Below are 144179 nucleotides of genomic sequence, written 5' to 3'. Positions count from 1 at the left end.
TAATTAGGTCTGCTTACAAGATTTATACCGGCTTTAATAACAAAAATTGTATTAAAACATACTGAAAGGCTGTGCTTGCCAATTTGGACTTCGACAAGGTCTCAAAAGTTTTATTTCCAGGCCGTATTTCCGCGAAAGCCACTAACATTGGACAAAAAGGTTGTTTAGCTTTATGGCAAGGAAAATCAGGGCATAATAATAAAAGGAAAGGTCCACTAAGTTTCCAAATTCACCACGAGAACGCCGCAAGACGCTAATATAACAAAGGGTCAGATATAAAACCGGTCTCTGTGAGAAAACCCCCCATTGTTGTGTGGGTACGACGGAGTGCTATTGTTCAAAGTTATATTAAAGTGGAAATTTAATACTTCAAAGGTTATACTGTTGAATGTGTGTGGCGTGGAGTTGGGACGTTTTCAATGTAGTCGTTTGCAAGATGCAGCGATAGCGCGAAGCGTGTGCCATTTACAGATGTAACTAGCGAAAAGATACTTTACTTAATAATAATAAGTAAGTATACTTACCGTCGTCTTTGAAGAAAGCATGTCTTTTTGTAGATTTTGCTAAGTGGCTGTATGTGTTGTGTTAGTTGTAATCTAAAAATAAATTATTTAGGTGCACGAAAGGAGTGATGACCTTCAATGAACTTTACCGTTGAGTACGTTATAACAATACGTTAATAATAATATGTAGGTGCCTACGTCCCAAAAATGCACTCGAGTTCCAACCCTACTCCAGCTTTAGCGTTGGTTACCTTTAAATACTCTTATAAAAACTATAAGATTTCGCAAAGAATGTTCAACGATCCATTATTTTAAGGTCTTGATGCCTATCAGGATTTTCATGTGTAGAATGTAGGATGTGACTTCCTGATTATAATGGTGTAGCAAAAATATAATGTATAAATAAGAACTAAGTACTCGGTCTTTGCAAATTTTCAACATGTTGTATCAAATGATAGGGTCTGTGAATAAGAATTATGTTAATAATTTCGCAGTAAAAGCCATGAGACATGTCTACAATTTCTCAAGTGACTTCTAAACGACACGCAGCACAAAAATAATGAGTTCTCGCTAGTGCTGTGCTCAACAAATATTATTGTTACAAAACGAACATAGTAAATGTCAAGCTTCAGTTAAATATTATAAGTAAATAACATGTTGGAAATTTACTAACGTTTCATACCTACCTATTTACTTACTACCTACACCTTTGAAATCTGCCCAAGTGGTTCACTATTCTTTGTAAGCAGCTACTAAATTAGGTTTATCTGGCAATTTCACTTAGTGCCAACCTGCCCTAACGTATTTACTCTTATAAAAGCAGGGAAAATATAATTCCAGTTTTCAGGTCAAAAGATAATGGGCTTTGATAACGCCCGGAAAAAGCTTTCCGCTGTTTTGTTTTCTTTATCTCAAGTTTTCGTGAACTTTTCCGCTAAAATTATAACTTTGTGATTAAATAAGAAGTTTTAATAAATTGCCTTTGCAAAGCCGGGATTAAGGTTTAGTACAGTATAACTTTTGCATTTTAATAGAAAATCCTCGGTTTAATTAACTTCGGGATAGTGCGACTGTTGTCCCTCTCTCGGAGGCAAACGAGTGACTCTACCTCTAGTTGTTAATTTAATCCGCCGTGGGCTTTGTTGCGGTGGCACTGACTCAGTGAGCTATTCATAGGCAGCGATATGAAAACCGTAGAACAATCACTATACAGCATTTCGATGCTGAGACTTGCAATGCCGACTGATAACCTATTTCTATCTGAAGATGTAAAACTGCTGTTTCAAAATAGTTACGGCTGTACGCGACTTTTTAGCGTGTCGGTGACAAAATCTTCTGCTTAATTTGTCACTATAAATGGGTAAAACCATCGAGTCCGCACATCGAGTCCGCACATCGAGTCCGCGTTGTTCTATGGGTAAAAACATTAGAGGCCTGTTTCACTGTCACTGTCTGAAATATAATTACAGACTGTGCTACCACAAAAAACTTTAAACATTGTTTAACTAGTGTTTAAAACGAAATTTGACAGATTTTTTTGGCGTTTGACAGCACTAAACAACTGTTAAATACTGTCTAAGTTTTTGTGGTAAGGCCCAGAGAGTGACAGCATGTGTTTTATCATGGTTTTATCCCACTGGTAGCCAGTGCAGACAGTAGCAGACAGTGATAGTCAAGTATTTATCTTATCTATTTATGAATAGTGTAAATAAGCATAATGAACTCGTACATAAAGGTGAATTAGCAAACACGGTTAACATTACTATCTGCCTATGTAGGTACATGAATGCAAATGCGAAAAAAATTAAAACCAGGTCTCATTACGGTTACATCCATTTCTGTAATGGCCTTATATGACGCCAGGGACTTTCGCCCGCTGTTTTACCAAGTTTCATCACACTAAAAGCTGTATACAGCAATATATGAGGTTGTATTAATAAATTGGTGCTTGCAGCAGAAGTTTTTCACGGAATGTTTTAATGGTGCCAAAATGACACATTGTGCAAATAAAGAATATTCGGCATCTATTCGACATTATTTCTTCTATTCAGTCGACTCGTGAGTGTAATTGTATTGTAATGTATTTATTCAAACTAATTTCTATAGTTTTTTTGTAGGTACCATGGAGCAACTTTCGATTATACGTAAGTATAGATATTTATTATATTGGCATAACTCTCCCTTTGGAGATGTCCTTTCTATTTTTTCCGAATATGGGTTCCTGTTGAGAGAGCAGGTAAGACCGCCTGGCCAGGGCCTCGAGTTGGAACCGTAACAAACAGGAAGTCCCATGCTGAAGTTACAGTTTTCCCATTCGTTATTTACGATTCACAAGAGCCAAGAATAACATTTCCTGTGTCTATCATTGCAATATGGTCCCTAGTTTAATAAGAATATGAATAATCCGTGTGTCAAAACAAAATGTTTCATCTTGTTTGTTGCGCGAGTGCTTTGGACAGTGATAGTGAAACTTTGCAGCGAAAATGTTTTCCACATGTTTCTTAGGTTCGCTGTGAATTCTGATTTCTTCCTGTTTATTTTCTTTTACATCTTTTACAACTATGGAAAAAATATGAGAATATAGGTACACATATAATATTGTGTAAAAATATTGTAAAAATATCTATAAGTAATCATTCACAATTAATTTCTAAACGTTTATTACAAAGAGCGTATGATTTCTGAATGAATTTTGATAGCATGTTGGTAAATAATGGTCGTTTACTTGGATGCAAGTACTCTGACGTGAAAAAAACAAGTGTATAACTTAGTCATAAAGCGTGCTATGGTTTGCCGGCACTGTAAAACAGCTTTGCAAAATAACAAAATAAAGTATTTTCAATAGGCGAACAGCAAAATTCAGCTTTAGCTAAATAAAGCTCGAGAGCTTTCAAGTGCCCTACGACCGTTCACGTACACCGTACGTCAAGTTTGCATTTTTTAATAAAATTAAAATATATTTTCAACCGAACTGCACATTTTCAGCACAAAAAGCTATAAGTACAAATATGAAAAGCTGCGCGAGCTTTCAGATATACGAAGCACCCTCGAAGCGGGGGCGCCTCTTGCCTTTTGCCCGGCATTTGTATCGTTAGTGTTGACACTGTATAATGCACTATATTTTTCTGAAATAAACCTGCGTGTGCACCAGAGCCTAACTAGAGATCAGCTGCGTACACCGTACATGCGTGAGTTTGAATTTCACACTTAGAGTGACTTGCATCAAACATTTAAACTAAATTAAATATTATTATATTGATTTCTTGCTTTGATAGTAAGTATACTGTCTAGGCAGGACAGCAATAGATTAAATTTCGTATAAATGTTTGGTGCAAGTTTATAGGTATATGTACCCAATATATGTATGTATGACTACCCAACCAACTTTTTTAACAAATAAAATGTTTGTACGAATTACTTTAGGTAGTAAGGCAGTTTTCAAGTCATCTGCATTGTCATGAAAGATTTTAATGGATTTTAGTTATGAGATTTTTGTTTAGATTTACATACTATTCACCTTCATAAGTGATTACACAATTTTATACCATATAAAACTAACAAGCAGTTAACGTTAAAATTTATAAAAGGTGGTTCGTGAGTTTAAAAAGGTACTCTGGAAGGTACTATGTGTACTTGTGTAGTTATAGCTACTTGTGTTTTATTTTATTTACTATAGGTATTTCTGAACTTTACTGCTGTTTTATTTTATTTAGGTAGGTACTATAGGTATTTCTGAACTTCTGAATTTCTGATCCAGGATTTTAAAAATAAAAAGTATGACAGTATTGATACTGATACACCTAAAAAACATAATTAAATCCACGTTTATCAATTTCTACAAGCGGAAAATGCAAAATATATCTAATAATAATAAGTACCTACGTAGGTACGTAAATCATGTTACGGTTATCTACAGTATGAAAGGGCGGATACAGCTTTTCCGGGTACAGAATATTCCCCTTAGGAATTGATCCTTTTTAATCGAATAACAGTTTAAGCCTGTACGTAAATTAACTGTCACACCCTGTCGTAAATAATAATTACTTTATAATACCCACCATCACAAACTAATAAATATCCTTTTTAATTTTTTATTAAGGTTTGACAATTTGACCTTTGTCTTTAACACACTCGAAGACACACTCGCCAATCTTAAACACCCCGTATTTCTTAAGACTAAGAAAAACATCATTCTCCAAAATAGAAGATCTCAGAATAAACAGCCAAATGAGCATCTTAACAAGCGTCGTGTGTCCTTAAAGTGACGGACCCAAGCCCTGCAATTACGGAGCTAGCCTTATTAGCGTTAATTAGAACCCGGGACTCTCAGGTGGAATCCTTTGAAGGCGTCTTGTGACACCGGAGCCAGCGGTTCGGAAGGAGAGCTGTCGTTGCAAAATACACACTTGAAATTGCATCTTGTTGCCACCCTCAATCAAAAAGGTTGTTATAAGTTTAGCGTAGGTATGTATGTACATACATACATCATTATTCTTGTAACTGCATTCCTTGAAACGTTAGCCACTAGTCAACTCGATTTTCGCTGTACAGTTGTTATTTGTGATAAGTCGCGTGTCTAGCTATTATTGTCTATGTCTGCTCTAAAACTGGGTGCTGCAACTATTTACACTGTCTTGATTCACAACTTTTACTATAAAGGACTAGGTTTTTGAATAAAACACTTATTATTTTCTGATTGAAAAACATAACGAAAAAATTTATTTCTTAAAAATAGCTTCGGTTATATTATCCGACAACTCCTGAACTACAACGCTTATGTCCACTGTTTAGTTTACGTGTCCCTTGAGTACTACCTTAAATTTTGAATACCTAGTAGTTTTTATGTCCCTTCTTTAGGGGCTACTGTTTCTATTTATTAACTGGGGCAAGTTAACGCCACGGGACAACTTATGCTGAACTGAATATAAAGTTGATTGGCGTTGTAACGTTGCGCTTCCTTAGAAGGACAGAGTTGTAATAAACATTAGGTTAACTTATGACGTTCACTTTCAGAAGGTACTCGTTAGCTTTAGCTTTATGTAGGTAGAAATAGATTGAAGGTAAATGGATGAGTAAATAAGCTTTGGAATTATCTATTCGTTCTTTTACATAGAAAGAAATGCCATCAATAGATCAATAAATTTTATATATCAAATATATAATAATTTTATTGTTCAAACAGAGAGTAATTTCATGAGAGACCTGTATAAGTACATAATTATTTAGGTATACTTAAGTTAAATTTATGACCGTATGTCGTTAGATAGGAATTTCAAAGGAATCGGAATTATTCTGCAAATACCTATATACTTTTGTGTGTGTTTGATATACACAATACACATCGGGTACGAACTAGAATGTAAACAAACCTTCTGACCACAGATTGAAACATACAGGAATTTCATTCGAGCTGTTTGTTTAATATATTGTGTACCCATCTCTTATTTTATTTTAAAGAAATATATTATTATCTGTACGACTCGGATTGAATTGGAAAAGGGTATTTACTTGGGTTAGTTTTCCCAGTACAATAATTCTATTGAATTAGGACTTACGTTGAAGCATGCCTGCCATAAAATAATGAAATCTATTTATTGTTGTACGTTGTACTCGTAGTCTGCCAACATACTTACTAAGGCACAAATAATAATTTACCCTGTTTTTTTCTGAAACATGCTGACAAGGCACTGAAAGTGGTGTTGTATTAAACTGTATGTGTTAGGTATTCATTATAATATATGATCGTATAAATAATCAGCTACTCAAAAGTATAAAAACCTACAGATTACAATTTTTTAAAATAAAATTCCTTATCAGCTATAAAATATTAAGGCATGACAACAACACACTACTCCTTCAAACGAGATTTAACCCCAAAAGTGAAACAACGTCAACCTTGACGTGCAAACACCGCCTTTACCTCAAAGGTGTAAAGATCACTTTACCTTTCTTGGGCTCGGAGTAGGGTAAGTGTTCCAGTTTCGACACGAGAAATGAAAAGAGGTAGTCAGCAGGTGCGACCTACGGGTACACCCAAACAATCCTTTTATGCCCCCTTCACCTGGTTTCAACCCCTCGCAACCTCTTTTAAGTGACATGACTTTTAACTTTGCGACCCATCTTCGACTTAAAAGCCGTGCATGCTCCTGTTACTCTCAGATTAAAACGAGTGATGATGGTGGATAGTCATTATTATTAATTTACTAACAGTTAGTAGGCACGAGTTTTCCCAATGCAATCTCCTTTGTAAACCGACACTCACACAACAGAGAGAGAGAGAGAGAGATATTATTGTATAATTAAAAAAATTAAAAAACCGACTTCAAAAAACCACTAAAATGTAAGAAATAATTTAAGGTTTACACAAATTCTACTCGTATGTGACAGTACAAATATACCTAAGCAGGAACTGTTCTCTTTTGATGTTGGTGCGGTGACAAAGTAATCTGAAGAAATATGGCACCAACTTCAAAAAAGAACAGTTCCTGCTTAGGTATATTTGTACTGTCACATACGAGTAGAATTTGTGTAAACCTTAAATTATTTCTTACATTTTAGTGGTTTTTTGAAGTCAGTTTTTTAATTTTTTTAATTATTATTTTATTTTATAGTTTTTAGTTTATTTGCAATATTTTTCAATCAAAAGTAAGGTGCAAATGATACCAAAAAGTTCTACTAATCAATACGAATCATTCAAGCCTAAACACGAAGTAGTTGCTATATACCGTTGAGGAGTTCCCTGACTGCCTTCCGTTTCCATCATCAGATCAACTCAAGGTCACCATCATATTTTTTTGTTATAAGAACTATATTTACATTCTTAATTTCATTAGAATCGGTTAATATGTGCCCAAAATGGAAATTCATACCCTGTTTTTACCCCTTTACCCACCCTTGGGGGTGAGATAAAATTCTGAAAAAAAATGGGACCACCTGGGAGCTCAACCCAATACAACAAAAAAAGAATTTTCAAAATCGGTCCATAAACGGCGGAGTAATCGGTGAACATACATAAAAAAAAATATAAAAAAAAAAAAAAAGATCCCGACGAATTGAGAACCTCCTCCTTTTTTTTGAAGTCGGTTAAAAATACAATGCGTGTCATTCAGATGGGCGATCACGATCAATTAGACACTTTGTAGCGTCATCACCATAACCGTATAGCGATAAGGGGATGCATCACATCTGATTTCTCTTTTCAATGATATAACTATAGGTCTTTAAATTAGTATTTATTAATAACCCGTGTTGTTTTATTTCAATTGAGTGAAGGTCTATAAATAAGTATTTAGGAATTACTATTCGGTATGGGTATATAAATCTTAATCCTAACTAATAAATATTATAAATGCGAAAATAACTGTGTCTGTCTGTTACTCATTCACGCCAAAACTACTCATCGGATTTGAATGTTATTTGGTAGACACAGATCCTGAGAAAGAACATAGGCTACTTTTTATCCCAGAATTCCCACGGGAAAACTCTTTAAGGTGAAGCGAAGCTCGCGGGAACAGCTAGTTCGTTTATAAAAATAACCGTTGGTATTTCACTGCTATTACGTAAAATATTTACTAATCATATTTTACTGTAGAACATAGAATTTAATAAGCTGGCTGACAACAGACTGTCGCGAGGAACCTAATGGGATTACCGAGAACAAAAGACTTTACATTCAGGCGACGCGATTTTAATTCGGTTAACGCCAATCTTTATTATAATTCGTAATGAATTGCAATATAAAGCGACAACGTTGAAAAAAACCGATATATACTTAGGTACTTAATAAAACAATTTAGGTGTGGATACATAATAATGGATATTAAATAAACTAATAATAGAAAACTTATATTTAACTAATACCTATACTCGTATTTACATGTTGGTGGCACTTTTCTGTTGCACCCAAAGGTACCCATAATGCTGGCTGGCGTTTCCTCTTTGTTTCGCCAGGGATTAGTCCAGTCAAGGAATGAGGTGTAGAGTGCGTGAGCAGGTAACTAAGCGATTCCTTCAGAAACTTGTTCAAGGGGCTTAGGTTGTTAACATACCAAAAGTCCTGACTCCTAGGTGATGAGCGGGGGGAAGGAGGGGGGGATAAAGGTACGAATTTTTGGTTTTTAGCTTATATCTCGAAAACGGTACATCGGTGAGAAATATTTTCAACTAATGAAATGGAGCTCTTAAAATTATCTAAAACTTTTACATCATATGTTTTTTTCTAATTCCTAACCGTTTTCGAGCTATTACCCTCGGAAAAAGTTGAAATTTACAAGAAAAATTCATTCATGTCAAAATATTCATAAACATTGCATCATATTGACTAAATCTATTCATAAACGAATAAAATGAAGAGGAAAGAAGTTGTAGATTTTTCAATCCCCTTTTAGAATATATATGCATATGCTGGTTAATGTCCAACAGGCCAAAAGATACAGCTATTTTATACTTGCATTTTGCTAAATTCACTGACATAGCTCACCGAGTTAGTAAGCTTAGGTGTAAGTAAAATAGCTGTAACTTTAGGTGGGTTGGACATTAACCAGCATATCTATATATATTCTAAAAGGAAATTAAAAAATCTACAATTTCTTTCCTATTCATATTTTTCATTTATGAATAGGTTTAGACAATATGATGCAATGTTTATGAATGTTTTGATATGAGTGAATTTTTCTTGTAAATTTCAACTTTTTACGACGGTAATAGCTCGAAAACGGTTAGGAATTAGAATAAAACATATGATATAAAAGTTTTAGATATTTTTAAGAGCTCCATTTCATTAGTTGAAAATATTTCTCTCCGATGCACCGTTTTCGAGATATAAGCTAAAAACCAAAAATTCGTACCTTTATCCCCCCCTCCTTCCCCCCGCTCATCACCTAGGAGTCAGGACTTTTGGTATGTTAACAACCTAAGCCGCCTGAACAAGTTTCTGAAGGAATCGCTTAGTTACCTGCTCACGCACTCTACACCTCATTTTGAGTCATTTATTGACTGGACTAGATAACCTTTGGGTGAGGTACGCCAGGCAGCGTCGGTCTTGACCGCGTTCTATCAACCTGCGCGGTACTTAATGTATTTTGTTAGTACAGATTTTAATTGTAGGTTGTCTGCGGTAGGGTAAGAAATAAGACCATATTTTGGTGCTAATAAAGATTTTTGTGTCAATGAGGTATTACATGAATTCTATACATATACCTACAGGGTTTTTAATACCTACTACGTGGACACGCTATGAAACTATTCATATCTGAAAAGTATTAAAAAACTAAACTAAATAAAAAAGGCTTCACCGTACCGACCAAAATACATAAAACTTTATCTAGCTCTCCTTTCAATACAGCGCAATATCAGAGGTATTAACGATAACGGACGTTGCGGCACTTTGGCTTATGTTGCTTATGCTTCCAATACATAGATTTACCGATTTTGCTTTATGGCTCCCGGAGCAGAAATATTATGGACGGCGAGTAATTCGAGAAAAGCCCACGCCGCGAGTCCGCTAATGAAATTACCTACCGGTACCACAAAGTTCCACCTGCCCGTTCCATATGTTACTGGAACGTCGTCATTATAATTATCATTTATGATTTGCATAAACGAACAGGGCTTGATAAATACATTATAATATAAAATAATATATAATACGTATATGTGTCGTTCCATTATAAATGCCATAGTTTAAATAAATACTTTCCTTACCACTGTAAAAACTATAAAGGAATACTAAACGGACATAGAAATCAAAACCTACAACATCTATTTTTTTAAGTCTGCAATAAATAGCAGAATGGTCCCCCGACGGTGTCCGCCACACTAAGCCAGGGGAGGCTCGCACGCACACCCGTATTACCTCTAATTGTGATTTAATGGGCCAGCCAGGATCTCCTTAGATTTACTTCGCTAAAGAAAAAAAAACTCGTGATAATAGCCGCCTCGCCCCCTCTAATTAGAAGCATTTTTGTTAGGAAATGACACGTTTTACAGTCACGCTGCCGGAAGAAATATCTAGTGATGTTAGCTTGAAGAGAAAGATATGGAAGTTGTAAGTTTGACGTGTCTTTCTGGTAATTTTGAAAACTAGTTTGTATAAAAATGATTCAGAGTTATAATTCATTATAATGCTTAGCATTAAGTCTACCTTTTATACACTTATGTTTTTGTACCTACAGTAAAAAATAAATAAATATTGGCCCACTTTAGAAGCTAAATGCAAAAAGTGTATCATTACCATACATAAGTTATACTATAATGTACATACCTATAACGTAAACTTACTAAAATCTGCACTGTTTATTTGTAAGATTAGCTTTTTAATAAACACGAAACAAAACTCATGTGGATCTATGTTGTGTAATTTCATTTTCCGTTTTAAATGAGGTCTCGTTTTCATATTTTTTTCAGTCGCGGGTACGAATAACGGGATATCCTTAATGAGGATATGGTGTTACTGGAACGGTTTAAATATGAAAAATATACACTATGGGATACGCATCAAGTACTTAGGTATTGCTTGTATTTACAAGAACCTATAATTATGATAATTAAGTGCTTAAGACTGGTACCAGGAACAGTATCCGTTTTAAAGCTACAAAATAAGGCGGCGGGAGCTTACGAACATGATATACGAGCAATGAAAAGGTTCCAGTGCCAATATAATATAATATAATAATATGCAGAGACATCTCACACACGGCCATCCGACCCCAAGCTAGGCAAAGCCTGTATTATGGGTATCGGACAGCTGATATAGTACACAAATACATAGATAGATACATATTAAATATTAATATCGACACCCAAGACCCGAGTACAAATAAACAAATATCTGCCCCAGCCGGGAATCGAACCCGGCATAGCAGTCAGGGTCACTATATAACCACTACACCATTCGACCGTCATATTTATATTTATTTAATAGCACCAAATAACCGAAAAAAACTAGCTTAGTAACCGTCAGAGTCTGCAATATTGAAGTACATTTAACATCGTATAAGAAAATTACCAACTAAAAATTAGATAAAATTCCAAATTACTTAAATGTTTTAAAAAAATTGGGATCAATTGGTGTTGACATTTTGTAAGTGGACCTTTTTCATTGCTCGTGAGTGTATAAACGCTTCTTTAAAAAGATGACAAAAGAACACGATTAAAACTCAAACTCCAAAATATTTTGTACCAACAGTAGCTATCACCAATTTACATACCGCGGAAAGAAAAGTTAGGCTTTTTAAAATGTTTCAAAGTCATTTACATTTAAATGTGCAGCTTTACTTCATTTTCACTTTTAAAGCTCCAGTGATAAGATGGGACTGACGACCTTAGGCGGGTGGCGGGTAGTGGTTGGATGAGAAAGACCGAGTGTTGTGGCGCTCCTTGGGAGAGGCCTATGCCCAGCAGTGGATGATTATTGGCTGACGATGAACATTATATTACGTGAAAAATGGAAAATCTTGAAGTTTCTTGCTGTAACATGCCGCAAAGATACGTATTGCGTCTTGCAATATACTCGTGAGCGAGGAAAAAGTTCCAGTGATATAGCATACTAGCTGGTCCTGCGAGCTTCGCTTCGCCTTAAAAAGTTTTCCCGTGGGAATTCCGGGATAAAAAGTAGTCTATGTTCTTTTTCAGGGTCCAGAGCATATGAATACCAAATTTCATTCAAATCCGTTCAGTTGGTTTGGCGTGAAAGAGTAACAGACAGACAGACTAGGATAGGATTACCTAGCGAATGGAACTTTTTCACTGCCTGCGAGTGTTGTAAAAATATTATTTGATTATCTTTTAAATTAAAATTGGTAGGCAACTAGGCACATAGGTATACCAAAACTAAAAGGGAAAAGGGGTTTCCGGTTTTAGACAATCAAATTTACAATAAATAAAATAATATATTACAGTTAGGGTGGGTTGCATCAACATCCCGGTTATCGTAATAGTTAAGGTTAAACTTAGCAATGACAGAGTCGTTACAGTTAATATTTTACTGTAACGTGTTGCACCATCAAATCGTCGGTCATTGTTAATGTTATAAGGGTTGCTATTCGTTTGAGACATAATTATCCCCAAAGTTATTGTGGGAAACGTTTTTATGTAAGGCAATACCAAATCTAGCTGTCGGACTGAAGCCGTCACAGAGTACATTGTAGCCGTCATTCTCTGTCAAAGCACTCAAAGTCAACATGTCATAGGAACTAAGTCTGTTGTTCCTCCAAATATTGACCAAAAGATTATCATCAATAAAACCCGCGACAAAGTAGACTCTAATAAGCCTTTATTAAGAGCGGTGGTAGCTCAGTCGGGTAAGCGGCCGCTTCTCACGCCAGAGATGCGGGTCCGATCCCGGCGCTGACATGTACCAATGAGTTCTTTTAACATAAGTACTATGTATACCATCGCTCTTACGGTGAGGAAAACATCGTGAGGAAACCTGCATATCTAGATTTAGCACATCTAGATATGTGAACCCACCAACCCGCAGTGTACCAGCGTGGTGGAGAAATGGTCCAAGCTTTGGAAGGCAGTTTAGACCTTGGGGATATGCACAAAGGTTCCATTCGAGAGAGCCAGGTGCAGGTACTTACACCCCCAGAGAATAGAATAGAATAGAAGCCTTTATTATTAATTATCTTATTAATTAATTCTTAACTAGTTGAAATAAAAACTAACGATGTAATCTATTAAAATAATTATTTATTGACATCCTTCGATTATGCTCATCATTTCTGTTAACTGCATAGACAGGTTCCTCTTCATCAGATGATGAATCATCATAAAAAACCTAGCTGGTGGTACAGCACAGGGTCTCTATTTTGTTTACATAATATATTATGCAGCTATGCCGTAGCCACAATAATGGGCTGCACTCTTCTTAGTTCTGTCCTTATTTTCTTTGATATATTTCTGTATTTGAGTGATTGCAAAATTTCTGAAAACAAGGTTATTCAATTAAAGAGTTACGTAGGTTACTTTGATATTAGATTGCTGCGCTGGACCGGCAACCGACAGGTAGCCGGTAGTGGCTGGATAAGGAAGGCCGAGGGCACAGTGTTGTTTCGCTCCTTGGAAGAGCCCATGGCTAGAAGTGGACGCTTATTTGGTGGTGAAGATGATCATTACACCTACAACATAATAATAGGTGCACTTACTTCGTCGTTGGAGGCAGTAAGAAAGGTTCTAGTTTTAAAGCCAACACACGAGCCACATTTTTGAGACCTGGAACCTGCGAATCTATCAGTTCTCTGAAAGTACACCTTTCTCTTCATATTTCGTAAGTTCCGTACTAACTCCAACTCAATCTCAATTTCTGAGGAACTTGTTTCAAGCACTATTTCACGTAGAAGCGACATGGTAAGAATTATTGAATATTAATATTTGTACGTAATACTGTTACTTTGAGGTTATACAACGGGTTTGACAGCTACCTGACTTTAACTTTAACAGTAACCGGCCAACATGGGGTGGTTATGGTTATCGTTAAAGTTATGACGTCATTTTAACCATAGTTGAATGGTGCAACCAATTTTTCGCTTTACCCATGCTTTGACAGACGATGTGACGTTTGTAATAGTTAAAGTTAAATGGTGCAACGCACCCTTAGGGTAGGTTGCATCAACATCCCGGTTATCGTAATAGTTAAGGTTAAACTTAGCAATGACAGAGTCGTTACAGTTAACATTTTACTGCAACGTGTTGCACCATCAAATCGTCGGTCATTGTTAATGTTATTAGGGTTGCTAATCGTTTGTGACATAATTTTCCCCAAAGTTATTGTGGGAAACGTTTTTATGTAAGGCAATACCAAATCTAGCTGTCGGACTGAAGCCGTCACAGAGTACATTGTAGCCGTCATTCTCTGTCAAAGCACTCAAAGTCAACATGTCATAGGACCTAAGTCTGTTGTTCCTCCAAATATTGACCAAAAGATTCATATACCAAAAGATCATCAATAAAACCCGCGACAAAGTAGACTCTAATAAGCCTTTATTAAGAGCGGTGGTAGCTCAGTCGGGTAAGCGCCCGCTTCTCACGCCAGAGATGCGGGTTCGATCCCGGCGCTGACATGTACCAATGAGTTCTTTTAACATAAGTACCTACAATGTATACCATCGCTCTTACGGTGAGAAAAACATCGTGAGGAAACCTGCATATCAGATTTAGCACATCTAGATATGTGAACCCACCAACCCGCAGTGTACCAGCGTGGTGGAGAAATGGTCCAAGCTTTGGAAGGCAGTTTAGACCTTGGGGATATGCACAAAGGTTCCATTCGAGAGAGCCAGGTGCAGGTACTTACACCCCCAGAAAATAGAATAGAATAGAAGCCTTTATTATTAATTATCTTATTAATTAATTCTTAACAAGTTGAAAATAAAACTAACGATGTAATCTATTAAAATAATTATTTATTGACATCCTCCGATTATGCTCATCATTCCTGTTAACTGCATAGACAGGTTCCTCTTCATCAGATGATGAATCATCATAAAAAACCTAGCTGGTGGTACAGCACAGGGTCTATATTTTGTTAACATAATATATTATGCAGCTATGCCGTAGCCACTATAATGGGCTGCACTCTTCTTAGTTCTGTCCTTATTTTCATTGATATATTTCTGTTTTGAGTGATTGCAAAATTTCTGAAAACAAGGTTATTCAATTAAAGAGTTACGTAGGTTACTTTGATATTAGATTGCTGCGCTGGACCGGCAACCGGCAGGTAGCCGGTAGTGGCTGGATAAGGAAGGCCGAGGGCACAGTGTTGTTTCGTTCCTTGGAAGAGCCCATGGCTAGAAGTGGACGCTTATTTGGTGGTGAAGATGATCATTACACCTACAACATAATAATAGGTGCACTTACTTCGTCGTTGGAGGCAGTAAGAAAGGTTGTAGTTTTAAAGCCAACACACGAGCCACATTTTTGAGACCTGGAACCTGCGAATCTATCAGTTCTCTGAAAGTACACCTTTCTCTTCATATTTCGTAAGTTCCGTACTTACTCCACCTCAATCTCAATTTCTGAAGAACTTGTTTCAAGCGCTATTTCACGTAGTAGCCACATGATAAGAATTATTTAATATTAATATTTGTACGTAATACTGTTACTTTGAGGTTATACAACGCGTTTGACAACTACTTGACTTTAACAAAAGCACTAACCGGCCAACATGGGGTGGTTATGGTTATCGTTAAAGTTATGACGTCATTTTAACCATAGTTGAATGGTGCAACCAATTTTTCGCTTAACCGATGCTTTGACAGAAGATGTGACGTTTGTAATAGTTAAAGTTAAATGGTGCAACGCACCCTTAGTGTACTAGTATATTAATGAATCTACATTTCCTTTTCACATGTACACTACACCCAATCTTATCTCTTATTCCCTCCATCCAAAGGTTGTCTGACAGAGATCACTTTTAGTGATAAGACCTCCTTTTGTACCCTAATTAAGTTGCGATTTGTTATTCCTATGATTCTTTGTTGGTGTGCAAATAAAGCGTATTCTATTTATCTATCTATCTATATTATTATTATTCAGGTATAGTTTAAGATTTGAAACACTACTAGTAGCAGTATGATTATTAATATTTAGTTCAATAATGGTTATTAGTGGTATTTGGGTCAGTTATTGTTAGTAGTGACTAAATAACAATAATCTACTTACATGTTTTAATATGCACGTACTAAGAAACAAACTAATACATTAAAAAAGTAAAACTTTTATAATAAGTACACTAAAGAGTAAATAATAATTCATCACGAAGTAGATTTTAAAATTAATTAATAAAACTAAAGACTGAGAAGAGCCGTAACTATTCAAACTATTTCTGAACTAATAAGTAACCCGTAACAGGATTCAAAACGCAATTAAAAGTTGATCGTATATTGACTACAATTTAACAGTCTATCCAAGCACTATACCAAACTCGCAAGCAATGAAAAAGTTTTAAAATGCCTACAAAAATGGACCCATTTAAAAAAAACTAATTTGAATTAAATGAGTTAATCAATATAGTATCGGTATTTTCATTATATTAGTTTTTATTTGAGGTGAAGAAACCGGCGCATCAATTTAATAGACCCTAAAAGCAACTATGCTTATTCTAACGCAGCCCACGAACTACCGTGGGTGTAAAGTGAATTTAAGATATTATATTACAATAAATTTCTGCATTCACTTGAGTACTTAAGTATACATTTTAATTGGGAGCCTCTCCCGTCAAAGTCCTTTTGAAGTTAGTTTTACAACAAGAATCTCTCCGGTGCAAACACGTTTAATTAGAGCCCTGTGGGATGCTAAGCTATGAATAATGAAGCTGAATAATGGCCTTAGGTCAATAAGTCATTCGTAGAACCCTGCTAATAAACGGATTTTGTAGCGGTTACACAGTTTACTCATTTGAAAATTACATTAAATTTTCAGCCTTTGAGGTGAAAATTTATTGAGACATAAACCAAAACGCCCCATCACTTTGCGTTTGATATACCGCCTACTTCTAGTCCTAAGAGCAACCATAGCCAAAATATTGAGGTATAATGATGGCAGTTTTATAACCAATTTTACTGTAGGTAGGTAGGTATTATTTATAAAATGTATAAGGTATCCTTATGAATAGCTTGTATATTCTATAAAAAAGCTATTTCATACAGTTTTGCAGAAAAAATAACGCATCCAATTTAATTATGTTGTAATCACATGTTTGTAAGTTTATCTATCCAAAACTGAGTAGGTACATATGTACAGGGTACGTTTTTTTCTTCATTTCCACCAAATTGTCTTGTTAAATCCATATTTTAAGCCAAACGTCAGCATGTTAAAATTAGTTTGGAAAGCCTCCAACATATTTCAACATTTTGTCTAGGTTATTTGCAACATATCAAGTATGTACTGCATATACTCGACTGAAAAAAATACAATGAACAATAATAAACTGACCCTGAAGACGTGATGAAAATATTTTGATTCCCTATTTAAAAATTAAATGAGTCGTCCAGGTACGAGTGGAGTGCGTCAAATATGTAGGATTTATTATTTAAATCACTAATAACATTAAGCACACGACCTAATGTTCCAGAAGCTTTGTCTTACGAATTAGAAAAAAATACGATAAAACATAAAAAGTTCACTTACGTTTCAAACTCAGCCACAATGATTGACAACGTGTCGCAAGAACCGGAATCACTCAGAGTCGGCGTCCTTGTCTCGCTCCGAGGCGTCACATAAGACAGAGAATGACGGCATGATGTCGTCAGCATCCATAAGTCGACATGGTAAGGGCGTGTGTGAATGCTGTAAGTGGCTTTTTTCCGACTTATTTAACGCGTTCCTGTCTTCACCCTCTCGTCATTATTTTCGCTAGCACGAGACTTGCGGAGACGTAAAGCGCTAAAGACCGTCATATTTTTTCTACAGAATAATGAGTTAAGTGCTTTTGTGCGCTTCTCCAAATGACTTGGTTGTCTGTGTTTGGTAACAAAATACTGGTAAATGGGACTGTATGGTGGGAGATATAATAATAATAATAATACCTATATACTTATGTAGGTATAATTATAATAAGATACTAGGTATTTATTTATTTAGGGGAGGGGAAAGGGAGTTGATAGTGATAAGGTGCAAGCCATATTGCTATCAAATCCTATTCCGAGCTCACACCTCCACGTGGTCCCTCCTGGTAACTATCATACACGACTCCCTAGCGCTTCAGGTATGATAGGCTAACGTGACAGGAAAACTCGCCAAGCCGTCTGGCCAGCGTGGCGTTTTATGGCTAAAATTCCCCCCATGAAAAGTCCTAAAAAACCACGGCCCTCAGTCCCCGGCAGCCCCGCTATCCCGGACTCCGGTAGCGGTCACGGTTCCGGCGGGGCAGAGGGTACTAATAATCTCCGGCAGAGATCCGGCTACCAACATACATTGAATATGGCTACATATAACCCAAGGACCTTGAGCACTGATGACAGGATGGATGAACTCTGTGAAGAGCTAGACCACATTGGAACCACATTAGACCACATGGGAAGTGTTGGGATTGTCCGAGGTGCGGCGAAAAGGAGAAGATCTCGTGAGACTCCAGAATGGCCACCTATTCTACTTGTGGGGTTAATATCCCACACTGTAGTAGATGTTGTAGATGTTATAAGGGTTGTTCTCAGTAGAAAGATGAATCACTGGACTATAAGTTTATTTATATGTTCACACGGTAAAGGTTACGTGGCAACTGGCGCTCCGTAATAATGACGTATATAATTTGCTTACTTCTACTCAATAATGTTATTGCTAATGTTAATGTAATTATGATCTTATTACTATGTATATAAGAATAATAAATGTACGATAGGTATCTACTCGTACATGCTGCGAAGGGCCACAAATTTTAAACAATCAAGTAAATAATGTAAGAAGCGATTGACATAAGAAAATATAAGCACTTAAGATATTATATGTTAAAATTAATATTAGGTATTGAATATGTTTGTTTCTGACGCGTAGTTCCCGAAGAGAAGGTAGTCATCTCGATGTCGGTGTTGGTGGTGGGCGGGCGCGCGGGTCGCGGCGCCACCGCCCGTCGCCGTCGTCTGTGCGCGAGCGCGCACGCTCCCGCCGCCGCCAGCGCCGCTGCCCCCGCCAGGGCTAAGTACGACACTGCGTACTGATGGATGTCATGTGTTGATATCTCTCCAATAGTCTCACTGCTCTCCTTTAGCTTTTCAATCTGATTCTTGATTTTGATAAGGTCATTTATATTTGATTTGTGCTCGATTTTTAGGGGTGAGTGCTTCGGGTCTTGTTTTATGGTTATATTATTGATATCTCCCTCGATAGTTGGTACATCTATGGTTGGGTTTATGTTGATTCGACCTTGATAAAACATCTTTGTATAAAATGTTGCTTGACCGTGTTTTATGACGCATCCTTGATCGGCCTTTATAATGCCTGCCGAGTGCGTTGACCGTGAAATCATATGGTCTTGACAAATTACTCTGAGTAAGCATTCTGTGCAGCAAAAGTAGAGCCATGTGTTATCTCTGTGCAACCCGATCCATTTGTTAGTGCACGCTTCCTCGGTGTATGAGCAGCTCGTCGTCGGTACATTAGTGAGAAGGCTTATCTCGCACGGGACATCGTTATTTCTCATGTTTAGTGTTGGTTTGTTTAAATTGCAAATTAAGCTGAGTGGGTCCATTTTAAAGCACATAGATAGATCCGTGTCTGATAGTACCATGTAGATTTCTTTCCTTATGTTTATTGCGATGTAATCTATCTCTGATTGTACTGTAAACGTTTTGTTATTATGAATGAGCGGTATTGGTATCGGTTTATATATGTTGAATTGGTTATCACTGGTTAAGGGTAAACTCAGCTCAATTATGAAGTAGTTCTCCTCTATACTCCATCGTACCTTCAGTAGCTTGTATATGTTTACAAGTTGCTCTTGAATATCGTTAACTGGCAATGATAAATGTTTGGGAATCCTTGTAGATATGGTGTTCAGTTGCTGAAGTAGTTGTTCTTGTGGTATCAGTCTCGCGTCGATTCGCCCGTGATGAATATTTGTAGCTGTGTCTAGGAGCATTTGCTGAATATTTTTAATTTTTGTTATGATGATATTCGCTGACAAGGCTACTATATTGAAATAGCTCATGTTTTCTTCCTGGTTTATTCTGTTTTGTAATTCATCTATGTAATGATTTGTTATGTTTAGGTGTTCTTGTATCAGTTGAAATGCTTATTCATGGTTTCTTCATTACGTTGTAAGATATTGTTGTGAGCTTCTATGATTGATGTTTGGTTTTGGATTAATTTAAGTAAATGATGCTCGTTGTTCTGTAATGTTTCGATGTCCTGTTTGTACTGGACTGCGAATCTCTGGTCGAGGACACCGAACAGGGTGTTAGCCACGTACCCCACTCCGTCAATCAGTCCCCTGGGCACTCTTCTCGGCGCCATTGAATGTTGTGAATGCAGCACATAGTTATTCCGCTCTATCTCCTCGATTTCTTGTTTCAGTTCCGTGGTTATAGCATCACATATTTTGTTGTAGGCGAATTCTTGGCATCTGTTATCGACGTGATCGACGAGCAATTTTATGTTTGTGACGCCTAGCCAGTATGACGTCATGTTGTAATATGTAATAATTTTCCACGTGTCTTGTATACTTTGTAGTTGCCCGAGGTTGTCAAAGTATATTGGTTTGTTGTCTTTGAATTGAGACACGCTGATGAAGTCGTTGGCCTGAGTGGCTGGTTGAAATAGTGTCAGCAAGGTGATGACGACACACAGTAGGCTGGAGATTTTCTTTTGTGGTTTTTGTTGTTTTTGTTGCCTACTAGTTTCTGTCTCTTCATTTACTTTTTCTTCTTGTTGTGTTTTTGGGAGAAACACTAACTTATTTATAGGCCTTTGTATTAGTCGATTCCCCTTGGTTTTCAGTGTAACCACTCTAACTAGGTGGTCCCTTCCTGGATGCACTTCCTCTACTCTCCCTAGAGCCCATCTTGTTGGTGGTTGTAAGTCGTCCTTGATTAGGACAACATCTCCAACGGATATGTTTTCTGTTTTTCTATGCCATTTACTTCTCTGTTGTAATTCTTGTAGATAGTCAAGTGACCATTTCTTCCAAAACTGTTGGTGCATTTGTTGTAGTAATTTCCATCTGTTGCGTAGGCTTATTTGTTCATCTTGCATATTTTCCTCTGGTAGTGAAACTATGGGTCTTCCGATTAAGAAATGACCAGGTGTTAGACACTCAATGTTCTCAATATCTTCAGTGAGCGGACAGAGGGGGCGTGAGTTCAGGCACGCTTCAATCTGAGTGAGTAAGGTCAGGAACTCTTCATATGTTAATTTTTGCTCACCAAGGACTCGCTTTAGGTGGTATTTCATCATCCGGACTGCAGACTCCCAGATTCCACCCGCATTTGGCCAACTGGGCGCGTTAAAATGCCATTGTATTCCCATTTGGGTGTAATGTTCTTGGCATGTGTCATTGTTCATTGTTCCGGTTTGTTTTAATTCTTTCCGTAGAATTCTGTCACTTCCGAGGAAGTTACTTCCACAATCACTGTATAAATGGCCGACGTTGCCTCTTCTATTAATTAGGCGTCTCAAGGCCAGCAGGAAGGTGGGGGTCGACAGGTCCGATGCTAATTCTAGGTGGACAGCTTTGGTGGCCATACACACGAATATAACAATATAGCCCTTGCTGGTCTTCACTCCCCTTCCCTTGTTTACCTTCACATCAACGTGTCCGGTATAGTCTACCCCCGTATGATAGAAGGGTGGCGATGGAGTTGTTCTTGCGCGGGGTAAATCTCCCATCAACTGTTCCTGTGTTCGATTTTTGTATCTGATACACTTGACACATTTTTGCAGGTTCTGTTTGACTTTGTTAACTCCGCCAATGATCCAGTATTTTTGGCGAAGTGTTGTTAAGGTGAGTCTCGCCCCTCCGTGTAATGTTGTTATATGAGCCTCGTCAATTAAGAGGCTTGTTAATCGGCTTGTTGGGGGTATAATTGCAGGATGTTTTGCCTCTTCCGACAGGTATGAGTTGTTTAATCTCCCTCCAACCCGTAGAATTTGATCTTTGTCGAGGTATGGACTCAGTTTTAATAGAGCACTTTTTTGACTCACCCTATTTTTGTTCTTTAAGTCATTTATTTCTTGACTATAATGTTCGTGTTGAGTTTGTTTAAGTATCGTCGCGCGCGAAGCTCTTATCTGTTCTAGCGTCAGCGGTTTGCCGCGCGGTTGCTGTCCTCGGGCGATTGTTATGAAACGCAATACCTGCGCTAGTGTTCTCACCGCCTTTGTGAGTGTTCCGCTATCGTTTAATAGCTTTGTTATTATATTTATGTCTTGTTTTTGAACTGCGACGATGTTCACTCTCGCTTCTATGTTTGTTTTGTATGTTTCGGGCTGTTTATTAGGGGTTGTTTCGGTGTTAAATATGCACTGGGGCCCCTTCCACCATAATGTGAATCCTTTTAATTGACTCGGAAGTAGCCCACGACTCGCGCAATCGGCCGGGTTGTACTCGGACTTGATATGTTTCCATTTTTCTGCTGACACGACGGTTAGGATTTGTTGAACTCTGTTTGATACGTAGCTATTCCAGCGATTTACGTCACCGTTGAGCCATCCAAGTACAACCATTGAATCCGTCCAGGCTGTTACTTTGACTTGTTGTTTCAGGGACTGTTCAATTTTGTTTATCAGTTTAGCCAATAGATGAGCACTGCATAACTCTAATCTAGGCAATGTTTGTGGTTTTTTGCATGGAGTGACCTTTGTTTTGGCGGCCACTATGTTAAGTTGCGGCTCTCCTGGCTTATCGCGTGTCACGCTGTAGACCACGCAGGCGTAGGCCTTCTCTGATGAGTCGCAGAATGCGAACAGTTCCATCTCCGAGTTTTCGGTGTATCCCAGCCATCTCTTTATCGCAAATTGATGCATGTTTGCTAGTTCTGTTCTTAGAGTAGACCATTCTCTTTGCGTTTCGTCGGGTAGTTCACTGTCCCATCCCAGTTGGAGCTTCCAGAGTTTTTGAAATAGTATTTTGGATTTAATCGTTATAGGCGACAGCCAGCCTAATGGGTCGTACAAGGTCGATATCTCGCTGAGGACTTGTCGTTTTGTTGTTGTTTTTGTTGGTTTATTTGTAATTGTTGGTGAGAAAATAAATTCATCACTGTTCGGGTCCCATCCAAGGCCCAATGTTTTTGATGTTTGTGCCTCCGTAAAGTTGAAGTTTCGAGGGTTTCTCTGGCTGTCAGGAAGGTCATTTACGAGGCTGGGCTCATTGCTAGCCCATTTTCTAAGGTTGAATCCTCCTCGTTCTAGTAGTTGTATGAGTTCGTTTCTCGTCTGGCGAGCTTCTGAAACGGAATGCTCTCCAAATATTGCGTCATCCATAAAGAAATTGTTCAGAAGTACAGGTTTTGCCTTTGGGAAGTCATCTCCATCGTCTTCCGCCAGCTGTTTCAGGGTTCTAAGTGCTAAATATGGGGCTGCTCTTGTTCCATAGGCCACACTGGTAAGTTGGAACTCCTGGAGTGGTTCGTTGGGGGAGTCTCTCCATACGATCTTCTGTAATGGTTGGTCTTCTGGATGCATGGCTATGAATCTATACATCTTCTCTATGTCGGCTGTGAAGACAAAACGGTACTGTCTCCATTGCAATAAGATGGTCTGCATGTCTGCTTGTAGATTAGGCCCCCCTTCCATTAGATCGTTGAGACTCTGCTTAGAGCTGGTTTTGGCTGAGCCATTAAAGACTACCCTTAGCTTGGTTGTTACAGCGTTCTCTCGTGTTACTCCATGATGGGGCATGAAGTATTCAAGATTGTTTCTGCTAGATGGTATCATATGACCCATGTCCTGGTATTCTTTCATGAACTCCTTGTATTGTTGTGAAAAATTGGCGTTTAACCGCAGTCTACGTTCAAGCTGTTTAAACTGGGCTACCGCCTGAGGCTTTGATGTTCCAATGTTCTCCTCATATCCAGCTTTCATGGGCAGCCGTACTTGGTATCGGCCGTCTGTTAGCCTTGTCGTTGTTTTGTTATAGAAAGTTTCGCAGGAATTTTCTGTTTCTTGTTGTGAGTCATCGTGAATCTCTTCCTGCTCCCAAAATTTAGCCAACTCCTCGATATTGGTAATTGTTACATGGCATTGATAGGATTTATGTTGCCCACAGATGATCCACCCAAGATGTGTCTGTTGGGCAATTATGTTGGACTTGTTTGTTTTCAGCAGACCTTCCATTACAATTTCAGAGTAAATATCTGCTCCCAACAGCATATCAATGTTGTCAGATATGTTGAATTTGGGGTCCGCCAGCTGAATGTGTTCTAAATGTTTGAATATTTGTCGGTCAATTGTTTTGTTAGGTAGCTTTTTTGTTAGCGTATTCATTATTAAGGCTTCTGTTTTAAATGTATATTCGCTGTTGATTGCCTTGCAGGATAAGTTGACCATACCCTTGCTTTTGTTTGATGTTGAGGCTCCGATGCCCGATATGACAGCCTCCAACTTCTCTCTCTTAAGCTGAAGTCGCTGGGCGGCATCCTCTGTTATTAGGGAGATTTGGGAGCCTTGGTCAATTAGAGCTCGCAGTGTATAGTAAGAACCAGTGGATGATTTAACTTCGATTCTGGCTGTTGCTAACAAAACTTCATTTTGTTCATCATTCCACAGATGTGTACTAACGCGTTGACCTCGACTCGACACCACATTCCTGCTATCCATTGCTTCGTGTAAAAGGGTGTTATGTGGCCTGTTGCACTGCTTGCATTTTTGCTTTGATGTGCACTCTTTTCCATGGTGACTGAATAAACAGTTGTTACAAATACCTAATTGCACAACTGTTCGGCGGCGTTCGTTTGGTGTCATATTCAAGAATTCTGAGCAATTGTACAGTCCGTGTTGTTTGTTGCACCGCGGGCAAGTTATCGCAGCCACAGCGTAATGGAATGCTCTTTGACCGCTTCCGTAGCTTGAATGTTGAGTGTTAGAGTTATTTTTGTTATCAGTGGAATATTTTCTACTTGAAGGAGGAGATTTGTTAAGCTTCTGTTGATAGTTTAGGCCTTGTTTTACGCTCGATTCCATTGCTGCAAATTTATTTTCCAGATATCCCAAAAACTCGCTTAATTTAGGTATTTCTCGGGGGTTGTTTAGGGACTCGATAAAATCTTGAGCTGTTTCACAGTCGAGTTTCTGCAGTAGTATATGTACTAGAAGAGGATCCCAGCTTGAGGTCTCAATGTTCAAATTTGTTATTGCATTCAGGTTTTCGAGAGTTGTATCATGCATTCGTTTTATTTGAAATGACGATGCTTGTTGGATGGAAGGTTGATTGAGCAGCTCATTAGCATGGTAGGCGAATAGCATCCTGTTGTTATCATATCGCTGCTGCAGGATACTCCAGCAGGTCTCATAGTTACTCGCACTGATTGGTAGATGCTGCACTAGTCGCTCTGCTTCACCTCTTAACTTGGACTTGAGATACTGCATCTTCTGGGCACTCGAAATAAAAGAATTGCAGTGTACTGTTTCCATAAAAAGGTCTTTAAAAGTGGTCCATTGAGAATAGTGACCACTAAAAATTGGTAATTCTATTTTTGGTGCCGATTTTTCTTGATGATGGTGAGCCCATATTTTTTGATTGATTGCTGTTTTTGTTTGTTCGTATTGAATTTCTAAGCTGTTATACTCCTCTTCGTAGGTCGTCATGTTCTCGATTATATTGTCCAATTTCCAATACATCCTGTCAACGTTCTCCCATCGCTGGGAAATTGTTCTTATTTTGTCTTCCAGCTGCCATTTTTCTGTTATTTGTTCGATGTTCATGTTGCGAATAGACCTCTCAAATGCCTTTATATAAGATCGGTGTTCGTTTAGCATGTTTTGCGTGTTGTTATCGTATGTTTCCGAACTCAACCCTCCAAAATTGTTATATTTATCAAACTGTACCTCAGGTGTTCCAAAAGTCTGCTCCTTTGGGTCACTTTTGTTTTGTTCCTGTACTCCGGAACCACTCGCCAATGCTTGCTCCACATCAATCTGTAGCTTGGGTTTTTCCATGCGTACACTTTGCTCCAGCTGTCGCCTGGATGACAGCATCAAGTCTCTTGTTTCGTTGTACAGCACTTGCACTTTTTCAAACACTCGGCCCTCATAATACTGGCCTGTTTTCTCCTGCCCTGTTAGTTCCAGACGCGTATTGTTTGTTTCGAATAATTTCCAATAGCTTTCCAGCTGATGAAGACGCTCTTCATGGTAGTCAGCAGTTTTTCTTGCTCTCGGATCTTTCTTGAAGTTAATGTTAATTTTCTTGATTTTCTCCACAATCTCACTTTGTTGTTGTAGAATATCGGCGTAGCTCGACATGTTGTTGAAATGTTGTTGTATATTGACTGTTGTTCAATGTTTCTGTTAATGTTGTGAGTTGCTCACGGTCCAGGTTCTGATCAGACTGTTGATGTTCTGTTCTGTGTTGCCGCAGGCACTGGTCGTACCAGGAATTCACTATTCAGCCACGTTATGTGCGCACTCTCAATCTAGCCGGGGAGGTCCGCTGGTGGAAGGCCGACTAAACCGATTCGCTAACGCAGAAAAACAGCAAAAATCCCGACACAACTTCTTCGAAGGACCAAAAATGTGGGGTTAATATCCCACACTGTAGTAGATGTTGTAGATGTTATAAGGGTTGTTCTCAGTAGAAAGATGAATCACTGGACTATAAGTTTATTTATATGTTCACACGGTAAAGGTTACGTGGCAACTGGCGCTCCGTAATAATGACGTATATAATTTGCTTACTTCTACTCAATAATGTTATTGCTAATGTTAATGTAATTATGATCTTATTACTGTGTATATAAGAATAATAAATGTACGATAGGTATCTACTCGTACACTACTATAGAGGACATGACGACACGAAGTATGGGGGTGTGGGTTTCCTTATACACAAAAAGCTATCTCCAGCAGTCAAAAACATAACAAGTGTTTCAACACGGGTTTGCTATGTCAATCTGACTTTGAATTCAAGATATGCGGTGAAGGTAATTCAAGTGTACGCCCCCACCTCGAAACATCCCGATGATGAAGTCGAAACCTTCTACGAGGAAGTAGAGAAAGCGTATTTAGAAAACCCATGTCACTTTACAATTATCATGGGTGACTTTAACGCCAAAGTCGGACCTCCTCTGGCAAACGAGACATCGGTTGGGCAGTTTGGACTAGGAACTCGGAATGCAAGAGGACAAACCCTTGTAAATTTCCTCGAACAACACCAGCTATACGCTATGAATACTTTCTTCAAAAAGAGACCATCGAGGAAATGGACTTGGATTAGTCCTGATGGCAGGACAAAAAACGAGATCGACTACATTGTCTGCTCCAACAAGTCGAATATTACCGATGTTTCAGTTCTCAGCCGCTTTAAGACCGGTAGTGACCATCGTTTAGTGAGAGCCACGTTCAGGTATAACCTGTCCAAAGAAAGAGAGAAGATGTTCCTGAGGAAACCGCTTAAGTATGAGGCGGCAGACTACAAGTTCCTCCAAAAAAAATTCCAACTAGAACTCCAAAACCGATTCGATGGACTAAAGGAAGAGAACCAGGACGTGGACTCACTAAACGAATCAATCTGCCGTGTCGTAACAGAAACCACCAAGAAACATCTCGGTGGGAGAAAAGCGAGGGAGGAAAAATTAACACCCGATACGCTCGCTCTACTGTCTCGAAGAAGAGAAATGAAATGTGACACAGCAGTGGACCTGAGAGAGTTACAAAAGCTGAATAAAACTGTCAGAAAAGCTGTTAGAACAGATCTACGAGCTTATAACGTGAATGTTATTAAAAACACCATCCAGGACAACAAAGGACCCAAAGTTTTTAAGAGAAAGCTCTGTGGAAACAGGTCCGAAATAAATAAGCTCTCTGACAGTCGCGGTAACCAAGTAACCGATCGTGACCAAATTCTTCGTATCGTTGAAGAGTTTTATGCGGAACTATATACATCAAAAGCAGCAGAACCTGTAACACCAGACGCTACAGACCCGAGAGCTGATCCAAGTGAGCGCTTCGACGAGGATGGCATACCTCCGATTACAGAAGCCGAAATAGACTATGCCCTGGGATCAATGAAACGAGGAAAAGCGTGTGGTGAAGATGGAGTCTATATGGAAATGCTTCTAGCTGGTGGACTTCCCTTACTGAGAATGCTAGCTAAACTCTTCAACGAAGTGCTTAAAAACGCAATAGCACCAAAAGCGTGGAAAAATGCTATAGTCACGATCCTTCACAAAAAAGGGGACAAGACCAAATTACCCAATTACCGCCCGATAAGCCTACTCTCTCAGGTCTATAAATTGTTTGCCAAGGTCCTGTGCAACCGACTGAACCACTGCTTCGACGACTACCAGCCCGTCGAACAAGCCGGCTTCCGGAGTCGATACTCGACTATTGACCACATTCATGCAGTCAGACAGCTGATGGAGAAATGCAAAGAGTACAACCGGCCCCAGTGTCTTGCCTTTGTAGATTATGAAAAGGCATTCGACACAGTCGAGCACTGGGCCGTCTTCCATGCTCTCCATCGCTGCAACATTGACAAGCGATATGTGGATGTACTCCGGGAGCTGTACAAAGAGGCAACAATGCAGGTGCGCATGCATAGTCTAACTGACCTTGTGTCAATTAACCGAGGCGTGCGTCAAGGAGACACTCTCTCTCCCAAGCTCTTTACAAATGTTTTAGAAGACGCACTAAAGACTTTAAACTGGGACGAGAGAGGTGTTAATATCAACGGCACTAACATGTCACACCTGCGTTTTGCCGACGACCTTATTGTCCTAGCTGAGAACGTTGCTGATCTCCAAGAGATGCTTGAAGAATTGCATGTAGCGTCTCTGCGCGTCGGTCTAAAGATGAACATGTCCAAGACCAAGATCATGACCAGTTGTCCTACAGCCGTACCTAACATAACAGTAGGCAACAGCTCAGTAGAAGTTGTGGACAAGTACATATATCTTGGACAATGTTTATCTTTTGACAAAGACTCGCAGACAAAGGAGATCGCTAGACGAATTCAGCTAGGGTGGGCTGCCTTTGGTAACCTAGCAGATGTTTTTAAATCTAGCCTGCCACAGTGCCTGAAGACCAAGGTTTTCAACCAGTGTGTGCTGCCTACCCTCACTTATGGTGCCGAAACATGGACGCTCACAAAGACATGCATGCACAAAATTAAAGTAGCACAACGAGCCATGGAACGCACCATGCTAGGCATCTCGCTAGTGGACCGTATCCCGAACGTAGAAATTCGACGCAGGACAAAGGTTGAAGACGTTGGGAGACGGATCACGAAGCTGAAGTGGAGATGGGCAGGGCATCTGGCAAGGCGGCAAGACGGCAGATGGACCAAGGCAGTGTCGGAGTGGTGGCCAAGGGAGGGAAGGCGATCAGTCGGTAGACCGCCGACCCGTTGGTCCGATGACATCAGGAGAGTGACTGGACCAAACTGGATGAGTGTAGCACAGGACCGTGGAACTTGGCATAACATGGAGGAGGCCTATACCCTGCAGTGGGTTGACATAGGCTGATGATGATGATGAGGTATTTATCGTGGCAACTTTAGATTATGTCTTCCTTACTTATTATTTCATGTACTGGTAACTTAGTTAAATCTATTATTTCAATCAAGTTGAATTACATTATAGACCGGTAGCTGGTAGTGATTGGATATTTGGATAAGGAAGAAGAGCAGTGTTGCTGCGCTTCCTGGGGAAAGCTAACGTCATAGTAGGGCATGTATCTATCCATTATCAGAAAATGTATGACTCGTTATACTGAATGCAGTTATGTACTTACGTACTTACTATTTTTCTTCATTCATGCAAGCGATGACAATCCAAGGTAGAGCCATCAGTTAAAGATTTAAAAATGGTAGTAGAGAAGGTATTATAATCCTTGGTTTGGACTATCAAAGAGCAGCGACAACTGAAACACTGTATAATCTGTATGACAAATCCTATCTAGCGTTGGTCAGTCTCTAGGGTTTGTCACCAACACGAATAGAATACTGCAGTGTATGTACGGTGCATTCATTACAATCATATAATCAGGTACCTATAAAGTAGGTCATATCAATAAAATAAAATGCATAAAGAGTAAAATATCGAAGCTTTTATTTACAAAATATCAACATATATCACCTTGGGGATTTGCTGTGTTAAATCCTTAACACTATTAAAATATAAATATTTCGCTTTTCATATAAAATCATATTTTTTAATTATTACAATTCCGCCAAAGCCTTCTCATTTGAAACAAAATACTTACATATAAAATATATATTATGGAACATGGTTATTCATGGAATTGAATATAAGAAAATGAGGTTACTTTTAGCATAATCTTAAAATAGGAAGGTACATTTTAGCAGTCAAAATATTAACACAGTTATTTTAATATAATAATAGTAAGTATTTAATATAACAAGAGGGGAATAAAATTCAAACAATCAAAATTGTACTGCAGGTAAAATATTAAGATTAATTTATTTAATCAGTAATCTATTGGTTATAACTTAACATTATTAAGTTTATGCTACGAATTGATTATCGTTTCTAAGCCAAGGAACATAACTTGCATCTATTTTATAGTATTTCAATACTCGAATGTTAATTTACAATTGATATAATATCGATCGATGAGTTTTTAAGCAATTAAAGTATGAATTATATTCGTTAAATAGATGAAAACAATATATTATCCAACTATTACTACAAAGCGTAATGTACATTATATTTTTATTGTCACAGTATGAAATAACAAAGGAGAGAAGAACCTTTTAAAATATATAAAAATTATAAATAAAATATATAAGTAGATTGATAGCTCAATGGAGCTTACGACATTTATGCAATGATTTCAGTGTACTCGGCCAAGAACTATAGCAATTAATAATTAATCACTTATAACATTTTTCCCTCCTATCATAAATAAATTTATAGCAACAACCATACGTATTAGTGTATAGTTAACGTAAATAAACAGTTCGATTCAGATAAGTTAAGCAAAACGTCGAATCATGATCGTATGTACACAAATACATGCATAATAGATATGTGTCAGACTTTATTGAATACTCTACCGAGGAAATAATTTCCACATAACATATTTTGAAAGTAATAGGCACAACATAAATTAACCTGTTATAAATTCAACTATAATGAGCCGTTTGTTAAAAAAAAAAAGTTTTCATTTTTGGAGATACAGATGGCGTTGTCTGTGTTGTACTAACTGTCAAACCCTCAGAACACAGATTTTGTGTCAGCTGAAATCTTATTTCCACAGCGGAAATTCTATATCTGCCCTCAGGCGTTCTCTACGGCAACGACGCTTGAAAAATTTACATTCTGAACTTGTAAATTAGACTAAATAGAAGTACTATTAAAAGTAGTGAGTTCTTATTCTGAGTTTAATACTTCAATCTCTTTGCTCTCTGTATGCAATATTTGACGTTCGGTACACTACGTTTTCACGCCATCTATCGGCTTACCCAAAAACTCAACTGACAGCTGTCAAGAAAAACGGCTCATAGAGTCAAGAAAACTGAAGTGAATCACAAATTGACGATCAACCTCCAACACTCCGTTAAATTACAACACTTTAGTTGAAAGCAATCAATAATTAATAGAAAACTAATAACAGCATCACGTTCTCATTGGAAGACAACCAAAACTAACCGTTCATATAAATGTTACAAAGACAAGAAATTCAACAATTTCATCATAATTAATTATCATTATATTACACTTCTTTGACATGTATAAAAACTGTTTTATTTATTTCCAAATTTCCTATTTACAAAAATTTCTAACTACTCCTAACGTTGCTCAAGACCCTTTCACGGCTTTACCACCGTTTAATATACATAGACAGTTAAATTGATAAAATCCCCTTCTTTCCTACGTCTATGGTTATAATTGAATTGGTATTGTTATAGAAATCGTATTTACATACATAAATATATAACATGCTTTATTCGGTTCACACGGGCATGTCCCGATTTCTCTTACCTAGTTAGAAATTTAGGCAGTTGGCAAAAACAACGTTTTTACATGCACATCTCCTTCCTGATAAAGTTACATATCGGGAGCCGAGCGGCCGAAAGCAAACAACGCTTAGGAATGATAATTACAAGGTACAGACAGAGTTACGTCCTATGCTGGTTGGTCATGAGGGTGTATACTCTCTTGAGGTTGGTGAGCGTGATCTCGTCTCCGGGCAGGAGCTGCAGGGCGCGCCGGTACGCCGCCGCCGCTGCCGCGTATTTACCGTTCAGGTGTAGAATAGCCCCGAGGTTGGAGTGGCTTTGTGCATCCTGTGGGAAAAGATTTGTGTCACTGGAAGCCTTTTTATACTTATGTATACGTAAATACATATATTCTAACAGTTGAGTACTGACTTTGAAATCAATTCAATTGGCGCTTGATTAATTGATTTCAAAGATATGGATAGGATGTTTAAAGTGAATCGGTCTGAGTTCACAGAATCTACTAGCTAATAATTGTTTTATAAGGAATTCAAAAGATAACCTAGATACTTAATTCGTTTTAAACAAAGAGTGAGTTTCAGTGACCCCCTTTAGATTACAGTACCATTATAACCAAACAGGTTATTTTATTAAATAACGCTACTGTCACACAAAACAGGATTCAAATAAAACAAACAAAGCCGAACGAAATCGAAAGATTTGTAGCAAACGGAATGGGCGGTACTACCCAATAGAATAACGTATGTGTTCTATTTTCAGTAGCTATAGATAGGTACATATACTTATGTACATAGTTCGTAAGTTGCGGAGCCAAGTGGAAATAGTATGCCGCCGACGTGCCTTGTAATCCTCTTTGCAGCTCTTTTATACAGCTTTATACGGTGTACTTCTGCTTAGGCACAAAGCTTGGTTTCACGTAACGTGGATTGGAGAGAGCATGTTGTAAGAACTCTGAAACTCGGGAACTGCAAAGAATATAGCTAGTTCGGTTCAAACGCTCACAAGTTCAGTTGGCAGAGATGACGAGTACATTTTTTACTGACTTGTATCTTCTGAGACTATTCTTAAATATACCGATCTGTTTTTTTTTTCGAATATTCTTTCTGCAAAAACCCATTCTTCGTAAATTCACTGCTTACATTCCACCCTTTACATTAAACTAATACCTACATCTTACATCATCTTTCTATTTTTTTTCAATAAACATGAACGAAAGATTTTACACTAAAGCCACCGATGCGCACTAAACTCACAACCAGTATTGCCTAACCTTAGCCCTTTTGGGCCTAGATCGAGCACTTTTTAAGTGCAGGTGAATTCGTAGTTTAATGATTTAGCTCGGTAAGGGCAATGTAGCCCTTTTTAGGTTCTTCAACTGGCCACATTACTGAAACTAAGGTGTCAACCTGGCAACACTATTCACAATGCCCAGCTTAAACTACCCACCTCAGGGCTAAGCGCAGCTGCCCGCTCATACCACCGCTCCGCGCTGCGACAGCGCTGCGCGTCCCGCAACGCCCGCGCTGCCGCCGCCGCCCGCGCTGCGTTGGACGGCGCCAGCTGGGCTGCTGCCACCAGCTGCTCCGCTGCTTCTGACAGCCGCTGCTGGGAGCGGAGGAATTGACCTGTGAAGGGACAGGGTTGGGTTTTAACCCTCGCGTTTGTAGAAGTAACTGACGGTTTAAGTGTTAATAACGCGTCAACGTATTGATCGTGGAAAGGACATGGCATATGTATAAATGGCGAGTACATGTCACACCTCCGCTTCGCCGACGACATCGTTATTATGGCAGAATCTCTGCAGGAACTCAGCTGGATGCTAAGTGGCCTAAATGCTGCTTCCCGACGTGTAGGCCTCGGAATGAACTTGGACAAGACGAAAGTCATGTACAATGCTCACATCAAACCGGAGCCGGTCACCGTTGGTGAGGCAACACTCGAAGTTGTGCAAGAATATGTCTACCTCGGGCAGACTATTCGGCTAGGCAGAAGCAACTTCGACAAGGAGGCTGCAAGGCGCATCCAACTGGGTTGGGCTGCATTCGGGAAACTTCGTCACATATTCTCCTCGGCCATTCCTCAGAGCCTGAAGACAAAAGTCTTCAACCAGTGCGTCCTGCCAGTGATGACGTATGGTGCAGAGACGTGGACACTGACGGTAGGACTGGTCCACCGATTTAAAGTCGCTCAGCGTGCTATGGAGAGAGCTATGCTTGGGGTTTCTCTGATGGATCGTATCAGAAATGAGGTTATCCGTCAGAGGACTAAAGTTACCGACATAGCTGTCAAAATATGCAAGCTGAAGTGGCAGTGGGCTGGTCATATCTGCCGAAGAACCGATAACCGTTGGGGTAGACGAGTTCTCGAGTGGAGACCACGAACAGGCAAACGTAGCGCGGGACGCCCTCCTGCCCGCTGGACTGACGACCTTAGGCGGGTGGCGGGTAGTGGTTGGATGAGGAAGGCCGAGGACCGAGTGTTGTGGCGCTCCTTGGGAGAGGCCTATGTCCAGCAGTGGATGATTATTGGCTGATGATGATGATGATGATGTATTGATCGTGGAATAGTTTAGATATATATAAGGTCTTGCAAAATGATTTATTAAGCCATGTTTTTTTCATGAAGTTGTTCAGATATTCCTATCCCCTCTTGTTTCTCATCATCAATAGTTAATAAAGAGAAAATTTTACGCAAGTTTTACGGTCTGAAAAACAGTAAATGCGAATTTTATAAACGTGAATTACCTATCTACAATATCTGATCTGATCGCAAGATCAGACATTTATGTCTGAGAGAGATTACTCTAAAAGCTTTTCAACTAAGTACACGCACTTAATAATAAATCAATATCAAACGAATTTTCGAGACTAACTTTGAACGTAAATGTGGAAGCGTAGATAGGTACTTATATACGAAATCTGTTCTCAAAGAATGGACAACAGCTGCTGTGAAGTGTTGAAGCTCGCTCGCGCCGACAAACTTCCGCAATATGCGTTATAGAAAGAACTAACAGAAAAATAACGAGATAGCATCCAAAAACCTACAACTTGATAATGCCGCAAACCTGAAAGTCCTTTCGAATTTGTAGAGCGCTTATATTATACGACATACCCATTTAAGCGATTGTTAAAAGTACAGAACAAACTGCACAAATATTTTGGCACAAGTTACAACGCATAATCCGACAATGGCACTAGAAACTGTCAAATAATTTAACATAACGGGCGGTTAACTTGTTTTACGGTAAACGAAAACATGCGAGGACATCTGCACACAAGCCCATAGAGCAGACGCAGAACTGACTAATGGTAATCCGTGTCCATTTTAGGGCCGCGTCTCTGCCGTTTATGACCACTTTAGTTTTATTAACTGTCAAATAATTTCACACACGAAACGAAATAACAACGCGAGCCGACACAACCAGTAGTCCCGTCTGATTTACGGCCCAAGATAAGTAAAACAATCATTGTACAGTGTGAGCGATATTTCGCGTAATTTGAAATTTCACACATGTTAGCTCGGTAAACTCGACAATTTCTTGCTCCAGTGGTTGTGGTACTGAAATACAGCTCCAGACAAAGGCCGCGTCGTGTTAGGAGGACGTCACGGTATTGTACGAAGCGCTGGAGAGCAATTTTAAATTCATTTGATCGAGCACTATTAAGCGAGACAGGCACAAATTGAGTTACGGGCGTTTGTTATAGAAATACCGAATGTCTAGTCGCGGCGTTCCCTCGCCATTTTTAGTGGCCACTTCGTTATTTTTTATGTGGCTGGATATTCCGTGAGCCCGAAGGTCGAATAAACGTCACGTCCTATTATCGAGTGCCTAAACCAGCCAAAGCTTTTATGCCTTAGCCCTGAATCATGTTATATTACCGAAGGGTTTCTCTCTCATTGACTGTTTTGTTCTTATTTCCGCAACTAAATTACTAAAAACGAAAAAGAACGCGGAAACGCCAATAAAAATGGAAATAATAAAAATTTGAATTTCGTGTCTGTAAAAAAGTAACAAAAAATAAAATGGAAGCAGAATGACGAGTTGACCGTCGAACTTTGAGCGGGATAGTGAAACTTTTTTGTGAATTTCCATATGAAGCGGTTGGCCCATTTTTGACAGACTTTGCAGTCGACGAATTTTTAAACTGAAACGTGCCTCGCTCGCCAAACTCATATGCAAATTAAGTGGTGACACTTGTGCTGAAATATACTCCTTGCTCTTAATAAAACTAGTTAGCTTTTGACGACGACGAAGTTAGGCCGGCGCATTTCATACAGCCTACACAGAAACCAAGTTTAATCCTATTTGATTGCGAATGGTGGCTCATTGCACTGTGTCGGGGAGATTTTAATTTGCACGAGTGATGTTGCGAGTGGCCCGGGGACCTGTTCTAGTTATTACCATTATTTAATCACGATTTCATTCGGTGGAATCCGCATGAACATTTCCCATCTCATCGTCACCGGTGATAATGTTTGAACGAATGACCCAATCATAGCCGTCGATACACTTAATGGTTATGCCACTCACCAAATTGATCTCGCACTTCTGGATTGTTTGGATCTAAGTTTAACGCCTTTTTGAACCATTCTTCAGCTTCCAAACTTCTTGATGCCTGGAACAAAATACATGATTTAGTATGTCAATAAGATTATTACTTATGTATTCAACTGCATCTACGAAATATGATACTGGTGTCTGATACTCAAAGTTATTATTGTTGGACTCTAGAGAATGCACATTAATATGAACTTCAATTAATATTGAAATATTTATTTTCATAGCACTATCACATGCTACGACATACCTACTACGCGACGGCTACGAACTGCTACGGTGCTACGAACGACTACGGCGTAGGCTTCGTAGCTTGTACTCGCCGAATCGAATCTTATTTGTTTCGCCGACGCTCACGCGACCTTTTTATTCACTTTTAAGGCTGTTTTTAACAGCACGCGGATTTGTTCACGCACGCGGGATTGCCCCGCACGCGTTTATTCAAGTATTTATTGCAACGCGATTTATATGCACGCGAGACGCGGGAAAATGGCGTGCCATCCCGCGTGCGTGATGAAATCCACATGTTGTAAAAAACACTTATGAAAGATTCACAATAAGAGTAATGTGTACTCACATTCCTAGCGAGTAGCTTCGCATACGCCAGGTGCGTGGCGGCGTCGCGGGGCGCGGCCGCCAGCGCCTGCCGCGCGCTGCGCTCCGCCTGCGCCCAGTGACGCAGCTGCGCGTATATCTCGCCCGCCATCGTGAGCACGCTCTGTGGGGGATAGGACTCATTAGATATTTTATTTAATATGTGTCTGTGTAAATATGTATATCAGCTGTCCGATACCCATATTACAGGCTCAGCCAAGGTTGGGGTCGGATGGCCCGCCATCGTGAGGAAGCTCAAAAGCTCTGTGGGGGATAGGGTTCGTTAGAAGAGTGGTGTAAGGAGTGAATAGTTTAGTGGTTAGAGGTAGGGCGTCATGTGATGAAAAGACATTTGAATCTTGGATTTTAAGGTCAACTTTTCTATGAAAACCGTAGTTTTTCCTTTCATTTAGCCAAGATAAAAGGATATCATATTTCGTGACGGTACGTTCGATTCGATACCCTTGAAATATTCCGTTGTGCATGTCCACGTGATGATAAGTTACAGTAGTTGTACCAATAATTTCGCTGTGTGTTATTGAACCTTTAAATGGTATTTTACTTCGTTGCACAACATATATTACAACAGAATATTTAAGCTACAATGCGCCTGAAACTTTCGCTAAACACTGAATAAATAAGAAATCTGTGTCGTCTTATCTACTCCCGGTGGGATGCAACCCGTAAGCGCTCGCATTTGTATTTGCAAGTCTTCTAAAAGATACCATCGAATCCATTCCGAGACATACGACAGTACAAAATGAATCTCTATCCCTATTTAATTTAGGTACGCTCTGCCGTGCGGCTTCGAATAGGTAAACGGGCGTTTAAACGACATCGTTCCGATAACTGGTATCGCACGCAAAGCCTGCGATAATGGTGGAGTGAAATGTTACGTATGCATTACATTTGGGAGCGGAATCGATAACCACCCCCCTATTCACTAACTCCCAGCCGATATCCGCCGGGAATTGTTAATATCAAACGGCTGTCAAGTGTAGATTCTGCCGATAATGCTGATAATTTGTAATGGATTTTCTCGTTTTACGACGGTACGCTTGAAGATTTATGATAACTTTTAAATTGAAATATGAATATTAACAATATTTTATAGCCAGATCTTTATGGTTACAGATATCATCGTCCAGTATAAAAAATATAATTGATGACCTAATGGTGTACCAGAATAATAATATGCCGAAGGTCCCAGGATCGATCCTTAGCCAGGGCAGGGTATTTATTTTGAGACAGATATTGGGTTTTCTGACAAGTATGTAATTGCTCGCGAGTGTAGTTTAACACACCCATCCAAGGTTACCAACAGAAAGCTACAGAATAAGGGTACTAAAACCAGTGATGAGCAGCCGACGCTAAGTCGATGAATGCGGCGCTGCGGGGCCCTGTCTACTCGATCTAGCGCGGAGATTCCACGCGCCTCATGATTTTATCGAATTACCGCGGAATCGAGAGGGGCCCGTTGAAACGCTGATTGTCATAAGTTGAGTGTTAATTGCAATCTGTCTGTGATGCGGAGATTTTGGTTATCATATGAGACATTGACACAGATGTTACGTAAGGGAAGGGAAGTTAAATTGTGTAATACCTACTAGTGCTAAATCCTCTCCTATGCGTGTCGGTGACAAACACGAGAGTTATGGATTAACTTATTTAACTTATTATCCAAACTGATCAGGGTATACGACTGGACACACCTATGTATACCTATGTATAGCATAGAACAGTTGATGGAACAGATATGGAAGAAAATCCGTGGATTATTGTGACTGATCTATCGTAATGACTGATTACAAAAGCATAAAGGTAAGTAAGTCTCCATTAATAACTAAATGAGTTATTACTAGTGCAATTTCTATTGTTGCATTTTACACATTCGTATACGAAAAATCTTAGGCGCATTTAACTTTATCGATAAAGTAATAGGAATTCTTTAACATATGTTTAAGGGCTACGTTAAATCTTTCTTAAAAAATAGTAAATATGGTCAAAATTAATTAAATAAATTATAAAAATAAAATAATAGCCATGTTTGTTCGTATATCGCTATTACAGCACTATTAATCGATTTTTGATGCAATAATAGTTACTATGTTGCACTTATAGCAAAACAAGCAGCCATCATTAAATAAATTTAGGGTTCCTCAATGCAAAATCCTTAGCTTGACTAACCCGAGTTGGGGTGAATGTCATTTGATGTATTTTATTAAATGTAATTAATTAACGATTGGTTCATATTTGCTTCATTTCATACTTAATGATAAATTAGCAACTATATAATTATAAAAAAAAACTTCATTTTCTTCACACGATGAAAAATTTATTACATTGATTTTCAGAATAGAATATAGCAAACATTTAAAAGTGATTGATTGATTGCAAAGCAAGCAAGTATACAACTTGAATAAAGCAGAAAAGATACTAATCACGCTTTTTTTCCAGAATGGTTTTCAAGATTGTGCAGACAATTGAGAAGGGAGGATATGTTTTATGGACCGAGACACCAGGCCCCCGATTTCTTCAGTTGTTTTCTGTGGAACAACGGAACCACTTGACGTTTCGGCCATCGCACTTGACGAATTTTGAGACAAATACTTTGTTTGAACCTTAGTTTGAATTTTTCCGTATCTTTGTTTTAATTTTCTTTTTTAATTTCCATGACTTGTAATCCATTTTATCACGTAATAAAAAAATGAATGTGCAATGGAATTATTTATTTGCTTGTCACATTAAATTACTATAAACTGTATAAACGTAACCAAAATGCTGTTACTGAATTATTTATCGAATTAATGTGCCATAAGAGCATTTCAAATAGTATGTGAGCTATTACAGTTATTTGAAAGCTTTTATTCGAAATGTCGATTAATGAAGCTATAAGAGTTACAATGATGCAGTATAGTAAAATAAAATCTTTTATTCAGCAAATTAGATCCAAATAATACAATGATGAGTAATAGTTCTATAATAGCAACCTGAACAATCAATAAGCGAATTAATAACTCTTAAAGCTCTCTTTCAGCACTAATGTGTGCGTTAAATAAAATAAAGCAGCTTTTATAGAAATGTCGAATAAACGGGCTATATAGGTCGAATATAGGTCGAGTAGATGTGTATTCGACATTGTTACAGCGCAAATTAGATAAAAATGCTTATTAATAGCTGTACCACTTTTATGGCACAATCTAGTAAAATGTCAGCCATTAATCAATACTTATTCGATTTTAAGTGCTATAAATGGGCCCTTATTCGACCATTTTGCTTGTTGGGTAGTGCTTAGAGGAGGATATAATTATATAGGTAGGTATCTAGAGGTAGGGTAATGATGCAGGAAAGTGGATCGCAAAAATGCACATAGTGATACATAGGTCATGAAGGTATCTATAGCTCTCTGGAAGTTTATCCCATATTTGCACCAACCAGAGTGAGCTGATTAGTCCAACACTTAACCCAGGATTAAACGCCTAACTCTGGGCTACACAACACGTCGACCTAATTAACAAACACGTGACCTATCCTTACCAATGTTAATGATGCATGACTTTTGAACGGCTTAACAAATTTTCATGTTACATTTGATATCAAGCTTTTTGATAGAAAATCAAAATATTCAATTTACAATCTACAATTTAAATTTCTCAAATTCATGTGAAAAAAAAAAAATCTTAATTTAACTAAAATACCTATTTTGTTACGAGAAAATATTTAATTGCCTTTTCTCGGCTAAGGAACTCCTGGAATGATGTAAAAAAACCTTCTCCTCTCATAATAAATACTCGGGATTCCCACAGGAATCCTTTCAATTTCAACGGCTATGGGAAACTCGCGATCAACAACTAACAAACAAAAGCATAAAACTCAAACTCACATGTCTAGTCCACCCCACAATCGGCACCTCCGACTCGGGTATAATCTGCAGCGCTTCTCTATACGCGGCCAGCGCCTTGTGCCAGTGCGAGCGCTGCACGTGCAGCGCTGCTAGCTGCACGAGCGCTGACACGCGTGCAGAGTCGTGCTCGCGCCGGTCACGCACGCGCGTGCCGTCCACGCGAGTGCCCGCGCGTAGCACGCTCACCGCCTCGGAGAGACGCCCGTCCGACGCCAGCGCCGCGCCCAGGTTCACGTACGCCACTGCAAAGGGGAGTGGATTAGAGGTGGTAGTTTTGAAGTAAGTTATTGGGGGGCGCTAATAAAATGGTGACTAGCCTTTTGCTGTGGTCAATAATTGTAGAAGCAATGATAGCAATCAGAAAAAAAGAAAGAAAAGACATTTATTTAGAGCTACACGGATACACTACTTACACAGAACAATCAGGTCATAGTTTTGTCGATAACTTTTTAGTATTTATTGGATCAGTGCACTAAGGTATTGGCTCTTATATTCGAACACAACCCCTTCACGAGGGTCATTATAATTATACTTATTAGAGTGATCAAAGTAAATACAAATGAATAATTGACAAATGTATTTGAACACTAGGTATACTTTATTCAGTTCAGTACCAGTATAAATTCATGCCACTTGTATATGTCCAAAAAAATCGTTCGTTTTGTGCTCAATTTGACAGATGTTAAGTAAACTGGAACAAATAATATAGTATAGTGCCACAAACTTATCTGTTCCGGTGAGAGCGAACTAAATTGGTCCATGCCTCATTACTTACTAAATGAATTTCATATTGACATAGATTATATGGACCAATTTAGTTCGCTCTCACCGGAACAGATAAGTTTGTGGCACTATAGCGACAATTTACATTCACTAACGAGAAATTGATATCGGTGTGCTGACCCAAATATGTCATTGGGACAACATGAAAATTTCCAGTGGTAAAATTATAAGTAAGTCCGCTCTGGAAAATAAATAAAACATAACGTTTCCCGGTATTAAAGTAAATAAGCGTTTTGTAAAAGTGCGAATTGGAACGGAGCGGCTGCTTCTGCGTGACAAAATGCCAAATAAAACAAAAGTGCTTTTTTTGAGTTGTCATCTGTCATTGAGTTCAAGTCGTACGTTTCCATCATTTGGCACGTTCGTGTCACGAGCAGTTGAACAAAAAACAACTTTGTTATGTTTAATTAAAATTATTATGACGCTTAATCACCGCGGCGGGCCTATAATTTGCGACAGTTACAAAACTTCAAGTTAATACTTACAGGCCATTGAGGGTCTAAAGTAAATTGCTCGCTCAAAACTTTTAATGGCCGCTTCGTATCGCCTTTGGTTTTGAAGCAATATTCCTCTGAAACAAGAAAAATAAAAGTTATTACTCTGTGGTGGCACATTGCGAAAATATTATAAATGAGTGTTAGGCAAATATTTTGTAAGATGTATTTTTAAACTTAAGCCTCTTAATTAGATTTATGAGGTGAAATTTACGCTTTCAATAAAAACCTAATTTCTTTGGTTTCATCACACAGGCATACTAGTGCACGGGAAAAAAAAGTTTTTATGACACTAAAATATGAAATGAAAGCTTATGCATTTAAATTTCATTGCTAGTCAAGCACCTTGTTATACCTAATGCAGTTTTCCACGGAGCTATGGTTTCAAGTAAATTGAGTTAGTGTGGTGTATGAATACTATTTCACCATACAAATACGAGTATTTTAAATTACTATAAACCGCAAATATGCTTTATTGTATTAACATTACTTTTTACGTTAATTGTCATTGTGCTTTTGATTCACACTAATATTCGGATGTAGTTGTGGCAATAGCTCTCCTCATAAAATGGTGAGAGAACTATGTTACAATATAAGTACTCTTTATTGCACCAAAAGGAAATGTGTTTTTGTACTTATAAACTTAAAAAATAGTACAAAAAGGTGGCCTCATTGCCTAAAGTAATCTGTATCACACAAACGATGGATGGAAAAGATAATATGAAAATATTTTGAGTAATGTTCAGGAACCCTAGAAGAGCGCGCACGACAATCAAGGTTTTACAATGTACGCTTGCTTTGAAAGTCGCACAAAACGTCTAACTATCAAATCAGTAGTCAAAATACAATAACCATATTATTATGACCATAAGTAAAAATACGCCAATGTACAATGTTTTATTTTTAAAATTCGTATACCTAATTGTCACGGCACAATAGTGTCACGTCGCACCAACGAAGTGACAACGGAAACAAAAACAGTCATCAAATATGCGCAAAACCACTTGCACAATCCCGGCAACGAAACAATGCAATTAAAACAAACACTGCGGAGGCTGTAGAGGGTATTAGTAACGAATTATTGCCGTCGTAATAGCGGACGCCTCTCATTAGAGCACCCTGTACAGCCCTGCATTATTCATGAGCTCTATATTGCACGGACGATACTAGTTCTTATGGAGTGATTATTTTGTGTTGATTGGTTCAGAGCTGCTTGATTGCACTTTTGAGACTATTTATTTTATTTAAAACTATAATATATAATTCACGGTTTATAGTAAAATAATCATAGTGTATAGTAATTTCAGCCTATCGCCAAGTAGTTTATTTAGGGTGCCTAGTATAAAATATTTATACGAAATTAAATATTGCTGTCCTGTTTAGGTAATTTACGTATATTTTCAAAGCAAGAGAGCAACAGATTAATTTTAAATCCTTAGAGTAGGTAATGTCCACACTCCACCGGCTCCATATTCAGTCTAGCTCTTAATAAAATGTCCCCATCAACGTCCAAAATAGCCAAAGTCGAGATAATGATAGTATATCCGGATACATTCAAGCTACCATGCGATTGTAAACCACGTCAAATGTTTGCATTAAAAACATTAATAAGCCAAATTAAAAATTAAACACATGTGCAGCAGTTGCATAATATCACAGAGCAGTGTCACAGAGTAGTCAGTCAGTAGAGTCTCATTAGGGTGGTGACGCGCGCCCGCCTGCATTATTCATGGGAGGCGATGTCGTCCGCACGACAGTTTTTATCAACCGGTCGAGGTTATGTGACAATTTGCAATATTATTCGCTTGTTATTTGCGGTCCGTAATGAGATGACGTTGCACAAATCTACTGATATTTATTGATATTAGGTAGGTATAATTTAAACCTTTGTTACATTGCACGCATAGCCCTTTCTCACGAATGTACTTAAGTCGCAGTATTTCGTTTGATTGAAGAAAAAGTCTCATTTATTTTTTGCTCGAAGTACTTACAAAGGACATGCTATATGTATGTGTCATAGAAATAATGATTGGTTATGGTGTATTTTACCTGCCTAGCCTTACCAGCTTATACCATTTTTCATTCGGACCATGACTCCCAGCAGCACCTTATAGAACAAAACAACCATACAAGGCAAACACAATTGCTCATCATGTTACCCGTAAGCCGAATTCGAACCCACGACCCAGTGCCACAGAAGCTTCATCACAAGACTTCAATTTAAAACCATTGAAACATAATTACTATAATATTACAAATATGAATGAGCTGAAACATATCTCCCTAAATTATGCTGTAATGTCGCTAATTTAGTCCCATACCTAGTACCTGGTAAATACCCTTTTTGTTATTGAAGCCTAAATACAAAAGTTTCACCTGATTTAATATCAAGCCACCCGCAACTAACCCTAGATTATATTATTTTGTATTTATAAACCTTGCCCGAAAGGCTCGAGCTTCTGTGAACATAATTTTCCGTCTGAAGAAACACTCCAAATTATAATTCTGTCATTCGCAAAAAGAAACTTACCTAGTTTACGAGTTGATGGAATTTCACAATTACTTTATACTGTGTCGAGCATGAAATTTGGTATCATTAGAGAGTAACAAGCATATTGTATTATACAAAAAAAAACACAATAAAGAAATTATATTTTTATCTTTAGCGGTATATCATAGACCGTTAAGTCTATGCCAATATTGCCAAATATTAAATTTATTTTCTGGACTAATTTCAATATACCAATATTAATGTTACGTCTATTTTCTATCATTCATTGTAAAAGGATTTTTAAATGCGATATTTCAAAATTTATAAAAATAGCAAGGCTATTGTATTTTTCATTTCAATCACATCACTTCAACCATTATGTCCTAAATTGGTTACAAGTACGTATTCGAATAAAATTTCATATTTTGGACACGTATTTTCTGATAAGTACAAAAACAAATTCGTAGTGTAATTTATTCTAGCCAGTGAGCGGAGGCGCAAAACTTTTCTTACACTGGAAAAGATAACGAGTTATATGAGTGGCGGCCCCAAGCTCGGTAAGTTTTCAATTAACCGAGGAATCAGGCCACAGTAAACAAAGCAGTAAAGCTATAGAGAACAATAAAGTTATTTATGCAGCAGCTAATGCTTACAGTACAGTTGGGGTAAAGATAACGTGACGTGCGCCGCGTCACGCGATATAGCATTCCGCGATCTACGCCGGGCGACAAATTGCAAATTAAATTAATGTTTACAAAAGCAGCCGCATTACAGCTAACGATCCCCCGCCGCCGCCGCCGTGTACAAACGCTTTCACAGCAATAGTTTTGCGTTCAAAGTTAATTGTAAACGAATCTGTCACTGCGAATTGAATTTTCGATTCCGATTCACCATTTCGGCCAACGGACCAACCGACGCTATTTAATATTCGGCCCTAATTGTTTTTGAGCGTAAATGCGTTTGTATTGGAAGAAGCTTTGCCGTGTCGGGTTCCCTGTCATTTACATATATTGGATCCAGATAAGGACACTTGATAACGGCGAGCGCTACTAAATAAAACAATAGGTGGATTATTTTTAAGTGGAGACCCGCGCAAAGTGAAGCATCGATAGATTAATTCTTTTGTAATTCTATCTTATATTGGTTCAATACTCAATGCCACAATCTCACCGATTAATCTCAGTACATAGCGGTATTTACATAAGTAAATACGAAATAAAATGATGTGCCTTCCGCACGGTAAACACACTTGTAGTATCTCTAAACATGAGGAACACAGCTGTAATCGAATTCGATCGGATCCACACTGAAGAACGTTTGCCGGAGCTCGGTTCGCTATCGCACACACCCACGTCTGTCAACACTAAAGTAATCTGTGTCAAAGCGTGAGTTACTCTGTGATTGATTCGGTCTGTAGATTTCAATTGAATACAAGACTCAGATATCATAACATTCAAGAGTGGACTTGGTGCCAGCGCAATCTGCGTAGCTATCGGTAATGAATGGCCAATGCTTTTGGAAAGGTACCTTAGGCCCTGGAGAAAAATCTCATCTTGTAAATTCTTGCCTTGCTCCTCGTTGATACTGCTAAAAGTACCTATCTAAGTCAAGGTCTATATTTTTATAAACATGTAACGATTACGTGAAACCATGTCTTGTTTTTCAGTATTTAGAGATACAAATAGAGTATGTGTTTGAATGGCACGCTGTCTCGTATGTCATTCGATCGGTTACTTGCCGGAGGATGTTTGTTCGCTCGGCTCCGCCGCACATGTAGTGCTAAACACATAGGCGTTTGCAAATACAGATTTAATCTACATCGTCGCACGAACAGTCCCTATCTCTGGTATATTGCAGCCGTTCATCTGTGGGTACCACGTAACATGTCATCTCTATTTGTATGTTTAAAAGTATATTATTTATAGTGCCACAATCTTATCTGTTCCGGTGGTCAAAATGTGCAACTAACGAGACGTCATTGTCAAACGTCATTTCATACTCTGTGCGTTATTTGAGTTGTCAATTTTGCGAAGAGGCTGACGCTACGTTATTTAATTTGTTTTGTGATTTTCTGCCTGAAAATAATCCCAAAAGCGCTGAAAAGTGAGGCAAGAAAAGTAATACTAGATATATTGGCTTTTATGCAGGAAGAATAACGTATTCAGGCGCCTTTAATTCCGTTTGAAAAATTGGAAGAACGAGTTGCAGCGGCTACAGGTTAGTGTTGCCAAATATGACGAATAATTTTACCCATATACTCACATGTAATTTTATTAATATTTTCACCCCATCCCGTGCCCCAGCAGTGGGGACGGGATGGGTCATAATGAAAAGTATATAATCTTTATTTTTCTTTGATTACAGGTGACATGTCACTTTAAATCATAGGCAGTATACCAAGAAGAATTTCGCGCACCTGCAGCGATTTTAGACGAAATAATGATGATTAATGATATCTTCTACCAACCTATCAACGGTTGGCTGGGAGAAATTGCTTTTTAGCAATTAGCCTTTGTACATAGTCTGAATTTCTTTTAATTTTATGCTCTTATTTCTTGTTACTTTAGAAAATGTAAAATAAAGTGTTCATAAATAAATAAATAATAATAACCTAATAGTTTTTTTTAAGTCTGTCTATCTCGGTATTTCCACGACCCACAGATCTGATATAACCTATACCATTGTAATCTATATTTAATCTCCTATATCAGAACATAATTAGAGCTTATTTTATTTATGTTCGCCGTGTACAAATTTTCCATAGGTACAACAAATGACGTTTGATATAGGTATAATATCCTGTTTCATTTACTATCAACCCAATATTTTGATTATCTATACTTATGAATGTACCTAATTATAAAATAGGCAATAGCAGAAATGCATTGTCGTTTAAACCACAAATAGGCAAAATTTAATCGATGGCATCACTGGATTCGAACACAGCGAAGCCGTCACCGGAACAGATAAGATTGTGGCACTATACTTGTTGGCGGTAAGTACCTAGGATTTTTTATAAGTGGCTGACACGAGCCAAGCTAGAAGGAGCCAGAGGATACAGACTACCATTTTCTGAAGCGCTTTATGGTATTTTTATGTCTCATAAATATATTGGTAAGTATGAGACTTAAAATACCACAATGTAACCTATAGTGCGACAAACTTATCTGTTCCGGTGAGAGCGAACTAAATTGATCCATATCTCATTATTTACTAATGAATTATATATTGATATAGATTAGATGGGTTTATTGAAACCACAAGAGCGAATTACCACTACTGGCAAACTTAAAATTTTATAGAATGAAGAAATATTACACATTTACGTGAGCTGTCACCGGAACAGATAAGTTTGTGGCACTGTACACAGTTATTATCCGTTTACTAGGCCCCGGTGTCTATCTGTCACACTAATTTCAACTAGCTGGGGACGTAACTCCGTGCATTACGTATTCGGAAATATACTGAACTGAATTCAATTCAATATGTAGCATTCAGTGCGCAAAATGCATTTTATCGAAGCTCAACTGTTGATCGTAACATTATTTATTGAAAACTAGATTTGCGAATTGAATGGTCCTAGTCAGATGCATTTGCGGGCGGGCTCGATCATGGATAGTTATAGTTATTTCGTATGATGCAATAATAATATTATAAGTGTACCACCCAGACATTACTTGATGTTATGTAGAGTTTTCAAAGTTAAAATTTTAATCGCCTAACATAGGTTTATATTTGAATAATATTTACTTTTGTATTATTTTTCAATACAAGCTTAATCTCGAGTATTATATCTCGTGAAATATACGGAAAATATTTTCCGTATAGCCAGGTTTTCCATTACATATCAGGTATTTTAAAAGCAGTGCTATTAATTGTTGAGAGACCCTTAAAATGTAAAAATATCACATTGTATAAACACGAGCGTAATAATATTGAATTCAAGATGATTTTACTAACATTATCGAGAATATAAAATATTATTTATTAGTCCTTAGTAGGTAAAGTATAGTCAACAATATTTATACGGTCTTAGGATGTTGTTTTGCGTATCAACGCACTGTGCTGAACAAATAAAACCAATAAATCTATACACTCATCGTCCAAGCTTCCCAGTTCTAATCGTTATCCAGCGATTAACTCAGAATTTCCCTTTGTTGAAGTCTTTCATTTCAATTACCAAAAGCTATTTCCAATTAGAATGGGCACACTGGAACTGGAACCCGCTGAATGGACCCGTTTTATGTTTGGATGGAAGCATTTAAAAATTCTACCTAAATTATAATTAGAAAGTGCAAAGGTTTGTAAACTAAAACATATTTTTTATAGGAAAAGTAAAGTCGTGTAAGAAAACAATTCTATTACATAGTATTGAAAGATTGAGTTTTTCACGGTGCATTTAATGCAGTGCTTCTACAGGGGGTTGCAAAAAGGGTATACTTACTAAAAAAAAAGTCTCTCTGCATGGTAAAAAGTCACGTGATCAACAACGTTTCTTTGAATGATTTTTTTTTAGCAAATTTTGAAATTCTGATTTCAGTTTCAGGCTTAGATATACCATGCTACACATGTAGGTTTCGGCTTAAAATACCCTTTTTGCAACACCCTGTATACTTATATGTAAAATCGTTTGTACTTAATAAATTGTAGGATCATAATCACAGCCAAAACCACTGAGTCGAGAAACTGTAAATATGGCATAGATGTTCCACGAAACTATGTGAGGTCTATAAGAAAGATTTTCCAAAATGGACCCTCTGAATGGGTAAAAGGGTGGTCCGAAGTTTTTATGGGGAAACAAGGTTAGTATGACTCATTTAATTTAAAACTTAACTTTACTACTTTAAATACAGCGGTAAACCCGTATTCAGGATATTTCTAAATTCAATCCCTAAAAGGGGGAAATGGGGTGACCAAGTTAAGTCAATAAGGGGTACAGATTTTTTAGTCTATATGGGTCGCTAATTACGAAAACAACAACGACCGATGAGAGATGCTGTCGTGTCCTGTTGGGGTGCAAATGCATCGTTATGTCTAAATATCAGTATGTTTGTCGTAAGGAAAGAAAGTAAACGGAAATTACCTTTCGTTTAAACGGAATATTTGGCACTTACTTATTTGGTTTTTTGCTAAAATCGTGTAAAGTTTTTTTTTGCACTCCCATACAATTTACTCCTGCACCTCCTGCAGGTTGGCTGATAGAAAATGACTTTAGCATTAAGTACACAAGTAGTTCTGTTCTTGTATTGTGAAATAAAATAATAAATAAATAAAATACCTAAATCTAAAAATTCTAACGTAAGAACCTCCTCCTTTTTTTGAAGTCGGTTAAAAAAGCGACGAGGCGAAGCTCGCAGGGAAAGCTAGCCATTTAATATTTACTTTAATTGGGTCCTCGCAAAAGGTTCATTATTGTAAAAGCCTGTTCTATTGGCAATTTGATTGGGTCATGTCACTGGCTAAGGTCGAATAATTCACGAGTGAACAACTTCCAACTTGTCGGCAATGAAATTCAAATTAAATATTTTACTGACATTTGTTTTGAAACAAAACTTTTTAATTCTTTTGTTTAATCTGGTTTATTTGGATGGGTGACCAGTTCATCGATGTACCTACCTAGGTTTATTTTTTATGACAGTATTACCTAGCTTTTGGCTACGAGGTTTTATTTTATTTTCATAGGTATATAGGTATATATGTATTTGTGTAGATATATCAGCTGTCCGACACCCATTGAACAAGTCCAAATCAAACCACTATTTGCTGGCAGAAGTAACGTTTAATTATATAAACCACAAAGTCAATAAAACCGAAGAAATCTTAATACCGCGATGTACGGTAAGGGATAGTGACATCTGTTGGCACATGAACTAAAACATTAACATATATTATTATGACGATTCTACATACCGCCCACCAAGAACATATAGTTCTTAACTACCGCCCACCATGAGGTCAAGGGGGTGTCACAAGATGCATTGATAGATACAAAAGGTTGATAAAAATTGCATTGGTATGCACCTTGCGCGATCTTAAAACTATTTAGTAGAAAATACATGCTTTGGTTGAGACAGATTGGTACTCGGTTTTATGAAGAATTTGCAAAAGACATGAATACATACAACATAATACTATATTAAATGATGAACGATAACAGTTGATGACAGATAAGATAAAATTTTAACATAGTTAATTTGCAATACAACTTATTATCACGAAATACAATACTACGACCCATTTTTTTTTTGAAAATTTGCGTAATCAATCTACCTAATAACTACCGACCTGGGGATGATGGTGATTATTAGAAATCCAAGTTCGTCTCCAACTGGACTGGACTTCAGAGCTGTGACTGAATGGATCGGTAGGACATGCAGATGAGTGATTGATGGATGGGTCGTGAGCGTGGGACTGTGTGCTGAATGATTTCCTATTTTTCGAACGTTTTGATATTCGACTTCTTTTGAATGATGACCAATGGCTTGAGTGACGTGACCAAGCTGAATGTGTGTTGTCCTTGTCGATTCTCAATTTGTGGCCGCCTTCAGTATTTTGCTTACCGTTGTCACCTGATGTTATTTTTGTATGCATGCTGTTGATATGATTGGAACAGTGGACTGTATGTGATGGTGAAGCAATTTGATGTGAACGGTGGACTGTATTCGATGGTAATGATCCAGGGTTATCCGATGCTGCTTTGGCATTGGCACCTGTTGCCTTGACTTCTACGGCCAGTGATGATTTGGATCCACCCACCTGCGACCCCGAAGCTGGCGTCGGATGAAGCAATGAGTGGTGATGATGATAACAGATGCGGCATGTGTTGATGGAGCGGCAGCTATTGGCAGAGTGATTACGGCCTATGCAATTATAGCATAGCCTGTTGGTTATAACAAACTTGTGTCGTGCTTCATATTGTAACTTACAGAACTCCTTGCAGTGGATGATTTTGTGGCCACGTTTTTTGCAGTAGGCACACCCTATGGCTCCTGCATGGACACTGGTGGCAGTTGCGTGCATTAAATGTAAATGTGTTGGCTTTTGTTCGGTATCTAAGTATTCAAGGGATCTGTATCGAGCTTCTAGATACTGCATTAATTCGTTCAAGGTTGGCAGTTCGTTCGAGGTACTTATTTTAACTTCCCAACTTTTTCGGGATTCAGAGTCCAACCTTGAGCAAACCACGTGAATGATGAACACATCCCAAGACTCGGTTTGTACACCTAGATTCCTCAAACCGTTCAAAGTGTCATTCACTAAATCTAGCACATTTTTGATTGCACCAGCTGTTTCATTTACAATGGTAGGTTGATCCATAAAGCGTTGCATTAGACAATTGACCAAGTACTTCTTGTTATTGTACCTATTATTTAAAGTCACCCAGGCCTCGTGGTAAGTTGCAGCTGTGATTGGTACATGCCGTAAGAGCTGCTCAGCTTGCCCAGAGAGGTGCGCCTTTAAATAATGCATTTTTTGTACATTGTCTAATGCATCGTTGTTGTGGACCAATGATAAAAATAATTCTCTAAATGTTATCCACTCTAAATATTTGCCAGAAAACACCGGAATTGAAAGTTTAGGCAAGTGAACATGAGATTCCCCCTTGGTAGTTGCTTGTTTGTTTATCTGTTCAGAAGCATCCGATGCAACAGACACGACGAGGGATAGAGCTTCCTTTAGGTCTGACTTGTACATGATGTACGTTTCCTCGACCTCCGAGTACATGTTGCTTGAGAAATATTCGTGGTTTTCCATTATTTCATCGGATGCTTCAGACAGTATCTTTGTATGATTATCAGTAACAATTTTGAATTGAGCCTCTAACGCCTCTAGTCTGGTTTGTAAATATGATTCCTTGGCTAAACGGTCTTTTGGTGCCTTTTTGTAGTTTTCATACGCTTTAACAATGTTGGAAATTGAGCCAAGTTGACCTTTAATAGAAGACGACATTTTGACAGAGGTAGAATAATGTTTGAAATTTGCTAAGTCCAAAGACAATTTTGAAAATTTTACAAGTTTTTAATTGGTTTCTCACAGAACCAAAATCGGGCATAGGTTCCCCGTCTGACCAATATTTGTTAAATTATTCTAAGTTCTAACTAAATTTTAATAATTATTCTAACTACTGTCTATGAGAGAAAGAACTGGAAAGAACGATACAGATCCAAAGACAAATTATCCTTTTTCTTAATGTCCATACTGACACACTGGCACTTCAATAATTATTCTGAGAATGACACTGACACTTGGGGGGGGGGGGGTTTACTCAACTGATACTGTCAAAATGTACTCACAGTTAGTTCACTTAGATTACCGGCTTCTGTGTGTGATCCACTCCCTTGCTCGTCCTGTTGCCGCTGCGTGGCAGATGGGGTGACGCAGCTCGCGGCGCCACTGCTGTCATCCGCCACGGTGCACCCAGGAGCTCTGCCGATGCTGGAGCTGTCCGCGCTGCACTGGCTGCTCTCGCTGGCTGACGCTCTGGCCAACCACCCGAAGCACCTTCGGGGATTCCTAGTTCCCCGATACTTGCGTCGGACCAAAATTTGACTTTCTGATTCCGCAATCCGGCTCGAAGGACCATGAACAAGTCCAAATCAAACCACTATTTGCTGGCAGAAGTAACGTTTAATTATATAAACCACAAAGTCAATAAAACCGAAGAAATCTTAATACCGCGATGTACGGTAAGGGATAGTGACATCTGTTGGCACATGAACTAAAACATTAACATATATTATTATGACGATTCTACACCCATAACACAGGTTCTGCCTAGCTTGGGGTCGGATGGCCGTGTGTGAGATGTCCCCACATATTTATTTATTTATTTATTTATATACTACTCTGCTAAATCATCAATATTACTTACAGCTTGGAAATGTCTCATTAAAACATTGATATGTATTTTATATATCCTTGCTTTTTATGTGAATAGTGAACACAGAGCAACCATTTTGAGTGAGAATTTAGTTTTTTTTCCAACGCAAGCTTCCATTTGAACCTGGTAAAGTGTTTTTAATTCCTTAATTTTATTTTAAAAAAGAAATTTACACAAAACAGGAAACAAGCTTAGCATTTTTCAACATTGTTGAATGTGGAACAAACGACGTACCGTGGGCCTGTGCCGCATAGAATTTATTTAAACAGCGCAGGAACTGAAAATGAACAACAGATTTTTAGTCTTTCAAATTCTTTTCACACGCATTTCTTGTTCCAAAAACAGATAATGGCTTCTTAGCAACTAAATACAAGGTATTAAAAACATTATTGCATATAGGTACATATTAAAAATTATAATGTATAAGCGAGGTCCACCTAAACAGTGAATCAGTATGATTTTTCTGTGTGAGCAAAGTTGTTACTCAGTTTCATGGCCGCGTCCCTTTTCACCATACATAGTAGCGTTTTTTTATACGATTTCGGAACAAAATTAAACCTACACCTCGTACCGAATCGGCGTAAAACGTTGCCCTCGTTAAACTTAAGTGCACTTAACAGATATTAAACCGTAGAAATAATAAAATGTTCCGCCGGCTACGGTATCGTATTGAGATCATTTCCGTAACAGTTATCGCGCGGCTATACAGCTGTCAGCCAGCGACCTCCGCCCTACTTCTGCTAAAGGATTGAGGCGGTGAAATAAAAAATAATAACGTCTGCATTATTTTGTGCTTTCGCTTCAAGAGTATTGTAACTTTATACAACCTGTAGTGCTTGAAAATCTGAAAGGAAAAACAGAAACCATTCTGCTGTAATAACGCAATCGATATAGTGCATAATGTTTGTTTCTTTATGTTTATTTTCTACTTACACGGCAAAGAAAGTTTTCCGCCACATAAAATGAGTTCGCAATGAGCTGTTTTAACGTGTTTACTTTAAAAGCTACTCTTGCAACCGTGAAATCGATTTTAGCTCCTCAAAGTAACTCTTTGGATGTGGTCGCAGCTCACAAGGGCGCTTTGTCGCTGAATAAGCACTTACATAGCTGCACGGAGAACGAACGTGCGTCTGTCCCCGAGTGCGAAGTAACAGTAAACACTAGTTTAATCTACATTTATCGTGTGGAGGGGCGTGTCTACTACGCCAGCTCGCGTTGTCAGGCGCAAAACGTGTCTCAGTGATTTGTAGACAAGATTCTCGTTGGAATAATTTTAGTGGAACGTAGCTAGGTGTCTGCGTGTAAGGACAAAGCTTTGAAGATGTTAATGGCTCCGTGTTGACTTGGAAGAGCGAAAATTAATATCTCTGATGTGTTGTTGGGATGGCAGACAAAATATTATACCTGTTTGTTGTATGATATATGGTGTAGTGAGCGTCTAACGCCTCGGCTTGGCACGGTTTCAGCGACACTGCTTATTGATCTACTCCTCTCCGCACTCCGCTCATGAAAAATTATGTCCTAATATTTTGTGTCACAAGACGAGATTTTATTTGAAGCGATAACTTACATGTTGAACACAAAAAATATATATGACGAACTATTAGGTGCGTTTTACTTGCTGGATGATGTTTTCTGATTAATAAGTTAGGAAAATCGGGTCGCGTTCAGAAATTAAACTTCTATTTTCGAATCTTTTTCAGTACAATGGTTTAGTTGAGGTATATTTACAATAATAATCTTGAAGCGAAACTGAACTTTTTGTTTGGCACTTGGAAGAGAGATAATACTACGGTACAAATCAATTTCGAATCTGACCCTTACGTCGAGGGAGTCAAGAACAATGCCGCGCCGTATGTCACGCCGGATACCGCCCTCGGCAGACGGGTTCTGGAGGGTCACTCTATACTGACGAAAAACAAATCAAACGTGAGCTGTAGTGCATTCGGTGCGTTTGATACAACGTGGTAGAGTCGCGAGTCGCGCAGCGTACTGAATCGTCGATTTTCGTAAGATAGAGTAACCCGCCGGTACCTGTTCGACACTCCCATATCGTGTGTCTGGAGCACAACACGCGCCCCGGTGATTTGTTGCCACGTCCATTGTGAGAACTGCACTGTACCGTCAGCAGCAGATATCAGTGATCAGCCCGGTACACTTCTTCTGTCTGTACTAACTGCCTTGGGTTGATCGTTCAAGAAACTTGTACATAAGGCATTCGTCTCATCAGTAGTAATAATAGTCACATTTTCCTGCCAATATTTAGCTGTATTACCCAAAAAAGTATAAAGCCACGTTGTTTACTACTTATTGTTGTTATTTCCATATAATGTGCTGGTTTTGTGGTAAAACCAGAGACTATAGTTTGTTTAGTGCACAACTGCACAGTAGAGTAAATTGTAGAATAATTAGACAATATAGACCTCTGGAAGTAGTAAAATGTATAAATACAATAAGGCTATTTTGAGTAGGTACAAACAAACATACACTAGGCATTTGTTTATCTGAATAACAAAATTAAATTCAAACACAGAGCTATCTGTCCCTTTCGTTAACCGTACACTGAATCGTCAATGACTACTCGACTTTATCAATTATTGATGGCGCACATAATACTCCTGTGTTCATGTATCTAAAACTTATTGTTTAACGAATAAAAATATATTAGGTATATTGTAAATTTTAACGACGACGGAGCGTCACCGCTCAGACAACGCAACGGACACACAACGCGCTACGCCCGTGTGGCATCGCCCTTACGATGCAGTCTCGACCAAAATCATTATAATATCTATACCTAATTCCTGTTAAACCCAATATCTGTATGGCTTTGTTCTTCATTGTCTCTAGTGGTGTTCTACATTGTCTATGCTTGGCCTCTATATTGTTTACGTCAATGTGGCACTGTTTAATCGGCGAATTAACCCTGGTTAAGAGACACTGGCTATCGCTTATCGATGGATTAGTATAGACAGTAAAGGGAGATTAGTAGACCAAGGCTAGTGCTACCGATATGTGGGGTGTGTGTGTGCGTGTAGTGTGTACGGACGTAGTGGTGTTTTATGGTCCTTTCAGATGGAGGGTAATAGAAAATAGTTTTATTATGTATACTTTAAACGGCTTCAGACCTTGAACGGATCAAGTATTATTGAGTTTTATTTATAATTTATATTATATTTATATGTCAATTCGGTACGTTGTGTAGTAGGTATAATACACTCGTATCGTAAAAATATACCTACCGTAAGTAATCGGCTTAACGATATTAATATAATGGTACTTTAGATTGTAAATACGACGCACACACAATATTATTCTATTAAACGTTCGAGCAATTTTCCTCTAACATAAGGCTTACCCTCTTCTAATAACAAACTAATAGAATCAGGAGCTTATCTTGTTATATATTATTACAGAAAGCTTTACTGTGTCTGAAATATATTATACCTATCATCGCAATAAAATACATAATAACATTAGATACACAAGAGATGCTTCGCCAAAAGCGTGTGTATCTTCATATCAATTTACTTTCATTTTTTGCATTAATACATAGGTACATATATTATTCTCACAGCTGTAACCCCCGAAGGGGTGGCCAGAAGTGACTCTGTACATTTGTGCTCACGTGGTCGCGAGCCGTATAGATGGTACACATCTAGAATCACTCACGATGTTTTCCTTCACCGTAAGAGTACGTAGTATAATTGTAATAATTGTATTCCTTATTCTTAAAGAATTCATTGGTAGGTACATGGCAGGATTCGAACCCACAGCCTCACGGATGAGAGCCAAAACCGTTATTTATTCGCTACGCGATAACGACTCTTTATTACGAATTTGACACTAAAATTTATGATATAATTATATACAAGTTAATTAATAATCAAAATTATTAGTACCTATTTATTTTTTAAACATAACCATATTTAAAATTTAAAAAGACTATACATGCTGTATAATATTTCTATTTAGTCAGTAAACACAAAACAATACGGAAATTCTAACTTACATTACCGGGGCAGTGTACGACACGTGTTTGGACGAAATTCCCGTGTACAGGGTTGTACTTAGTCCACCGGGAGAGAATATATTATGAGGGTTTTATTCAAACAACTCGGTGAACAGACGCCTAAATAGAGGTTCGAACAATAGCTATTGTGTAGGAGATACCGGCCGAGATTGAAACGAGTCTGCTCATAAATACGCCATGTTAAGGGATCGGCTGTGACGTTAATTTGTGAATCTGCACAAGCTGGGCTTACGTCTGGGGGCGGGGGCTGCTTACGTCCGGGGGCGGGGGCCGTGTAGTTGTGTACCCGATTAATTCGAGAGCCCAGCCGTGCTGAATTAATGGAGCGACCTCTGTTTTCTTTTTGGCGAGAACCACGTTATTGACTGTGGACGAAATAAACGTTTTAATTGTTTCGCCGCCGACAGACGGGATTGCTAATGCCGTTTTCACTAGTTTACCATGTTTAGATTTTCAATGATTTGATTTTATATTTAGTGTAAGTTAGTTTTTCTGTAAGATGGTCTGGTTTAAAATCCGTGCAGAGAAATCCGTAATAATTGGCGCGATTATTTTAATCTTGCGTTGACTCTACAACGTTTAATTATACTAATTACGTAAGATTTTGAAGAATTTATTAATTCAGATTAAGATATTAGCCTGGTAAAGATTCCTAGAATAAAATTACACATTGTGAGCACGATCCCTGTAAACGTATTATCTACGAGTTTTATGACTTTTTTTCAGCCTGACCCTTACTGGAATTGGACTCGCCTTTTTAGTCTCAAGGGTATAGCGAACTGAATATTATTTTTTTGCCACTAAAAGCTTACTAGGGGACGGCTTCTACATTTTGTTTAACTTCTAATAATAGTTTAACAGTTCTTTTATGTTTTTGTTCAGGCTGGCACTGTTTTTGACATAGGGAAATTGATATGGGTTACAGCTCCAGTACAATCCACCAGCATTTCTATTGCTCTTTCTCGTTTTACGTCACTGCTGTAGAGAAAAGGCACCCAGTTGACAACAAAGGAATGAAAAGGTCCTATCTTGTAAGTACTCGGGGAAAGTAAAATGCTTTGTCAAACATTCAAATTACCATTGAATTATAAATAGAAAATACATTTACAATGGAAAGATCGCGTTTTGCGTGAGTCGGCACAACTTCACATACCGTTTTGAACAGGAAATTAATTTGAAATAGAATTAAGGGGATTATGGATGATTTTGAAAATTAGTTATTTGAATATTACATAGATCGCATTAATTTTCATATTCTCATTTTGGATTTGCACGACAAGTTCATAAATAAAATTTACGTTCGATCGATTCATTGACGATAAACCTTTGCTTTCTACGTTCCCATTTCACAGAACCTTTTCAACTACAATACAATGGCCACTTAGGTATATACTTTATTCCTTCATTTCTTATAGTCTATTGTAGTATTCAGCTGGACCCAAGTGGACTGTCTTTCAGTGAACGTTATTCAGAAGGTTTACTCGGATCATTTGACCGGTCGGGAAGCATCCTACCCAAGGAACATAAGTACTTCTCTACCTAATCACATCCACTAAATTCTAAGTAAAATACCTTTGTCAAATTCGTTTAATAGGTATAACTAACGTTATAATAACGTTACACTGGAAATGACTATTTGTATTTTTTATTTCATTTTAGGTACCTATGTATTTTTTTTGTAAAAATACGTCGAAAAATCATAAAGGTAGGTTGTAAAAGATCTCATTCGGTTGGAGTTTGTATTCCAACTAAAACCTACGTAGATTTAGTACACCAACGTTTCAGTTTTTGATTCATTATTTTGTTTCCGATATGGCTCAGAACCAGGCAGTGTTAGTTATTTATTATTTTTATATTACACTCTTGACATTCCATGTCACTAGAACTTTTTCTTTGCTCGTGAGTGTATATTTATTTATTCATTTAATACTTTATTGCACAAATATAATACTTTGACCAGCACTTTATAAATACACCGTTATATTTCAGTACCTCAGTATATAAACAATAAGCTCCCTTTTTAGATTTTTTTGTACATCTATGTACCTAACAAACTCATTCTTGCGATCTCAAGTAGAAAAAAAAGGTTTTTTTTAAATAGACTTATTATACTGGACTCAAAATTCTCAACCACTTCGATTCAAATCAGTACTCACAGGTTATAATGCACGTCAGCCATGTTGGGGCGGTGGGCCAGCGCCCTCCGGAACGCCGCCTCGGCCTCCGCGGTGCGGCCCTGCGCGCTCAGCACGCTGCCCAGATTGCCGTATGCTGGAAACAAATAAAATTATCAGTTTTTGTACTGTTACTGGCAGTTTCGATAACTCTATCGATACTTGACAGTTACTTCCATGCGATTTTGACAGAATGAAACTTTTAGTGCCAATTTCTCCATAGGCAGGGATTATTGCTTGACTTTTGACACATCTTTCAAGAATTTAATATGGAGATGACGTATAATTGATCAACCTTTCCCTGGTTACGATCTAACCGACTATGAAGAAATTGGAGCTAAATGTGTCAAAATCGTATGATAGTATGATAGTTACTGTCAGCTATCGATAGATAGAGTTATTGAAACTGGCAGTAAATAAGTTGTAAGGGCTGACGAGGAGATAAATAGGTACATTTTTTATTTACTGAATACAATACATACACAGGTTAAATGGAAAGATTACCTTAGGTAATGATAAACACGTGAAATTATAATAATAGCAGACAGACAGAAGGACGTTAAGATATAGATACGTATAGTTAAACAACATTTATGTTTAACACAAATTGTATTGTAACATAATTATATTTTCTTAATTAATGTAGGTAGGTACTTACATCCTTTATAATTGTGAATAACTGTGCAATTTTATGGAAATACATTATTATTATTATTATGTTTATTATGTTAGCAAAACGGATTTGACACAGCATTATGCTACGATAATCGACCGACTTGGTGAGTGAGATACAGTGATAATTGTATAAATCAGCTCACATACTCGATGCTGCAAACACAGATCATGTTCATGATAATATTATAACACACCCTTTCGACAGATCTAATAACGAACATAAATGCTATAACAAATAACTAATAAAGACGTGTATGCAAAACATGCAGTATGAATATGAATTGAACTGCATACATTCGTCTATTATTAACCGACAATATTGCGCGACTTCTTTGAGCGGGAGCGAGTGCTGTGTCATGAATGATTTCCACTTTCGCCGGTTTATCGATGCCGATGCTGTTATTCGACACATTTCTACTGGCATTTCAATGGCAAAGCGCACTTGATGGCACAAAACGATAAAAGAACGTGTTGCCTGTTATTACATTTCGCCTTTGAAACGATGCGTCATATTAAAAAAGGATTTTTCGGAACTACAATTTTTGTTTTGGCCTATTGGAGAGTGTGTTTCAGATTCCATTTCGAATACGTGAATATTCTATGCTCAAAGTGGGACTACAAAAGAAGAGTCTAGTGACCAGGAGTGAAGGATTATTCGCTGATGACGATTAAGTTTCCAGTGCATTAAGAAGTAGGTACTTACATTACTGTCATACCATCGCACACCTATACTCACCTATCAACTAAGTACTTTTACAAGCAAATATATTCCAATTTGTTTACTCTTCACATTTCTAAACAATCACACTGTAAACATAGACTATCAAAGCTTGATTGAGTTTACCCGAGCCGATCTCAGTTCCTTTAAGATAGCCGACCCAGGCGCTTTGTTAGGGAGACTCGCAACACATAAAATCCATCGTAAAATATCCAACTAAACAGCACAACATCAAAAAGAAAATAAAAGCAATTTACGAGCATCACCATTAGTTCTAAGTACCAACGAACATAAAATAAATAAGTGTATACAACGCATCAGATGCGTAGTTAAGTACGATGCGATTTTCTTACTATAGTAGGTATATACGTTTCACGTTTTCTCCTGTCATCTACAAAGGTACATTATTTGTCAAGAGTTTCATGATAGTTTCCGCTAGAGGCGCCACTGAGTATGCGAGAAAACGTAAACTTTTGTAGTTTTCGCCAAACTATCAAACCTGTACTAAACCCCCAGATTGATCCAGTGACAAATTGTTGGAAGTATCATTGAGATGTATCATTTTGAGTAGTAATGAGTTACCTAAGTAGGTATTACTCATTGCAATGTTTATTATCCTATTCTATTTTTCAATCTCTAGTAGCTCCGAAGAACCTACTTCTAATTCACCCCACTCGGTAAATTGAAGTAAGTAGTTTACACGTCACGAGCAAAAGTAAACAGCTTAGAACTTCAAGAGCACTTCATAATATGTTTGAACAAATCCTTTTCTTCCCTGCTACTAAGTTCTTGCGAAAGACCCAATAGAATGGACATTGAATGTTAATTCTTATTTTCCTTTGGCACTTTCTAGTATCAGTAAAAAGTACTGATTCAATAATATAAATATGTAATTTTATCCTGTGTTTTATATAGGTGCATAAATATAATAGGTACTCGAAGTGACGTCAAAGACGACATACTTTTAAAGTCAGTCAGTGCACATTTCGAAATATTTTATTCCCAAAGTTTCTCATTTTGTCTAATATTTCATTAGTTTTCTTAAATTTTCAGCTACAGGACAGCATCCATAATTGAAATAAATATTTTTTAAATGTATAACGAATTAGTAGAAAAAATTACAGTAAAAAAAAATATTGTTAAATTAGCCAAGTCATACTTGTCTTGTTAAATAACGTTCATTTCACTGGAATATCAATTTACAGTTGGCGTTGCGAGCTCGTTTACTTTTCATTAAAGTTAAACTTGTTCTTTCGCGAAACTTCCCTATGTTTTATAACTCGAACTATTCGTACTGAATATGGTATGTATTATTCGCTGCCATTACCCGAACTTTATTCAAGAAGGACTTTCGCAGGATTGAATTTAATCAGGGAATGTAGGTAATATGAAATATGCCTGACCTAACGTACGTTATGGCACCATTTCTGAATTAACGTGTAATGTTTTTAGTAAAAAAATATAATATACATATGTATATTATTACTACATCTTGACGATTAATATTTATAACGACCAATATTCAATTCAAACAAGTTCCACTGATATTCGGTAACCAATTTACAGTACACCGCCAAATTAGTGGCGACCGTCATTTGTTTCGCCACAAAACCAGCAAGCCCGTTAAATAGTGGTAAAGCAACTCGGTCACGACTGAGGATCGGATAAAAGTGTTAATCTCTCGAACTTGCCACTCTCCGTAGTTACTATCTCGATGACTCGAAACGAAAGATGGGCCCGATAAAGCCCGAGCTTAGCCGATTACACAGATACGATCCGACCCGTCGTGTCGTGTAGCGCCGGCCCTCGCCGAAATAGAAGCAAATCGCGGCGGCCTCGCCTACACCATCGGACGCGGTCGGCTTATCCTTATTGGATTCGAGTAAAAAGTTCTGAAATCGATCGCAGTGCATCGAGGTTGCAATTAGTTCTGTGCAAGTGCGCAGCGCCGGATCAAATATGGATCCGTTTGGAAGTGTGAATGAATCCTTTTTAATCCTTGGCAAAAAAACGGAGATTCTGTGCCCAGCTCAGGTTGCTGTTGGTCTCTTAGTGAAAGGCAGGTGTGTATAAGATGAGATTAAGGGCTGATTTTTCAATAGTCAGATAAAAGTTACCATTGAAAAATCTGCCCTTAGACAGTGACAGTAACATTTTTATTCGTCACATAACACTATATCTGACCATTGAAAAATCAGCCCTTATAGGTATGTCTATCATTCAGTGTCTTTGTCGATCACCACATAGCTCCGACATAATTAATTATTTAATTATTTCAGAGTTTTATAAAATGTATTCTATAATCACTTCAATAACATCGGTCAGAACAAATCTCGGTAAATAAGAACTCAGGTAGAATCATAAAACTCTTCTAACAGGAAATATTACTGGAGTAAAAATATAACCAGCACTAACCCACTGCTCATAAACTGCACGTGAAAAATGACTCAGGGATCACATACCCACCGTAAAATGGGGAAAAAGTGTTAGAAATGTAAGGCTAGAATTATAAACTTTACCTATAAAAATACCACAGGAAAAATAATACGAGCTAATTTCACCCTTGCGTGTAACCAAATGATATTTTAATGCATAGTTCTATATTGATATTTAGATTTTTATTTGGAACCATTTAAGAACTGAAGATTTTGAAAAGGGGTATATTATGGCACAAAAAATGTATCAAGGGAAGTTTATATCTAATAAAACCTGTTTATGAAAAATTAAAAAGTTTTCACATACTTATTTAATATGAAATTTTATTAAAAAAAACTTTGTAATTCATAATTTATTTTACAACCTTAGCACCTCGTTTCAGTAACTTGGCTTAATTTTCTTATCTTATTTTTTTTTCCTCTGTGATATTTCATACGGGACACAACCTGTATTTGTCAATTATGTTAATTATGAGTTACGAGTAATTTATCAAAGTCTGTCCACGTGACGGCAAAACTTGGTTTTCACGAACATTAACTCTATTATAAATATTATAATACTAATTATTCTAAAACACCCACACCTACACTTATATGCAAAGTTTTATAAACTATCATTGTTCTCACGCGAGCTCTCTTCGCCGTTTCTAAATTCGAACTTTTGAAGATGAGATACATTAGGTATCTTATACATACATATACAAGTATACATTTGTGGTAATTCATAGTGTAAAATAATACTGCAAAGACCACTTTCAACATGACAGGAGGTGTGTCAAAAGAAAGAATATTTCTGCAGAAAACAGCATAGCCTACTTCCAGTTTAATATTTGATTTTCCGGAGCGCGCCTTGCATGTGTATAAATAAGTCGGTTCAGTGGAAACTTACTCACGAACAGGCGCACGACAAACAATAAAGTTTTGGACTCTTTTTGTCTTTTGCTTCATTCGTTTCAGGTTTTATGCTTCATGAAATTATGACTAAGACATTTGTGCTAATTCCCAGCGCCCCTCCTATCACGGAATTTAAGTACTGCAGGGTTATTAAGGTTTGTGGTGAAATAGTCAAGTGGATATCTGGATAATGTTATTTTTTCCTTACTATATCTTTAATTCTGTAATGAACCCCTTTTGGTTCAGAATTCAGAAGAAGGAGAAGTACAAGTAATATGTACCTCTAGGTATGTAAAAAATAGAAAGTACCTAAACATCTCAATACGTTTTACAACTTCGTATGCCAAAGCGGGACATAAACTTAACTCAACAAACTACTTCAACAAAAAGTTGCACACTGAATAAAAAAAATTGTCTCCATATAATGTGGATGAGAAAATAAAAAGGGGCAACAGAATTCTCTAGCACTGCCAAGACAAATAGTGGAAGCGTCGAAGCGATATAACAGGACGCCGTTTACCAAACTGAATAAGATATTTGTGATTTATACATCGTTCCTTTAGTGGCTTTTTAACAAGGCGAAGTGGGAGATGTGACATCGTTATATTTATGAGGTATACCAGTACAAAATACGCTCAAGAATTGACTTTAAGTACAGTGGCTCAGCAATACACTGTGGCTTAAAATTTTATGAGCGATACACACCTACCTAACTATTACTTTATAACTTTTATTGCACAGTTTATTATGTAACCAAATAAGGTCGAGCTTTTGTTAGATATTAATCCACAAAATGACGGTACTTACAAATAACGTTAATGAAATCATAATACTAAACTAAATCATAATAATTTTTTCATTTTTATTTTTTACTAGATTACTCTTGTTACAGTTCTCCTTTAACCATTGTTCAAAGAGTGGCTTCCTATATTCTCTGTCAACTAACCCCTTCTTATTGATTTCTCAGGACGCGCCGCCAATGGGGAATAATGGCGTGATCCCAGAGTTTTACGATATTTCATGCAAATGGCGTAATCATACTGTTCGATTTTGTTGTAGCTTCCCTCTCTTCTGGCTGGATTTGTTTTCGTCATTGTTGTACTAATTTTCGTTGAGGATAACGACTTCCTTTTTGCGTTTTTGTTTACTTTTGCAAACATACAGGTATACATATATTTCTGCTTCATCATTTTGTGAAGACGATAGAGACAGGTCAGGTCAATTAACGTGTGAAGATGGAATATTTTTCGAGAACCTTCGTAGTGAGGTATGTAAGAGGGACTGGTACATTTCCGTAGGCGAAAAGTTTTTCTCACGTAAAACATTAGGGCAGAAATCCGAAATCCCTCACGGCCCGCAAACTTACCTAATTCATAACTTTGAACATCTACAAGTATTTAAACTTAGATAGAAAACTCTTTAAAAGGCAGTTAGGCCTGCTTTTTTCCTAGTAAACCATGGCGTATATCTCGGATAGTTTTATAAAAGGGATCCTTCGATAAAGTGTCATAATTTATGTGAAAATATTGTTTTCTTTGGCACAGAAGCATATTCCCGATTATTTATGACTGCTTAAAGATTTTGGGTTAGGTTCCCTTCGCTTGTTTATAAAATGAACCTGTTGATTTTTATTCAAGTTTCGATAAAATTACGTAGAGAAAAAAAAACAAGGACGTAAATGACTCTAAACCTTCAAACATAATATTTCTGTACCTGGATTTGAAAAAGCATTTGCACAAGCAAGTTAATTACAATGCAGCTTTAAAGCTCGAGAAGAAGTGCCGTAAATGCAATTAAAACATTCACCTGTCGGCCGCCATGGCAACGCTGCTGGATTTAATTATTTCATTGTTAGTGTTCCTCCCGTGGAAACTGAGTATGAATGAGACGGAAATTAATTTCATATAGTAAAGACGACGCTTGCAATGCAATATGACTTCATAGTGAGGATTATAATTTATATTGTTGCGGTATTATAATGCCGAGGAAATCCTTTATTTTCATGACTAACCCAACTTTTTATTATGTTTGGCATAAGCGTTTAGGTTTAAACATAAATAAAATTCTAGCTACATGAAATCCATTGTCATCTCTAAAACAAAGTAGCAAAGTTGATTGAAAATAAATATCACCCTAAAATATTCATGGGTTGACCCCAAAAAGCTATTCAATGTTTTTCAAATATGAAGTTAGGGAAAAGGTAAAACATTGGGCAATTTTTCCCTTTGTGATAAAGTTGGTAATGCGAAGGGGAATCGACAGAGGAGAAGACATTCTCGTGAGACACCTGCCTACATGTTTAATGTCCCCGTTAGGTCACCAGACCTATGCTGCTACTTGAGTTCACACTTATCTACGAACATTTTACTTATGTCAGTCTTACGTCAACTCCCACATAAAGAAGATGGGTGTTATAGCTAATTGTATAGTGATTTAATGCTCTCTATACTTTAATATGAAATTCCATTGCGTTATAATGTAAATAATAATATGTCTGTTCAAAATGTATGAAATAAAAAAATGGATCAGTTTGCAAAAGTAGGTAACCACTCAATAGTTATGATTATCAGAGTTTAAATTTCGGTTTCGTTAGGTCGGGATATGAATAGAAATAATCCAATTTGAAGTAAAGGCAAAACATAGAACTTCAACAAACAGCAAACATTATACATTTGAGAGTTCAAAATAACTTCGTGTGGGCTCTCCAATTGCTGGCAGCCAACACTCTGCCGGCAGGTAGTCGGTAGCTGTCTCTCAACCAAATTAATTGTGTCTTGCTTTTACCGAGAACTGTAACAAAGTTGTGAGTGAGGCCGCGCCGGCCCCACTTCATACATTATGGCGTGAACTCAGCGCCTCAAAAGCCTACTCTCGAAATATTGTATGAAAATTTAAAACTTTTACGCTCCGTAACTGTAATCACACCCAATTAGAAAGTTGGGACAAATTAACTTTTTGCGGGCGAATAGGACGGAAAATATTTAAAATTATGTTAACGAAGATGTAGAGAGCATATTAAAATGAATGGGAGAGAAAATAGGTCGTGGTAGTGCTTCCTTTTGTGTTCGAACAAGTGAACGTTCGTGGGAGCGGCCTCGCGAGCGGAACGCATTCACTTGATAGCGGTTACAAGTTCATTTTAATATTCTCATTTTGCATTGAAACTTGCATGGCAAGTACCTACTCACCTTTAGGAGGGTTGATATGCAGCGCGCTTTTGAAGAGGCTTTCTTCGTCGCGCCAGTCCATGTTCCTCTTGATAGTCTGTCCGCACATCGCGAGCAGACACAAGAGCAGAGATCCCAGGAACATGCGGCTTTTCAGCTCATTTCTGTGCCAGCCCTTAGTCATGGTCCCGGCACCCAGCCCCAGCAGCAGGCAAAACCCCACACTCGGCAAGTAAAGCACTCTCTCGGCTACTACAAAGCCGACGTAAAAAAGGAAATTGCTGGCCGGCACAAACGGGAGTGCCATGAACGCTAGGAATGTGAGCAGCGCCACTCGGGAGCTGTTGTACACTGTCTGCGGTTTGATCTGTTTCGCTTTGACAGCGACCGCGCAGATGCAAGACTGGTGGTTCATGTAGTTGTTGTTGTTCATGGTCCGGCAGATGCCCGAGTGGTCCTCGCTGACGGGGTGTCGGCACCCGGTGCACGGACACAGCTTCTTGCCGCCCCCGTCCCGGTGCGGCGCGTGGTACGCTCGCCTATCCGCACTCTCAAGATTCCGATGCGGATGTCTACTTATATTCGACTTATATTTCGTTTTACAGCTCCCTCTAGGTTTGTACACTTTGATTTCTTTGCTTTCTGAGAGCTCCCGTAGGAACTCATGCTTGATGGCTCTCCACGCCACTTTGGAGACGATTGTGTAGAATGTGGCTGTGACGATGTTTCGGGGGTCGAACAGGGACGTGATGCGCGGGATGGCGTCCATGGACCAGTCGAAGCTGAGGTGGAAGGGGAAGAGGAGGAGGTAGAAGTTGAAGATGGGGAGGTAGGCGAAGGTGAGCGCGCGGGTGAGGAGCGCGGGGTCCCGGGCGGCGGGGTTGTCGGCGGTGGCGAACGTCGGCGGCGCCCCCGCCAGCCGCAAGCGCCAGTATAACATTGTTACTCCACCGGTGCTCAGCAGACATATACTCCGCCATCGATTCTGAAACAAAAGAAATACTATCTTAGATCTTTTTGGAAAAAAATAGGAAAGGTGACTAAGAAATTTAGTATTTCCTAAGATAGGTTCTTCTGAAATAAAATAATGTAAAGATTGATTTTCGAATGATAAATACAGATGTTCGGCACATGGACCGACAAAAATTATTACCTCCTCAACGAAAAAAAATAATCGGTTCGTGTGCCGAACACCCGGTTGTATAAACATCTAAGTAATCGCAGTGTATCTTATAAGACGTATAGAATGTATTTCTTTCTCGTATTATTTTTACAAAATCCCAACAGCGCTCCCGCAGGAAACTTGCCTTAACCAAACTTGATTGATCACCACTCAGAAAGAAATCATTAATATCTGTCCAGAAATTTGCTTCGATGTTTCGATATATACCTACTTTTCTTTTTCGTGACAAATCTGAATGTATCAATCAAGATGTGTTTATTTTAATAGACAGCTCATTCAAATGTTCTATTGTTGTTTCTCTACTAGGTACATAATTATTAGATTCTCTTTAAGTTTTAATTGAATGAATAATAATAGCTACTTTACTCCTCTATATAAAGTTATATGAACGGAAAATTAGGTGCCTATGTTTCGAATAGTTTGCCAACAATGTAAACAATAAACCCAGAACTAAAATAACTTCACGAAACAACTGAGTTATTAAACAGAATTATACGAAATTAGCAACAGAACAACACGAATTCGCAAGTCTGATTATAAACCGAGAAGTAGGCAGACTGCAATTAAGCTCGTAGAGTACAATAATCGTATCAGCCGAAAGGAGCACAAACACAAAGCCGGGATAATGCAATACTTGGGCGGCCCGGCGGGCGCGCGATACACAATCAACGAGCCAACTAATAATTTCCCTCCAAGCCCGGAACGGCACTATGATAAAATTGATTTATAACGATGCGAATCGCAACTAGACATCCCTTTAGATTATTAAATTACCGACGACACCCGCCGCGGCACCGCCGGCTCACAGACTATGATTAATTTGAAATTTTATCAGTTTCACGTGCGCCGCGCCCGGTTTAATCTATTTAAAGTGGACTTATTCGTTAACTTTCCGCCATAATTCATGGTTGGGGCCGGTTCGATCCACATAATCCAATGGACTGGCTAGGCGATGGCTTGTTAGTTGGGAAACGCTCGTGGACGAGATTTATGAAGGTTGGAGCTTCGACCTACGGGCCCTGGGGAGCCCGGCCCCGACTAACGACGTCGGCAGTAGACCTGACACTGCCGGGACTGTAACCTGGATATCTAAGGGAATACCTAATTAAAATAAAGTTCTCTCAGAATCTTTTCTCATTCATACAAAGTTGTATAGTCAATAAGGTCCTCTTCAGAACCTTCACTGAATAATGACACGGCCCACGGTGCTCGCGAGCGGCGACAGGACGCCAACAAAATCTGGGACGAGTTATTATGAATAGACACTCGGATGCTACTTACCCACGTAGATTTAATGAAATATTCGCGACGGCGTTATAAATCTTCGTGTATGTTCGCCGCGAATTTTGAGAACCCGAAATTGTTTCCATTTTAGACAGAGCGAAAGGGTTTCGTAAAATAAGATTAGCTGTAGAATTCTAGTTAAGAGGATTTTATTTTTGTTGTAAACAGATTTAACAGATAAAACAGACGGCAACAAACTTGCCAACTTTCTCGCACTAAGTTAAAGCTAAAGCAAATAATTTAATGAAATAAGGAGGTTCCTGAGCTTAGCTTCAGAGGGGTGCTTATCTACAAAATTTATTGGTTGACTGACATTTCTGTCCTCGCCTCGTTAAGGGAGCATTTAGCTCATTTGCCAGTCCGTTTGAAAAATCCACGCTTACACCGACCTTTTGGAATATTATTTCTGTTTCAGATTGTGTATTTCAAAGACATTAAGAACTTATATCTAGGTACCCAACCTTTGATTCAGTCAAGTCCGTTTTTGGAACAGGCTAAGCCAAATAATAACAGCGAAAAGCGCTTTATCTGAGTAAGTCGACAGCGCTGCAGCTAACCGAACAAACGTAATCCAAACTACTCTAGCCATATTAAAACCACAATATGTAAAAGCCTCTGGAATATTCCATTGAGAGGTAGCTGACTAAAGGCTTTTACAGTTGAAATATTTCGACAAATAAAATGCTCCTTCCATAAACTCGACTGGAGGGTCCATTATAACTTTATTATCATCATGGCTTTAGCTACATGATGAAATCTCGAGTACGACATGGAAAAGCTTCCCCGTGTAAATGAAGGTTACCTCGTATCTTCACATTACGTAATTTGAATAATGAGTTCTTATGATAATTAGAATAAATGCTATATATGCCTGTAGCTATGAAAGTATAAATAAAAAACATACTATTAAGATTGTAGAGTTGTCAGCGTCACTTTCAGTATCTCCTATTTTCCATACTATTGCTTGCAGCTATAAAATGTGAAGGACATACATTCGCAGCTGTTTTCCGTGTTGAAATTTCATGTCTCCTTTATCTACATCTGCGAAGTGCGACGTTGCCGTTCCGCTGCACGGAGCGGCATCCACGCGGAACTATCGGAAAACTATTCCATGTATGTTCCTGTTCTGCATTCTATTTATAAATTAAAAGTTACTCTTTGGAATCTGAAATAGGGCATCAAATTCTTATGGTATACAGAGTGTTGCAAAAGTGGTATAGCTACAAGGCCGAAAGGGGGTACACAGTGGGGGTACACTCTGAACTACTTTTGTTCTACATTTTCTGTAAATTTATAAAAAAACATTGTTGGTCACGTGTGTTCTTACTAATTTCTTACTAAAAAATATTAAGGGAATTTCCAAAAGTCATTGAACAAAAGTTTATGGAACCATGGTGAGTCCCCTTTTTCGCTTTGTATACCACTTTTGCAATAAATATGCTGTATATTCTTTTGTACAAGACTTCTTTGGTCCACTCATAATTTTGCAAGATATGAATTTCTGCAAACTCTGTCGAGCTTTGCATTTTTTTCCATAAAAAATGTATAGATGGCAACTTTCTGGAAAAACCGCTTAGAGAGACTGTTAACACTTTTTAATTAGGAAAAAAGGTACAGTTTCCCAGTGGTGTATAATTAATTTGTTCCTATTCCTTCATCTCCCAAAGAAACCTTACAATTAAAAGAATATTCGCAATTTGAATTATTTCATTCTTTTAACTGAACGGACAAGTTTCAGAAGACACTTAGGAAATAAATTTAAAGTAGGTATTCATTGGGTGCTACTTCATATAAGGAGCACGTATCAAAAAACAATTCATTTGATAACTCAAAAATAGACAACTTCCTTTACTACAACAAAAATCGTGAACAGCTAGGCAAAAAAAATATGCTACTTCATATAAGGAGCACGTATCAAAAAACAATTAATTTGATATCTCAAAAATAGACAACTTCCTTTACTACAACAAAAATCGTGAACAGCTAGGCAAAAAAAATATGCTACTTCATATAAGGAGCACGTATCAAAAAACAATTCATTTGATAACTCAAAAATAGACAACTTCCTTTACTACAACAAAAATCGTGAACAGCTAGGCAAAAAAAAAAATTACATTAAAAATGAGAGCACCTTTTAGATAAATAAGATAATTTAATGGACCTGTCGTAAGCACTTGCGATAGATTAGAGGTGCATTAATTTATCGATAAAGTTGCCAGGGGCGATCCCCGTATTTCCTTAGGAAATGACGTTACGCTGAGGCTGAATTAATAAGTCTCCCCTGAAACACTATGTACATACCTAGATAGGTACAGGTGGAACAAAATTCAGGTCACGTACAGCCAGGAACAAATAATATTATGGAGCGGAAAATATCTGCGCATTTACCGTGTGTCGGATGCTTGCCTCCTATCAAATATTTGACATTTCTATTAAATAGAGTACGTTTTGAGACGTTATAAGATTTTGCCTGTCAAATTAGACTGTATGCTTTATTGTTTTGCCAGGTTGATATTTATAATACTTGTATAGATATGGGGCACAAATTCGTTTAGACAGGTATAATATAATCATAAGTTATTACTTATTTGTCGTTGTTTTGATTTCACTCACATTTCACATTTCCCTCACAGGTAATGCACTATTTTATCGAAAATTCTCAGGTTTTCCCTGTTTTCCGCCACTCAGTTCTAAGCTATGAATTAAGGAAGTAAAGAAGACTGTACAGAGCTGACAGTGAGAGCAATATTACAGTAAATAATTTATAACTAAAAGATTTTATTACGTAGATAAAACAAAATAAATATTCAAAATAACCCTAAAATTCTGTAGAATCATAACTAACTACCCTTACCAACAGAACACACTCAATCTGCCGTGATATTACACTCGACTAACATACCCACAATTTTCCAGATTTTTTAGGCACAGCAACCGAACCGTGCTCCCAGAAGTTGCTTCTGATTCGGAAATAGAGGTAGTAACCCGACTATTTACAGAAGTAGTGTCAACACACTGTCCACTGTCGACCCCCATCTTGCCTCCGACAAACAACGAAGCCCTTTCTGTTGACGGATCATACGAAGGGATAGCCGGGTTGTGGGTTGACAGGTTGAATACTTGTGAGAGCTACGTAGAGCTTAAGGGATATTAAATTTATTTGGTTTGCATGCTATTTTATATTGGTCATATTCTTATTGTATAACTCGTAAAGGACCAAAAAATTTAGAAAAAAAAGTGCGTGATGTGGTCATGGCAGGTTATATTACTAGGTATAATATATTATGAGAAGAGTAACCCTCTTATTCATAAAAAAGTTACTGGACGCTTTAGCTATTGAACTGTTTTGTCCCTCTCTGTCAAAGAACAAATTGTTCTCTGTTATAGAGTAACAGAACAGTTCAATTGCTAAAGCGTCCAGTAACTTTTTTATAAATAAGGGGTTAAGAAGATGGAACCAATGGTATAGAAATTTTAATATAAAACATTGCTTAATGAACACATAGTAGTGTCACCATATTGAATAGCTGCTTATATCATTAACAATGAATTGCATTAAGTTATTAATGAATACGATTTCACGCAACCAGTCTCAAAATTACACACCACTTGGAAAATAATTGCGTAATGTTGCCATCAATTCAAACAGCGCTTGCATGTTATGAAGACATTTCATATATAAATACCTTCCAGGAAGCCTCAACTTCACAGGGTGGAAAGTTATCATATTATTATCAGTAATACGTCAATGAACCCAATATCCTGCCCACGAGTGTGTTTATAAATAGAATAGAATGAATTTATTCACCCTATGGGAAAATATTATTGTATAGATAGCTTACTTAATATTATTGAAGAACGAATGGTGTACAGGTTAGTGACTGCTATGTCGAAGGTCCCAGTTTCAATCCCCGGCCGGGGCAGATGATCACCGTGTTTATTTCAAACACATGGCATGTGTGTTTATTATATTACTAATGTACCTATGAACTATATATAATTATCTGTGTGGATATATCAGCTGTCCGATACCCATGTAAGAGGTTCTGCCTAGTTTGGGATCGGATAGCCGTATCTGCGATGTCACCACATATTATTATTATTTAAAAAACACCGACAAACTGATCTCAACGTAACAACAGAGCAGCTAGTCGCAAATCTTGACCCTCTTCGTGCTATTTGCTCATAAAATTATAACTAAACTGCTGGGTAGGTACCGAGAAAATAGAGCAAGCTGCTTACTCGAGTTGCTTTTTAGGGTCCTGTAGGTGAAGTTCTAACGTAACCCTATTGCTGTGACTAATGTCTGCCTTTTATAAAGATCAAGCAGCTTACCAGAGATATTTAAAAGCTTCTACTGATGCACCATTGTATTGGAGTTGGCGTGTAGAGATTTTAAGTAAAGTTATAGAACTTACAGGTATGGTTTATAAAAGCTTGTGAATTCAGTTTTATGCCAAAGTTTATTAGCAAGCATACTCAAAATGTGAATTACACGTATGCGTGTGCACTAAAACACTCTATATCTGTACGGGTCCTTATAGATACGTCATCAGACACACACTTGGTTGTTCTTTAATTACAATCTAAGTCATAACCTTTGAATAGCTAAGGGAGCAATATTGAGCGATAATAATTTATGTAAATTGATAAAGTAAACAACTTTCACAAAATATTCTTCTAAGTTAAATCATAGGTATTAAATAAAATGATGAGTTTTATTGATGGAAAAGTAAGAAATCGTTATCTACAGCATAATTTGATGGACGATTTTATCGCTAGTTTTTTCACAGCTCCTAAATTACCTATAAAGTTCATAATGACTACGGACACACTTACATTTACGCCACTTTCTCATAACAGTAAGAACTTATACATAAATTATTGCATAAGAAATATTTTGATGTTCTGGAGGGTAAAGCTTGTAAATATCGAAGTTAAGAGCGCTGCTGCGCTAACCCCGACTCTATCTCGTTGTATTACGTGCCGCGAGGCATTACAGCTCTCGCTCATTAATTTTTTGTTAAGCTAAAGTAACCCTACGGAATAGTTGTGTAATCACGTGGTCGGCGGTTAATAATTTATGTGGTTATGCAAATTGTGTCAAAAATCTTCACAGTATGCCTACTAACTACCTACATACATTAGCATTACACTCAGTATCATTATAACTTAACTAAATTGAAAACCCATGGTAACCAATGGATTGCACGGCGCATAAATTTTTAGGTGAACACACGATATAAAGAATATGAGTATTAAAACGGAAATAAGGAAAAAAATAACTTGTTTTTTTTGCAGTAAGTATGTAGAGGACGTGTGGTCGAATGAAGATATTTGTAAAGTCTTATTCTTAGCGAGTCACCTAATTAAGCCACTTAAAAAGTTTATATTATGACAGCTTAGCAGGTTTTATTAAGAATATGCTTTAAGTTTACTATTATAAACGATGCTATTATATACCTACTGTTAACTTTGCATGACTGTTAATTGAAATTTTCGTGATTAAAGTAATTAATTATTTATTCATTAGATGATGTTATTATAAGCACGGTAAATATACTTCCATGTTTTCATATTTAATGATAATGCACATAATGTGTATCATTAACTTGCATACGTGAAAGCCGTAACAGTTTTAGAGCTGATTTTTTTCAGTTGATCAGAAAAAAGTTATCTGGAGATTCGTTCTAATGATGACGCGTCTAAATGTTTATTTATTTATTTAATTCTTTATTGCACAAATATAAAATAAATGCACAAATAAAAAAAATATATACACGGGGCAGCAATACATTTAATCCTCAGATAACAGTTATCAAGTATATTTTATCTGGCGCTAAATTCCGACATTATATCCAAATCCGTAGGCAAAAAATAGTTACTACACTTTTTAATCAGCTTTACATTCAAGCAGCTAAATAGTGCCGCTATAACTATAAGTTAATGCTCTTATAAACTAAGCAAGAACTTTGGCACCGATATGCACAGCAACACGCAATATAAGCGAGCACAGTAACAAACTTAACAGTTTAATTTTACATGAAAATAGTGGAAGCGCCTCCTGAACTCGTTATTATAGCAGGCAGTGCGAAGATCTCGTTAACGTTAGCACGTAGTTGGTGAAATTGAGAGCGGAGCGGGGCGGAGCGGGCAGAAGCGGGGAAATTTACTACAAGGCCGCACAGCTTATGCAAATTATAATCACAAAGCGAAAAATTAACCCTCCCGCGGCCAACGCTACCGATACTGTGTTGTTACACCGCTCGTGGCGTTTTAGGGTTAACACGTTTTGCGCAATCCGGTTGGCATTTTTCTAATTTCCTCTGCAAGATCGGTTTTGAAAATTACTCTATTTTTAGCCGGAATTAGATTCGGTTGTTTCTGACGTGGGTTTTAGATTAATTTTACACTTTTACGAATTCCATTTCAGTAAATCGATTCCTTTTATTGCCATAAAAAATTAAATGCTTTCTTAACTGCCAAGAATGGGAATAACAGAGTTATTTTGAGTCCTTTGGTGTACCCTTATCACGGCAAGGAAATCAAAACTGCCCAAAATCATGGAATGGTTCCCTTATTTGCTCTATATTTAATATTTATAGAATCTAGGTCATAGGTTGTTGATTGCCATCCCAACTACCGCCTGAGGGTTAGAATTATTTCATAATGTGCTGGGGAAATTCTTAAAACAAAATGTTTTCTTAACATGCTAACTTGTGATCTGTAATACCTACTGGTGTTTTCAGTGAACGTACTCCTTTTCAGTAACATTAAGGTAAACACAATGTTGCAAAAGTGGTAAACAAGTACCTATAGCTATTCAAAGTTGGTAACTCGATCAGCTCATCAATCTTGAGGAAAATCGTTATAAATTTATTCAACCTTTCTTAGGATATCCATGTAATTATTCAGTACAAGGAATGTTTTTTAAGGAATATTTTGAAACTGTATTAAAAGTGAAAATTACTTTAATTAGTCGTAAATGAATTAAGTTCCTGATTACTTACCCATACTATTATAACACTTAAATCATATAAGTCGAAACAAAAATTTTCCCATTCTAAAATAGCTTTTTTATCGTTTTTGTAAAAACAGAATTTAGGCACATCATCATTACAATGAATATAAGCTTTATGTAAATTCTTAGCTTTATAATGAAATAATATACTGGCGTATCTCATCGTTTCGTTTTGATTAAATATAATATGCCTCCTGCAACGATGTAATGTATAAAATTACCATTGCCGCTTCCACTTCTTTTATAATATGTTATAAAATATAAAATTATAAGTATAAAAATAATATGCTCTACTTTTTATTCAAACAAGTTCAAAACAGTATTTTGTTAGCAGTTTATCCATAAAATGTTTTAATATACCTAAGTTAATAACCTATATGTATTATATTGTTGTCATCAAATGGCATATATATTAATGGCATATTTACGACAACATAATAAAGGGTACACAACATACCCCACAAAAATAATGTAATAATGTCGTTTTATGTTTAATCCTCAGATTCGTCATTACATAATAAAGCCATGCTACACATGACACATCTCGCATCATAAACATGAAGGGATTCTTGTGTCTCGTATGATTATTATATAAAAAGTCACAAGCTAAGGAAAGTGAAAAAAAAGTGTTACTGAAAATAGTCAACGGTGTAATTTTCACGACCTCTTGATTGCTAGTTACTGCAGAATCTCGCAGTGAACAGTTTAATAGACGACGCTATTCTCGTAAAGACTAAACTGTAAAGAGACGTTAGTGTGATTTGAATTTATAAACGGTAGCCATTCTGTTCTATAATTTCATTATCAATTAATGGAATACGAAATTAATCTAAAATCTGGAATACGTTTTCTAATCCATACATAAGGGTATTTTTTGTTGTTGCTTCTTTCACGCTAATTTTTCAGAGAAGATAATTACATTTTATTCACGTCTGTGCCTTCCGCATTATAAATATAACCGAAATACTGGATACTATAGAAAAGCATTGAAAATGTAACACAGTTGACGTCTCTTATATGGACCTATAATTTCCTTCACCCAGTGGTTCCCAACCTACTAGTGTTGCAGTTCAATAGTCCTCTATCGATAGTTTTTATACTATATTGTTATACAGCTATACTATCAATGGTATCGACGCTGGTGTTCTACGAAATATCGATATTATTTATTTTAAAGTATTGTATTATCGATAGCACAAACTATGGATATGTTCGATAATGGTCTTTTTAATATTGTACTATCGGTAATATCGATATTTTGTAGATCACCAGCGTCGCTACTATCGATAGTATGTCAGTTAACCAATAGGTTTGCAGTAAATCAGCTATCAATAGTATCGATAAGAATGGTGATGATCTATCGATAGTCCGTTCGAACGGGTTTGCGGCAACACTACGCGCGGACAAGGCTGAGAATGTAACCGATACCGTCTCAATCGAGCAAGCTCAAGCACTCTCACAAGCAAAGTGAACTCTTGAATGAACCACTGTCGCGAGCGGCGATTTCAGCAGTACACACTCAACTTACACCAACGATTAAAAGCCTTTCGTCATAATAATATTATGTTTAGCTACTACGAGTATTTACACGTATAACAGAAAAGTTTCATTCTCGTATCACAAACACAGTTTTATTAACATTAAGTACCTACCAGTAATTCCGGCGAAATACATAGGAGTAATTTTCTTTACTTTTATTTATTTATGTTTAAGGTTGCCTGTAAGAGATCGCTCTTAGGAGAGCGACAAGGCCGTCTATTGTTCATTGTTCCTAGTTTATAGTTAAGTTTTCTTTGTATGTTCTTTTAATTTGTGGTGACCAATAAATATACATTCTATTCTATTCTATTCTATCCTATTCTATGATAGCAATACAATCAAATTTACGGACTATAATAAACGTTGTGTGCGTTTGAGGTCTAAACGGAAAATAAGCTATTAGTAGAGCTTACGAAAAAAATAAGGAGAGCTTTCACGCGGCTCTGAGAAAGTTTACCACTGTCAAGAGGCATGTATAACATATACCGAGTAAAAATATCTGTTATTAAACAAATATCTGCCCCAGCCGGGAATCGAGCCCGCGACCTTCGGCATAGCAGTTAGGGTCACGAACCACTACACCATTCAGCCGTCTATACGTATAGCAGTATATAGAGTTAAGTATTTAATAAGTCTACAAATACTATAACTTTATCGTACGCTTTATGTTGCTCGTTAGAACACTAAGTTAGCAGGTTAAGCATAGGACTCGAGAAATCTCTAGAGTACAATCGACCCTCTGTTAAGAGCCCTAGAGTTCAAATTACACTTTGAGATGAACTACTCATGCTTATATGTGCCACTTTACATGAATGTGCAGTATAATGCTGCAGAAATCAATAGGTTCAAGTTAGAGATGCATCTCACATAATATTGTGTATGATCTGCATCGTTGTTGGAGCTCATTATTACGTATTATATTTTGTAGTATAATGTTTGTGTATTTGTGAAATGAACTGTGATTGATGCTGATAATGACACCCTGGTAAAATTTGTTTTGATATAATTTGAAAGCAGAATGTCGTGTCATAAATCAGAAGTTATTCAGAGTACTGTAAAATATTCTACACCCACGAGCAATGAAAAAGTTCCAGAGAGAAAATCACCAAATTAAAATCCTAGTTTAATAACGACGTCTGCAATATAAACGTACATTTAACAGCGCATCAGAATATTTCAAACCAAAAATGTAAATATTTTAATCAAATGTTAAATGAAATGTTTTAAAAAATTGGGGTCATTTGGTGTCGACATTTTGTAAGTGGAACTATTTAACTGTCCGTAAATGTTTCATACTTATAAATACTAGGTATTATGTATATTTTAGTACGTGACTTTACCAGCAGAACCTGCATTAAATCTGCTGAGACATAATCTTTTACGTTCTCTCGACATGGGCCATAAAGTTAAGGAACCATCCTTTTTACACACGTCTCGCATGCTACGGGATAGTTCAGAAGGGATCAATAAATACTTGGTATTATGTATGATACACCCAAATATTATTTATATCCTAATCCTATCCTAACTAATACTATAAATGCGAAATTAACTGTGTCTGTCTGTGTGTCTGTTACTCTTTCACGCTTAAACTACTGATCAGATTTGAATGATATTTGGTATACACATGGTCTGACCCTGAGAAAGAACATAGGCTACGTATATTTTATCCCGGAATTCCACGGGAAATCTTTTTTAGGCGAAGCGAAGCTCGCGGGAACAGCTAGTAAGTTAAATTTAAGGAAAAACCCGGATTGTTAAGTAGGTTATGTTTAACGGCGACTTAAAGCAGTTGCCCAAAGGGCGTAATATTATCATCAACTTAGAAAACATCTACTTACATCAATTTATTGTTTCTTTTATATCGTTACTTTGAGCATTTAAAAATCAAATAAGTTGAATAATAAAATTAGGAAGAAGCATCAAAAGCCTAACAGGCCCATCAAATGATTAGGAGAACATTCAAAGAAAATAATATGCCAAGACCCGCGTTTAAAAACGGTCTCTTTTTCGTTAGGGCGACAAAACTAAGTTTTATTCTGTGCCAAGTGAAATCCCATCTACTTATTGATTTTTCTCCTCACCAGGCCTCGTTATAGAGCGATTGTTTGTCGAATTTATCTGGAACATTCTCATTCACGTAATCACGCGCCGAGTTGGAACAAACCTCTCGCTACCTATGTTAGTTGAATATGGATAAATCAACAAAAATATTTTTGTGCCACTGATAATATATTTATTAAACGTTATATCGGATACGCTGTAAGGGTATTTATGGTCGACACCTTTGAAGCATATTGTAAACCCGGATACCCAGCAATGCATTTGTTTATACAGGCCTTATATGTATGTGTGGGTGGCTCGTATACTGTGGTGTCACCGTCTAGGATACCATTTGATTTCTTACATGTTTTTGAATCGGGGTTTTTAAGCTTTTACGTTTTCGGTGTTCCGTGTTCGAGCAATTCCGTCTGAAATACGAGGTCATTGTTGGTGGCAGCAGAGGACGATGAGGGGGGTGAGGGAAGTGGGGGGACGGCAGCGGCAGGGGGGGGGGGGGCAGCAAACCCATTACTGTACCAGGCGAGAAAGAAATAGGACGCCTGTGTCGAGTTACGGCTTAAGTAATTGTGTTTCATCTATTCTATTGTAGTTCGAAGTGAAATAGTTTCACTGATCGTTTATTGCCAAAACGCTGTTATCAAACGTTGATTACGCAAGAGTGAAGAAGTAATTGTTTATTGAAATTGGCTATTTCTTGGAAAAAATGTAAAGCGGTTTACCCTATTTTTACCAGGTAGGTAAATAAGTCAGTGTCATCTTGATGAATAATGATTGTATATGTAATTTCTAATCAATATTAATGAGAACGTACCTTACATTTTAAAATTAAATCATAATCATAGTTTACACCCAATACATTTGTTACAAGCACCTAATTAGGCAAAAATATTACGTACAAACGACGTTTTCCCACTAAGAACAAACTAAAACTATCATTAAAATACTACTTATATCAGCTCCCGCCCTCCATCCATTCAGCCGCTCAACATAGCATCATAATGTAAGAATCTACGTTCAATAGCGCTCAATGCATATTCTGTCAACGGAAATAAATGTGCAATCTATCAAAACTTCCCGCCGCTCTCCGCAGACACATAATGTAGATCCGCTCCAACACGTATGTAAAACAGGGCTTTCACAGTGGCCGTATACAGATTTTTAGATTAAAGGAATATCTCGTCCTTGTTTTGGTTAAATTCAGCGGGACCGTCGGAAATAGTGAATGTATTATTTTTCTCCGGGTCTTTTGTCTCAGTTTGTGCACATTCAGCGCGGGAATGGCGGACGAATGAAGCAGGAATTTAATCCGTGAATTCTGCCCCTTGTCTTGCGAGATAAAGCAACCTGCGCTCTGTACCGGCAGGGTTACTCTAGCTTAACTAAGGTTTACATTACGAAAGAGAGTTTTTATTTGATCGGACATTTTAAAGGTAACCACGACTTTCAATTATTTAACAGAGCATCAGGATATTAGATTGGATACCAACTAAAAACAGTAAAATGTTGTTCAAATTTTAAATGAAATGGTTAAAAAAATGGGATTGTTTTGTGTCAACATTTTGTGAGTGGAACTTTTTCATTGCCCGTGAGTGTATATTTCACGCTACACGGAGTGGGATGCGGCGCAGTACGAGAACATCCTAAAGCAATAAAACAGAGTCGTCGTGGTTTGTGTAAAGGCGCTGCGAACTCCGTTTTTCGTAAGCTAGAGTGTCCATAACTATATACTCTGTATACCTACTTACGGACGGTTTTTGCACGACGGAATGCTCTTATAAGTGCAATGGCGCTGTCCTAAAAGCATGCAGATTAAAGTGCGTTTTTGTATTTGCAACGTAAACAAGGCTAATAATTAACGGCTACAGCTCTCTTTGTATCCTTTAAAAATGTTTATATTTTTATTATTTACTACTGAAAGGATTATTTAGAAGAACATAATCAGATTCAAAGTTGTTATAGAAATAGATGACCGTGGTCTTTATTTTTTAATGATCGCCGTATTTGCTCTGTCCCTTTTAAATTCCATTGTTTATTTTATGATATAAATATTCTTTATCTTAAAAGTTTTAGACGCGTCTGTTTATTCGTTTGATTTCAGGAAACACGGAAAGTTAAATAAGTTGGCAGTTCTATTAAAAGTTTTAATAAGACTTAAATTTCAGTTCGGAGCTAGCGAGGCTTTTAGTCGCATTTAACATAACTATAGATAATATTTGTTTTGTCAGAGTGAAGCAATGTCGGAAGATTTAAACTTAGTCTCACTAGTAGATTTAAACTTACTCAAACTTTATGTCAGTGTAGATTTTAGAAAGCTTCTCGAAATATTTTAATTAACCATTGTTAAAGCAGATTCTGTTTCAATAAAAAGTAATTTTCTTGTTTTCTTTCTATCTTAACTAGTAATTAATAATAATAATAATAATGTTGAAGTACTACTACTAATGCTTAGAATAAAGATTATACAGTCACTAAATTGGATTTTAAAACCTTGTAAAGATGTCCTGTATAAGGTTTTAAAATCCTGAACATACTTAGCATGTTTTACTCTAGAATTTCCACTACTATTCTATTTGTAAGTTTTAAAATATTCACAAGATTAGAGATACTAAAAGCATTAAGGAAAAACAGTTAAAGGAATGAGAAAGTAGTCCGTATTACAACGTAATAAAGATAAACCACAGGCCGTCGAGAAAGCCTATACTTTCATGTTTGAAAGACATTCGGGCTTCTCTTTTATATTCTGTTTATTCAAACAGAAAACTTTGCAAGAAGTGACTCTTTTTTGTTGTTTGAAATATGATAAGGGAGGTTTGCCCTCGGTTTTGTTCGAGTCTCACACTGATTGTTCTTAAGTAATAAAATGATATATAAATAAATATTTTTCCTCCGAAATTCTTTGAAATGTTCACTTATTATTCCATAACGCACTGCAAACTCTACGAGTAGTAGATCCCTATTATACAACACAAGCAAAGCGTACCCAATCTCAATACCGTACTTGAAAATCCTTTCACGAATGCAACTCCAAAATCCACTTGTGAAGGCACGTTGAAAATCCCGCGCAGACGTTTAAAAACAAAACCAAGCATAAACAACCCACCGCATTCAGCCATCGAAAAGAAAAGCACACGTGCACTTCATAAAACGTTCTCGCCAGCCACTGCTCATTCAAAAGTGCAACAATGGCCATAGACGGAAGCCGTTCTAAAAATGTTAATAACTCTTCCGATTGTAAGCACATGTACTCATGCATCGGGGCGGGATGCGTCTGGCGCAGCAATCACAAAAGAGGGGAAGCGAACATCGAAGAAACAGCGGCCAGCTGGCCCGACCGTGTTTGCCGCTGTGAGTGGAATCCTGTGCAAGTATGTGTGGATTGCGATTGGGGCAGAATATTGTGTTCGCAAGTATGTGTAAGTATTAGTCGTGTAATGAAATAAGCTGTGGTTGCAGGTTATTTGTTTTGAAATATAAAGCGTATTGAATTAAGGTGGGTTCTTGCACTAACTAATATTATTACGAATGATGCTAGTTATCATTTGAGGTACGTTGGGTACCTCATTGCAAATGCTACAGATGAGAAGACGGAGTAAGATCAGAACGGGTTCTTTGTCTGTAATGCATTGTTACAAAGTAATGGAGGTCTCTTGGAGCGCGTTGAGGCGTGATTTCGTTTCAGGAACTAATGGTGCTCTGACGTCACAATGTTGCCGGCAAGTTTAGTGTCTTTGTATGTACCTACTTACGACAAGCTGGTGTTCTAGGGTACAAGAGAATGGACCTGTATGGGTGTGGGAAAGGTATTAAATTAGCGAGCATTTAAAAAGTTCCAGTGAGATATTATGGAACGGCAATGACTGGTGGAATTTTTTAATTGCTCGCGAGTGTAATTTTAAAGAGGGTTGTGATCATATACCTACGTATAGTAAAGTTTAACTACAAATCTATGGTGTGGGTATCAAAACTACAATCTGTTCTTTATATTCATACTTCGTTTAGTTGAATCACAAGTAATTTTGAGAAAATTCAAGGAAACTTGGATAGCAACCCACAATTTTTTTAATGAAAATGGACAGAGCTAAAATTATTTAAGTATTATACCAAATTTTGCTACGTTATTATCAGATTTCAGACTCAAATTCAGTACGTCTGGATGCAGTTTCACAGTAGATGCATTTTAAAGTTTATTTATAAGTGCAATATTTAGCAGAATTTCTATAATAGAAATGAACAGTCGCCGACTCGCCGCCCAAGATTATCCATATTTTATATAAGCATGTTACTTAATTGAATTTAGTGTAGAACTTTGATATTTGGCCTTTATCTCTCACAAAGTTACCAATATAATTGTACACATAATTATAGTATATTACGGTAGTCCCTTCTAGGTAAATACCAACCTATCACCAAGTTACACTTCACTATAGAGAAATCCTAATATTCCAGTTATTCCTTTACTGAAATACATCCATCACAAATATTACCCGACGAAATGAAAGTTACTGAGGCTTCAACACAAAATCTGTCCTACGTAGAAAAAGTTGCAAAAAATAATCCCTCGACTACACTTAGCTGGGAAACTGCGAAAGGAAAAACTGGCACATCCACACAGAAAAAGCTACTGAAAGATACATTCGTGACGATAGAGAAATTTATTATAGTGTGTTTTTACAGCCGTTCCGAGTAGCGTAATCTAAAATCGATATGAACCGTCGCGAAAAGTTTTGATAGTAGCTACAGTTGTGGGCCGAGACTGTCGCCCTGAAGCACACCTGGGGCAGACTTCTCCCGCTAAACAATCAACTTGTTCACTGTCGAAGCTTCCAGAAACTTCACCTTCTAGAAGTCTTATCTGATTTTAGATTTTTAAACCTAGAGATGGTATATGGCGTGTTTGTGTATTTGTAGAAACATTGACAAAACTGACTCTAATCTGACTCGCCAATCCTATCGCCAGATACCTACTATCTATAATTAAACAATAATTAGCCAGCATAATAATACAAACATATAAAACGTCAAAGGAAGTTGGAACTTTTTCATTGCTCGTACTCGTTTTTCATTGCAAGTGTATGTAGTCTACTCCTGAACGTGGCAGTCATGTTGGAAGGAGCGGCCACCTATCGTATCTTCGTCTACCGGATCTAGGATACCTACGTCTTTACGTCGCTAAAGTAAACTTATAGATCTTACACGGTCAAATAAATATCAATCACAGGGTGAATCGATAAAAATAAAATAAAACATTTATTCCAAGCCCAATCTCATTTTAAACCGAACAGTAAATCCTCAGTGATTCGTAATCGGCTTACGTTCCAAAAAACGGGGAAAACCTGCTTTCCTTGAAACACGAAAAAAAAACAAGTCAGGGCTCTATTATGTAAAGTACATCGCCTATATGATATAACAACAAGCGAGGAAAATATCGCGAACAATTTTTTCGTAGCAAATATAACAAGCAATAATATACGTTATTTTGGTTAGAAATCTGTGAAAATGTAGGCACCGACGGAGCTGCGAGCAAATTTCACGGAATGTACCTCGAACATTGTCAATTTGATACCTTTATTCACGGGTTAACTATTTTCTCTTTGAGTGCATTAAGGCAGTGGTCCGACCGCCGCCCGGCGAGAAAACGACTATATGCGATTTTCTCTCTCAAGAAACGTACAATAGATATACATACCTTGTCAACGAAATTGTTTAAAAAAAAGACTTTACACAAATATTTTCCCCGACCAGGAATCGAATCCGAGGCATTCGGGATAGCTTATAGGGTCACTAACCACCACGTCATTCGATCGTCGAAATCCAAAATAAAGCACAAAATGTACCAAGCGCGGTACAAAATAATGTCTTTAGCCACGGAGTTTCTGTCCCACAACTAGGCATGAAAGCCGTATGTCTCGGAAACATGAGGGTTACTCTATACTGACGAAAAACGAACGACATTCGGCTCTTTTAATACAACGAGTATAGAGTGACCCCTCTAGGCAGTCCGGCCATCAGGGTCCCCACGAAGCGATCCTAACCAAATAGACGCGGTTCAATGCACCAGCCCATTGCAACTGGCAAATTGTATCTCTCACAGTGCCCGGGACATTATTGGCAAATTGCCAACCTGTCTTCACCGGCATATTACTTACCTATCGCATGCCTTCGAAATGAATCAATAACTCAGATTGCTGATAAGGATTTTAGGCGGTTTAGACGCTTTATTGGGCGATAAATTGGATATTCGGTCGTGATAAATAATAAAGGTTGAGTCAGATGGTAGGTAATATCTGAGGCATTTTTGAGTAATGGTTATATGACGATCTACTACTATCAACGTATGTTTATCAAAACATCCATCATAGTACGGAGGAATTATCCTAACTAATCCTAACTTCCTAACTAATATTATAAATGCGAAAGTAACTGTGTCTGTCTGTCTGTCTGTTACTCTTTCACGCCAAAACTACTTAACTGATTTGTATGAAATTTGGTACACATATAGTCTAGACCCTGGGAAAGAACATAGGCTACTTTTTATCCCGGAATTCCCACGGGAAAACTTTTTAGGGCGAAGCGAAGCTCGCGGGAACAGCTACTATAATATATTTTTTACTTCATGTGAGGCCTTCTCTTTTATTTTATAGTTTATAGAATGCATGTTATAAAATACATTCACCTTAAGGCATATAGAATATAGAATAGAATAGAATAGAAAGATGTTTATTTCCCTAGTTCATCTGTTACAAAATATGTCCACAGGCCGGTGGTGTGTTCAGCCAGTGGGTGTGTTAGCTACTTACAGTCTACTTATGTTTGTCTAAAAGATCTGTATAAGCGTCGTGTAGTGTGTGCTGTGTATATTAGTAGGTATATACAGAATAAAATTATATAATTTTATAATGTTGGTTCATTTTGCCCTATTCTATTTACAGCTAATTACAATCTATGGGGACGTGGAGCGGTAGGTCGTTTGCTGAGCAGCCTACTCCTGTCTTTTTTTGGAACATAACTAATTTCGCCTAGTCTAGTGTTAGTAAGCAGAGGGTTGTGCTGTCCGAATCCAATGTAGGCGTCACCAGGGGCATCTAGATCCTCTATTTGCATCATCTGGAGTTGGCGCAGCATGTCCTCGTTTAAATCTTGAGCACGGAGGTGCCACGGGTCCCAGTCTAGCATATCCCAGAGTAGTGAGGTCTCTAGGCGTCTTGGGAATTGTCCAGCAGTCTTGAGAGCCATACGGTATTGCCGTTCAATTTTTAATAAGTTGCTCTTACTGTAACGTGGTAGTAGTTGCACGACGCCATAATCCAATATAGGCAGTAGACAGGCCTGAATAACAGCAAGTTTCACCGTTACGTCTGTCTTGGCGTGCCAGCCTATGATAGGAGCCAGCGCTCCTCGTGCTCGGCGTGCCTTCTGCACGACGTAATCAGTCTGCTTCCCCATGGTCATGGTCTTGTCGAGGTGTACGCCCAGATACTTCATGCTCTTTTTGTACTCGATTACCTCATCTTTAATTCGGATGGTTTTCCTGTAGTTTCTCTTGAGAGTGAACATAACGCATTCCGTTTTATCTACGTTGCATTTTAGTCCCCAGCGACAGTAGTAGTCAATGATGGTATCGGCGGCCCAGCCTGCACGGAGCGTGGCAGAGTCCGGGTCGGGAGATCTATTGATGATGCACAGGTCGTCGGCATACTGAGAGAGCTTTAGCCCGCGGATGTGTTCTCGGTGATCCCATACGTCGTGTACATATAGAATAAAAATGATCGGACCTAAAATAGAGCCCTGAGGGACTCCGTGTGGCACCGGTTTTTCTTCGCCGTTTGTGGTTCTGAAGCGTCCGTACGTTTTTCGGCCACTCAGATAGTTCTCGATCAGCTTGATTATGTTATTCGGGACGTCAGCTGTTTGAAGCTTCTTTGTTAGACCTTCATGGTTTATGGAGTCAAAGGCTTTCGAGAGATCTGTCGATACCATTGCTACACTATCTTTTGCTGCCAACGCATCCGTTATAAACTTGCCAGTGCGAAGGATCTGTGTACCTGTTCCTCTGTTCTTAGTAAAGCCGTGTTGGAACGGTGGTTGAAGTCTGTCTGCCGTCTGTTGCAGGCGCGACAAGAGCAGACGTTCGTGTAATTTCCCCATAATATTTAGGAGGGTGATAGGCCGGTACGAATGGGCCTCTCGGTGGTTCTTGCCAGTTTTATGTAGGAAGACGCACTCACCAATTTTCCACCTGTTAGGATAGTATCCAGTCTTCAATAGGTAGTCAGCTATCACTTTGTACTTGATGAGGAAGGGGTCACCTCCAAGTTTCAGGGCGTCAGCTTTAATTTTGTCCGGTCCAGGCGCCTTTTTATTTTTAAAGCGTTTTAGCGCCAATCGAATTTCTTCGATAGAGGTTGGGTCGAGGGGTTGAAATGGTGTGGATTTTTCTGTGCCTTTATCTTCTTCATTTACCTCAGCTTCTGTGACAATTGCTGCACCTACCAGAGCGTCAATGGTTTCTTTCTCATTGTTACAACCCATAATGTGAGGAAGTCTCTGCACAGGAGCCTTTAGGTTACGTTGCATTCGCCACATATCAGCTCTGTTGTTGTGTGTATTATTTATCAATCGTGTCCATTTATCATTGTGGTATTCAGATAATGTTTGTTGGACTAAGCGTTTTAGGTAATTATAGATTCTTTTTTGTTCTGTTATTCTGTCCTGGTTAAAGCGTAGTCGCCATGCTTTACGTTTAGCTTCATTTCTTTCGTCAATCAATTGATTAATATACTGCGGGAGTTGATCTTTTCTATTGTTTTCATGTAATGGTGCGTACTCGTCCAATGTTTGTGTGATAGCATTTTCAAGTTGTTGTATATATTCTTCACATTCTATGTCGGATATGATTTCCTTCGGCAGGTGCGTTGTTTTATTCCATAGGGTTTGTTGAAATTGCTTTCTAAGTTCTGGGTTGTTGAAGATAGCGCGTGTATTTCGTACCAGTGTTTTCTCTCTGTCTATCTTTTTATTGAGATCTAGTAGCCAGGGCATGTGATCAGAGCCGACCGATGTTATTTGTCGGCATGTTATGGTATCAAATGCTTGTACATCTTGCGAGAAAATGGCTGCATCAAGGATGCCTCTCCCTGCACTGTTAGGCCGCGAGGGTAGGCCGGTGTGGTGTATAGTGCAGACGTTAGAGTTACAGAGGTCACGGACGAGTATTCCTGCTCCTTCATCTCTAGTTTGGTTAAGTGATACCATTTTTAGGTTCAGATCCCCAATGGTAATGTTTGGGGCTTCGGTTATAATGTTTTCTAACTCATCATTAAGTGCTTTGGCGTCAATGTGCTCTGATCTATGCGGTATATATACACCTTTAATTTTAATTGATTCACCGGTGATATGGTCGTAAGTAAGGTTAATTGCAACGCCTTCGATGATCCTCTCTCTTTCTTCTGTTCCTGGGGATACATCGGTTTGACTCCAGCGTATTCCCCTCATCACGTACATCGCCGTAGTTAGATGCGGGGCGATCGAGTGAGTGATTCTATCGTAGTTCAGTAGGTTCATGCGAATTTTGAAAAAATTCACGCGACATTCATTAACTACAATTACTTGTGGTTTATAGCGATCTGCCAAGGATTTCAGTTCAAGGAATTTGCCTTTTAGCCCTTGTGCATTAAGGTGCAGTATGCGAAGCTTGTGATATTGATGTTTTGAATTATTTGTTGAGAATTTTGATTAGGATTTCTTGTTGTATCTGTAGCTGTAATAATAATTGTTTCATAGTTGTCTGTAGTTCTTGCAACAATGGCTCCATGCTATTTACTTTATTTGATATAATATTAACACTTTGCTGTTTTATTGGCTGATTCTCTGGTTGTGCTTGGGTTGTCTGTTTAGATAATGATGGAAATTGTGAAGCCGATAATATATTAGCGTAAGATGCATTATCCCGACGGTATCTCAGTGCTACATTTCTCCGTTCGGCTTCTTCTTTTTGTTTCATAATTTTTTCTTCATGTTGTGCAATTTGGCGATCCACAGCTTTTTGAAATTTTTCGCATTTGGCTTGATTGGCCCCATGGCCGGGTTTTTTGCATGCAGTGCATATTTCAATATCTATGCCTTCTTCATTTTGGATGGTACAGGTGGGGTCTTTCTTTTCACCATGGCACGCCGAGGTTGCATGTGTGAATAGGAAACATTTCTTACATTGTACTACTCGCTTAGGATCATCTCTATATTCTTGAGGCTTCATACTGAATGCGCCAAAAAAAGGCATGCTTTGTTGTCTTCATAAGAGTAGCGACTTCATCGTATGAGTGGGCACCATCAAATATAAATAATTTTAGGTTACCTTTTATTGTCTTCATTTTCAGGGGTCTCACACCAATACACCTCTCCATTTCCTCAAGGCATGAATCATTTGTCTCATCGTAGGTGTTCGTGTTGAGCACGACCTTCGTGTGGTGGATCTGTTGTGCTCTAGGAACGCGTGCTACAAAGCGAAGCCCATCGTCAAGTTTCTTTAATTCTTCTATGATTATTTTCCTTATATCTGCTGTGTATGCACGGATCGTGATAGTTCTTCTATTAGAAGCCATGACCTGTCTTGCCCCATGTTGCGAGGTTATTTTTCTTATTTTATTAAGGAATTCTGGATCGTTAATCTTCTTTACATCCGTAATTATTATGTCAGGAATGTGAATAGCTGGTGTCGTTACACTCGGTTGGCGAGGAGTAACTGTCGCGATAGGAGAGACGGGACCTCTTTTCCTTTTCTTTGGCTTGGGTGAGATAGAAGTAACTGGTGCATTATTTTCTTCCTTTTCTAACTTATCTTTCTGCTCCTCTTCAACGGAAAGCGAATAGAAGCTGTTACTTATTGATATGCCAGATTTACGGGAGGTGACGGCTGAGCCAACCATGGCGCGCTCAAACTGACTGAGTTGGTTGTGATCTCGTACATTTGCAGTGGCGGTAGTGCCACCGGCTGTTTCCTTATGCAGCGGGAGCGCGGGTAGGGCGTCACGCGGCCGCGCGGAGGGGATAGCAGGATTTGTGGGTATGCTGCCTGTTGCCAAGCGCAGAATTTGAGTTGTACGCGGTGCCCGGCGACTGATCTTGTCTGACTCGCCCGGTAACAACTTGGTACTTGTTGGTAGGTTCTTAGGTTCTTTATATTCCGATATTACTTTGTTCACTATGCCGCATTCACAGGTGATATATTCTTCATTTTGGAGGCCTATGATTGGAATATATTTGACATTTATCTGTTTGTTGCACTTACGGCAGTCTTTCTTATTTATTTTACAGAAATTAATATTACATGAGTATATATTTATTTCATTTTCACTGTTAACTAAGTGTCCATTTGAGATATTAGCTGAGATTTTTAGAAAACATTTCACGGCACTACTCTTGTTACAAAGTTTACAATTTAATTGTTTAATCTTAGTTTGGATTCCCTGCCACTCATGGAATTTTTTAATCATGTTAATATTTGTGCAATGCCAACAGGCAACTGCGTATTGTTCTTCATTGTTTGGGGAAAGTTCACTTACACTTACAATTGTTAATTTATATTCACTGCACTTGTTTCTAGTCACAATTGTACTGTTCGTGTCTATTTCACTGTTTCCGGGAGGGCCGGAGGGCCCTCCCTTAGTCTCAACTCTCATACGAGCACGGGCTAATGTAGGTAAACAAAAATATTTTATCGCGCGAGGCAATAGGTACGAAGCGCGGGCGCTCCGTGTACACGTCCGATCGCTGCGCGCGCAAGCGAAACTCCCGAAACTTAAGGCATATAGAAACGAAGATAATGCTTATGAATACAAATTTCAGGAAAGGCTCTCGTTAGGGCTTTATGTCCTATTATTTGTTTTTACATAGGGGTTTACAACAACAGTTATCAGGTTTAATTTTTTTTTAAAGAATAATATATAGGTATATAAATTTGATATTTAAATCTAAAATAAAAATAATCTTATAAATATAATCTAATAAATCATGTAAATAAAAGACCTAATCTGTGCTACCACAAAAAACTTTAAACATGACCCATATATGTCTAAGATTAACGTTACGGTCGTACTGAATTTGATGTTACTTACTTATAATCTAAATACCTAGGTAGGTACTTAAAATATGTAGCACCGATAGTAACATACGATAATAAATAGTTTACTTAAAATTATGCCGGCAATCCGCTCAGACTTATCGATACCCATCGCCGTAAATCCAAGATAAAGCTTTTATCTTAACTCACATTTCTTAGAAAGAATATGGGAAGTGTTATATAAAGATGGAAATATGACAAGAGAGTCGATAAATCTGGTCAGAAGCCGTTACAGGGCAGGGGGTGAGAAAATATGAACGGGAGAGGAAAGCTTCACGGCTTTTTGATATACAAGTAGTATGACTTCCTGCTGTTGAGTCTACGAACATGAACTTTTCTCCTTTGTTTTAAGAGCTAGGTGAGGGATGTGAGTAAGTTTGGAAGGCTATATAGTTGGTTTTAGGGCAGGCTACGGGGGCTATTCGCATCTGGAAGGTGTCTCGGCTAATCGTGGAATGTTTTATAGTAAATCTGCCATCAGGTTAATAATATATGTAAGTAGTATAAGTACATAGGTACATTTAGTTTGATATTTTATGCAAACCAATAACTACAATTACTACAAATAAGATATTTTCTAGAAGAAAATAGGTATATGATTAAAGTGATATCAAACTTGTTAAAATTTGGTATCAATGTTTTTAATTTAATAAGGATTATACGAGTACTTATATTTTCCCCAAACATTTCAGCGTAGCAACGTACAATAAGAATTGAATCTGTTTGATTAAAAGTTCGCTGACCCGACTAAAAGGCTTTAGCCAACCGTACCTTGTTATTTTCGATTTAAATATAATAATAATAGCTGCCTGTTTCAAATCATTACTGAGAATCATTATTGTATTTCCCGCTGTTTACCCTTTCAAATTAATAATGAATTCCTCAATCCATTTCAATGGTTTTATTTTTCACTCTTGATTTTTGCTAGTAACCATCATAATCATAACAAAGAAATTATTATCATTGTGGTACTCTTGTGCTTAGTCAAACTTTACTTTATTCCACTGTAAAAACGTTTCAGATTTTACAAAACAAACGGATAAACCAAACAGTTTACCAAATTGATCCGCACACATTGCGACCAACACATGGAAGGAAGGAGCCGGCGAAATCCAATAACCGCCCGTAAAGCCGGACCAAATAAGATATTCGGGTGCGATATTTCATGGCCAGATGCGCATGTTACTGGCCAGAGCAATCGTTGGGCATTCAAATTGATGGGAAGGGTACGTTTCAACATTAGAGGGGACTTATTAATTCCCCTTTCGACAGCCCGGCCGAGGAACGCATAAATCCACCTCCACCGAAGGGATGACCAATTTCAGGGCATTTACGACCCACAAATTACGCGGCCGCTGAAATATACCGAGGGATGGAGGGCGGGTGGAGAGAGAAAAAGCCCAAATGTTAATTTAATGTGGAGAGCTACACTAAATTGCTTTAGTACAAGAGATGAAAGAAATATCGCCAGGCCAAAGAGCCAGGACGCGTCGGTCCACGGGCTAATTTATGCGGGACTAATGAGTCTTCAGCGAGATGTGAGGGGGAGAGGGGTCGACGGCCTCCTGACCTACACTCTGCATGCTCGGGCATAAAAAAGTTATCGGACATTATTTATGATCAGGGCTGTGCCGAATGCGCAGTGGCCGTGGAAACTTTGCGAGTTGTAGTTGATATCTGATGTTGTGTCTGCTCTCTTTATACCATTGGCAGTATTTAACGTTTTATCAGCCACAGCCCGCATAATTAAATCGTTGGCGTCATAAAGGTATTCCGTGTATTGTACTCGACTTTATACCTACCTAGTTGCCGAAGATTATAAATATTATTCGTGCGAGAAAACTCCAAGTATTTTTTACAAGGCATGACATAAGTCTATAATATTTCTTTGTTCACCAAGAAAGTATAATTGTACACAAACAACTTTAATATGAAGAAACATAAATAAAATGAAAAATGTGTACCTGGACTCAGCTACAGAATCCGTTGTTTGTTCGTTTTGAGAAATTTGCGTGGCTTTGTCCGGCGAGTCGCTAATTTGTGACGACAAAGGAAACAGTTACAGGAAAATCCGAGAAGAAATGAAACGGAAAAAATACAAATACCTGAAGCAAAATGTTCCTATGAAAGGTGCTCGTTAAAAATGAAAAAAACATTTTGTACAAACTAATATTTTACACGAGCTTACATCATCATTCCTCGATTTAACAATTCTACGAACTTGTTAACTAAAAATATAGGAAAACATTTTCAGAAGATTTTGCACAATTCCTGCTGAAAGTTATGAAAAAAAAAACAACATATAATCATAAACAAGGCGAATAGGAAGTTTCCAGTTTAATGTTTGTTTTATTATTTCGTGTCGATATATCTTGAAGTTTGTTGAAGTTTCTGCTAACTGCTTTAACGTTTTATTGCATGAACTAGCTCCAACTTGGGAAATAGCCATAAAAGAGCAATGTCACTTTATGAGTAGGTACGTACTGTCCACGATTGGATTACGTTGCTGGCACTTGCGATTGCGTAAAACTATAAGCAAAATATTCAATTCTAGGTAGACCTACCTAGAATTGAATATTTTGTTTATCTATTTGTTATAACTTAGGTAAAAAATAGTGTCACCCACCACAATCATAAATAAAGTAAGTATAGGTACAGAATGTTGCAAAAAGGGTACCTTTTGTTCTACGAGTTTTGAAAATTCACGAAAATAAAAAATCCGTAGAAACTCGGCTGGTCACGTGATTTTTTTTACTATGGAGAGGGAATATTTTTTTCGCGAATTTCCAAAACTCGTAGAACAAAAGTTATTCAGAATGACCCCCTTAGTCACCCCCTTTCGGCTTAGTATACCCTTTTTGCAACACCCTGTAGAAGAACATGCAAGAAAGCAATTTTTTACATATTATGTAGCTAAACAACTACGTAGATCTCTGATTGACTAGATAGCTAAAGTTTTACTTAGCTAAAACCTACGCCTACTCGCTCTGAGAATAATAATACTAGCTGCACGACTACGAAATTCCTAGAAGGGTGAAGTGGAAAGCTAGGCGGTGGTTTTAGTCAAACCGTCAGGTAGATTAGATATTTAATAAGTTTCCGTGTACGTATTTTGGTGATCTACCTTATTACTAGTTCACCATTTCAATAAAATTATATTAAGTTAAGTAATTTACTACTTTACACTATTATTTTATGCAAAAATTCAAAACAAACCCACGCCAGTACCTAATTTTAAGATAAACAATAACTCGATATACTTCATGATCATGAAGTCTAGTCGTAAAAACTTTAGTATTTAAGTGAGCTTATATTGTATCCTATAAAACAAAAGTTGTTAAGCATGACCACGTACCATGGCAGCCTTCTGTTTATTAACTAGTCAGTTTACAATTAAGGAATCAGTTTCCTTTGTAGGAATTTACACAACATGCTAAAACTTACAACCATCTCAATTGTAATTAGAAACCAACATGAGTACATGTACTACGTTTGTACAGCTGTATATATACGGAGCTGTTTATGCCCTACTATACACACAATACATCACTCCACCAAATTAATTTAATCTAATAAAGTGCTGCGGCGTATACGACAGGGACGCTACGAATTAATCTATTTTACAAATTAACCAACTTATTCGCAACATAGTATATTAAAAAGTCGGTAGTGATGTAATAGGCCATTAGGAAACAGTATTTTTGGGTAAGTGTTATATCTATAAGTAGGTAGTGTGATAAGTAAGACAGAGCGGCTGCGTCCCTCTGGCGGCGAAACCTCAGTCGAATACACGAGCTAAACGTTATCGGTTGTTTCTCTTATCACCTCACATCAGTTATAACAAGTGGCGGCGAGGTCCAAAATAAACGTTAAAAATGGCTAAAATATCAGTTGGAACATTAACTGTGTTTAACCATGAAGTGCACGATTGGATAATTTATAAAGATAGGCTAGAACAGTGGTTTTTAGCTAACGATGTTGAGTTGGAGGAAAAGACCGGCAATAAGCGACGCGCCATCTTGCTAAGTAGTTTGGCGGAGCAAACCTACAGACTTCTCCGTGATTTAGCTTTGCCTAAGGAAGTTGGAACACTTACATATACAAGTGTTATTGCTTTGCTTGATAGCCACTTTCAACCGAAGAAGTGTGGCTTCGCAGAGCGATCAAAATTCCACGGGGCAACGCAGTCATCGGGTGAATCCTTAGCAGAATGGGCGGCGCGTGTACGTGGCTTAGCGACTCATTGTGCCTTTGGAGAGGCTGTGTTCGAGGACGCCATACGAGACCGCTTCGTACTGGGCTTGGCACCTGGTCCAGAGCGCGATAAACTGTTCACGCTGGAGATGGAGGAGCTGACGCTGAGCAAGGCGTTGGCGATGGCTGAAGGCGTGAGGTGTGCACGCGAGGGCTCGCGGCAGACGGCTCCAGGGGCGGCGCCTCCAGATCCTCTGCACGTGTTCAAGATGGCGGCGGCGCCGAGGACGGCGGCCGCGCGCGCGCCGGGTAGCACCCAGGCCGCGCGCGACGGCGGTGGCGGCTCGGCAGGCCCTGTCACCTGTTCAGCATGTGGCTATGAGGGCCATCAGCTTCCTACATGCAAGTTTACGCGTTATAAGTGTAAAAAGTGCGGTGTTAAGGGTCACCTTCGTAGGGTGTGCCCAGGGAAAAACCTAGTGCGGCAACATTTTGTTGAGTGCTCGGCCAGTTGTAACGAGGACGATGGTAAGAGAATTATTTATAACATACGTACTTGTAAAGGAGAACCTATGAAGGAGTCAGTGTTGGTTAATGGAATCAATTTAAGTTTCGAGATTGATACAGGCTCGGCTGTAACGGTTTTATCTGAACAGGTATATAATTCACATTTCGGCCACTTACAACTTAAACCGAGCAATATTTATTTACAAAGTTACAATGGTAGTAATATTGTTACACTAGGATTAATAACATTGCCATTTACATATAAGAGTAAAACCCGTGACATTGATGTTTTTATCGTGCGTGATGGTGGCCCACCCTTGCTAGGAAGAGATTTTTTGGCAAAATTTAGCTTACAAATTTCTACTGTAAATTATAATACCGATTTGTTAGATCAACTCGCGACGCAATATCCGCAATTGTTTTCATGTAAGCTAGGGTGTTGTAAGGACATTGTTATAAATTTAAATCTAAAGCCCGACGCGAAACCAATATTTCGTAAGTCCCGACCTGTTCCCTTTGCTCTGCGGGAGCTGGTCGAGAGTGAACTGAGGCGGTTAGTGGATCTAGGAGTGCTGGTCCCGGTACAGTTTTCTGAATACGCTAGCCCTATAGTACCCGTGTTAAGAGAGGATAAAAAGATCCGAATATGTGCTGACTATTCCAGCACGATAAACAAACAATTACTAGTTGATAAATTCCCTTTGCCTAGAATTGAAGAGCTGTTCTCCAAGCTACATGGTGGACAGCGGTTCTCTAAGCTGGACTTATCTGCAGCCTATAATCAGCTGATTCTCTCTGAGGCTTCTCAACCCTTAACGTGCATCAATACGCACAAGGGACTATATAATTACACAAGGTTAGTGTTTGGCTTGTCTAGCGCACCAGCCATATTTCAGAGAACCATGGAAAGCCTATTATCAGACATAGATGGGGTATTATTATTCCAAGACGACATTTTGATAACGGGAATCAATAATAAACAACACCTTGATAGGTTGCACTTAGTTATGAACAGACTTGAAACGGCGGGACTGGTCTTACAAAAAGAGAAGTGTTCTCTTTTACAGGAATCTATTTCGTATTTGGGATTTATAATAGACCGTCATGGTATACATAAGTCACCTGAGAAGGTTAAAGCAATATTAGATGCGAAGACTCCCGAAAATGTAAGCGAGCTCAAGTTGTTTTTAGGCATGATAAATTATTATCGTAATTTTGTCAAAAACGCATCATCGATTTTAAGCCCATTGTTTAAATTACTCGAAAAAAATGTACCGTGGCAGTGGAACAATGAGCATGAGTCAGCTGTGGCCACCATCAAGCGTGAGTTGTCCTCAGAGTCTACGCTAGCTCATTTTAATCCTAACGCACAACTAATCCTCACTGTAGATGCTTCTCCGACAGGTCTAGGCGCTATATTGTCGCAGGTGGAACATGGTGAGGAGAAACCTATATCGTACATGTCTCGTTCACTAACTACAGCTGAGCGTAGGTACAGTCAGATACAGAAAGAGGCAACGGCCATAATCTTTGGCGTTAGGAAGTTTCACCAATACTTATTCGGTCGTGCGGATCCTTTCACTCTGAGAACGGATCATAAGCCATTATTGTCGATTTTTAATCCCGACAGAGGCATTCCCGAAGTATCGGCTAACAGGCTTCAGCGCTATGCTATATTTTTGTCTGCCTATAATTACATTATTGAATATGTACCGAGCGCCCGTAATTCAGCTGATTATTTAAGTCGCTCGGTGTCATTAGCCCTTGACCATGAAAGTAGCAAACAGGTTCAATACGCAGGTAAACATGCCAACACTCACACAGATGTTCGCGACAATGCAACCTACATTCAGTTTATATGTGAGGGTAATCAGTTTCTAACTATTCAACAAATACATAGTGCTACGTTGTTGGATTCTGATCTTTCACGAGTATTGCAATACGTCTCAAGTTCCTGGCCTACTAAAGTGTTAGATAAAACTCTGAGGCCCTATTATGAGTGTCGTAATGAACTTGCTGTTGAGGACGGGTGTCTTATGAGAGGACATAAACTTGTAATTCCACAGTCCGTGCGAAATGATATTTTATGCGAATTACATCGTGGTCACTTAGGTATGTCTAAGATGAAAGCCGAAGCACGAGATCGTTTTTGGTGGCCCGGGCTGTCAGCTGATATTGAGCGATGTGTGTCGTCATGCGGCGTGTACGCGTCGCTGCGCCCCGCGCCCCCGCGCGCCCCGCTCACCCCCTGGCCGTTCCCGCCTCATCCGTGGCACCGCGTTCATCTTGATTTTCTTGGGCCGATCAATAACAAAACATTTTTAGTAATAGTAGATGCCTATTCGAAGTGGGTGGAGTGTTTTGACGTTTCTACGGGATTCGGATCGCGAGTTGTTATTGAAAAGCTTTGCGAGGTAATGGCTAGGTTTGGTCTGATAAATACAATTTGTTCGGATAACGGTACATCCTTTGTCTCCTCGGAATTCAGGGAATTTTGTTATCGAAATGGAATTACACATTTAACATCTCCAGCTTACAATCCTCAAAGCAACGGCCAAGCTGAAAGCTACGTTAAAATTATAAAAAAAGCAATTAAATCAATTATTTTATCTGGATCCAACTTACGGGATTTAAACTTAAAATTACAAGAGTTTTTACTAATATACCGAAATTCCAAACATTCCACAACCAACCTGTCTCTTTCTGAAATATTATTCGGACATAACTTGAGATGTAGATTAGATCTCATTACACCGGGTACATCGTCTTCAGCAACTGACTCAGCACTTAACAAAAATGTTAAATTAAACCAGTCCTTACAATGTGAGAACTATAACGGAATGCGTGACGTCAATTTCAATGTGAATGAGACAGTGCTTGTAAAAGTGTATAAAAACAAAAAGTCTCAATGGACCAAAGGTGTTATTAAAAGTAAAATTGGTTCGTCATTATACATAGTTTATATCAATGATCTTCAGTGTACCGAGAAAAAACATGTAAACCAATTATTAAAATATAAGGGGGAGGAATTAGATGATAAGAATAATTGTACTTCTAAAGATGTTATTAATAGTGAGGAAGTTCCTATTCCGGCATTTGTTATGCCATCTTCTGTTGTTAGTAGTAGTTCTATGCCTATTCGCCCGGCAAGCGCTGACCCTGAGTCATCATCATCATCAGCTGTACCAGCTGCGGCGTGTGAGCCTAGCGCCGCGCCAACGCGCGCCGAGGGCGCCGAGCCCTGGGCTGACTGTGAGGATGAACCTGCCGATGTGGCTCCTCAACAGCGACCTAAGCGAACTCGTAATTTGATTAATTATAAGCAGTTCTTTTAATTATTGTGGGAGGGATGTTATATCTATAAGTAGGTAGTGTGATAAGTAAGACAGAGCGGCTGCGTCCCTCTGGCGGCGAAACCTCAGTCGAATACACGAGCTAAACGTTATCGGTTGTTTCTCTTATCACCTCACATCAGTTATAACAGTTAGGCAATTCGGTTTTTACGCCGCCACAGCGTTCACAAAGTGAATGAGCGGTAGCTTCTGCAAGTCACGATGACATCTGCGCTTTGTTTGTAGTTAAATAACCATCTCTTTCTATCTTCAACTTACAGTATACTTTGTCTCCTTCTATCTTCAGTGAGACACAAGCCATTGCAAAGTGCACAATCTGCCGGGTGCTTCCGCCCGGCTGTCCGCATTTGAACAATTACATTTAATTAGCATGCCTTTAAAATTGTGACCGAGCTTCAATTGGTTGGACACCGAAATAGCTGAAGTTTCGCTCTTTTGTTACATTTAAACTTAGAAGTGAATAAAACGATGAAATGTTGCCAGCGACGAATGCAGTGAAGATTGCTGGAAGAATTACGTTTGTTTTTATTTTTAGTCTCGGTTCTTAGCTTTTTAATAAAGTTAAGTTGTTGGCTATTGTTTGTTTGTTTATACTTTTATTGCACTATTTTCTTCAGTATTTTGTGTTTCTAACTAAAAGACCTTTCATTTCATTTCAACTTAAAACTTTAATTAAATAACCCGTTGAAATGCAAACAATTTAAGGCAATTTTCATTCAGTTTTCGATTAAAAATGCTGAGAAATCTTATCTCCCGTTGATCACACGCCAGTGCGTGGGGAGATGTACAAAACAGCATAAATTACTGTAGCGAGAGCAACAAAGCGCCAACGTGATAAATGTAGCAGGCAACGGCGATGCGGCCGATAGCGATGTAGCTGTGGAGGTAGCGCCGCAGCGCTGTACAGGGTGCTACAAAAAGGAGGTAAGCTGAAGTGGGTGAATCAGGGGGTGATTATGAACAAATTTTGCTCTATATTGCCTAATGTCAAATCAAATAAAGAATTTTTGAATTTAGAATTTTTGGATTTTGCATATAAATAATTACATTAAAGAATTCGTGAAAAAATTGTTACTCCAATAATTCAGTTCACGTGAATGGAGTTTTTTGTTCTTTGTTAATATTATGGGGTGTCGATTATTTTTCTAAATTGGTCCGGAATGATGAACTATACTCCCAAGTCTCCCGATTCAGATATACATGACACTTTGGTAACACCCTGTATCTATCTACACATCCTGCGTGTGCGAATGCAGCACGCGGAAAATTAAAAAGTTGTTCCGACGTAATCAGATTATCCGCGCTTTGTGCTCTTATCGGATATAAATGACGGCGCTTTTTTCACACGTGTCCGTGGAAAGGATTTATCATTTTTTCTGTTCAACATGAAAATTGAAAATGTGCTTGTTCCTGAATTAACATAAATCATCTTCTAATCGTAAATTTTAACAGAAATTCAGTTAAAATATGTGATTTTTATGAAAATAAAGTATTTTTTAACCATATTTTAACAAATTAAAATAGTTAGTGGTTTTAATACTACGATTATACCATTCCTTGCGGTATTATCTAACTACACATGCACATTGTATACAATCACTTACCGAGCGATAAAGTAACTAGTTTTACATAAAAAAATCGTTGAACTTTTCTATACCCACCGCCGCTGCCGCTTCATTGCAAAATTAAAGTAACATTTTACTTAAATTTTAACTCGAAGGTTTCTACAAGATTAAAAGAGCGACCCATTACGTTAAAAATAAAATCCTGCCTGTTTTTTCTTACAAAACATTTAATAGTTACAATCTGCACAGCAAAGTGCCATTTTTATTTTTTCTTTATCCCCTCTGTAATAACATTCTGCTTACATTTTATCCGTGTAAGCGACAGGAAAACGTATTGTTTTGCCCTGCTTTACCTCTTTGTTCTTAAGGTCACAAAAGGGGCATGGTTTTTAAAAACATTCTCTCTAAAAGGATCTTAATTAAACGTGCCTTTACTCGGGCATTCGACACAACAAATTAATTTAAACTCTTTCATGAAGACTGCTCCATTGAAAATAATGAGCTGCTTTATAATGATTCTTCTCCTTGATTGAACTACACTGCAAAATGGGGATCAAAAGCATTGCATTAACAAACCAACACACAAAACAGGAAATGTCTTTAGGATGAAGTCTACTGAAGTACTCACCTTATGATGCACAGTGTTTTGTCGATATCCTCTGAGCAGGTCGTACACGATGCACAGTGGGACGACCGTGATGGCGGGCTCCTTGCACAGCGTGGCCGCGCCCGCCAGGCCCAGCGCGCCCGATAGACTCAACCACTTCAACAACTCACTATCTTCACTAACACTTACACTACTCTCACTTCCCTTAGAACTCCCCTCAGTCTTCACCGCGTACCCTAAACCATCACCACTGATAAGTCTCAAAGGTCCCATTTTACCCGCTTTCAGTAATTTTCTAAAGTTACTAAATATCTGTTGCACTAAACCGTGGCAACTCAATCGAAAGTTCTGATCGCCCGTGGACAGCGAGCGAGCGCGCACAAAGTCGTCGCTTCTATACAGACAGTTGCCTTTCATTTTGCCGGAGATATCGCGTAGTCTTAAATGCTCGTTGTATAAAAGGAAGCTCAAAAGGAATAGATTGCACGCAGCTAAGTCAGCTCTTCCTACTATGGCGGCGACGGCTTCTGTATGGATGGGGTGGGCAGCGAACGTGAGGGCGGTGACGGCGGTGCCGACCCTGGAGCAGGCGCGAGGGAGGAGTTTCTTGGCGGTGATGGCTACCAGGGCAGTAGCAGTGCAGTGGAGTAGGACGTTCAGGAAGTGGTAGCTCCAGGGTCTGAGGCCGCTAAGTGCGTAGTTGAGGCGGTAGGTGGCGACGCACAGCGGCCGGTAGGAGCCGTGCGAGCCGTCGTCCGCAAGCGGCGTGCCCCAGAAGTCGTTTTGGAACAGCGCCTCCGCCGGCGTGTGTCCCGTCACGTCGGGGTTCGTCAGGATCGCCCGCCTGAAACAAAAGAAATCATAAAAATATAGGTACGCAGGCTTCTCAAGGAAAGTATTTTTTGTTTGATACGATCTGTCCATTTTTTATCAAGGTATTATTATGTTCCGTTCATATTATTTTGCAAGAAACACGTTTCCTCGTAGCATTTTATCACCCTAATCCCGTAAGGATAGGGTACACTTTGCCCCATTTAGCGTGTGTAGACGGAGAAACAAAGCCGAGCGGCAACATTATCCTTTGATTTGAATAAAATATTGCCTCTTTACCCGCGCCGGCGATAGATCGGGCCGCAAAAATGCTTCGGTCTCGAATCTCATTTGGCGTTTTCCTAACCGATTGGCCTTGATGCCCTATAGCCCGGCTTTGCTCCATCAGCGCCCTCGACGCCGGTTAAATAATGGACACGTTCAAACGAACCAATCTTTCCCCCGGGATTGGTTCTCTGATTCGGATATTTGCCGGCTCGACCCGCTGGATGTGTGAAGCCGCGAGCGACCGCGGTATATCTTTATTTGCTCACCGACTCCCAATGAGCGCCCGCTTGACTGATGGTAACCAATCTCTTTATCTACTGATCCCTCATACATTTTATCCCTTCATTTTCCATTTCAAGTGGTGGAAGAAAAATGGCCGATTGAATGATATTTTTTTTATACATCCCGACCGTGCTTACTCCGCAAAGGAAGAAAAATGGGGCAAGTGTACGAATTATATCGGAAGGATCGGACTATGAACCATTTGTAGATTATTTCCTTTTCATAGAGATCATTGAGTAAAGTTGGGCTAATTTAAAAGCCCTTTGATGTTTAACAATAGTCGTTTCTTTTATACTATTATCGTTTGTGAATAAGCGAGACCCCGTTCCAAATAATTAAAGTACTGGGCGATGCTATCATCAAATGGTATTATTTGTAATTAGCGTGGCTTGTATTCACAAAATTGTTTAATAACGACCAAACTTTCCACTAATTATTCCAAACAGACAGGTAGACAGCCGACATGGACTCATAACGGGCATGAATAAGAAATCGTTCCCAATTTTCCTTTTCCGGCAAGTTCATAACTGGAAAGTAGAGCTCTTTGCGTTTCCTACTTTCATCGTGAGCCAATGTAAAACACTGAGCAGTTTTAGGTGTTATGTATTTTTGGCAGAACAACTCTATTTTATTGTTAAGTACATCTTGATCATAAGCCATGGTAGTCTTTGAGTTGGTGTTTTAGTATAGCTATTTAATGTCGGGTTTATCAATTATTAGCACAGAGGTAAATCAGCACAAGCTTGATTGTGTTGGGTTCCATCAACTCACACTAGGCCACTTGACTAGGCTTAAAACCCTTCCTTCATTGGAAAGAGACCCGTGCCACAGCAGTGGGGACCTGATGGGATGTGATGATGATGATTAAATGTATTACAAGAATACAGATAGTGTACCTAATCGTTTCTTGTCAGAAGACGTTTCACATATATTATATATAATAGTGCGGACGTAGGAGCAACAACATGTAATATCGGAAGCAACTCTCGCATGCACGAGAGGATCCCAGTTTTTGCAATACAAAGGCCGGAATCGCCAACATTCATCGCCGAAACCATTGTATTGTAAATGTAAGATGCCTTTTCCTTTTCTTATTTACATAAAAAGCTCCTAGTACTTTGTTCGCAAATGACTTCGGAGATGTTGGGAATACTTACAATAAAAGGTCTTGATTATTGTCTTATGCGAAGAATTATCTGTGTTGTTTTCATAAACTTCCTGGATTCAATAAATTCATTTATGGTTTATTAAAATTTCCGACGTTTTGGGTCACAAATCCTAGGTCACATATCCTCCTGACACCTGGCGTGCTATGAGTAGGACATTGAAAAAAAATATAATATATAGTTTAAAAATACCTATATTAAAAGTTTTATGGAGTATCCCTGTTATTCCTTTAAAGTTTTATAAAGTACCTATCCCTAAAACAATTTGTTCTTTGACAAAGCGACAAAACAGTTCAGTAGTATTTTTTTAAAATTTTTTAAAAATTTATTAACAATGTATACATTTATACCTCTCGGGGTCAGGAGGATAAAAATATTAACCTACTCGGTGATATTTAAAAAGTAATTTGGGCTACCGCTGAACCGGAACCTAATCGTTCTTGGACCGCCCGTATCGGGGTTTGAATAACAAGAACTCTATCAAATCACTATGATTTTGGATAATTGATGGGAAAAATGAAAGCATATTCATGTTAAATTAAAACAGAGAAACGTAGGTATTTAAATGAAGACTATAAATGTTATTTCCTATTACCCTTTTGATCGATATGAATTCTATTGAAAGACACCCACAATAATCTTTACAACAAAGACTAACTATAGGTAATAATAGATTTTGGCTATTGTGGGACCCTATGCCATTAAAATGCTTTACGAAATAATATATTATGTTCGAAGTTATTTTATAATAGAGGCCAGCTAATATAGAATCTGAATTCCAAAATATTATTATTTCGAAATTGTATTTTGCAGGTTTGTTTTCTCATTAATTAGCACATAAGCCAGGAGTCTGTTGAGTAGAATGGAATATATACGATGCTTGTTGAGTGCGCTTCATCATCAGCCAATAATCATCCACTGCTGGACATAGGCCTCTCCCAAGGAGCGCCACAACACTCGGTCCTCGGCCTTCCTCATCCAACCACTACTCGCCACCCGCCTAAGGTCGTCAGTCCAGCGGGCAGGAGGGCGTCCCACGCTGCGGTTGCCTGTTCGTGGTCTCCACTCGAGAACTCGTCTACCCCAACGGTTATCGGTTCTTTGACAGATATGACCAGCCCACTGCCACTTCTGGTTGCATATTTTGACAGCTATGTTGGTAATCTTAGTCCTCTGACGGATAACCTCATTTCTGATACGATCCATCAGAGAAACCCCAAGCATAACTAGAGAGTTATGCTTGGGGTTTCTATGGAGAGCCATAGCACACTGAGCTACTTTAAATCGGTGGACCAGTCCTACCGTCAGTGTCCACGTCTCAGCACCATACGTCATCACTAGCAGGACGCACTGGTTGAAGACTTTTGTCTTCGTGCTCTGAGGAATGGACGAGAAGAATATGTGAAGAAGTTTCCCGAATGCAGCCCAACCCCGTTGGATGCGCCTTGCAGCCTCCTTGTCCAAGTTGTTTCTGTCTAGCCGAATAGTCTGCCCGAGGTAGACATATTCATGCACAACTTCGATTGTTTCCTCACCAACGACGACCGGCTCCGGTTTCATGTGAGCACATGACTTTCGTCTCGTCCAAACCGAGGCCTACACGTCGGGAAGCAGCATTTAGGCCACTTAGCATCCAGCTAAGTTCCCGCAGAGATTCTGCCATAATAACGATGTCGTCCGCGAAGCGGAGGTGTGACATGTACTCGCCATTTATACATATGCCATGTCCTTTCCAGTCCAACGTCTTAAAGACATCTTCCAATGCATTGGTGAACAGTTTCGGAGATATCACATCCCTCTGTCTCACTCCACGTTGCAGTTGGATAGGTCTTGTCTTGTGGTCCTGTACTTGGACAGTCATAGTAGCGGCATTGTACAGACATCTCAACACCTCGATATAGCGCCAATCGATTTGGCATCGACTTCTGTGTCAGAGTATGCCGAGGTTGGTGCATATACCTGTAAGACCTTCAAGGAATACCTCTCGGTTAGTTTTAGTACTAGGTACAAGTGCGCTTGGTATTGCTATAAAATTATACCTACGTATTTTTCTAATTGAGTAGGTACTTATCTAAATTATAAATAGGAATCTCGAGTCAGTATGGACCGATGGAAGAAGTCAGCGAGTAAGATACACGTAAAATAACAAGCCAGGCCAACTTGCCTCGGTTTGACCCGATGTGATAATATTTTCTTTTATTGCGAAAGTTTTATAGAACGTCGCGTCGCGCTCATTTATCTTTGCAATCGTTCAGCCGCACGCCGCGCGTTTTACTGCTAATAAACTGAGATGTTTATAACATTTCCGCTTCACTAGGGCAGGAGGCGAGCTCAGAGAATCGATACCTGCTACAGTGTAACATAGTGGTAACATAGCTAACTTTGCAACAAAAACAAAGCGACAACATGTTAGGTATTTTTTTGTTATTGTTGTTGTTGTATTTTTGACAATGAAGGGGCGTTTTTTATCTTGCTCATGGTTCATGGGCTATGGAAAAAGAAAAAAATATTTTATCCGATGCAAAGCTAGCGTGGTCGGACCCTTCTAAAAGACTCTGCTGGCAAGATGAATTTGTCATCGTAGAAGAATCATTAAAAGTTAAATCATAGCGGATTCCTTTCGTAGACCGACATGAATTTTTTAGTTAAATTTGAAGTGTAAAGTTAAGGTTTGCCCCATTTATGGTAAGTGTTTGGCAAAAAGGCAAATATTATATATTTAGTAGATAAATGGTTTAAAAAATACTACCCTCCATGCATCTTTATAACAAGCAAAAACTATACTTTCTTACATTGTAACCTCCCTTGTGTTGAATGAGCGTTGTAATATGAAAAACTGTTGCAAGAACGAAAACAGCAGACGTGTTATGAGAAAATGTGTTTCTTGCAAAGCTACGAAATTAGCCAGGTACCTCGACGTCGGGCTTGGATCGGGGGATGAACTTCAGGACACACTGTAATCTAGATGGATAGGTGGTTTGAAAACCATTAGCCGACACACTGTCAGTGTCTCCTCGAACTGGGTAATTGGTAAGTTTAGCTGTAGTTTCTCACTTGAGTTAATCTATCTTAGCAAAAACTTAAGTTGATAATTCAGAAAATTGCTGAATCACAGCGCTGAATGTCTTACTTAAGTAGTGCTTAAGATAAATTGTAGTCTATAACCACCTAGGTACGTCTTATTAATATATTTCAATACTGAAACAGCTCGATTTATGTGTATGTATTACAAAAATAACGATTTACTATTAATAACGTATCAGAAGTTTGTATTTTAATCCGAAATCAAGCATAAAGTAAATACCGATACTTACCATTATCTGTTCATTCGTGTTTTATTGATTGTTTCTCTATTTCCATCATAAAGACAGATACTTATATCTTTGAAGCCGGGCATGATACGATCCTTGTCTCCTAAACGAAATTATTTCGCAATCACTCCTCAGAGTTGCTGCCAAATATGAGCAAATAAATAATGTATAAGCCTTGAGCTTATCCTCCTAGGACCCAGAAACTTGAGTCCAGAACTGGCAAACTATATAAAATAACCTGCCTACGAACTTTGACCTATTTCTCCATACCAGTTGACCCATAAGAAATATATAGTTTAGAAGAAGTAGGTACATCACAGCGGATTGGAAACTTAGATTGAGATAAAGTTTGGAGCTCCCATCGATAGAGGGCAGCTGTGCTCAACACGTAAACCCTCAATTACTGAACAAGTGAACATCGTTTCCTGCAAAATATACGGGGTGGTAGTAAATAGCGACGACACCGTAGCTGCCCTCATATCGTGAACATGTTTTGACAACGATTTTCGATGCTTCGTAAATCTCACTTTCTTTTGACTTCAAGATAACCCCAACGAACCCTTTCGAATTTAGAGCACTTGATAGCCAGTTCAAAAGTCTGTATGAAATTTCATGTGCTGACTAATTATTATAACCCTCATGGTCGTAATATTCACATGTGTGTCATTATACATAGTTTAATATGGTTTGTTTAGTTTTTTTTTACAGGAGGTACCTAATGTGTTTTTTGTGACTACGAAGTGTAGTGACGTGAATTAACCCTATCACTGTACGGATGACTGATCCATCCATCCACGTGCGAATGTGCTGATTAATGTTACAGTTGATTTGATATCATAGTCAAAGTTCCTAACATGGTACCTTACTCTTGATCATCAATTAGTGAAGCTCAATTGCATTATACATAAGTATTAATAGCAAAAACTTCTAATCACAAATTAAGAGAAGATACGGCATATTATAGCCTACCCAACGTTGGAGCTTTCAATAATATTATATTATTATTGTTTACTAAGCTTGTCGTTTATGAAATTATGACAGATCATTTATTTCCATCTTCCACCATTTCAATTATGAAATGAAATGTTTTTTTGAGCATTTGGCCAGCTGAAAAGAAAGAAAAATCTAAATTCTGTATTCGGTGTCCACCATACACCAAGAAAATACACACAAAAAATTCAATAAAAATAAAAATAAGACAAATAAAATAATTTAACTACTTATGACTAAAAATAAAATATACTTATAATGTTGTAATTTATAAATACCATGATAACATTATTAAGTACATACATAATATATTTTAAAATGCGTTCGTGCCCCTCAGTGTAGTATTGCCAACCTGTGTAATGGTTCTAATTATGTTGCATGAACAATGCGATCGTTCGTTCAATCTAGCTGAAAGTTACCATCACGATTTCGCAAAACTTTCGCAAGAGTTTCGTATACCTGCGCTTATCCTACGAAAATGGAGTCGATAATGGCCAGATCGATAGCAGATGTAATTCACGCTTTTGGCTGTTTGTTCTGTGTTTTTCCGATGTTACAGTTTTTTGTTTGTCGATTTTACAAACGTCATGATACTTATTCAGATCATCGAATAAATCCAGATGATGAAAATGTTACTCTTTTTTTTATAGTGTCGGTGACAAACACAAAAGGCTAGCGACAACTATAGCGGTTGTCGCCGTGGTGAAACGACAGATTAAAATCATATCTGCCTGCTGAACATATACCTACCTACTGCTGAAAATACATTCTGTGTAAAAAACCACTCAAATTACCACTTCGAGGCACTGTTTCCAATCGATAGAAGACAAAATCGGAAAATGTAAGGAAAATTCGCCGCGAGTACTAAACACAAATCTGGAAACAGCGTATAAAAAAAATTGTGATGATTGGATAATTTGTTGGCATATGTGTATCGATTCTAAAAGAGCATACTTTGAAGGTAATAAAATAAATTTGGATGCATAACAAACATTTTGTGTTTTATTGATCCAGTCTTGATACTTTTTACATAGAGTAGTATATGAATATACATAGTGATGAATGAAAGGTGCGTGTGATACGTTGCGTCACTCAAGGAGACTCCTCTGAAGTTCATATTATTCCGCATGATTGCTTTGGTGGGTGGAAAATAGTGGTGAGTGTGATCGAATAATTTGAGGTCATGACATTCCCTTTCTGAATTAACACGTGTGCTACAGTCATGGTGAATATCTCAAAAGGCCCATTACCTCAGACCCTGAAAACTTCACGCACAAATTGTCACCAACAAGTCAAGCGTCACCTAATTGGTGACAAGTTTCCCGATGGTACATCCGAACGTTCGAATCTCCCCGATATGTTATTAGGCAACTTGGCGCAACTTGCCCCAACTTCCCCCGAAGCTACTAATTAACACTCTAGTTGGAGATGAATATGAACAAATACCAAATGCTATATTAATACTTGTCTTCCATTTACGTGAACGCTGATTGGCTAAAGTTGGTAACTAGATCAGTTCTATTGAAATAATTTGAATCGTTTACAGAAATTGTTTTAGTTGTTAGCCTTAGAAATATTTAACGTCATGTCACATGTAGGTAAGAATAACAAAAATAAGCAGTATTTTGTTACAATAGCACGCGAGGTTTGCATGTTTTTCTTTAATTTACATACTTCTTACAACTACACCTAAGTATAATTATTATTTGAAAACCGCAAATTCATTTAAGTTATGAAAACCTTGACTACAACGGATGACCTCTTGCGGTCGTTCAAAACAAAGCTCCCGCATTGACGACCGAATGATGGTCCCGGGTTCGAGTCCCGGCCCGGAGCAAGTTTTAATTATATTTTAATATTGTTTTTCTTTACTTTTATATACGCGCAGATGCTGTTGGTTCTCCATGAAGAATAGAAATAAATATACAGGTTATCCCTAAAGTCAATGTCTTGCCATGAAGGGCTGATAGACCAGCTCATGAGTGGCCAGAATATCGTAAAAATTCACACCTAATAGTTTACATATTGAATTACCCAATACCCTTTCAACTTCCATTAGTAAACACCCAGCAGGCAGGTCATTTCCAAAGAGCCCTTGTAATTAATTTCATAATCAATTTATTAGAAACTTAGACAGGTAGCTGGTAGTATCCAAATGGGAAAGGCATGGAGGACTCTACCTTCATGAAAACAACATTTAATAGCGTTGCTACACTAACCATGATTCTATTTCTTTGCGTGAAACCTACCGATTGCATAACAGTACCCGAAATTGCGTTACTTACACGTAGGTATCTACTCAGTATCACCACAGATTATAATATATAAGTTACATATCGTGGGATACAGTCCATTGAACAACGCTTACTTTGTAATGGGTAAAAGATGGCTTAGTTTTTGAAACTGTGGCCCTAAATAAATGAAAAAATAAGGCGTTGGTAGATACTACATCAGCGTCTAAAATAACAGAGAACAATAAATTGTAGCCCTTATACACTTTTCAGGGTTTTCAAATGTTTAGCCTGGGTGTTAATACGTCTCAAACTACCGACAATATAAATCATGGAGATTTTCATGAAACAGTTTCGCATTAGTAATAATTGCATTTTCCAAATACCACTGACAGTATTTGCGGGTAGTGAAAACAGACAAATTAACGATTTAGTAATAGGCTGCGGTCACACGCTACGGAAGTTACTAATAATAAGTGTGTATGTCATTTTATTCAGTCGGTTGTGTAGAAAACTAAACGTTTGTATTTCGCTAAGCAATATTAATTACTACCAAAGAGAACCTTTGGATGGATGAGAGTTGAAATGAGTACTCACAGAAATAGGCCTCTCACCATCAAAACTAGAGTACAATATACATTCTGGTCTTAGTTATATTGTTGGCCTCCTGCCGTGGGTATTATATTCCCATACTATCGTAGCTATAATATTATAATATTCCCATTGTTCTACGATTTATTAAGTACATAAAACTATAGCTCGGATTTTTCTTTACGATTTGATACTAGATATATTGGTTAATGGCCGCAATAATTAAACACCAGTTTGGATCTCGCCCTATGCGCTTTGGCCATTCTTCTTTGCATGTTTCGCTAAGATATAAACCTCCTACAAACCCTTTGTAAGTTCTATGAATACTGGGATTAGACAATAAGCGCTAGCTCACTGAAGCAATCTCGAATGCGAAGTATTTCCATACTTTGCACGCGGGGAACGTTCGTGAATATTCCATGTGGATCAACTTTGCCCATTAATAACACCAGGCAGGCACAGGCCACTTTCAGCCCTAGGGACCTTGTGCACGGATTAATTGTTCCGTCACCTCGGTGTGCCTCCGACATTACGCGTCTAATTAGAATGGTAAGCTAATTTCATGAAGTAATCGAAAACGAACATTTTCTTAATAGAGTAATAATGTAGTATTATGGTTTTTCTTATCATCTGTTTTGATACTATGAGTAAATAACTACCCATTTATAACGGAAGTTATCATTCGTTTTGAATATCTGCTTGGATTCAGTACAATGAAAAAAAAGATAACTTTGTCAAACTGATCTTTGATCTCATTTCCTACGAAAGGGTTCAAAGCTTTGAAAGAAGACGCTCGTAATAAGCGAGATTCCTAGAATTTCTTCGAGAACAATGTTTCAGTTTATAAAAAAGGCGTGATGAATATCGTTTTATTTAACTTACAGTTCCATTATCTTTTTCAAAAGGTTCTTTCGACCCCAAGAAACTTCCTAGAAGCTTATTTAAAAAAAATAGTAGCTTCATCAACTGATGTACTTGTACATCACATGGCGTTCTTAATGCGTTCGTAAGAGTACGTGAGTAAGTCCATATTTTTCAATTAAAACAATAAATAATGATTTACTATCGTATGCAGATGCACCCATTGCAAACGCTATATATTTATGATTTATATAGTTATTTTTATTAATTAGCTTTCAGAAAGTCTCTCATGTTATCCAATCGAGGATCCGTAAATTTAATGGTTCTAAAATATATTAAGCCTCTCAAAGTAACACGTCGTTTAATTTCCACCAGTAACAGCTGCCTCATGAATAATTAATCATGAAGATTATTTAAAACAGCTCGTACTCAAGTTTCTCGTATTTGGGTCGGCTAGCATTGTAATTAGTTCATGACTGTTTATAAAGTATTTTGTATTGTTTTCAATACTAATAAAATAAAGGCGTCATGCATAACAAAGTTAATAAAAATTAGATATATGACCTCTTGCTCTGACATTATACTGTCAGAACAAGAGACAAACTATTTGATTTTGATTGGCTTTGTTGTGCATGACGCCTTTATAGTTTTTATTAGTATTTAAAACCATACAAAATACTTTATAAACAGTATTTTAAGGTGAAACAGAGTGAAGATTGACTCATTGCTCGTCATTCTAAACTGTAAAACGTCCTGGAGGGTTACTCTATACTGAAGAAAAATGAACGAACGAGAGCTGTCGTGCAATCGCATTGAGATAAGTTGTGAATGCCGCAGCAGCGCTCCTAAACTTCGTTTTCTGTCATAAAGAGTGACCTGAACGATTCATATTTGATATGTTATGAAAACAAACAGCTAAGAGATTATAATCTTACCTATCATCATACACGAAGCCGGCATCCATGGTATTGTAGTAGAGCAGAAAGGCCAGCAAAGAGCTAGCCCAAGTCACCCAACGCATCTTGCCTCCTTATCCCTCATTCACCGGTCACCATACCCATCTCTTTCACCCCTGGAACAAACACGATGCATTAGCTTATTAAAATAAGAGGAACGTGACAAGATTTTTATGCGTCATTTATTTCGTCTGATCATTTTGTTTACAAAAGAGAATGGCCGAAACAGACTCGCTTTGCAGCCACTAACCAAACCTATTTTTATTAAGTGATAAAGGTGTCCTATATGAGGGAAAAATATTTAATAAAATCTAAACTACTTTTAAAATAAGTACTTAGCTTGAGGCAAATATCTAGTACAGTACAAATAATCTTTCAGCACCCATATCTTCGTTATCCCATGCCTCATAATAATAAAGTATAGACCAGGGTTTACAGTACTTATTGGCTACACATCAGTATAAATATTTCATCAATGGCTGCTCTGGCGGGTCATGGCGCCATAGAGATTTGGACATTCTCCTTTATTTATGTAGCTACGGGAGTCGGTTACTCTCTAATTTTTACACATACTTCTATAATTATGAATAATTATATGAGGATCATCTCATTGACATGGACACGGCCATCTGACCCCATGCAAGATAAAGCAGAGTTATATCAGCTGTCCGATACCTATATTACAGGCTCTATGGTATACGGTATCTATCAGGTATTACTTAATAATAATTCAATAACATAAATAAATGTAAATCATTCGTCATAATGATATTACATCCTTTCAATTCGCATAATCAAAGAGCATGAGCAAAATATAATAATTTAATTTTGACCTCACGACCGCCGCCGTTCCTTTGGGAAAAACAGACTTCAAAGGCAATCAGTCTTTTCATTTGATTTCAGGTAATTCCCGTGAGACAGTGAGTAGAAAATAAAATCGATGGGTATCGTCGGATCGGCGCCAGAACAGCGAGGGGGTAGCTTAGCTGAGAACTTAATGATCCACGCTCTCAATATGAGGATATATTTGGTTCCGGCCTTTTTTCATTATTTGCGAAACTGAGCTATTATTAAGTTAAATTATGAGTGATGGTGATAATTTTATCTGATTTCAGCCATGCGACTGTCATTTATACGATTTCGAACCCGCATACACCCGCATAGAGGGATTGACAGGGAGTGGTTGGGAGTTAATGGGTAAAGGAGTAAGCACATTATGTCAGGCCGCAAAAGTCACTCCAACACATTTTTAACCGGCTCCGAAAAAAGGAGGAGGTTGTAAATACGTCTGTATGTATTTTTTTATATACAATGAACTATCGTACACTATGCCGCGGTACAGTTATTTACGGTACGGTTATTTACGTTTTCATGTATCAAACATTGTCTTGAGCGTTTTTCGTTCGAAATATCATCATTAAACCATCAAATTCATTAAAGTCTAGGATAAAAAAAGTAATAAATAAATTATATAACAATCAACGAACTGATACCTATAATAACTATTGATAACATTGATAGCCCCTCATTTATTTTCCGTAAGTAAAAAACACTAGCACAAGGCTTCGCTTTAATCTGTGGCTATACAAAAACACTTTGATTGTTCCCATTATATTTTCAGCCGGGATTACGGGAATCCATTAAAATTAAAAAAGCTGTTACAGTGAACACGCCCGTAACTGAATTAAAGTATTTTCAGCCACCATACAGCCTTCGTAATGAAATTATTTCGTAAACGTATGGAAATTGGGAACCTTTCGATTTTTAAGCGAGCTGCTGTAACATTTAACCAACCAGTATAATCGATTAATAAACGGTCTAAGTAAGCAAAGTAAATATTTAGCTAAAATATGTTATGTTTTGTTCTTATTTTAGAAAAAGTTACTAAATGAAGATTTTTTAAAAATAATTGACTCTACTTTATAACTAAATTATAAGTAGGTAGTTAACACTTGAAATTCTATTCACCGAAACGCTAATTATGTATGTGTTCTGAATCACTTTCTGAAAAATACTTTCTACGAACTTAACGAAACTGAAAGAAACATTTGACTCACAAAATTGACAAATAACAAAGATGTCCGCTACCGGTTACCTCAATAACAGAACACAATGAATCGTCCCCACATTGTGTGCTGATTGGCAAAGAAACAAAAAGTGTATCCCTGTTGACAAGAATGGAGGCTTTAGCCGTAATTACTTGGTAACTTGTATATAAACCGGGAGGTTCGTTCCGGTAGCTTGATCAGTACATTCCCCTATGACCATACACAATTAAACATAAATAACATATTTTTGGCAAAACTTATGTGTGAATCTCAAATGAACCTTACATCAACCTGTATGGTATGAGTGTACATTACATGAAGTACCTATTTGTAATGTTTTAAAAATATAATTTATAATAATAGCACAGTTAAAGTACAAATCTTTAGTATATACTACTACTTACTATAAAATAGCCGTCCTAAAAGGTCAAGAAAAGGTTTTATTGGGCTAAGCGAATCAGCTCAGAGCTCTCGCAAAATGAGATCTAACCTTAAAAGATACGAAGGCCCGAAAATCCTAGATCTAATTTTATTTTTCTTCCATGTCAAAGGTTAAAAGTTTCAATTCCATTGAGAGAGGGGAATGCGATGTGGCCAGCGGCGGTGACGTCACGACGTGCATGCGACGGGAATGGCCCGCTCGCTCGTCGCATTTTTCACTGCCGCATCCGTTCGCTTGCACGACAAAAGTCATCAGGTTAAAAAGATTTATGCGATGGCAACATCGCGCGCTCTTCAATAGATTTGCCGACTTTATTTAAGCCCCAGTTACATGTTCTTCAATTATGGGCGATCGAATGATTGCTGTGGAACGGGTTTGCCGACGAACTAAGTAGGTATAATATAGGTAGCCGAAAGGGTTGGACAAGGAAAGATGAGGGATGAGTGATGTAGCGCTCTTTAGTAGAGGGTCCATGTTCATTACCATACTATCGTGGGCTGATGATGATTATGGTGTTTATTTCCTATAATAAACAATCATATTAACGATACCTACAAAGTTACATTTTAAAATAAATTATATAAAAACGATTGGATCAGTATTGAAATCATAACAAAAGCCGGAAAGCTTACGCTGCCACCGGCACCGTCTTTCAAAAGGCGTACTAGTATTTCTGAAAAAACCGTTTCACAAATTCCACCGCACATTTTCATTTATTCAACAATATTGAACAAAGAATCACAACTACAGAATGGAAGCCAAAATTCAATTTCATATTAATATTTTTTCAGGCGAAACTTTTCCGGCAAACTCCGTAGAACTAGGGCCCAATGGCGCGTGTCGCGGGCGGAAAATCAGGGAAACCCTGAAAATTTAAGTAGATAAACAAAACTTCGGAAAAGGCAATCACCAGATTGTTTTGTTAGGAAGTGAATTCGGGCAGAAGTACAATGAGTGAAATTCATTTATCTGAGCGAAACAGTCGTATTGTGAGAGCGGAGGTTGTTCAACAAAAATAGACAATAGACGTATGGGTAAATGAACATTGGATCAAAGACTCAGGTAAATAGACTTACGCCTCGCCTCGTCTTGAAAAGGAAACACTCGGTTCATGGAAATACACATTCTCAGGAGGTACCTAGGTGGCAATTTGTCTTTTATAATAATATTTTATCACGTTAAAGGTGATTATGGTGATATGATTGCATCGCTCTTTGTTTTTACAGATGTATGTTAATTACTAGACTAGCTATTGCTACGATCTTCACTTGGCCTCAAAAGGATTTTCCGTGAAAGACTTGTCCAGACTCACATTTAAATATATTTTTTAATTCTTTACTCTCAAAAATTTATCCCTTGTTGTCAAAGGCGTTCATCTATTCAAAATTTAATTAAACAGTTAATTTAAAAACTTAAACCCTTACAATAAGATATAAAAACTCACATAACATTAAATGTTTTATGCACTTATTGACTATGCGGTTCACTTTGGCCTGAATAATTTAACCAAACATGATTGGTTTCACTTTCACAGTGAAGTTTGACACTTTAATTTGGGGAGATGAACGGGAAATGTTCATGATTTTATATCGAGCAGCCAAGTTTAACATAACAGCTTCGTAAATAAACATCACTACACATATTCGATTAGACTAATCTCATAATCACATCACAATGTTAACATTTCACCCGAATAATTTATTAACGTGACACGTTCGGCTGTCACAAAATTATGATTCAATCTAAAGACAACAATCAAACAGAAAACTGAATTATCATAATCAATTAATCAAACTCAGTTGAGTAAATAAACATTTGAACAAGCCTTTATATAACTGGAAACGTACATTGGATTTTAATCCTTAATGCTCACAGTTGAAGGTTAGGTATATTTTCAATAGTAGAGTTACAAAAGCGGTCTTCATGATAGCAGCCCCGGCAAAATAACGTTGTTTACTTAGACTGTTGTAGAAATGCCACGAACAAACGGTACGCTTATTATTACCTGATCATATCATAGATGGGGGAACAAATAACATAGAAATATTAGAAATACATTCCATGTGATCCTATGAAATTCGTTTGCTCGACATCGGCAGAGCCAATTGAGGATATCGCTTTATTAATATTGACAAAGTTGCTTTTCCGCGGATATTAAATGACACTGCCGAAAATGTAGAACCATTGCTTTGTGACAATGAGAAGATTATAAAATGGTTTTCGGGTCCCCTTTAAACCCTTTGGGATGAAAGTTATTTATATAAATGCCACTAACTAGGTATGGGATGTCATTATTTTGTCGTAATATATAGGTATACAGTGTTTTTTTGTAATTAAGTTGGTTATAAATTGGCATTACTTATACAAAGACTAATTTTTATTGTCTTCATATTTCTTTTGGTAAGTAATTAACATTTTCTATTATAAAATAACCTGTCTGTTTTTACACAATGAATTATTGACATAGTTTTTAGTTTCGTTTTTCGGTTGTTAATTTAGCATCATTTTCAACATAATTATATTATCGCCATGCTTTAAACTAGGAATAGATTCCGGGGCTAGGTCAAAACATCCATCTAAAGTTCGTCACAAAATAGCAATCGTCGTTTTGCGCTCAGCGGGATCACAGTTCCAGAGTTAGCAGGCTCGTATTGATTGGTTCAGTTTGAATTCCAAACGAGAAGTCGCACTGAAAAGATAGTTCAAGAACAAAGCGGACCAAACTTTCTCAAATTGAACTTAAGTTCAAAAGATATTATAATAGCGACCGAGAAAGTAAGTTTGTTTACTCTTTGAAGATAAATTTACTGTTTGATGGATCGAGAGATTCGAAAGGGAATAGCGGTTGCATTTCAATTATTTGAAGTAAAACTAGGAATGGAACAAAATATAGTTTACAGGATCTCCTACGGCTATGCTTCATGGTGGAGTAATAAACTAAATACGGTATTTAGGATATTGTAATTATATTATGGAAAAATATAATATACTTTCAGCAAGAATGCTCCCATTTTCACAAGTAGTTCATAATACGTCTGGCAATGATGATAATTAATAATACCTAATAGGTGGGACCATCTAACACAAGTTCAAATAAAACACATATTTTTAAAGCTAGCATATACTATACCATATTATAAGTAATCTAGTCTCTAATATACCCAATAAAGTGAAGTAGTAAGCCGGGCCTTCTTTATGTGGAACCCCTTCAGCTAGTTAAGGGGGAGATTGCCGCGAGTAGCTGGGAAAGGCTGAATGGAAAGTTTTAATTGCATGCGTAGTGTTCAGTTCAAGGGGAGTCCCAGAAGCCGTATCGTCTGCAATTGCCTTCTTTCTCTGTGTGTAATGTGATGAATCTGGTAAATCTTCTGCAAGCTCTCGCAGACTTACAAGTGCCTTAATGCAATGCGATGCAGTCCTGAGCTTTACGCATGCTAAAAAAAGGTACTGGATACACATGCACGAAAACATGCTACTATGAAACAATTACTACTTAGTAATATGAGAGTCAAAACATTGTTAAAAATTAGCGAGGTCATTTTCAGTTTGCTCAAAAATCTAATGAGTTTGTTTTTGGGCGCTCTACCGGCGGCGCGGGTGACTTATGCTAATTGAATATCTTTGCTTTTTAAGGAAACTAAAATCTAAACAGATCATAAGCTTGTTCATATTGAGCATATACAAAAAAACACGCTTTTCCGCATGCTATTTCAGAACAGCAATAGCTTAGCTTAGCTTAGCTTAGCAGTAGCTTTACAGTCTTGCAATAACTTCAAAATTTCACTCCGACTGCATAGGTACTAACCAATCTTATACAGTACGTACGTATAAGCTATAATCGCGAATATATAAATTTCAAAATTCATTCTCGCAAACATTACACAGATGACAGAACACATTCCTATTATCCGACCTCCTTAAACATATATTTGAATCTCGAACACCTGTAATGCCTGCGGAATGCGAAGCCGCAGGCACGTTCACTTTATACCGCGTCGTACAAATGAAGAGGTGTCAATAGCTATCCGACTCGTGCTTGCCGATGCTAATATTATTATTTAAACATACTCCCATTTAGGTATAGCTTTTTTGGCTATTATGGTAAAACGTGATCGAAATACCGTTCTTTTGAACTTCTTCTTTTGAAGCAAAACGTATGTTTAGTTTTAAACACACAAGTATATATTTGTTTTACAATAACTGATTAGGGTGTTCTGTGTTTCATACGTGAGGATAAAGCGATGATATAGATTTGAACGTGTAATAATCTTTTTTTTGCAAGGTGAATGAAAACTGTTTTCATGATCATTTTAGTGCGTACCTATATTCGAAATGGAGTTAGGTATTAGATTTACAATTTATTTATCAAAGCATTCTTAAATATAATGTAACTTTCAGCAGTCATTCTCGCGATGACGTAACAAAGTAGGTATCCATAGAAGATTGTGAAACAACTTCTAATCTATAAATATGTATAGAAACTCTCGAACATACCATAGACACGAAGTCGTGTATTGTTATAATTACGAAGTCCGTTATTGCATCGAAACTTCAGCGTTCCAAATTTGAAATTTCACACACTAACCTATCGGATAGTGATCGACTGATCGCACATCACCAAGAAGTGGATCATCGGTTTTAATCAATCAACAACAGCGAGTTCATTTGTTCCCGACAGCGCCGGTGCCGGTCACCAATAGACACGGAGTGCTCCGTCTGCTGTCAAACTGTGATTATGATGTGTCGATGTGAGTGGCTGTGATTAAAGCAGCTGATACAGGAGCGACCGAGTTTTGGATGTGTGAGTGTGTGAGCTTATGCATGTGCATGATAGGTAGTCTATATTATATATAGATAGTCTATATTATACAAACATTATTGGTAGCTTTGTCTAGATATAGTCTTTTGAGAGAGATCTAGGTAGGTAATTATTCATTCATTTTTAAATGATTTTTATGAAATATCTATCGTTTTATAAGGGAAAAGTTGTTTTATTGAAATTTACATGGGCTTTTTATTTACTTCATGGATTGAAACTGTATTTATGATTTAAAATATTTAAATTATGTATAAATACATCAATTATAATAATTATTATGTACTTACATATTATACTGGCAGTATTTAATTTAAAACAATACTTTAGTCTTACTTTAAATCACTTTACGCAAACCATTTAGAATGAATCAGCCGTGTCTGCGTTGTTCTATAATTACTGACATTATAATTAACATGCATTCCTTATAAATTAACACGAGCATCGTAAATTAGATATTCACATGCACCAGCTAGTACATAATGTAATGATCTCGTTATCAATAAACCAATTTGAAATCTATATGCGAGATCACTAACTTGCAAAGGGACCATGGATTCGACAGTCAAAGGCCACCGAACAAATCGAGTTTGGACCTTAAGGGTACGTAACAAAAGTTGTAATCTAGTGCGGCTGTAGCGGGGTCTTGCAACCTTTGTTGGGAAGGTTAGTTGGGTATGTGTCAAAGGTGTTAGCAGTAGTTCGATGGAGTCGAGATTGTGATGTGTCGATAGGACGAGTCTAATTAAAGCGGCCGCCGCGAGCGCATTCTCGACAGTTTGGAGTTGGGACTCAGTCACACTGGACTATCGCTGGCGTGTCGGGGTATTTTGGAAGTTTAAGCTACGGTAGAAATAGGAACAGTACAATAATGTAGGTTGGTTTTTATTATTCGTTTAAATTGAAAGAACTTTGAGGTGCAGTAAAGCTTTTGTGAAAAGCAAGTCTTTCGTAATGCGTTCTGAGCGAAAAATACCTTTTTTTTTGTGGTTTATGAATTTCATGCATATATGCGGTATACCAGGTTTATCAGCAGTCTGACACCAATAGTGTAGCATGTGCATTGTTTAGAGTCGGATGTTGGTGTGATATGTCCTCACCTACTCGCATTTATTTCTAGCAAAGTTACGAACTATCATACTTTAAACTGTAACCACCAGTGTGAACTGTGTTACTTTGTGCAACTGTGCTATTCCGCACATCTGCTGGAATCCAGTTTCGAATACAATTGTTTGTTTTGGGGCAGCCATCCTGCGGATTCCCCTATCTGAGTGGAAAAAGTTCACGTCCGAATTCCCATTTAAATGTTGAGATAAAACTGGATAAAACTGATAGCTATTTTGTTGTGAGATAACTTCTGTTTGAGCGGTCATTTTAACGTTTTAAACTTACATATCCGTACTCAGAGACGTCATTTAAAGTCGTGTTAGTTAAATATTTTACTGGATGTCTTTATTTAATTCTTTATTGTACAAATATTACAAATAAAAGTACAAAGGGTGGACTTAATGCTAAAAGCATTTTCTGCCATTTTATTTGCCTTGACATACGTAAATTTTTTTCTTAGGTTCTGAATACGGCAGATAAGGAGCATAATATCATCGATTAAATTACGGTAGTGGCGTTATGGATAGAATCGCGTACTTTCATTAAAGAGACTGCGGGCTCAAATCCTGACATATGGTCCATCATTTATTTTTCAATTAATGATTTTACGCACGTAAGTAAAATCCACGTCTAACCACGTGCGATTACTGTGAAGGAAAACATCGCGAAGAAAATTGCACATGTATGTATGACTTTATGTAGATTATTTTTATAAGTATACCATAAATACAGTGTATAATATCCCGTCAGCACAAAATGTACATGAAAAACCGAGTGGGTGTGCACTTGTGAGTTACCTCTAATTACCATAATGCATATATTATACAAAAATACAATATAATAAAAGAGATGCTGAAGTTATTTCATACCACAAGTAATGAGGAAATTTAAAAAGATATATCGGTCTTAAAATTTAGATTGTCTACGAATCGTGTATAAAATTATCATAATACCACTTTGTTGGCTTATATTAACTAATAAATCAGAGGCGAAATGTGTTCAGACTCAAACCAGGTAATAAGCAAACAAATTATGTACGTACCTAACATAGTAGTTTATAAAGCGGCTTTAATGAAATCATAAACGACGTGCTTTATGTACGTTGATATTTATTTATACATACTTTTATTACATAATGGTTAACAAAAGTACTAAATAACGTAAAATCTGTTAGATGTGTAAAAGCTTTCTCATCAGTCAATCTGCAAGCGATCGAATCGAGCAGAAAATAAGGTTGTGCAACTAGTAATACTTTTTAGGTTTGTGAATCACAATAATGTTAAGGGTCTGTTCCACAATGTCTGGTTAGTGGCTACCTGACGGATAAAATACATGCTGTCACTTTCTGTCATTATTTTTTAGACAGTGACAGCATGTATTTTATCCGACAGGTAGCGACTAACCAGACATTGTGGAACAGGGGCTAAAAATAATAAATACATACGAGTATAAATAAGAGTATGTTGGCTAGGGTGACCGTCAAACAGACAAATAATAATTCTCCTGTGCTGTACAAAACTAACTTTACTTAAAATGTGAAAAAAATACTCTTTCAGGCACGAATCTAGAAATGTCAAGCTAAGCATGTGCCAACTGTACCTACGAGTACCTATAGCTACGAAATTTCTCAAACTTGCCCGTATTTACGTATTACAAGTTTATGTTTATGTTGCCGTAAACACCACATTACACGGCCGTAAAATATTATTACTTAGTTCTCTTAGTTTACTAAGTTTACAGTAACAAATTGGAGAGAAATACGTGCTCTGCAAAGGTTGATGAACTGTTTATGTTGTGTTGATGTTCTTAATATTTTAGTCTACAACACTTGGTAAGTTCATTTCGTACCAACACTAATGCAAATATTATTAAACTAAAAAACATGGCAACATTTTACACATAATATTAAAATGGAACTAGAAATTTAAAGCATGATACAAATGAAAAAAAATGAAATCACACTGAAATCACACTTTGTGTCAGTATATTTATACGAGTGCAAATAAATAATACGAGTGTATGTACAAAACGAGCTGAAACTGAATCCTTCGTAAATTATGCCTTTCCAATTTCAATTTTATTGCTAACGTAATAGATACTCAAGCGGATTTTAATGACACCCCGTTCCAGTTTCCAGCAAGAATTGGAGACTGGGAATTTGTTTATTCATCCAAATTCAGGAAATAGCTCGCGAATATTTCCGTGCCATTATGTAAAAAAGGCTTACACCGGAGCTTCACGCTGCTTGGTCATTAAAATCGGCGCATAATATAATCGAAGCCATAAAGGGTTATACGAGGGACGAGCGGCTGACAACCGCTTTGAAAGGGTGACAATAATAACGGCCCTAACTACCGAGTACTGAAATACCGCCCCCAATTTAGAGGCTCCATAACCGTCTCTTTATGTCTAATCGAATATTTCTACCCAGAATTTGCATCCATAGAGATTCGACGGCAGAGATTGTTTTCGAAACATTATACATTGACAAATCAAAGCAAACCGAAATGAAAAGTCAACAAGGAAACCTTTTTACCGGAAAGTGAAAAGCCGAACGCTCAAAATTAAGTACGGATGATAGAAGGAATAATTTCAAGCTCAGTGAATATTTGTCTCATTCTTATTTACACATATCAGACGGATTTTCCAGCTCATTTCGTAGTCGACGTTTCAGCAAAATATGAAAATCTCATTCACAATTTTTACCTCAAGATAATTCCGGTCAGCAGATCCTTTTACATGTTGATTCGATTGTGCATATTCATTGAAACTTAACATAACTTTTAATTGAATGTTATTTTGGGAGAGTCTCAGAGTACCGTGGTGGCTCTAGGAGAGGTTATCTCTGGAGTGATGTGATGTGTGGGAGCGCGGGCGGCGGTGCCAGCGGCGGCGACCGGCACACACAAAGAGCGGTCGGGGGGCGCGCTGGCAGTCGCCGCGTCGGGGGCGCGCGCCGCGGACCGACTGACGGCCGCCTCACGACACATCCGCATTTAAGACACTGCTATAGCCATGCGACTAATCGATTGGCTGGAGCGAGTGGCACTGGCTCGTGCTCTCGCTCGCCGCGCTCTCGCTCGCGACTCGCGCATGCGCGCCGCCCGCATGTCACTGTGCTTCAGAGCCGAAAAAAGTAAATAAACCGAGAAATTGTCTTCTCAAGAATTGCAACGAAACAGCAGCTGAAGAGACTCCGTTAAATTATCCGTCGCGGAATGTATTGGTGGTTTTTGAAGAGTGTGAAGTTTGAGTGGAAGTATAATGGGTTGAGTGGGATGAGTGGGGCGTGATCGGTGGTTGAATGACATGGGAAAAAATGACAGACGGAGTGTTGAGTGGCCGAGCGGTTCTTTCCCGCGTACTTGTTGCGCTGACTTAGTTCCGGTGCTGAAAGCCCGTCTTCCTCGCACGCCACGGTTCCCCTCCGCTTGTTATTAAACCACTGATTAATTTGAACGCGTTGCATGGGCGCCAACTAAATAAATAATGTTTGACGCGTGTTAATCATTCCCTTGCTTTAGCGCTAATGGCTTTGTAGTATATCGTATGGCGTATTAAAAATGTTTCGTTAAGATTATTGATTTGGTTGGATTGAATTATTTTTAAGTAGGTTCGTTAAGAAAACATTTTTATTGAAGTTATTGTTTAGCCGTTAGCATATTCAGTTATTTATCTCAATCAAGTCAGGCTTCATCTTAAAAACAGCACCGTAAATTTTCTGACGCTATTTTGACCCCATACTTACTTACATGTAAGTATGGTGTGAATGATACATATAAATCTATCTCATCCAATCAAACCTAAAGACGCACAACAAAGACGGGGCAAGACACATTCAAACAGACAAATATTATGGCGAAATTAATCCCAGTCAATATCCGTATTGGTAGCGTGAAGTGACACATAGAACCTCTAGTCAGGCTCGCATTGTGCGCTCAGCGCCGGGGACAATGCACATGATTGAAGAGCATCCATCGCTACACCCAAGTGCCTCCACTATTGTCTATGGAGTAATTACGTAGCTACGACTGAGGACCAGTATATAGGCGGGATTATTGATACGTTCTATAGATGTACCTATGTGGATGGGTGACTGTGTTTTACTAGTTATGCTCTGTTAGCTAAGTATTTATAGCATTATTAAATGGTGTTGTAACGACGTATAATTATTTATACTGATTAATTTTCTATTTTCTGAGCCATTGAACAAGATTGTAGGGTAGTAAACATAACATTATTTATTATACAATGAGTTTCTACAATATTACTATATTGCTACGCAGCTGCTACGCCGTAGCAACCGCCGTAGCTGGCACTGCTACGAAAACATAATTGTGTTATATTGTTTCCTTTTCACAATCAAGTTTAATCAGTCCGCTTCATAAGTAGATAAATTTTTACCCGACTACGGCGAATCGAAAAGGAGGGTTATGATTTTGACCGGTATGTAGGTATGTTATGTTCATCTCTGTTCCCTTATAACTTCAAAATCTAATTCATTTAATATAATTTCAATTTATCATAATTAGACAAATGAGGTATCGTTAAAAGCGTATTGATTGTCCGATGGTTATAAGCTATGTTACATTACATTAAATTTAATATGGCGCACTCTGGAGGACATAAAGTCATGAACTAAAATTATTTTTTTAATAATACTGGGTAGGGAATCAAATGAAAGGTCTTGATTAGCACATTCAAAAATATATACATTATTAGCTGTTACTCGCGGCTTTGCTTGTAGGGACCCGGTAGTTGCGATTAATTTCTATAATCACGCCTCAGATATGAGCCTAGCATATTTACTCTCTAAAAGTACCCAAATAACTCCTGAACGTAGGGTTATTTGCACAAAAACTACTTAATAATTATGTTATATCGATACCGTTTCAAATTTGGGTTAAACCTGGATTATATTACCTAAATGGTAAACAAATTGTGCTTCTCAGCGACAAATCTTTGATCTGAAATTTCCTGATTAAACCTCCAAACATACACGTAAATGATTAAACGAGTACAATGTAACGGCTTATTGGAATCCACGTAATGTCGTAATCAATTCGCGCCCGAGCCTCCTCATGTCACGGGAGGTGTTATGTAATCACTGAGTAGGTGCTATCACAACTAACTATATTGAATATTGCGTACGCTTGTGTTATTAGCTTGAAAGCCGGCTGTACCTGCAAGATTGCTCCCAAGTGTAATATTATCGCTATCTGTTCTTCTGCTTAAAGTGTCGGGTGATAAATACTAGAGCTGAATAAGGGTTTCACACCGTGGGGAAAGTATATACAGGATGTTTGAAAAAGGGTATACTAAGCCGAAACATGCATGTGCAGCATGGTATACCTAAGCCCGAAAATGAAATCAGAACTTCAAAATTCACGTTTTTCAAATACCTGTTTTGCAAAACCCTGTAGAGAAGCCAATCAGATCTGCTGTCAGTTTGTGCATTTGGCGTCACTCGCGGAGGCTTACATGCACATACCTACCCTTACCTCCCTATTTACTGTTTATAATTACTAAGTATCATAATTTAATTTAATTGTTAAAATGTAGAGCTTAGATGCAGATAAGTTCTTATGCTTATTATTCTTCAAATTTCATAATCAATATTAAAGGGCAAAACCCATAGTCCCAACAGATCATGTCTAAACATACACTATTCTCTACACACTGTCTATAGACAAACAAATTGTATCGTGCCTAATGGATACGTAACGACGCCACGTAATCCTGCCCAATTTACGCCAAGTGGCATCTAGATTCTAGATATTGAATACTGACTTAGGACTCCCATTCTGCTTACAATTTCAGCATATAGGTATTACATATATATTCCTATTTACACACACAGTCACTCAAGTCATATAATAGAGCTTTGGATGTTATAGTGTTAAATCATATTTAACAATTATAATCTTTACTAGCTGTTCCCCCGCGAGCTTCGCTTCGCCTTTGAAAGTTTTCCCGTGGGAATTCCGGGATAAAAAGTAGCCTATGTTCTTTCTCAGGGTTTCGACCATATGTGTACCAAATTTCATTCAAATCCGTTCAGTAGTTTTGGCGTGAAAGAGTAACAGACAGACAGACACAGTTACTTTCGCATTTGTAATATTAGTTAGGATTTGCGCATCGTAAAATATAACTTAAATTTAACATAACACAAATGCACAAATGGCGCTCTTATCGCTAAAAGCGATCTCTTTCAGACAACCGTTGGACGATCACAGTAAAACACTGGAAAAAGGAATTTAGGTTTACCTACGATTATTACCTAATAACATAAAATCAACATTATTCTTCTTCAGAGCTGCCCTGTGGTGAAGTTCCTGCCACCATGGTCTGCCACGAGCCAGTGCTTTCATCTCTTGGTACGACACGACCTTTACTTTGCTCTTGAACTGAAGAAAATGTGTAGACCGGTTGGTTTTTTTCTTTGTCTTCCTCTCTTTCACTGTGTCTTACCGTCAATAATGTTAGTCATATAAATATCGTGTCAGAGTAAATGTCCTATCTCTTTTTTTTCTTCACTTCTTAAGAGTGACAAAAAATATAAATCTCAGGCCCAAACGAGTGCAGCTTTATTCAGGCCGTCAATCCAACCACAAACAATTGTTTACCGCATCGTCTGTAAACTAAACACTACTTAGTCAGACAGCCCGTTGTCACCCGACAACAGATTTAACTTGATTAATAGACGATTTGAGAGCACTTTGATTAATTACACTTGTAAAACCTCAAGATACGGGAATCTGTGGAAGTGAGAAATATGTGCGGTTATTGGTAAGTGCTCGACAAAGGACATGGCATTGAATTTGATTGTTCCTTAGCGAATCCCGTAGATTGATAATTACTGACCTACTCGCTGTATTTTCGACGATTTTATTGTAGTGGATTAAGTATATCGACATTAATCCCATCCCTTATTTCAAAGAGACTAAGGTAATATTAGTAAAAAATGGGTGCAGGAATGCATCTCTGCAAGCCGAGTGAGTAGTGGTGTATATTTATTACTAGCTACCCGCCGCGTGCTTCGCTTCGCTTTAGAATGTTTTCCTTCCCGTGAGGAACTTCTCTCGTCACTATGGATTTTTTCCCGTCCCCGTCCCTATAGTAGTAGTAGTTTCGGCTGTGCGTTGATTCTTAGTCAATCATTCGGACCGAAGGATTTTATAAATTTAAAATCACAAAAACTGTCAATTTACAACCAATCTATATAAGTGCCGCGTTTAATCTAAAAGTTTTATAAGTTAAAATAATTTAGGTATAGAGATAATGGTCTTGGGTACTAAAATTTTATTGCTGTTAATTTCTTGATTTATCCAGCGACTGTGCTACTAGGTTTAAGGTTACAATTAAATATAGGAAACTGATTATTCTGAAAAAAATTGAAGCCCGTAAAAACAATAGTGTCCATATTATTATTATTATTATTTGTGCATTCATTTCTCTTCAGTGAACTGTTCTCACAGTAAAGCACATTCCACACTGGTAATCACAAACGTTACACATCGCTCTCGCGGTTTGTAGTCACTGATAGCAATTACGCATTCGTTCATAATTTATGTGTTTGTTTGACTAATAGTTGGCGGCGAATTAACGAAAATTTCACCCCCAACTATATGTTACCGAAGTTACGAAATTATGTGTTGTATTTGTGGTAAACGGATGTTGTATTTCTACATAGTGAATGACATAGTTGTGTAATATACATTAAAACCGTGTAGAGTGCGACAACGTTTACTTTGCAATAAAAATAAGTCTTATTTCCACCACCAAAAAAAAAGTTTATTGGGGCAACGATATTTTTTGTAATTTCTGAAACTGACAAGATATTATAATGTTTTACACTTGTACTTTCATTTGGGGCTACCAATTATAGTAAAAAGTAATCTGCATCTTTTAACCATTGCAAAGTTTGTTGAAGATTTCAGGTCTTGCTCATATTCTGTCCAGTTCTCGACTCTTAGTAAGATATAACTCTATTTTGAAATCCCTGATTTCTCCCTCCCTGTGTTAAAACGTGACTACTACATTTTTCAGGTACGATAAGAAATATCTGCTGCAGAAAGGATTGAACCTGGGATGTCCTACACTACAACTGTAACCACTGCGCCATCGGGTCATGTCATAGAGAAAGAAAGGTACGCTATATTGTTGCGGAAATTTCTTGTTTACGAAAGTTAATTTATATGCCATTATGTAGGAACCCAAACAAGAACACTTTCTGTTTATTTACAGAATTAATACCCCGCGGGAAAGCCTTACTGACATTTTGGGCCCGACCTTTTTCAATAATAAATAAAATACGCGGAAAAGTCAACCTCAACTTATTCGACAATTTACTGGGACGTATTATATTTGTTTATGCTTGAAGCTTTTTAGCGCATAATGTTAATTATGCTATGAGTAGCTATATATATGGATCTGTTTTCGAGTCAATCGAAATTAGTAGTAGTATTCCATCAGTGGTCTCTTTTAAATGGCTTATTGATTCTATAATTATAATACTTTACTGTGTAATGAATAGCTGTTAGTGACCCGACAATTATAAAATAAAATAAAATAAATAAAATAACAAATTTCACTCGGAATATGGATTATGCCTGTATGTAATGTTTTATCTGCTCGACTGGTTTATACAATTCCCCGAAGTGGTAGGTAGTCACAGAGACTACTCCGATTTTGTATTTACTGCAGGATACTAGTATTTAATGGTATTTTTTACTGATCAATAATGTAAAATGATTTATTTATTCTGATTTATATATTTAATAAACATTGAAGTGCTATACCTACACATTAAGTACAGTATATTATTTCCCAGAATGTGTATAGCCTACTATATTGTGGCTATTTTGATACGAATTTATACAATCATGGTAGGAAGCATAATTCAAAACCACAAATAACAACTTAACTGTTATAGATCGAAACCTACCTACAGTATATCGTCTATCTATATAAATTTAAGTATGCCTATATTATGTAAAACAACATATTGGAATTATCTAATAACCTAGGCGGGAGAAAGTATTAGACATAAATATGGCGTAATATCACTCGATAGAGCAATTGCAGGCTCACTTTTGAACCCAATATTGATATTTTAATATACCTTTCCATAATTTCTAATAACATTTAGTGTGTGCCTTTGCTTTTAATAATATTAGGTAATAAAAACAATTAAGTAACTTAAAAATAACTATTTTATAAATATGTACAGTTTTGGATTTGTATAGTTTAGTAATAATGGCTGCGTTAAAGCGATACCACACGTTGCCATAGCCTTAGGCCCGGGTCTCCTATTACGCGCCGTAGATCGCGTCCAGCGTCTCGCCGTAGGCCGCGTCACGATGCTCATTACATCTACGCGCCAACGTCGGCGTGTGAGGGAGACCGCATCAGTACATTTCTATAGTGAGCATCGTGACGCGGCCTACGGCGTGACGCTGGTCGCGACCTGCGGCGTAAATAGGAGACCCAGGCCTTAATGATTTTACAATTAAAAAAACAAGATAGGTATCTGTCAAAAATGTCATGATAGTTTCCCCTAGAGGCACCGCTTTGTATGCGAGAAAACTTTAACTTTCATAGTTTTCGACTTACTATCAAACCTAGACTATGACCCTCTTATACGTACATGTGTGTACCTAAGTTGACGCGGTGGTGCTCCGTGGTGCATACACCTGCCACACGATGCGTTAAAGTGACGAACCCACACTCTAGTGTGGAATCGCTCTTTAGTGAGTCCTTGTCAATGATCGGAGATTATCAGAATAGAATTTTCTTCAAATTCATAGACCGTATTGTAAATGAGAATGGCCAAATCTGACCCGCTTTGCAGCCACTAACCAAACCTATTTTTATTCAATGATAAAGGTGTTCCAAATTAGGGAATAATATATTTTTTAAAACTAAACCACGTTTTAAAAAAAACTTAGTATGAGGGAAACATCTAGTCAGTACAAAGACTTGAACTTTCAGCACATATAAGTTCTCCCATGCCTCGTTATAATAAAATTTACACCAGGATATACTGTATTCGTGGGCTACACATCAGTATATGTTTCATCAATGGCTGCTCTGGCGGGTCATGGTGCCATAGAGAAATGGCATTCTCCTTTACAGCATTTTTAAAACTTGAATCACACGACTTTTTAATCTTTACGTCAGTCCTAAAGTTGAAATTCGTATATGTCATAACTTCAATTTTAAACTTATCTCAAAAAGCTCTATGAATTTGGGGGTAAATCTTTATTGGTAACCAAAACAGACTGAAAAAAATAATATAAATGAAGTTCAACAGTACCCCGCGCAGTTGTAATGAAACGGCGCGGGTGCGGGGCGCGGGGGGAGGCTGAACAAATGTAGCGGAACAGCAGACTTGCGTACCAATAGTAACAACGCACTCCCCCGAGCGTATCTTACAGCCTTTACTCAACATAACATGCGTGAGTGTGCATAACGGGCTTGTTTTTATTCGGCTAAGCTAAATTGACAATGCTGATATATGGATCAGTTTGATCGTTGCATGCTGATCTTTTAACATCCTGTGATCAAAAGCTAGGAAGCTTTAAGGTTCTAAGTTAATCATTTATGGATATACTTATATTTTATAGGTAGGTATGTCTAGTTTTCCTTGATTTACTCACTCGGCTCACACTGAACTTTCAATTTAATTAGGTAGGTAGTGTACACTTTAAGCAGATTTATATATCTGAAAAGTCATGATTTTATTTATTTTACGGTTGACATTAATTAGGTTTAGCACCAAACCTACGATGAAACTTACAGCACCGCCTAACAGTTTATGTACTAACCTCATACGTTTGTATACATAAAGCTAGACAGTTCAAAACATTAATACAAAGATAAGGTATGAAACACGGTCAGTCTGCGGGCGTGGCGGGGAGCCAAGAGAGCGCATCCAAATATTATTATCAGCAGCCTGCATCTAATAATACTTAGGTATTGTTGACTAGATAAGTTGGTGTTGTGGCCGTTTCAGCACTGGCTAATTTTGATGTGTTTTGCCAAATAATATTAATTATACACAATCTGGCGAAAAGTGGAAGCAGCAATCTGCCTTAACTAAGTGATAAAATGCTTGTGATATGGGTGACAAATACTTGTGTAAAACTAAAGTTTACCGCGGTGAAAGTCAGTTATAGTTTTCAGTCTCTGGGTGTAAAAGTGATTTACTTTATAATCCTTCAAGGGTGGCACTTCCTAATTTTAGTGCACACACACTTTTGTGTTTAATATAGGATACGTTAATCACTTAATTTAATTGCAAACATAATTATGTAAGAATGCGATTCACTTAAGTAGGTACAAGCTACATCATCATAATCCAACGCCTTTATTATATTTCGTATACCTACTCATAGAACTAGTATATAAAATCGTTAGAGAGCTTCGTCCTCGGCCTTCCTCATTTAGCTACCTTCCCAGGTGACCTGTGCTATAGTCATAAATAAAGTCAGACAGGTGCATGTAAAAATCAAACAGCGCGGCGGCCGGCTTCCAAATTTTACGTCGCCATTACCCCGGGAACGATGGAGGGAAATGACGGCAAATATAAGGAGGGAGCAACTCCGACCAAGCTGCATGCCCGCCGTTACACTCAAAGTTTTCACTGTTAAACCCAACTTGTGTAATATACCATCTGGCGTTTTAATACTTTCCACCGCGCTCGATTTCACTTAACTGCTCAATCTGGGTAAATTACATTATTTACTTAGCCAAAGAACAAATAGGATATCCGCCCTTATTGCTCGAATGTGAAAGTTGTGGATGTCGCGCGGTCGCGGCTTTTGAATGAGTTTTGAAACTTGACGCCCTCCGCCGATCGTTACCAAAGTATTTCGTTTAATGTACCCTAAGAACATTCGGTTTTAACTAATTAAGCATGTAAAGTTTTCATATGGTAGAAAGTCCTGTTATAAAGTAGAATAATGCATCAAACATTTACAAAATAAAACTGCATCCAATTTAACTCCAACGCATCGTAAATCGAGTGCAAAAACTCACACTATACATTGTTCAAACATAATTTATCGTGAGCAATATAATACATCTCCATGGTCGTTTCATGCAGACGGCCCCAGTATGGTATCGTAAAGCGGTTTTAATTTGCCCAGTTCTTGGCAATGTTCGCTGAAGCGTACGGGTTTCATTTGTTTCTTGATGTGCGCGTCATACCTCGACACACTGGCGGCGGCAATAGGGGTGCGTGCTCACTGGGGCGTTCTCTCGAGCATCGAGTTATACAGAATGTTTCGAAGAGGTATTAAAGAAAGTCGTCTGTATGAATTAGTTTTGTGGCTCAAAATTTGGAAATAAGTAACGAAAAATAATGCTATATTTATAAATAGATATTTTTATATGTTGTTGTTGTTTTTTTTTGTAGCTGATTCTGACAAAATAAAACAGCATTTCATTGATATTATTTTCTTACATGTAACTTTTATATTATAATTTACTAGTTAAAAACGTGGTTAACTGGTTATATTCAAGTAAGTATAAGTTAACTTTTTCTAGTGTAAACTCAGCCTTACTAATTATTGTGGCACTGGTGGTGCAAGAAAATTCCATTAAACGCTTTGCTAAGAATATTAGCAGATATTATGATTATTTAGCATACCTAGTTATTTTGACAACTTTCTAACTGCTAACACTTCGCTTGTTTGTTAATTTAAATATTTAAACATGGTTTGCTATAAATAATGCACGTCCTTAATAAGTAGTCTAGGTTGAATTAAAGTAAATGGTAATTCTATATCAAATGTAAAATTGGTTGTATCTATTGAATGACATTATGAACACTTGATAGATACAGGATGTCCAGTAGGAAAGTTCACTTTTCGATTCAAGAAAAATAATACTAAATTAATGAAAACCCAAATTTATTTAATATGGAAATATTAGGAAACTCTGCGGGTTTTATTTTTTGTATATCATTTTGTCTAATTGTTTACCATCTCATCGTACACACTCTTCTTATCAAACACGTAAATTTGCCAAAAAACTCTTACAGAGTTGCTGGGTGATATTGTTTATTTACTGCCGGATATTTTCTTTCAGAGTCGCTAGTGTTCGTAGTTTGTTTGAATACACTTTTGAATTCACATAGCCTTACAGAAAATAATAGCATGAAGTGTGGTCGGGTGACCTGGGCGACCAGCAGATGTCTCCTAAAGTCGGTATCAATGTTTATGGAAAAAGTGCCCTAACCGTGTCCATTAACTCCCTGGAGGTATGAAAAGTGGTCCCATCCTGTTAGAAACGTGTTTTTCTGTTATAAGGTGCTTTGTTCTTACAATAGGAACAATAAAATTCCAATTATAATCTTATATCGCTCCGAATTGACCGTCAATGCATGGCCATTCTCATTATCAAAAACTCCTGCCTAGACCTCTCCTGACTTCCTCGGGCTAACGGTTGCTACGTAGTTCAAATATGAACAGTGAATTTTCCTACTGGACACCCTGTATTATGATAAATTTATTATGTAGCATGTTCCTTATATTAATATGATATGTGTATGCATGCTTTGGAATGAAATCTAGATCTATGTTCTTCAATGCTTATATTCTTAATTTGTAATGATTTTATTCTGTTTTGTGTACCAAATAAATTAAATAATAAATATGTCGCAGCGTTGGCAGACAAACGCCGCATCGATGTTGATTTGAGCGTGTAAACGCGTCGTAATCGAATCAGAAACGTCAAGGGATTTTCCTTGGGTAAGGTCGATACAGCCCTGGCAACATTTTAAAAAGTAAGAGGTCACGTGACGTTTAAAAAGTAAAGGGGCCATGCCGCCATTCTGGATTCTGAGCTTGGACGAGTTGGACGTGACACGGGAAACAGTGTGCTGTATCGAACTTGCCGCGTTTCTAAAAGTAATCCGTCTGCATCATCGCGATCTTGCATTGTTACATTAAGTGTTGATTGTAATCTGAATAATCAAGATACGAACTACACGAAGAGCCTATTATTTCCGCCCGCACGATGAATCCACCGCCACACCGAGATGCCCGGCGGACCCCCCTCCCCGTTATCAGATGTGGGATCAGAAGACGCCACCCCACGTGCTTCACACCACGACACGAACTACGAGAAATGGCAGCAGCTTCTAGAACAACAGAATCGGAATTTCCTGACGCTTGTTCGAGCTATGAAAACGCCGTCGTCGTCGTCCGAGCTGAGGTTACCTGATTACGATCCCAGTAAATCCGATGTCGACGCACGTTCTTGGATGTCGACTGCGGACCTGTGCATCAACGACGAGAATCTGCAAGGCGCACGGCTTATGGTGGCCTTGAGCCGCGCTCTGAAAGGTCATGCGTCCACGTGGCTGTCAACTGTATCTTTCCCCTGGATGACATGGAGTGACTTCACGGAGCTTTTCATACAAAGGTACGAGTGCCCAGAAATACAGCTTCATTCCTAATTAATTTGTGTGACAGTGAACCGAAAGAAAATGAGTGCCTTGCTACTTATGCTGCCTCGCTGATGACTGCAATCATGTCACGCTGGAAGAACATGAATACCGAACAGCTTGCTTTGGCTACAGCGTTGGCACATGTTTCCCGATTTGACCGACGTGTCCAACGACTGGCTTTCACTACAGAAGTGACTACGCGCAACCAGCTTCAGTAAAAGCTCAAGGCTGTTTCGTTTCTAAAACGGAAAGTAGCTAATAGCGAGGACTACCCCGATAGTAAGAAAATGCGCAGCTACAGTGCCTCCGTTTCCATAAAGTGCAACTACTGTGGGAAATTAGGGCACGAGTCCACGTTCTGCCTAAAAAGAAGACGTGGTTGGAGGAGACCAGAAGAGCGTTCCCCTTCCCAACCAAGCGACAATTTCAAGAGGATACCGCCTCCATCTACAGCAAAGACTGCGGTCACTGGCTTCCACTGCCAGGGCCAGGGACACTTCGCATCCAGCTGTCCAAAGCGTCGCAGAGAGGACCAGGATGCTGCCAGTGGAGGAGCGAGTGGATCCGGTGCAGCCAAGGAGAAGAGGGTCGATCTATGCGTAGTGAGCGCGCCTGCTGGGATGTTGCATTAATCTGGTGAGCTGTTTTTGTTTAAATATGACTGTAGCTTCAAAGTTTAGAGGCTAGATGTTTCATTACGTGGATGAGGTTAGTGTGACCGGTACTGTGGAATTATTTTCGAGGTTCGAGTCCTGGAACTGTTAATCTGTCGGGTTGCCAGACCTGTTGACTTTCAAAAAAAGGTTATGACATTGAGGTTGATCAAATCCTGAGGTCCTGTTAAGCTAAGGTCATTAGGGTTATGGACATGCGTCCATGACCTCATTAGGTAAATGTCCGAAAGTTGATTCCCTATTTTTGAATTATGATCTTTTTTTATGCTAAGTAATGATGAAGCAATCGATTGAATTGTGTGTTTCTGTGGTGTGTCTTGCTCAATTGTTTAATGCCACTGGAATGACACCGGATGGAGGTGTGCATTCGTGATGAGTACTTGGGTAACCGGATGGAGGTTGCCGGACAAGTGAGCAAGGACCATTGGTAATCAGATCCTGATCCGTGTTTTTGTTTCGTACAGAGTTAAAGATAGTGGATTAACTTTCGAGTAGGTATTGATTTGTTTTGTCTGATACCACTAGATGAAGTGGTAGTAGACTGACGCCGGATAGAGGTTGTGTTGAGTCACTATCAGACGCCAGAGAGAGGTTGTCTTGGATGAGATTATGATTAATTTAAGCTGTGTATACATTCTTCGATTATTTTTAACGTTATTGCTGTTCCATCAATGGGTTTAAGCTGTTTTGAAAATTTCCTTTTGAAACGTGTAACTAATTGAACTTTGATATCCAATTTTGAGATTTAATGACTTTTTGTCTGATACTGTTCAAGTTAAAGCTTCATAGTTCATCAGTGTGATGAATGCAGAGTTCATGAGCCCACTGCTTTCTTCCCTGACTAGGTCAGGACTGGCCGAGTAAAATTCAGTTACTGCGGTTGTTTTTCTTTCTTTCCAGATAACTCACACGAGGACGTGTGAGATGTCATGATGGCCGTGTCGCAGCGTTGGCAGACAAACGCCGCATCGATGTTGATTTGAGCGTGTAAACGCGTCGTAATCGAATCAGAAACGTCAAGGGATTTTCCTTGGGTAAGGTCGATACAGCCCTGGCAACATTTTAAAAAGTAAGAGGTCACGTGACGTTTAAAAAGTAAAGGGGCCATGCCGCCATTCTGGATTCTGAGCTTGGACGAGTTGGACGTGACACGGGAAACAGTGTGCTGTATCGAACTTGCCGCGTTTCTAAAAGTAATCCGTCTGCATCATCGCGATCTTGCATTGTTACATTAAGTGTTGATTGTAATCTGAATAATCAAGATACGAACTACACGAAGAGCCTATTAGGGCTCCCACACATAAACACGACACGATGTCGCATCGTGCCACGACGCGGCGTCGTTTCACGATACGACGTCGCGTCGCGGAAATTTACGACTACCATCGTAAAAAAAACACGACATCGTAACGTAAAGTTCCGCGGCACGATGCCGTCGATACAACATTCATTCCCTAAAAATGGACCGCAGTAGACGCGTACTGCTTCTGCTGTTAATAAGAAGACGAAGAAAGAAAAGACAGATACTCAGAAGATACTGGATCCACCCATTTCTTTCAACAATGAATAATGGGAGTCACTTTTTAAAGAAGTACAATGCCTTGAAAATAGACCACAACAAGTTCGTGTATCGACACGTAACGACGTCGCGTCGTGAATTTACGCGACGCGACGTCGTATCGTGAAACGACGCCGCGTCGTGGCACGATGCGACATCGTGTCGTGTTTATGTGTGTTATTTCCGCCCGCACGATGAATCCACCGCCACACCGAGATGCCCGGCGGACCCCCCTCCTCGTCAAATAAATGTATGAGTAAAGTGACAACCGGATAGCGTATCGGTAAGTAACATCGTCTGTTGAGCCGAGGGTCTCGGTCTCATCATGTACCGAGTCGATATTTTTGGCGGCGAACGGTTTACCTACTGGGAACGCAGCCTAACACGAAACAATTTGCCCCACATTGGTGTGACCGCTATCATGGCACCTACACACACACGCACACTCACACACACATACACACACACCGGCGATACATAATACACGTTATTGATGATAGCGGCCTCTCCCATGTCCAATAACAATAACCCATCGATATAATAGAGCCTTGTTCCTTTTTGAGCGCGAATTCTGTGGACTTATTTCCAAACTTTACACCAATCGCAATTTTAGTTACATACAACTACAACAATCTTATACAACCAAGGGTTGTCAAAGAGTATTGACATAAAGTTATCTCATATGATGTGGCACAAAACTATTGAACATTAAGAAAGTATTTGAAAATTGTAATGCGGGCAATGAAAAAGATGCAGTGACATAAAACCAAATTATTAATTATTCCTAAACGGCAAAAACGGAAAATGCCGACGTCTCAATAGTCCATTTAACAGCGCATCAGTATATGACCGTAAAAATGGTGTAGATATTTTAAATTAGATTGAAATTATATGATAAAAATTGGGGTTTTTGGTTTCGAAATTTTGTGTGTGTAGTGTACTGCTTTTTTTTTGTCCGCGATATTTGATGTTGCTCGCGTCAATTTATTGTTATTGATACCGATCACGATGAACCAATAGGCAATATTTTAAAGGCTTCAGTCATAATCATAGTGATTGCGATAGGCTGCTGTAGTAATAGACAATAAGCCACCAGTTCCCAGCGATGTATAGGGGACGCCACTGACGCTTTTGTGTCAGCGAGTCGTAAATTGAAGTATTGTTTTTAGTTTGCAATATCTATAGAGATATTGATACTGTGGAGTTCCTTTTTTCACTGTTCAATATCCTCGTAACTCGGAGTTCTATTTTGTATGAACCATTGTGTTGAGTTCATTCATCGACATGTTATAAAATAATTGAAGTTTTTCACCTATAAGTTATTACTATTTCTAGAAAAGAATATGGAAAAGGTCAATACGTTTTTGATATAGATTCAATGTTTGATAAATTTACACACATTTACACATCGAAACACAACAATCCATAGTAGGACATCGACCAAATCTGTAAAGTAATAGCCGCAATCTATGTAGGTACACGTATACACACTTGGCAAGCAGCTTCGACATACTGTTATAATTAATTAATTATATTATGACAATACAAAAAAAGAACATCTAAGACCGGCGAGCAAATTAATTATGTATACACAAAAACCGGACACAATAAAATTACAAAACAAATTCTAAACTATAGACGATAGGCGTATCAGTATATAAAAGCGATTTCTTCCAGACAACCTTTGGGCTAGTTTAAAACTCGGGTGTCCAACAACAAGTGACCGGTTGGCCCGCGCCCGTGTCGCAGTCACGGTGTAATTTAATTTCACGAAAAAACCTTCAGGGCGTGGTCATTAAAGACTGTCTGTCGCCGCAAATAGGGCGAACCACTCAGCCCTATTGTATGCGTCAAATTAATTATTATTAATGGTATGAAACGTTTATATACTAAATGGGATTCCGTGAAAGTTGGTGATTTTCCGAATAAGGATAGTTCACTACCTACATTTGCCTTTCCTCAGTTCACAAATTCTTTCTCCGTGAACCTTTTTACAACACTAAATTGAGAGTTCAAACTTTTACAAGTAATTTTGTATAAATTTCAGCAGGTTAAGTGAATATAATATAATAATATGTGGGGACATCTCACACACGGCCATCCGACCCCAAGCTAGGCAGAGCCTGTGTTATGGGTATCGGACAGCTGATATATCTACACAAATACATAGATAGATAGATACTAAATATAAATATCAACACCCAAGACCCGAGTACAAATATCTGTCTTTAAACAAATATCTGCCCCAGCCGGGAATCGAACCCGGGACCTTCGGCTCAGTAGTCAGGGTCACTAACCACTGCGCCATTCGGTCGTCTGAAGTGAAACGGTTCTTCTTCACGTGTTCTATCTATACCTACACTGAAGTACGTAGATTATCCTAACTAATAATTATTATAAATGCGAAAGTAACTGTGTCTCTCTGTCTGTTACTCGTTCACAAGAAAACAACTCAACGGATTTGAATTAAATTTGGTATATATATGGTCTAGTGTTGGATAAATATATTTAATAAAATAAATATTATATAGGTTTTTGCTCACGTGAAGGTTCAAGGTCCAAAGCTCGGCGTGGAGGGCCCTCCCGATGCTTGAGTAATCCGTTTTAATCTTGAGGTTCTCACACACAAAATCACATGTCCACTTATAATTGTATACACAAAAATAATGCCTAATAGTAGCTGGTAATATTTAACCGAAAATACAAATATTCCAAGATCGCGACCGCGCCGAAATTACAAGAGCAGATAACCCGACGAGAGGCTGCCAACGACTGAGTAGACTGTCAAAAATAAAAGAACCTACCCACATACAAATATAAGAACCTACCCACATACAATTATTAAAGTGTTCGTCGGTACCGAACATTCTCCCGCCTAAGCAGTAACCGCTGCTTAAAAATAAATAAGTATACAAATATATACGTACAACCGATTTTTTTTTGTAATTAGTCTTAAGGCAGTCTAGATAGCCTACCTATTGCCCGCTTGAGCGTTGCTCCATTTGCAACCCGAATATCCGCTAATCTGACCACACCATCCGATCCTGGGTAGAGTTTAATTATCCGACCGCGATTCCACTGAAGAGGAGGGACGTTATCCTCTTTCAGCAGAACTAAATCACCTTCCTTAGGAGGAGAGGTGGAGTCCGTCCATTTGACCCGCTGTTGCAAAGTGTGAAGATATTCTAAGTGCCACCGATGCCAAAAACTTTGTGAAATTTGCTGTAACAGCTGAAACCGACTTAATCTATTCATCTTCACATCTTGCAACGGATACTCCGGTAGAGCATCCAGCGGATGACCGATAAGAAAATGACCAGGGGTCAATACCTCCAGATCATGAGGGCTTGAGGAGATGGGACACAAAGGTCTAGAGTTCAGTACGGCCTCAATTTTGCAGAAAACCGTGCTAAGTTCCTCAAAAGTTAATTTTGTTTCCCCTATGCACCGTTTTAAATGAGTTTTCGCCGATTTAACCGCAGCCTCAAACAAACCACCCCATGATGGACAAGCTGGAGGATCAAAAATCCAAGTAATACCGCGCTTGGACATATTATGACCGATATAATTTTGATTTTGTTCCAAAAAACGATAAACTTCCCTTAAATAATTATCAGCACCCTTATAATTAGTGCCACAGTCCGACCGAATAAGGGAGGGCAAGCCGCGCCTTGACACAAGCCGAGACAAGGCGGCAATAAAAGCCTCAGTAGATAGTTCCGAAACCAACTCCAGGTGAACCGATTTTGTGGCCAGACACACGAACACGCATAAGTATGCTTTGGTGATTTTCGGATTCCGTAACTTATGTGTTTTGACCTGGAAAGGTCCAGCAAAATCCGTACCGATACCTTGAAAAGGTCTAGCCGAAGTAACGCGATCACGAGGCAAATTACCCATCAATGGCTGAGTCGTCAGGCCTTTCAATTTGTAACATTGAATGCACTTAAAAGTGACATTCCTGACAGCTCTCCTAGCTGAAAGTACCCAAAAATTCCGTTGTAATATAGCCGTAAGAGCATTTGGTCCCGCATGACAATTTTTCAAATGCAAATCCAAAATTAAAAGTTTTACGAAATGTCCCGATTTTGGCAGAAGCAAGGGATGTTTTGCTTCTAATCCGATCTCCGCATTTTGGAGCCGACCGCCAACTCGCAACAGTCCACGAGAGTCTACGAATGGAGTAAGACTCCTTAAATTGCCTCTGATCTGCTCGCCGTTACCTAGAGCTTCAATTTCCGAACCGAAATGTTTCTTTTGAATCAAACTGACCCAACAAAGTAA

At 38.1% G+C, this 144179-nt stretch overlaps 2 protein-coding genes and 2 long non-coding RNA genes across 4 annotated transcripts; 2 read left to right on the top strand and 2 right to left on the bottom strand.

The window, feature by feature from the left end:
• Positions 1-30180: 30180 nt before the first annotated feature.
• On the bottom strand, positions 30181-126258 carry LOC105392559 (protein O-mannosyl-transferase TMTC2). Its single transcript, XM_038119064.2, has 11 exons — positions 125912-126258; positions 114772-114908; positions 103328-104150; positions 67896-68859; positions 59968-60082; positions 42398-42483; positions 41109-41371; positions 37209-37349; positions 36605-36689; positions 33520-33698; positions 30181-32400 (listed from the first exon to the last, which is right to left on the bottom strand). Exons 2-11 carry the CDS (start codon positions 114855-114857, stop codon positions 32233-32235), a joined length of 2910 nt encoding a protein of 969 aa, XP_037974992.2. The 5' UTR covers positions 114858-114908; positions 125912-126258; the 3' UTR covers positions 30181-32232.
• On the top strand, positions 38996-39944 carry LOC125489301. The gene is made up of 2 exons (XR_007266869.1): positions 38996-39046; positions 39683-39944. It is a non-coding gene; the product is annotated as an uncharacterized LOC125489301 (long non-coding RNA).
• Positions 126259-136864: 10606 nt separating the features above from the next.
• On the top strand, positions 136865-139611 carry LOC125489295. The gene is made up of 2 exons (XR_007266865.1): positions 136865-137559; positions 137639-139611. It is a non-coding gene; the product is annotated as an uncharacterized LOC125489295 (long non-coding RNA).
• A 2945-nt stretch (positions 139612-142556) lies between these two features.
• On the bottom strand, positions 142557-144041 carry LOC125489290. The gene has a single exon (XM_048624716.1). It carries the CDS (start codon positions 143793-143795, stop codon positions 142848-142850), a length of 948 nt encoding a protein of 315 aa, XP_048480673.1. The 5' UTR covers positions 143796-144041; the 3' UTR covers positions 142557-142847.
• Positions 144042-144179: the final 138 nt, after the last annotated feature.

This window comes from Plutella xylostella, chromosome 12, assembly GCF_932276165.1.
Source record: "Plutella xylostella chromosome 12, ilPluXylo3.1, whole genome shotgun sequence".
Lineage (NCBI taxonomy): Eukaryota > Metazoa > Arthropoda > Insecta > Lepidoptera > Plutellidae > Plutella > Plutella xylostella.
Note: the sequence above shows the minus strand (reverse complement) of the source record. Positions and strands in the feature narration are given on the sequence as shown.

Excerpts from the sequence above, each read along its gene's own strand:
- LOC105392559 (XM_038119064.2), bottom strand. The coding sequence starts at position 114,857 with ATGCGTTGGGTGACTTGGGCTAGCTCTTTGCTGGCCTTTCTGCTCTAC. Across the intron at positions 68,860-103,327 it reads AAAACACTGTGCATCATAAG|AATCGATGGCGGAGTATATG; the intron begins GTGAGTACTTCA and ends CTTTTGTTTCAG. Across the intron at positions 41,372-42,397 it reads CTTTAGACCCTCAATGGCCT|TGGCGTACGTGAACCTGGGC; the intron begins GTAAGTATTAAC and ends TCCCCTTTGCAG.
- LOC125489290 (XM_048624716.1), bottom strand. The coding sequence starts at position 143,795 with ATGGGTAATTTGCCTCGTGATCGCGTTACTTCGGCTAGACCTTTTCAA.